At 44.6% G+C, this 144,179-nt stretch overlaps 3 protein-coding genes across 5 annotated transcripts in view; all 3 read right to left on the bottom strand.

Moving 5' to 3' along the window:
• The window catches only part of LOC117354512 (oocyte zinc finger protein XlCOF6-like), a 19,221-nt gene extending 8,238 nt beyond the window's left edge, over positions 1-10,983 (bottom strand). The window contains exons 1-2 of one of the 3 annotated variants that reach the window (XM_033932179.1): positions 10,872-10,983; positions 5,420-5,546 (exon numbers count right to left, since the gene is read on the bottom strand). In XM_033932179.1, coding sequence (XP_033788070.1) covers positions 5,420-5,546; positions 10,872-10,898 — 154 coding nt within the window. In that variant the 5' untranslated portion in view covers positions 10,899-10,983. Of the gene's footprint in view, positions 1-855; positions 913-5,419; positions 5,547-10,397; positions 10,470-10,871 lie in introns of those variants that run through there. The other 2 variants (XM_033932180.1, XM_033932181.1) reach the window with 2 other exon arrangements.
• Positions 10,984-77,671: 66,688 nt separating this feature from the next.
• Positions 77,672-100,049, bottom strand: LOC117354511 (oocyte zinc finger protein XlCOF6-like). Its single transcript, XM_033932178.1, has 5 exons — positions 99,936-100,049; positions 95,475-95,545; positions 89,861-89,987; positions 82,840-82,956; positions 77,672-82,391 (listed from the first exon to the last, which is right to left on the bottom strand). Exons 2-5 carry the CDS (start codon positions 95,517-95,519, stop codon positions 80,077-80,079), a joined length of 2,604 nt encoding a protein of 867 aa, XP_033788069.1. The 5' UTR covers positions 95,520-95,545; positions 99,936-100,049; the 3' UTR covers positions 77,672-80,076.
• A 17,243-nt stretch (positions 100,050-117,292) lies between these two features.
• On the bottom strand, positions 117,293-131,418 carry LOC117354510 (oocyte zinc finger protein XlCOF6-like). Its single transcript, XM_033932177.1, has 4 exons — positions 131,295-131,418; positions 125,299-125,425; positions 121,580-121,693; positions 117,293-119,625 (listed from the first exon to the last, which is right to left on the bottom strand). Exons 1-4 carry the CDS (start codon positions 131,367-131,369, stop codon positions 117,566-117,568), a joined length of 2,376 nt encoding a protein of 791 aa, XP_033788068.1. The 5' UTR covers positions 131,370-131,418; the 3' UTR covers positions 117,293-117,565.
• Positions 131,419-144,179: the final 12,761 nt, after the last annotated feature.

The following is a 144,179-nucleotide window of genomic DNA, read 5'->3' as shown; positions in this document are numbered from 1 at the left end:
TTTGGGTGGACGGGTGTGCTGGGGGGCAGACAGTTTTGCTGGGGGAGGGGGGGAAGATAGAAGGACACAGACAGTGGCCAAGGAGAGAGAGAGAAAGAAACACAGACAGACAGACACATCTATTCTAGCACCCGTTAATGTAACGGGCTTAAAGACTAGTATATATATATATTATGTTTATTTCTCTGGCATTCCTAGAAAATAAATAGGAGTAATTCTCAGGGTGTAGCATATAAGAACAAAAGAACATAAGCAGTGCCTCCGCCGGGTCAGACCATAGGTCCATCCTGCCCAGCAGTCCGCTCCCGCGGCGGCCCAAACAGGTCACGACCTGTCTGAATCACCAGAAGGGGCTCCCTTGCCACCCTGGTTTCTCATTGAAGTCCTATCTTCCCATCGTAGTCCTAACCCTCCGGTCTTGCACATGCACGACCTGTTGGGTTTCTATACTTATTACCTGGTTAGCTTTCTATACCTGTGTTACATCCCAGCACCTCTCTCAGTATCCCACGATCCCTTTATCCCTCAGGAATCCGTCCAATCCTGTTTGAATCCCTGTACCGTACTCTGCCTGATCACTTCCTCCGGTAGCGCATTCCAAGTGTCCACGACCCTTTGGGTGAAAAAAAACTTCCTTGCATTTGTTTTGAACCTATCTCCCTTCAGTTTCTCCGAATGCCCCCTCGTACTTGTTGTCCCCTTCAGTCTGAAGAATCTGTCCCTATCCACCCTCTCTATGCCCCTCATGATCTTGAAGGTCTCTATCATATCTCCCCTGAGCCTCCTTTTTTCCAGAGAGAAGAGCCCCAGCCTATCCAACCTCTCGGCGTATGGGCAATGTTCCAGCCCTTTTACCAGTTTCGTTGCTCTCCTTTGGACTCTCTCAAGTACCGCCATGTCCTTCTTGAGGTGTGGCGACCAATACTGAACGCAGTATTCCAGATGTGAACGCACCATCGCTCGATACAATGGCATGATGACTTCCCGCGTCCTGGTTGTTATGCCCCTCTTTATGATGCCCAGCATCCTATATAACAGGAGAAGGCTTATCAAGTTTCAAGTTTATTAAAAATTTGATTGATCGCATATCATTATTTCTAGGCGATGTACAGTAAAAATTGAGAAGACATGTAATCACTAAAAAACAAATAAATAAAGTCACCTGTTGTAAATTCAAATACTTTGTTCACTAAGATAACAACTCCACTGGATTTGTGGGTCACTTATATATACAATTCTGTATATTATTGTTTGTATGAACTGATAAGAACATAAGAACATAAGCAGTGCCTCCGCCGGGTCAGACCATAGGTCCATCATTCCCAGCAGTCCGCTCCCGCGGCGGCCCAAACAGGTCACCTGTCTGAATCACCAGAAGGGGCCCCCTTGCCACCCTGGTTTCCCATTGAAGTCCTATCTTCCCATCGAAGTCCTAACCCTCCGGTTTTGCACATGCACGACCTGGTCGGGTTTCTATACTTATTTCCTGGATACTTCTCTCAGTATCCCACGATCCCTTTGTCCCTCAGGAATCCGTCCAATCCCTGTTTGAATCCCTGTACCGTACTCTGCCCGACCACTTCCTCCGGCAGCGCATTCCAAGTGTCCACGACCCTCTGGGTGAAAAAAAACTTCCTTGCATTTGTCTTGAACCTATCTCCCTTCAGTTTCTCCGAGTGCCCCCTCATACCTGTTGTCCCCTTCAGTCTGAAGAATCTGTCCCTATCCACCCTCTCTATGCCCCTCATGATCTTGAAGGTCTCTATCATATCTCCCCTGAGCCTCCTTTTTTTTTTTTTTTCTATTAAGATAAGTGAGGTTCCTCTGTCTAATTAATACGATGATTAAAAAGAAATGATAATTTTGTATATCCAAAGAAAAAGTTAAAAAGAAGTTAAAAAGAGTAAAATAAAAGATTAATAAAGATTGGACTGACGAAGAGTTTAGCAACTGAGGTGGTGTGGTGCCCGGTTGCCATCTGAAAGTCCATACAAACAATAATATACAGAATTGTATGGATAAGTGACCCACAAATCTAGTGGAGTTGTTATCATTTTAGTTCCTAAGAGACTTAGAATTGAACAAAGTAAAAAAAAATCACTAAAAAACAGACACAAAAACACGCTGACGGAGACATAAACAAACATACAGGAAGCAAAGTGGGAGGAGGGAGAACTACAATAAGTTTAATAAAAGTATACGCAAAAGGTTAAAACAGAAGGACGGGGGAGAATTATCAAGTTTCTTAAATGTCTAAGCAGGAACCAAAACCAATAGCGAGCTAAAGCTTGGATGCAAGAGGGGCAGAATGGACACGGACAGCTTCCGTCAGACTGTTCCCACCCACCAATTCCAACCTGGACAATTACCATCTAGGCCAGTGATCTCAAACTCAAACCCTTTGCAGGGCCACACTTTGGATTTGTAGGTACTTGGAGGGCCGCAGAAAAAAATAGTTAATGTCTTATTAAAGAAATGACAAGTTTGCATGAGGTAAAATTCTTTATAGTTTATAAATCTTCTCCCCCCCCCCCGAAGGCCTGCATGTTCCCCCCTTCTTCCTCCCTGGCCTCCCAGTCTTAGTTTCAACTAATTACCTCCGCCTGAGAAAGGATCGCCGGTGCTGTAGCATTCCTTGCAGGCTGCCGTCGTCCTCCGCAGCACATTCCCTCTGCCACGGTCCCGCCCCTCGTCTAACATCAGAGACAGGATCGCGTTAGAGGGAATGTGCTGCTGAGGACAATGGCAGCCTGCAAGGAACGCTACAGCACCGGCGATCCTCTCTGCAGGCTGCGGTAATTATCTGAAAGTCAGAGCAGGAGGCCAGGGGGGAAGCCGGAGGGCGCTGAAAAGGGCGGGCAGCACTAGTAAAGACCGCGGGCTGCAAAATAGTACCTGGCAGGCCGCATGTGGCCCCCGAGCCCCGAGTTTGAGACCACTGATCTAGGCCAATTTCCACTTGAACATTCCCACCCCCCACGTATTACCTTCATAAAACTTGTGTTCTGTGCCATACTGCTCTGGATGTGACTGCGCTGTGTACATCCCCGCAAGTGTTAGGTTTGGGGGGAGACCCCGAGTATGTGCAGCCCCCAAGTGTTAGGATAGTCTGAATGTGATTCATGCATGTATAGGTAACCAGTGCAGTTTCTAATAATATTCTGAGAGTGTTGTATTTTTTTGCTCAAAGATTGGCCCGATTGCTGTGTTTTGAATCATTTTGCAGTTTGCGTTGCAGAGACGAGCTCAGGCCAGCGTATAGCGAGTTGCAGTAGTTTAGCTGTGATAAGACCAGTATTTGGACCAGGATGGCAAAGTGGTGATTGTGGAAGTAAGGTCGGAATCAGTCTTAGTTGCTTCATGCTGTAAAAGGTTTTTCTCCGTAAGTTGGAGATTTGGGGTCCGTATGAGAAAGTGGAGACGAATACCATTCCTAGAACCTTGGCGGTTTTGTCTATGTTTAGAGCAGATCCTGATGGGAATGGTAGGGATGTGAGGACTGTCTGAGTGGGCAAACTAGATGGACCATTTGGCCTTTATCTGCCATCATTCATTCATTTATTTTAGTATTTATATTCCACTTATAAGCTAAGTATTTTACATTCAGGTACTCAAACAGGTAAGGCTAGACCAGGGGTAGGGAACTCTGGTCCTCGAGAGCCAGATTCCAGTCGGGTTTTCAGGATTTCCCCAATGAATAGGCATTGAAAGCAGTGCATGCAAATAGATCTCATGCAGATTCATTGGGAAATCCTTAAACCTGATTGGAATACGGCTCTCGAGGACCGGAGTTCCCTACCCCTGGGCTAGACTCTAGTAGGGCATTGGTCCTTGACCTAAGGACCGCCGCGTGAGCAGACTGCTGGGCACGATAGACCACTGGCCTGACCCAGCAGCGGCAAATCTTATGTTCTTATCTGTCCCGGTAGGCTCACACTCTTCAAAATGTACCTGGGGTAATTGAGTGACTTGCCCAGGGTAACAAGGAGCAGAATGGGATTTGAACTCGCAACCTAGGGTGCTGAGGCTGTAGTTCTAACCACTGTGCCACACACTCCCTACTGGCAGTTTGAGAATAAACTTTGGGAAGAGAGAGCAATTTCCAGCAGTGAAGCAATTACACATCACCAATTCTAATATTATTCAGAGTTTTAAAGGACTTTTATCAAATTTATGATTGGGTCTCCTGAGGAAGAAAGCGAAACGGGGGCCACGTTGGGACCCCGAACCCTTCATAAAGTTAAGTTATTATTTTACAACTTACCCAGTTTCAGTGAAGTTAACTTAATACTATTCATGAAGAAAAGAAAGCCATGACACATTGAAGCATTGAAAAATGGTGATACATTCTTTATTTATCTGTATCCTAGCTTGAAGTGTGATCTTTCTTGAAACAGTTACAATGATTGGAAAGTGAACTCTGTTCTATTCTTGGGAGGGTACACCCCTTCCTTGTAGAGTTTCATGCCTCTGAGTAACCTGGAAAAAATCTTGATCACACCATAGATAGGTTACTATTGTAACAGCAAAGTCAGTTCGCATTTTTGACTAAAGCAATTTCTGACTTTCCCTAGTTTTTACTAGTAATACCCCCGTGATATCAGAAGGAAATATAGTTTTTGACACACTCCCTAAAGGGCATGTTTCTATGTTCCATACCCTACATGCTGACACCTCAGAGAAAATAAGTCAACTCTTCTCGAAATCACACTTTTCATCATCCAGGATCCATTGCACAAACCTACCAATGCTTCCTTCATCCAAAGGAATCTATAACTCCCTATTTACCTATACAACCATCAGAACATGGAACGGTCTCCCAACAACCATTACCACTGAACCGAACTACCTCAGCTTTCAAAAAAAACCCTGAAAACCTACCTGTATGACAGACCTCGTCAACCTGTAACTTAATCACCGTTGTCATCTCAAGAAAACCATCACCGTTTATCACACCAATATATTATCTCGGACACTGTATATACACCATGAAAAGCCTCCCCCAAATTTCAATTTACATGTCAGACCTTCCCTACTCACTATTGTAAATCTAAAAAAAAAAAAAAAAAAATGTGTAACCAAAATGTCACTGCCATTGTAATTCCCCAAAATAATATACGGGCCTCTTGTTTGTAAATTGCTTTGAACCTATTCTGGATAAGTGTGATACAGAAATTCAGATTAGATTGTACACCGCTCAGTAATATAATGAGTGGTATATCAAAACTCAAATAAATGTTAAACTTGTTCCTCAATCCTGGCACTAACATGCTATCCTCAGCTAGAAAAGCAGGCTTGAGACAGAGCATGATCATACTTGGACAATTCTGGACTAAAGGAGGTAGAGGAAAATGTCTCAAATTACTTTTATTATATCTACCCCCGTGTCTGCTAAAAATGCAGCTAATGCAATTCTTACCTAGTGAGATCAGGATCTCGTAATTCTCCTTCATCACCTCCCTGTAAAGCTCCTTCTGCCCTTCATCCAAATAGTCCCACTGCTCCTGGGAGAAGGAGACAGTGATATCCTCAAACGTCACTGGCATCTGAAACACAAACCGGAAACAAACTCAGTTACATGTGAGGGGGCCCAGAATGCATTAGAGTTCAGATGACTTTATTCTCCTAATATTATATCGTGGAAAAATTGAGTCCAAGACCTCGGAAACAGAGATTTGTTTCCTAATCTGTGGCCCTAGACTCAGTTTTCTCTATGTACTCCAGGGTTTGTAAGTCTAGCCTGGGTGCATGCAATGCCGTCTAGTAAAACCGTGTCTAACGTGTGTCATTCAAAGTTAGGCGCCATTTGTAGAATCACAAATTAGACACAGGTAGGCGTGAATATCTTTGCCCACCAGTATATTAGGCTAGGGTTTTCTTGGCCTAAAATACCAGCGACTAACTCAATCCATGTCCAAACTATGCTCCAAATCCGCCCTTAATCATACCAATTTGCTGGTAGTGCCTCCGTGTAGGTGTCTACATCCAAGCCTTAGCCATCTACCAGTTAGGCAACTATTGTCGAGAATCTACCTGGTAAAGCTTGGAGGGATAGAGAGCCCTCAAACTTGACGATCAGGGGAGGGCTAGTGAGAGGGCATGGAGCGTGCTCATAGAAAGAGAATGCCTGAGGGGCAAGGGAGAGTCCTCAGGGAGCGACCAGTGACCAGAGGATCTGTGGAGAGACCAGCGTGCTGACATTAGCTGGTTGAGACCGGTGAACCAGGGGAGGGGCCTTAGGCATCTGAGCCAATCAGGGCCTTAGGCTCCTCACTGTGTATCCTAGGATACCAAGGGAGGAGCCTAAGGCCCTGATTGGCTCAGATGCCTGGCCCCTCCCCTGTGAAGGGCCTTAGGCATCTGAGCCAAACAGGGCCTTAGGCCCCAACCCATGCATCCCAGAATGTACCAGGAAGAAGGAGGTCCTTCATTTTGGAGAGGTATCCCTCCTGCTGTCATCTATGAGGTGGTGGGAACATCCAGTGTCAAGATGGAGTAGGCATCCCCCCTACCGATTCTTTCTAAAGTAGGGATGCGACTAGCTACTCAGGGCACGGTCCTCGAGTTCCAAAAATATAACAGCAGGATGGCTAGACAGGTGTCCCCCGGGCCTGATCCTGCTAACAGCAGACTTCTGCCATTCAAGTCTGCATCTTCTCCCAGGCAGGGGTCCTAACAGGAGGAAACCTCTGGGCTTCCAATTTAAACAACAGGAAAACCCCCCAAAAATAATAATACCGCAGAAACGCAGAAAAATCTGAGTGGGCAGGAGCATGCTTACTGGGAAGGAGGTGGAGATGAAAGACGAGTGATTTCATTCTGCAAGCAACTTGAGGGCTCAGAATCATAACCCTAGCGTTCTGGACTATTAGACATTGAACTAGACATGCCAATATTTAGCACTTAAACCATCTAAATTAATAGTTCAAAATGGGCCACATAATTTTATCCAGTGTTGTTTAGCTGATGAATATTGCAGTTAACCAGATAAGAGACAACTGGTCACATAAATCTGGCTATTTAATGCCGGTGCTCAGACACGGCCTGGTCCTGAATATCCAGGAATAAGCCCAGTAGTGGCCAGAAAAACATTGACCGCCGCTGGCTGAACGTTTAATAAGGGACTCTTCCTCATCATCTTTACATCACTTTGCACCTGTTTGGAAACGGAACATTTTTAAATGTATTTTTTCAATTAAGAAAAGAGAACACATCCCAGACATTAATGTTCTCGTCTGAAATCTGTACGTGAGGCTGAGATCAGAAAGAAAGGGAAGCAAGAGGGAGGAGAGCGGAAGGCTGGGGTCAGTCAGGGAGAAGGGAAAAGCACCAGAGAGCAGGAGGGCTGCAGACTGGGAAGCAGATTCTGCTTGGTGTTCACTTCCTATACAATTGAGATCTATTTGATTTGTATTTTTTTAAAGTTCCTATTGTACAATTTGGCTTAGTTAGGATAATGCATGGTCAAAATTATTTGCTATCTGCTTTGAACCTATTTATGGGAATTGGCAGAATATAAGTACCTTGGTTTGCGAGCATAATTCGTTCCAGAAGCATGCTCGTAAACCAAAGTGCTCGTATATCAAAGCAAGTTTCCCCATAGAAAGTAAGGGAAACTCACTTGATTCGTTCCACATCCCCCCCCTTCACAAGGCCACTGGCACTGCTCGCTTCCACCCCACCCCACCACATCCCATAAAGACCCACCCCCCACCCTCAAGGCCACTGGTGCACTTCCACCCCACCCCGGAGAACCTGCATCGCCCCCCCCCGCCCAAACCCTTACCGCGATCTGGCACTGGCACACAACACCAACCCACAGGATGTGCTGGTGCCGGTAGAGCATTTGCAGAAAGTAAAAAGGTCTCAGATTCAGTGCTGGTGCTGGTAGAGTCCCTCCTCGATGGTTGCAATCCAGTCGGGTTTTCAGGATTTTCCTAATGAATAGATCTCATGCATATTCATTGGGGAAATCCTGAAATCCCAACTGGTTTGCGGCCCTCGAGGAGGGACTTTGACACCCCTGCGGTAGAGCCTGCCGCTTGCTGCTGATCTCTGCTGGGCTGGGCCTTGAGCAACTGCTCATGCTCAAGGCCTTCTGGCTCCCGCTCTCTCCGAGAATCTCATTAGAATCTTCCGGCACGACCTGTGGGTTGGTGCTGCGTGCCGGTGCCAGATCATGCTAAGGGTTTGGGCGGGCGATGCTGGTTCTCGGGGGTGGGGGCTCGCAAATCGAGCCAATACTCGGCTTGCGAGGCATGATTTGCAAGAGTTTTTTGCTCGTCTTGCAAAACACTCGCAAACCGAGGCTTGACTGTAATAACTTATAAGGTACTCGAGTATTTCTCCCTATCTGTCCTGGTGGGCTCACATTCTGACTAATGCACCTGGGGCAAGGAAGTGTTAGTGACTTACCATGGGGTCACAGAGAGCAGCGCTGGACTCGAACCTGCAACCGCAGGGTGCTAAGGCTGCAGCCCTATCCACTAGGCCAGGGGTAGGCAATTCCGGTCCTCGAGAGCCGGATCCAGGCCAGGTTTTCAGGATCATCCCTTACAACTCCCAACACCGAGACAATATTTAACCTCCCAGCAATAGACACAACAGGTTCAAGGGCCGACATGACCTGGAGCTCCTTTGAAAGCCCAGACTGGAGCCTTTTCCTCAAACTCTTCTCAAAATACGCCAACTCCAACTGCCTATTAGACAACTGCCCACCTGCCATCATTAAATCCGCCCCCCCCCCCCAATTCAAAGCCGAACTCTTCAATTGGGTCACACTATGCCTGTCCACCGGTCTCTTCCCGACTGAACTCGGACACATTCTCATATCCCCCCGCCTCAAAAACAACAAAGAATCCATCTCCTCCGCAGCCAACTATAGACCCATCGCTAACATTCCACTCTTCCAGAAACTCATAGAAGGCCTCATTAACCATGACCTCACGAACTACCTAGAAAAGTTCAACATCCTTCATGATTCTCAATCCGGCTTCCGCTCAAACCACAGCACAGAAACGGTCATAGCTGCTCTAATCAATTACCTCCTCCACCTATTCTCACTGGGCAAAAGCGCCCTCGTACTCCAATTCGACCTAAGCAGTGCTTTCGACCTGGTCGACCACGACATCATGCTCCGCTGCCTCGACTCCATCGGCATCTTCGGCCAAGTACTTAACTGGTTCTCAAGCTTCCTAACCAACCGCCGCGTGAGCGGACCGCTGGGCTGGATGGACCTCTGGTCTGCCCCGGCGGAGGCGACTACTTATGTACTTATGTACTTATCAGGTCCACAGCAACGGAACCTTCTCCCATCAATGGCGTAACTCCTGCGGAGTCCCACAAGGCTCCCCATTATCCCCCTCCCTTTTCAACATTTACTTGGCCCCTCTAGCACGACCTAAACCTTAAATCATTCATATACGCCGATGACATCACCATAATCATCCCCCTAACTTCATTCACCCAACAGACGGAACAACTCACCTCCTCTATCCTCACCAAGCTAGAACAATGGACCTCACAATTTAAACTAAAATTAAACACAGAAAAAACCAAAATCTTCCTGGCAAGCCCTACCCATAAAATAACAAACACTTCCCTGAAACTGAACGGCCTAGAATGCCCCATCAACCCCACCATAAAAATACTCGGAGTCATCCTAGATAGAAGCTTGACCTTCGAAGCCCACACCAGTGCCCAGGTCAAAAAATGCTTCTGTTCCCTCTGGAAACTTTGCACCATCAAACACTACTTCGACCACCTCTCCTTCCGTTTACTGGTCCAATCACTAATCCTAAGCATACTGGACTACTGTAATATCATATACCTGGGAGCCTATAAAAACACCATCAAACGTCTTAGAATAGTACAAAATGCCGCTGTCCGCCTCATTTTCGGCCTCAAAAAATATGACCACGTCAGCCCCTATTACAGCAAACTCCACTGGCTGCCGGTGGAGGCAAGAATCTTCTTTAAATTCGCCTGCCTCTGCTCCAAAACCTTAGCAGGCTCTTCTCCAACTTACTTATCTGAGCACCTCGAAATTGCAGGTCCCTCTCATACTCGAAATACCTACCTGCTTTCTTTTCCATCCCCGAAGGGCTGCCTCTACAAAAAATTCCTCGAACGATCCCTAGCATTCCAAGCAGGCAAATGGAACAAATGCCTCTCCACTCTCATCTCCAACTCCCCCCCCCCCCCCCTATCAAACTTTCAGGAAGCTAACTAAAACCTACCTTTTTGACAAATTCCCCTGAACGTTCTCCTCTCCTCCCTCCTCCTCCTCTGACCTCGACTCTCCCCCAGACTCTTTACCGCCGTATGTAACACTTCTATTTGTAACTCTGCTGTATGTAACTCATAGCAAACATAACTACTCCCAATATATTACCTACCTTCAAAAATTAACTTCTCCATAAATGTATCGTCCAAAATGTAAATTCAACTTGATTGACAAAATGCATTGCCCAAAATGTGAATGTAACTTTAACGAAATTGTAACTTCTTCTGTTAAGTCTCTTCTTCTGTTAAGTCTCTTCTTCTGTTAACCGCATAGAACGTCCATGGTAATGCGGTATACAAGAATAAAGTTATTATTATTATTATTATCGCCACAATAAATATGCATGAGATAGATTTGCATCTCAAGGAGGCGGTGCATGCAAACCCATCTCGTGGAGATCCTGAAAACCTGACCTGGCTCCGGCTCTCGAAGGGTTTGAGGGGCTGCAGGGAAGAAAGAGAAGATTTTTTTTTTTTTTTTCTTTTCTGGCACCCCAGGGAGGGATTGAGCAGTGCCAGGCTCCTTTCCTCTTCTGCTCGCCCCATGGCATCGCCTGGCACTGCATCACCTCCTGCCACTCTCCTACCTGCTGAGCGGACAGCCCTGCGGCCATCCTCCTGCCCTTCTCCCCAAGCACGATTTGCAGCCCCGGCTTTGTTGGCTCAGTGCAGGGCTCAGCTTTTCTCCTAATGGCTTCAGGCACAAAGAAAGAGGAGTGAAGGGAAACAGGAGAGAGGGAGGGAGGGGTCGGGGAGAGCTGCTTCTGACTGCTGCCATCTCCTGGACCCTCCCAGCACTGGCGCCAGAGGAGTTGATCCGACTGAATTCAAGAATCTGCGTCCCATCCATGGGAATCACTGAACCGTGTCTCTGTGATGGTTACAATATAATAATAATAATAATAACTTTATTCTTCTATACCGCCATAGTCGTGAGACTTCTGGGCGGTTCACATTGAAAGAGAGCTGGACAGTCAGTGAGTTACACTATGCAGATAGTCAGAGAAATACAGTATGCAGAATCTTAAAAAAAAACAAAAAAAAAACAGCGAATTACAATATACAGATTGTTAAAAATTGTTGAAAAATCCAAGTCTGCCTCTAACATCGGGGCTTGTAGATCATGGTTTTTGTTGCCTAGACTTCAAGCGTTTGTGGTCATTGCTTTCCAGCTACTTTTCAGTGGCAATTTTGTTTTCTGTCTAGTTTTTTTTTTTAGTCTCACTTCCTGTTGCCTTGTTAAGAAGTGTATTGCTAATATTGTTATTTACATTGCTATCTTTACTATCGTCACATATGAATAGCCTTACTGGGTCAGATCAATGGTCCATCAAGTCCAATAGCCCATTCTCACGGTAGCCAATCCAGGACCCTAGTATCTGGCCAAAACCCAAGGAGTAGCAATATTCCATGCTACCAATCCAGGGCAAGCAATGGCTTCCCCCATGTCTTTCTCAATAACATTTCCTCCAAGAAATTGTCCAAACCTTTCGTAAAATCAGCTATGTCAATCACTCTTACCTAAGGTGACCATACGTCCCGTTTTGAACGGGACCGTCCCATTTTTAGATCCCCTGTCCTGTTGTCCCTACACACAGCTTCGGGACGCCAAAATGTCCCATTTTCAGGGACAGTGTCCCGAAGCTGTGCGCGGGGACAACGGGACAGACGATTGCTTCCCCTCCCTCCCTGCCACACAAAAACTAGCTTCCCTCCTTCCCTCCCTCCAGAACTTGATTCAACTTCCCAGTCCACCGCTGCCACTGCTTACCTGCCTCCCTCCAGTGACAATTCAAACCACCACCACCCCACCCCCCGGTCTGCTGCCACTGCTGCTTTCCACCCAGAAGCCTTCTTCCCGATGTCAATTCTGACGTCGGAGAGGAAGTTCCAGGCTAGCCAGGCAGCTTAGAAATGTGTTCTCAGTAGAAAGGAAGTAAAAGAGGTATTGTGAACTGGTTAAACTCTTCTCCTACAATAATGCCCAATACCATTTACTGTATGTTCACTTTTTTTTCTTAAAGTAGAAAAAAAACGATTCTGGCAACAGTAATACAGAGACACATCGTAGGAAGTTCAATTAGAAGCCTAAAGGGAAAGAGAAAACTTTTTTGTGTTCTGACTGGGAAGAAAATAAAAATAAACCCAAAAAAATTCCACAGGAGGCTCAGTTCTGTGTGCGCATGGTACCAGTAATATCGCACATACAGGGGGGAGAGCAGAGAAACCAGAAGAGAGATCAAAGAAGTATGTGTGATGTATCGAGAGATTCCTCGTCGATTGTGTAGCTCTGAAATCAAATCAGAAAACTGATACTGAAGAGAGATTATCTGCATGTAAAGACTATGGGAAAACCTTAGGTCAGGGAAAACAGAAAACTCGTGTAGAAGAGGCATACTTTACTTGTTCTGACTACAAAATTAATATAGAACCTAGAATGTCTATAAGCAGAGAATATGAGAAAAGCTGTAGCAATAAAGCAAACATTACAAAATACCAGAAAACCCACACAGATGACAGAATATTTTCATGTCCTGCTTGTGACAAAAACTCCAACAAGGAAGAAAACTTCGTAAGTGCAAAATTTCACTTAAGAGAGATACTAGTTTCAGGTACAGAATATAAGAAAAGCTTCAGTCAGAGGAAACCCTTCACAGAACATTAAAAAGATCAAACTGATATAGAATCAGTTACTTACTGGTATATCAAATCTGAAAAAACTTTCTTGTAGAAAGGAAAATCTCTCAAAATATCAGACAATTCAACATGGTGAGAGACTATATACTTGTTCTGATTCTGGTAAAAGTGCCAGTCAAATAAAAAACCTCTCTTTGTACAAAAATATTAATTCAAAAGTGAAACAGTTTCCATGTATTCAGTGTGATAAAAGCATTAGAATTCAGCTGACGGGGAGGTGGGGAAGTGATGTCACTGTCCAAGATGGACGTTTGAATCATCAGCTCCGCATGCCCTTCTACTTATTAGCTTTATTGCCCCTTGTGCAGCTCGTGTGGGGCGCTTTCAGTGTTGCTCTTTGGCGGGGGATAGCAATCCAGCGCTCATTTGTGCGATGGCTTCTCAATTGCGCAAAACACTGCGTGATTATGCCTTCGGCTCGGTGGGGCCTGCGTCGCAAACGGTGCCTTCTCCTCCACTTGACTCCACGCCCCTGATTTGGACAACGCCGGTGGCGAATTCAGCTCCAAATACCCAGCGGGAGACAGCTGACCTGCTGTGTGAGGTACGGGCTATGTTTGCAGATCTTAGCTGCGACATGAAGGAACTGCGGGGGGAGTTCACTACTCTTGCAGCAGACTTGCAGGGGAAAATTACGGCGCTTGGTACCCGGGTTGGCAATCTGGAAACTCATGTGGATGAGCAACATGAGACTGTGGGCCATCTTGATTTGCGGTGTAAAGAGCTTCAACTACAGCAGATGAGCATTTTGGATAAATTAGAAGATTTGGAAAATCGCAGTCGTAGAGCTAATCTTCGTATCAGGGGGCTCCCTGAAGTGCAAGATTATAAGGATTGTGAGCTGGTGCTGCCAAATAGCTGGAATGATTTTGGGGAAACAGACGGAGCTCTGGCGGCCCCCAGGGGCAAAAAAACCATGAGACATTATTGTGTGTTTTAAAGATTTCAAAGTGAAGGAATTGCTTTATCAAACGGCAAGGGGTCTGGCTGAGCTTAAGTGGGACACCTATGATATAGAATTCAGCTGACTTTATTCTCCTAACATTATATCATGGAAGAGAGAGCTCCAGGACCCCTCTTCCTCAGAAATTGTCAGATTTGACTGCCCTGGTGAGATTTAGGGCCCCTTTTATAAGTCCTCAGTAGCGATTCTGCTGTGGTAAATGTACCGAAGCCTATAGGAATTGAATGAGCTACGTTGCGTTCACAGTGGCAGCATCACTACTGTGGCTTTGTAAAAGGGGCTCTTAATTTTCCCTGTGAACCCCAAGGTTTTGCAAGTCTAACTATGAACTTACACCAGTTCTATGGCTGGAATAAGTGCTCGCACCTAAGCACATGTATGCCGGTCTATCCTGTTGAGCTAATATTCAATAAAGGAAAGTAGATGCCTATATTCCCTTATAAAACAGGCACTCAAGCTATACAATTAGGGGCTGATTCTATACATGGCACTTAAATTGTCTGGCCCCTAAACAAATAGTGCTAACAGCATGTCAGTCACACTTAGGCGCGGTTTACAGAATCACGGCTAGTGGTGCCTATGTAAAAGCTTAGGCGCCTGAAATGTGGGCAAAGGCTTTAAAGGCCTACATTTCAGGCACCTAGGTTTTTGGAGAATCACGCTTAGCAGCGCCTAAGTCACGCTCCGCCCATAGAAATGCCCACTTAGGTGTTAGGTGCCGCTAAGCGCCTGTTGCCCAATTATTTTATTGCAATTATTGAGTCTATTAAGGGTATTTTGCCAATTAAGTTAGGCGTCTAACTTTAGGTGCCTTTTTATAGACTCTGTCCCTTACCCTCTTAATATGCCTATGAGTCCCTTAAAGCTGTAGGTGTTTGAGGGCCCCAAGAATTAGAATCAAAGCCAGCCTTTAACATCCAGTACTTTTAAGGAGCTAATTTGAAAGGGAAGTACCTCTGCTCTTAGTGTATCTATTTATTTATTTAGATTTTTATCCCTTCCTCCCAGTAGCTCAGAACGGCCTACAAGCAAACATTCACAGTGGAGTACATTTGGACAATACAAAGACTATACGGTAGTTTAAATACAAGGACTATGCAGCAATTTGAGTACAGGTTAAGAATGGAGAAGAGAGGGTAGAGGGGAGGGGGGCTTAAGGGGGGTGAGGCGTAGACTGTGTTTGAATTTTAGTTGAAGAGGAGGGTCTTTACCGCTTTCCGGAAGGCCTAGGCCTCTCCTCCACTCCACTTGAAAATGAGTTTTAACCCTTTCAGGACCATAAGGATCGTAGGCCAATTTTTGTGGTTTTGACGACTTTTTTATGGTAAAAAGGGCTTGCAGATGCCAAAAAATTGATTTTTATTTGTGAAATATCATTATTTTTATTTAAAAAATCACACTTCTGGCTTATGGACAGTGTGGCAAGTGAATCTTCTCGTCAATCTGGCAACGATGCTAATGAATGAATGTCGGAACCAGTTTGTTTACATAAAGGCAGTATCATATGGAATCCGTACATATCAAATTTAGAACTGTAGACTATCCCAATCAAAATTTATAGGATTTTAAAGTTATGGGACAAATATGTCCCTTGGTCCTGAAAGGGTTAATAGTATCTAATGTGCTCTCTTTGTGTTTGTTTTCCTGCTGCTTTGGTAGATATTTTCGGGGGTATCTTATAAATTTTTCATGTTTTTTGTTTTGTTCCCCCCCCCCCTCCTCACTATGTCTCTCTAAAGTGCAGGATTCAGTCTATGGCTTTTACTTCTGTCTCTGTGAGCAGGAACAAACTGATCCATCCATAACCCAGGAACTATCTTTCTGATTTATTTTTTTTTCCTTTACTGGCAGGTAAAAAATTCTCCTGTAATATAGCTTCTTGGACTGAGCCTGGGTGGGCTCCTTTGCCGGTCAGTGCTGGGAGGTTCCAGTAGATGGCAGCAGTCGGAAGCAGCTCTCCCCTTTCCTTGAAGCCATTAGGAGAGAAGCTGAGCCCTGCCCTGAATCAGGACAGGAGGATGGCTGCAGGACTTTGTGCTGAGCAGCTAGGAGGGTGGCAGGAGGTGGGCAGCAGGAAATATAGTGCCAGGCAATGCCAAGGGGCAAGAAGAAGAAGAAAGGAGCCTGGCACTGCTCAGTCCCTTCCTGGGGCTCCAGAAGAGACACTTCTGCTCTTTAGTTCCTGCAGCCCCTCAACTTCTTGGCAGCCTTTGGGCTCTCTTTAGATGAGATTTCCATCCCCCTCCCTCTGCTTTCCCCTATACCTGCTTTGTTTACAACCCTCCTTCCACTGTCCTACAGCCTCCAGACCTCCCCTGTCTCCCTTTCTTTGGTCCTTCCCAAGCCTTTGTAAGCTAGATTGCTTTTCTGAATCAAATGGGTGCTTCTAAGTTTATGTTTAACTAACAAAAATAAAAATTATAAAACAAAATAGGGATATATATACTCATACTGTACTTATTTTAATACTTGCTCCAAGTGCTTGCTGACAGAAACTCCGATGAAAAAGGCAGACTGTGATCCCAGGTCCCCTACAAAAACTGCTTCAGGAAGACTTCTGCAGGGGACCTAGTTGACCTTTTTCACTGGAGTTTCTGTCGGCAAGTGCTTGAAACAAGCAGTAAGAAAACATACTGTGGCTGTATCCCTGTTTTGATTATACACTTCTCCCTCCCTATTCGTGGGGGTTAGGGGCAGAGCCGGCCGGCGAATAGGGAAAAATTGCGAATAACTTTTGGCCGGCTCTGACACCCCCCCCCCTGACCTTACCTGGTGGTCTAGCAGTGACGTGGGGCAGGAGCGATCTTCCTAACCTCCTGCCCCGTGCAGAGCCGTGCTGCTGAGTTCCCCTTCATCAAAGGCTGGATCATAATGGTGCAAAAATACCAGCCCCAATCAAGGGTGCTACACTTGTAGCTAAGATGGCAGATAACGTATGAAATAAAGATTTCCAAAACACCCGGGCCATTTCACACTCCCACCACATATGGGCGAGATTGTGGCACAGTGGTTAAAGCTACAGCCTTAGCACCCTGAGGTTGTGGGTTCAAACCCTCGCTGTTCCTTGTGACCCCGGGCAAGTCACTTAATCCCCCCATGGCCCCAGGTACACTAGATAGAGTTTGAGCCCACTGGGACAGATAGGGAAATATGATAAAATACCTGAATGTGAAACCACTTAAGATATAAGTGGTATATATCAGTAATTCACAGGTTTTTCCGTGCCAGCGTTACCAAGATACGAAGTCACTCGTGTTAGGCTGCCCTCACTCGAGCGCAACGATTCGGGGACCGCTCTCCCCTCCCCGTGGTCCACCATCGCTTCCTGGTCTCCTTCCCGGAAGCTTTCCTATCAATAATCCCGTAGCACTCCTTCCACGGTGCCCGTCCCCTCTGACACAACAGCTGTCCTGCCTTGCCAGAAACAAGAAGCAACCTCGGAAGAGGGCGGGACCCCAGAGAAGGGAATGATGTGGGTGATGTAGAGGTGAGTTTACAGTATTCGTGGTTTTTTTAAATTTGGGGGGCTACAGGAAAATAACCCCTGTTAATCTGGGGGGAAATACTGTACATAAAATAAATAAATAATATGCACATAAGTTCCTTCCTGCCCACATTCCCTCCAGCACATCCCACGTTTTCCAAATTTATTGAAAATTTTCTATCCCGCCCTAGGGAGAACCTTCAGGCCAGCTTACAATCTAAAACATAATAAAATAACAATACAGTGTACAAAAATAACCCATTCCTAATACATAAAATTAGGGCTCAAGGGGAAAAATACATAAAATTTAGCAAAGAAAGAAAAGATGAACATTAGGGATACCAATAGCGCTGGTGTCCAGTCAAAAGCGTGCGAGACAATCGTGCACGGACAAACCTGCCCAGACAATCGCGCGCAGGACATCAGCGCGCTGGAGTTCAACACTATTTGAGTCGGTTCAGCGAATGGCCACCAGGATGGTCTCGGGTCTCAAGGATCTCCCGTATGAGGAACGACTGGGTAAGTTGCAGCTGTACTCACTCGAGGAACGTAGAGAGAGGGGAGACATGATCGAGACGTTCAAATATGTCACGGGCCGTATCGAGGTGGAAGAGGATCTCTTTTTCCTTAAAGGACCCACGGCAACAAGAGGGCATTCGTTACCCACGGCAACAAGAGGGCATCCGTTACCATGGCAACAAGAGAGCATCCGTTGAAAATCAGGGGTGGGAAATTTCATGGCGACACCAGAAAATATTTCTTCCCCGAAAGGGTGGTTGATCGCTGGAATAATCTTCCACAACAGGTAATTCAAGTTTCAAGTTTATTATATTTGATTAAACGCTTTTCAGATTACAAAGCGTTTTACAAAGGCAATAAAATCACAAATACATTAAAATTAAAAATGACTACTTTAAAAAAGTAAAAAACAAACTGGGGTGACATGCCACATGAAACGGTAGGAAAGAAAGAAAAAATACAATTTTAAAATAAAATAACCAAAATGGGGTAGTACATTAGGAAGGTGAGGGGAAAAAATTTAGAACAGAAGAAAAGTTAAAAGGGAAGGGGAAGGGGATCTTAATTTGATGAAGGGTGATGAAAATAGGAAGTAACCAGCAAAAAAACAAACAAACTTTTAGTTAAAGGCTTCTTTAAAAAGAAGACACTTTAAGCTATTCTTAAATTTTTGCAAGTCTGGTTCAAGTCTTAAATAAAGAGGGAGTGAGTTCCAAATTGTTGGAGCAGTAACCGAGAAAATCAAGTCACGACGAGTACCAATGATTTTTAAAGAGGGAACATATAGGGTGGATTGTGAGGATGATCTGAGAACTCTAGGCGAATTGTATGGAATCAGATGTCTATCTATAAATGCTGGAGTATTATTTTTTAATGTCTTAAAGACTAAAAGAGCTATTTTAAATGTTATCCTATATGAAATGGGAAGCCAATGGGCATGTTGGAGTAGAGGCGTAATTGAGGCCAGCAGCGCGCCAGATTTGAAGAAAAGATGGGATTGGCATGTGGGATCTCTTCATGGAGGTAGTTAGGGGTGGCCATTAGTGTGGGCAGACTAGATGGGCCGTGGCCCTTTTCTGCCGTCATGTTCTATGTTTCTATGTATTTTAAAGCACTCCGAGGGGGTGTGTGGGGTGGAACACCCCCACTTTACTTAGAAATGTTGGCACTCCCATTGGGGTGGGTGGGCGGGGGGAACCCTCCCATTACAGAGGAAATAGTCATTTTTCCCTAAAAAACAGGGAAAAAGGCTGTTTCCTCTGTAATGGGGGGGGTTCCCCCCACCCCCCAATGGGAGCGCCAAAATTTCTGACTAAAGTCAGAAATACTTTAAAATTTAAAATACTGTTGAAATCCAGCACGCTGACGTCCTGTGCTCGATTGGGCGGGTTTGTCCGATCGCGATTGTCTCGCACGGTTTCGTCTATGAGCCAATAGGGCTACCCCCTTAAACCTGAGAATATGCATCGGAGAAAAGATAGGTTTTGAAGTTTTCCTCGAACTTATCAACAGAAGTTACTGATTTAAGTGCCAGTGGTATCGAATTCCGATCCTTTGGACCGTTAACGGGGAAAATTGCGTCTCTTACATGCTCATGTACGATGGAATTATAAGCAATTGCTTATTTGTAGATCTGAAATTTCTGCCCGCCACATATGGGTTCAGCAGCCGTGCTAGATAAGGTGGCTCGTCTGTGCTCAGTACCTTAAATAGAATAAGAAGTAATTTGCACATAATACGGTATTTCACAGAGAGCCAATGAGCGTTTTTCATAAATGTGTCTGAATGCTATGTCAAATTATATTGGCTTAAACTAAAATACAGGATTTGTTACAAATTGCTTTTAATGGTTTACTTTGTGTGCATAGTTTAGCGCCAAAGAGCTTGGTGGAAAGCGTTCTGCCACGTGCTCCACATCGCCAGTTGCGTTCTGTCAATCACGCTGATTTGTATAGTCTACTGTTGAGGAATTGCGGTTGCAGGTCTCCAGCATAAAGAGAATTACAATAATAATACACCTCCCATCACCACCACCTGACATTCTTGCTAATAGAACTGGGGTCTATTACCAGCGCAGTAAAGCTTTGTACCCATTTTCCGCCATAACGATGGCCAGCCCAAGAGAAATAGTATGATGCCATGTGTTGTCTCATTCCACAGGAGTAATCCAATTCCCAAGCAGTCATATATTTTAGGGGCACAGCACTTTTACCATATGGCAGAAATTATTCCTTTTTTTTTTTTTTTACCTCAGGACCTAAGAGTTTCTCAGATTCAGTTTTCTCCCCAAGAAGTTCTCCCCAAATCCCTGCCCCGAGACTCCATATTTCTCCCAAAGCTCCCCAAAGGGTTGAACTAGAGAGTTGCGCGGGGACAGAAATCCCAGCCATCCCCGCCAGGATCCTCTCCGTCCCCACCAGGATCCTCTCCGTCCCCACCCGTCCCCGTCAGGATCCTCTCCGTCCCCACCCATCCCCGCAAGGAATTACCTCCATCCCCGCCCGTCCCCATAAAAAGCAGCAATTACTTCTGACAGGATCATCAATTCCACAATTTCTTTTGTGTTTGCACTGCTGTTTTCCTTGTGGAATCTCTGGTGGAACCCTTTTTCTGTTTTCTTTTCAGGTAGTTAACTTATAAACCCCCTCTTTTACCAAGGCTGACATGTCCATTATATTATATGGACGAACCCTGCTTCCAAAGCCTTCCATCCCCGTGGGAGTCCCGTTGGCTAGAGGGGGGTCCCCGTGGGAGTCCCGTGGGCCAGAGGGGGGTCCCCTTGGGAGTCCCGTGGGCTATGGGGGGACCCCCGCGGGATTCCCGCAATCCCCGTTCCCGTGCAGACCTCTAGGTTGAACCTTCTTCTTTTCTATGTCTACAAATTGCCCTAACCAAAGAAATTGACCCCAAAGTAACCACAGTGAAGAAAATCCAGAAGAAACCAAAAAAGCACTGTGGAGTGACGATGTTCCTTAAATGGACTTTATTAAGAAAATCAAAGGTCCAATAAAATCATCCACATAAAATAATATCATCCACATTAAAATAAAGTAATCCACATAAAAACCATAACGGACCGAGTCCACTAAGGGCGCAGGACCCAACACAGACTACGTTTCGACAGAAAGTCTTCTTCAGGGGTCCCTGAGGGTCCTATGGTGGTGAATACGTGGAAAAGCTAATATGTGGAGAGCCTCAAGTGAAATGCTGCTAACAAAGTCCATTTAAGGAACATCGTCACTCCACAGTGCTTTTTTTGGTTTCTTACAAATTACCCTAGACATACCAACCCCTTGATTTCCCACTGAAGAAAGACCCCCCCCCCACCCGCTCCCTTGAAAGAAATTCAGGATTAAATTTGAGAGGGGTTTACCAAGAATGCCTTCTCCCCTTCAACACTAGCGGCCTCTTCTACAAAGCCGCGCAGCAACAGCCCTGAAGCCCTTTAAATCTCTATGGGCTTCGGGGCCATAAGTGCGGCTTTGCAAAAGAGGCCGTAGGTCAATGGTCTCCAACTCAAACCCTTTGCAGGGCCACATTTTGGATTTGTAGGTACTTGGAGGGTCACAGAAAAAATAGTTAATGTCTTATTAAAGAAATGACAATTTTTCTTGAGGTAAAACTCTTTATAGTTTATAAATCTTTCCTTTTGGCTAAGTTAATAATAATATTGTAATTTATAGCTAAAGAGACATACGATCAAGAAACTGTTTGATTTTACTTTTGTGATTATGATAAACATACCGAGGGCCTCAAAATAGTACCTGGCGGGCCGCATGTGGCCCCCGGACCACAGGTTTGAGACCACTGCCATAGGTGTTCCACTGGGCACCAAACCCTGAATGTGGTAATCACAGCTCCCAGTATTTGATTCTACTTGCTACTGATTCCATGTTGTACCAGGACTTGCCTGAAATCCAGGCCTGGCCAAAAGTCTCCCTCTTGGAATTGCAGCTCTGTCCAAATGTGGGCAGAGGAGAGGCGTGTCAATTTTTACTGCCACAAGTAAAGAGAAATGCTTTGCTGGCCTCACAATTTAACATAAAAGTACAGGGGATCAAGGCTGACTGTGATTCTAATATTTGTGGCCCCCAAACCTCTGCACTTCTAATGCCTGGCTGGCATATTAACAGCGTAATTGTATAGCTGAGTGTCTGTTTTATAGACAGATATAGGCACCTGCTTCATTTAATCAAATACTGTATTAGCTTATTAAAGAGTAGATATGCACTTTATTGTATGAGCAATTATACCAGCCACAGAGTTGGAATAAGTGTGTGCATTTACGTTCATAGAAAAAATTAAATCTAGGGCCAAAGGGGAAAGAAAGAGTTTCTGGGGAAGAGGAGCCCTGGAGTAGAGGTCTGCACAGGAACGGGGATTGCGGGAATCCTGCGGGTCCCGCAGGAATCCCCCCCATAACCCATGGGACTCCCATGGGGACCCCCCTCTGGCCCACGGGACTCCCACGGGGATGGAAGGCTTTGGAAATAGGGTTCGTCCATATAATATAATGGACATGTCAGCCTTAGTAAAAGAGGGGGTTTATAAGTTAATTACCTGAAAAGAAAACAGAAAAAGGGTTCCACCAAAGATTCCACAAGGAAAACAGCATTGCAAACACAAAAGAAACTGTGGAATTGATGATCCTGTCAGAAGTAATTGCTGCTTTTTATGGGGACGGGCGGGGATGGAGGTAATTCCTTGCGGGGATGGGTGGGGACGGAGAGGATCCTGGCGGGGATGGGTGGGATTTCTGTCCCCGCGCAACTCTCTACCCTGGAGTCCTCTTTTCCACGGTATAATTTTAGGAGAATAAAGTCAGCAGTATTATAATGCGTTCTGAGCTTCACTCTGTCATTGAGTTTGTTTCTGGTTTAGTGTTTCAGGTGCCAGAGACGTTTGAGGACATCACTGTCTATTTCTCTCAGGAGCAGTGGCGGTGTTTGGATGAAGGCCAGAAGGAGCTTTACAGGGAGGTGATGAAGGAGAATTATGAGACCTTGATCTCTCTAGGTAAGGACTGTATTATCTGCATTTTTAGGGGATTTATTAGAGACTGCGTTGCCTTATCAGATTTTTTTAAGGTGAAAAATCATTGCAGCAGCAACATTTTGAAGCGTTTGAAGTTTTGAAATCAACTGAATAGAAATAGAACGATATACCAGTAATCGGAGTAATTTTAATGGGATGGGATGAGTGCCTGGTCGAAATAGAAAGAATGTTTCTCAGCAAATATAGATCACATATTGTAGAGCTGCCGAAGCTTGAAGAAAACGGGATGAAAGAATTACTACATTGACTTGAGGTTCTAAACACAATTGTTGTATTTAGATAAACATAGAGTGAATTTAGAAAGTTTTGGGACTTGAAGGAGAGACGTCAGATAGGGTTAAAACCTCTGGAATGGAAGCTTCGCTATGGGTTAATCCAGAGGTAGGCAATTCCGGTCCTCGAGAGCTGGAGCCAGGTCAGGTTTTCAGGATATCCACAATAAATATGCTTGGAGATAGATTTGCATCTCAAGGAGGCAGTGCATGCAAATCCATCTCATACATATTCATTGTGGATATCCTGAAAACCTGACCTGGCTCTCGAGGACCGGAATTGCCTACCCCTGGGTTAACCAAAGTAACTTAGGTGTTTTTTGTTTTTAATTAAGTTTGAAATCAAGAATGATATTGTAGTTTTCAGTTAGCGCACAAGATGTTTTCTTTGTTCATTCCAGTAGATCAGGGGTCTCAAAGTCCCTCCTTGAGGGCCGCAATCCAGTTGGATTTTCAGGATTTCCGCAACAAATATGCATGAGATCTAGTAGCATACAATGAAAGTAGTGCATGCAAATAGATCTCATGCATATTCATTGGGGAAATCCTGAAAACCCGACTGGATTGCGGCCCTCCAAGAGGGACTTTGACACCCATGATCTACTGCAGGGATCTCCTTGAGGGCTGCAATCCAGTTGGGTTTTCAGGATTTCCCCAATGAATATGCATGCGACCTAGGGAAACCGCAAATCTGGAGGGAGAGCTGTACATTCCAATCTAAAGGAACCAAAGTAATAAAAATCCCAAAGAGAATTTAAAATGCAATACAAACGCACTGGACTCCCCAGATCCTAATGCTTTTTCCAACTATCAACCTTGTAATCTCTCTGAGAATGCCCAGGCCAATTTTTTTCTAAACCACCTAGAACTGAAAGGTATTTGCAGGATAGAAAACACCGATGTCTGTTTAAATTGGACAGACGTGAGCATTTAACGGAATATTTTATAAGGTTGAAAGTAAAGGATAAGATCCGGTACAAACTATTGGTGAATGTCTTTATGTGGTTACAGAAGTTGGTCCCTAAACGGTGTCAGGTCAAAAGCGCGCCGGGACAAAGGCGCACCCAGACAATTGAGCACAGCGCGCTCCGCTGCGCCGCTCTAAATTACTGTTTTTAGTGCTCCGACGGGGGGCGTGGGGGGGGGGAACCCCCCCACTTTACTTAATAGACATCGCGCCGCGTTGTGGGGGCGTTGTGGGGGGTTGTAACCCCCCACATTTTACTGAAAACTTCACTTTTTCAAGTTTCAAGTTTATTCGAAATTTGATGAATCGCTTATACATAAAATACTAAGCGATGTACATTAAAATCCAGATTTGAATGTACAATAAAATACAAAATAATGATAACAAATAAAATACTAAGTGAATTACTATAAAATCCAAATTTGAACATACGTTAAGATACAAGGTAATAATAATAATAAATCAAAAAAAGGGGGTTTGACCTACAGACCAACAGACTCAACTGGATGGAAGGGAAGAGGGATTCAGGTTACAATATTGATCATTTTAAAAAGAGAGAAACATGAAAGGAGAAAACATTAGGAGGGGTAGTTTGTTTTTTTTTGTTTGTTTTTTTTGAAAGACTGCTGCACTGCAATTATTCCATATAGGAAGTAAACGCATCTTTAAACAGAAGGGTTTTTAAATTAGTTTTGAAACGACTAATATCTTTTTCGTCTCTAATATACTGGGGGAGAGAATTCCAGGGTCGAGGTGCAACTACTGAGAATATATCGTATCGTCTTGTGCCATAACCATAACCATAAAGTTCTATGACATCACAATGCAGGTGTAAAGAGCCTTAGCCTATAGGAAGAGGAGATGCAAATGTTAAGAGCCTTAGCCTATAGGAAGAGGAGATGCTAATGTTAAGAGACTTAGCCAATAAGGAGAGAGATAATGATTACTGCAGATGGGCATTTTATTGCTACTTCAGCTTGTCTGCGGTGTTCTTTGCTCACATGTTTAAAGACAATAGACTGTTTTCAGTCCAGTTTTCAATAGACAGTTTTCAAAGAAGGGACTACCAAAAGACCTTGGCTTGATGAGCGAGAAGAGTTGTATGGGATGAGTATCCTGTTTATGAATTGCGGTTCGTTTGTGGATAAAGTTTTAAATACCAAAAGTAGAATTTTGAAGATGATTGATGAGGAGCCAATGTGAGGCAACCAGAAAGGGGGATACAGGGTCATATTTTTTCCCGTTGTGAATTAATTTAACGGCAAGATTTTGAATAATCTGTAACCGTTTCTTTTCTTTTTGGGTAATGTTTAGTAATAATGAGTTACAATAGTCTAGCTTACAGATGATAAGTGAGTGTATAAGTATATTGAGGGATTTTGGTTCCAAGAACTTAGAGATAGAGCGGATTTGACGTATGCGGTAAAAGCAGGATTTAACTATGCTACCTATGTGCTCATGATAAGAGAGATTTTCATCAATAATGACTCCTAATAATTTTAATGATGAAACAATGTTAATAGGAGTGTTATTGATGTTGAAAGTGGAGCACAACTGTAGTCCTTGTTTGTGTGAAAAGAGCATGGCTTTTGTTTTATTACATAGAAACATAGAAATAGACGGCAGATAAGGGCCCACGGCCCATCCAGTCTGCCCACCTTAATGTCCCTCCCCTACCTTTGCCCTGTGAATAGATCCCATGTGCCGATCCCATTTGGCCTTAAAATCAGGCACGCTGCTGGCCTCAATCACCTGTAGTGGAAGACTATTCCAGCGATCAACCACTCTTTCAGTGAAAAAGAATTTCCTGGTGTCACCTCGTAGTTTCCCGCCCCTGATTTTCAACGGATGCCCTCTTGTTGTCGTGGGACCCTTGAAAAAGAAGATATCTTCCTCCGCCTCGATGCGGCCCGTAAGATACTTGAACGTCTCGATCATGTCTCCCCTCTCTCTGCGCTCCTCGAGCGAGTATAGCTGTAATTTGTCAAGCCGTTTTTCATATGGTAGATCCTTGAGTCCCGAGACCATCCGGGTGGCCATTCTTTGCACCGACTCCAGTCTCAGCACATCCTTGCGATAATGCGGCCTCCAGAATTGCACACAGTATTCCAGGTGGGGCCTCACCATGGATCTATACAATGGCATAATGACTTCCGCCTTACGACTGACGAAACCCCTTCGTATGCAGCCCATGATTTGTCTTGCCTTGGACGAAGCCTGCTCCACTTGATTGGCAGACTTCATGTCCTCACTGACGATTACCCCCAAGTCTCGTTAATGTTTAATGATAATCTGTTGGAATTCAACCAATTTTTGATTGTTTCTAATTTCTGATTGATCTGATGTATGTCTTCTAATTTTTCTGGATTTATGGGATGAGACAATTGAATATCGTCCGCCTATGTGTAAATTGTGAAACCTATGGATTGACATAGGCTGAGAAGGGGCGATAGAAAAATATTAAACAGTAATGGGGATAGTATGGAACCCTGAAGGATGCCGTAATTTAGAGAGAAAGATTTAGGGAAAAAGTTCAGTTTACAGTAAAATGTGGAGGGTTACAACCCCCCAAGCCCCCCATAACGCCGGCGCGATGTCTATTAAGTAAACTGGGGGGATTCCCCAACAAAACCCCCCGTCGGAGCACCTAAAAACTGTAATTTAGAGCGGCGCGCACTGCGCTCAATTGTCGGCACGCGCTTTTGTCTTTCGCGCCGTTGTCTATGAACCCCCTAAACACCTGGTCCAGAGCAATTCCCCACATGAGCCGGCTCGACTGCTCTGCTCAATTAAGCATTGTGATCTTTCTGTTCCATCTGTGCGGGAGTTAAGACTCGTTGGTTTTATTTATGGGATTTTTACCATGGACCCCTGACGAAGGTTTGTCCGAAACACGGACCGTGTCGGATCCCCTGATTGGTAAAAGGGTTTGCATATAATTATTTTGTCACAATAAATTTTGCCTACGTCTTGTACAGATCTGCAGTTTTGTTTTGTTTTATCTATCTCACTCATGCATGTTATCACCAGAGTGGACCTACTCTGGATCACATCCTGACTATCTTCAAGGAATTCAGTCAAGTTGATTTCATTTGTCACCAAGTGGTCCTCCCCCTGTCCAGGTTCTTTTTTTCTTTTGGGGGGAACTTTGACACTTTCAAATAAAGTCCATTTAGGAACATTGTCACTCCACAGTTTGCAGAAATAGTGTCTTTCACTGCATCGGCCCCTGGGGGTGGAACGATCTTCCAGGATACATTCGCCAGCAGCAAAATGTTGAGCTTTAGGAAACTGCTGAAAAGACCTCTGTTCTGTAAAATGAAGTATAGGGTCTGAGTTTGGCTGAGGGAGAAGGAGTGATGACTCTTGAGTGCTGGTCACGGAGGCATTCGATGGTCTGGTTGGTTTTATTTGGTTTAATGATGTCTGTTATTCAGGCATCTTGTATGATTTATGGGATTTTATATTTTGATGTATGTGTGGGTTTGGCCAGTTTTGCCCTTTAATGATATTCATCGTTGATGCGACGTGTATGTTATATGTAATTTGATTTGATTTGTAAGTATGTAATTTGTTACGGTGTGTCTTTGAAGTATTTTGTACGACAAATGTAAATGTTTTACTTTGTATGTTAATATGTAACTCGCCCCGGATAAGGGCGGGCGAGAAATAAACAAAGTCAATGTAATATACCGTATTTCACCGATGAAAACGAAAACAAAAAACTGTGGACACGGATGTTCTGGAGATAATTTATTATACACTGACATATAAAAACATGAAAATTCAATGGAAAAAGTACAATGATAAAAAATACAGTGGTAAAAATCCAACCGGAGCCTACACGGTCCGTGTTTCGGCGAACACGCCTTCCTCAGGGGTCCAATGGTTTGCAAACTCCCATATAAAGAATTGGACTGAAAACAGTCTATTGTCTTTAAACATGTGAGCAAAGAACACCGCAGACAAGCTGAAGTAGCAATAAAATGCCCATCTGCAGTAATCATTATCTCTCTCCTTATTGGCTAAGTCTCTTAACATTAGCATCTCCTCTTCCTATAGGCTAAGGCTCTTAACATTTGCATCTCCTCTTCCTATAGGCTAAGGCTCTTTACACCTGCATTGTGATGTCATAGAACTTTATGGTTATAGAAACCTGATGGCAGATAAAGGCCAAATGGCTCATCTAGTCTGCCCAACAAAGGAAAATGGGGAGACCCAATAATCCACAGTGAAAACAATCCACCGATGAAAACAAAAAACTGTGGACACAGATGTTCTGGAGATAATTTATTATACACTGACATATAAAAACATGAAAATACAATGATAAAAAATACAGTGGTAAAAATCCAACCGGACCCTACACGGTCCGTGTTTCGGCGAACACGCCTTCCTCATGGGTCCAATGGTTTGCAAACTCCCATATAAAGAATTGGACTGAAAACAGTCTATTGTCTTTAAACGTGTGAGCAAAGATCACCGCGGACAAGCTGAAGTAGCAAAAAAACATGAAAACTCATTTGCTAAAACTATAATTCAGTACACAAAAGACGACATCCCCAAATGATTCATTAAATTTAAATGTACTGTTTAATTCCCCAAAAAATCATACATAGTTATTTGAACTGTATCTATGAACATCGACACTAAGGGCTCCTTTTATGAAGCCGCGTTAGCGGCTTTATCGCACGCTCCTTTTTACCGTGCGCTAACCCCTGCGCTAGCTGAAAAACTACCGCCTGCTCAAGAGGAGGCGGTAGCGGCTAGCAAATTGGCATGCACGTTAAACCACTAATGCGGGCTTCGTAAAAGGAGCCCTAAGTCGATTAAGTTTGACGCCCTCGTTGGTTCAGTGATGATGTTCTGTCACTCGGCGCTGCTGCATCCAGCCTCTTCTTCACATTCGTCTCGTTCAGGTGCGTTGCTGCCAAGTAAAAATTGAACTTTTTCAGGCCTTCGCTACATTACGTCCTAGTTTATTGTTGGCTGGGAACAGAATAAAAAAATTCAGAATAAAATTAGCAACACTTGAAGGGCAAAAATTACCGGTATTAGGCTTACCTTTCTTCAAATCCTTCAACATCAGATCCGTAATTGTCGTCGCCGAGCAACTCGATTGCGACCTGTGCTGCTTTGCTGTCGCTGATGTCTGACACGTTTTCGCCGCCGGCATCGCTCTCAGATATTGCTTGGGCGGCTGGTAGGCGTGTAGGGGGCGGAAGGATTCCGGCTTTGCGAAAACCATTCTGTATGCTTTCTGGTTTCACGTTGTTCCATGCTGAAAGAACCCATTCGCACACTTGACTGTGCGTCGCGCGTCGCTGCCGGCCGGATGGAGTGAATGCATGCTCACCATCCGTCATCCATTTTTTCCACTCGATCCTCACAAGGCACTTAAATGGTTGATTGACAGCAATATCGAGTGGCTGCAGTTTACATGCAAGTCCACCGGGTATTACAGCCACGTGACCCCCAACCTTGTTCACTGCCTTCTGAACACTAATCATCAGATGAGCAGACATAGAGTCGAAAATGAGCAAGGACTTCTCGTTTAAAAATGCACCTCCAGGCCGTCTTCTGTAGCATTTATCCACCCATTCCACCATAATGTCTTCATTCATCCAGCCCTTCTTGTTCACCGAGACCTCGATACCCTTGGGTAGCTTTTCCCATGGCATTGTCACCCTCTTAAAAATCACGAATGGTTTCAGCTTTTTGCCACTTGCCGTGCAAGCTAGAACAACTGTAAAACTTATCCGCTCCTGACCTGTGGTAGTTACCGATATGGTCTTTTTACCAACTTTATCGACAGTGCGTGTTGACAAAATGTCCATCTGTATCGGGACCTCATCCATGTTGATGAGGTCATCCGGTGTTAGCTTCAGTGTCTCTATTTCCTTGCCAACGAACTCTCTAAAACTGTCAAGTTTCTTCTCCCAGTCGTCTGGCAGTCTCTGTCCCCCAGTCGTTCTGGCTCGGATAGATAGACCATATCGTTTCATGAAGCGAGAAATCCAATTATGACCCCCTTTGAAGTCATCAATTGCCATTTCAGTCGCCATTCCTCGGGCCTGCATTTTGATGGCTATTGTTGAAACTGTCCGATTGCTCTCGCGCTGTGCGAGAATCCACTCGTTAAGTCTCTTCTCCAAGTTTGGCCATTTTGGTTCCCGCGCACGCCTTGCTCGCTTACGTGGTTGAAGCGTGTGCAAAGCTTCCTCATCTTTCCGCCAATTTCTCACTTGTTTTTCATCTACTTCAAAATGGCGTCCAGCGGCACGATTGCCTTTTTCTTTTGCGAAAGCAACAACCTGGAGTTTAAATTGTGCAGTGTAGGACTTGCGTTGCGGCATGATATTGTTAAGTACAAAATTTTGTCCATAGGACGCACCTAGGTTTAGAGGAGGAAAACAAGAAAAAAAAAAACTGTGGTATTCTGAGCCACCTTTTTAAATCATCCCCCCAGTACCTTTGTAAATCATCCCTCCAACCTTTTTAAATCATCTCCCAGTACCTTTGTAAATCATCCCTCCGACCTTTTTAAATCATCTCCCAGTACCTTTGTAAATCATCCCTCCGACCTTTTTAAATCATCTCCCAGTACCTTTGTAAATCATCCCTCCGACCTTTTTAAATCATCTCCCAGTACCTTTGTAAATCATCCCTCCGACCTTTTTAAATCATTTCCCAGTACCTTTGTAAATCATCCCTCCTTACACTGTTCCCTCTAAGCTGAGCAGGTGTCCTCCAGCTGCATTGCTACCACTAGGGGGTGGAATATTTTCAGTCGCTAAGGACAGGTATGTTCCCTGGAGTCCTGCAGAACTTGCCTGTCCCTCACAATTGAAAAATGTGACAGTAAAACAGCACCCTCTATTGGTGAGACTGTGGGTGGAGGACTCCTGCTCAGCTTAGAGGGAACAAAGTAATCCCACCTTTTTAAATCATCTCCCAGTACCTTTGTAAATCATCCCTCTGACCTTTTTAAATCATCTCCCAGTACCTTTGTAAATCATCCCTCCAATCTTTTTAAATCATCTCCCAGTACCTTTGTAAATCATCCCTCCGACCTTTTTAAATCATCTCCCAGTACCTTTGTAAATCATCCCTCCGACCTTTTTAAATCATCTCCCAGTACCTTTGTAAATCATCCCTCCAATCTTTTTAAATCATCTCCCAGTACCTTTGTAAATCATCCCTCCGACCTTTTTAAATCATCTCCCAGTACCTTTGTAAATCATCCCTCCGACCTTTTTAAATCATCTCCCAGTACCTTTGTAAATCATCCCTCCGACCTTTTTAAATCATCTCCCAGTAACTTTGTAAATCATCCCTCCAATCTTTTTAAATCATCTCCCAGTACCTTTGTAAATCATCCCTCCGACCTTTTTAAATCATCTCCCAGTACCTTTGTAAATCATCCCTCCGACCTTTTTAAATCATCTCCCAGTACCTTTGTAAATCATCCCTCCAACCTTTTTAAATCATCTCCCAGTACCTTTGTAAATCATCCCTCCGACCTTTTTAAATCATCTCCCAGTACCTTTGTAAATCATCCCTCCAATCTTTTTAAATCATCTCCCAGTACCTTTGTAAATCATCCCTCCGACCTTTTTAAATCATCCCCCCTTTACCTTTGAAAATCACCCCCCAATACCTTTTGAAATCCCCCCTTAAATACCTCCCTCGCTGGACGGCTGCCGGCTGCCTCCTCCAATCTCACTGTGATGTTTTCGATATCAAGCCTGGCCCTGCGCTGCTTCCTGAATGACTGCTGTCAGTTCTCACAACGGCAGCCATTTAGGAAGCAGCCCGGGGCTAGTCTCGAGATCGAAATCATCGCTCCTGCCCCGCACAACGAGAATCTCGGAGAGCCTTGAGCATGCGCAGATGCTCAAGGCCCAGCAAAGAAGAGGAGGCAGATCTTCGGGCACCGGCACCAACACACAGGACATGCCGGTGCCGGTGGCCAGATGGAGGTAAGAAGCCTGTTCGGGTGGGTCTGGGGGATTTCAGATCGCGGCGGGGGATGCCGGATCGCGGGGGGGGGGGTTGGGGGGTTGGGTGCGGATCATGCGGGGGGGGGGACCTTCGGGGGGAGAAATGCCGGTTCTCGGGGGGGGGAGTAGAACAGCGCCGCTGGCCTCGGGAGGTGGGGTGGGTGGGAACGTATCAAGCGAGTTTCCCTTAGTTCCTATGGGGAAACTCACTTTGATACACGAGTATTTTGGTTTACGAGCATGCTTCTGGAATGAATTATGCTCGTAAACCAAGGTACCACTGTATGTGCTATGGCAGAATCGTAAAATTGATACTAGAGAATAAATGATGCTAATCAGCAGTGGGGGAGGGGACAGATGCAAAGGTATGTTCCAAGACTGCATCATATTGGCAAGGTAAGTTGCTGATTGCCCTTATATCATAAGGGGGGGGGGTGGCGCAGTGGTTAGAACCACAGCCTCAACACCCTGAGGTTGTGGGTTCAAACCCATGCTGCTCCTTGTGAACCTGAGCAAGTCGCTTAATCCCCCATTGCCCTCAGCTCAAGTACCTGAATGTAAATGACTTAGGCCAGGGGTGTCCAATGTCAGTCCTCGAGGGCCGCAATCCAGTCGGGTTTTCAGGATTTCCCCAATGAATATGCATGAGATCTATTAGCATACAATGAAAGCAGTGCATGCAAATAGACCTCATGTATATTCATTGGGGAAATCCTGAAAATCCGACTGGACTGCGGCCCTCGAGGACCGACATTGGACACCCCTGACTTAGGCTATAAGTGGTATACAAATATCGGTGTTTAACCCTGATGTGGACCGTGTGCAGAATGCCAGATACAACTCTAAACTCCTTGTTGGGCAGATTGACTTGGCCGTACAGGTCTTTATCTGCCAACATTTACTTTGTTAAAATGAGCCTCAGGTCCCTCTGCTTTATAGAAACACTAGTATTTTAGCCCGTTACATTAACGGGTGCTAGAATATATGTCTGTCTGTCTGTCTTTATTTCTCTCTCTCTCTCCCTCCCACTGTCTTTCTTTCTGTCTCTCTCTCCCTCTCACCGTCTTTCTTTCTGTCTCTCTCTCCCTCCCACCGTCTTTCTTTCTGTCTCTCTCTCCCTCCCACTGTCTTTCTTTGTCTCTCTCTCCCTCCCACCGTCTTTCTTTCTGTCTCTCCCTCCCACCGTCTTTCTTTCTGTCTCTCTCTCCCTCCCACCGTCTTTCTTTCTGTCTCTCTCTCCCTCCCACTGTCTTTCTTTGTCTCTCTCTCCCTCCCACCGTCTTTCTTTCTGTCTCTCCCTCCCACCGTCTTTCTTTCTGTCTCTCTCTCCCTCCCACCGTCTTTCTTTCTGTCTCTCTCTCCCTCCCACCGTCTTTCTTTCTGTCTCTCTCTCCCTCCCGCTGTCTTTCTGTCTCTCTCTCCCTCCCGCTGTCTTTCTTTCTGTCTCTCTCTCCCTCCCGCTGTCTTTCTTTCTGTCTCTCTCTCCCTCCCGCTGTCTTTCTTTCAGTCTGTCTCTCTCTCCCTGGCCCCCTTTATAGAAACATGATGGCAGATAAAGGCCAAATGGCCCATCCAGTCTGCCCATCCACAGTAACCATTATCTCATCTTTTCCCTAAGAGATCCCATGTGCCTATCCCAGGCTTTCTTGAATTCAAGACGCGGTCTCTGTCTCCACCACCTCTTCCGGGAGACTGTTCCACCCATCTACCACTCTATCTGTAAAGAAAATATTTCCTTAGATTACTCCTGAGACTATCCCCTCTTAACTTCATCCTGTGCCCTGTCATCGCAGAACTTCCTTTCAAATAAAAGAGACTCCACTCAATGTGCATTTATGCCACGTAGGTATTTAAATGTCTCTCAAGAACACTATCATAGTGACAATTAAACCAAAAATTCAAAAAATGTCACTCACCAGAAGTGGGTTACCACAATAAGATCTAACATTAAGATTTAACACAGGTGGCGAAAAAGCCTCAAAAACTTATATCACGCAGCAATCTTTGATTTTCAGCTGGCGTTCTTATTGTCATTGGCAAAAAACTCACACCCGTAAAACAATGTTGAAATATCTAAAGAGGGAACAACCCCACTATACTGTGCACAGTAATAATTTTTTACGTTTCCAAATCATTTTAATACTTTTTAAATGTTTTTATAAATGTCTCTATCATATCTCCCCTCTCCCGCTTTTCCTCCAAAGTATACAGATTGAGATCTTTAATTCTGTCCCCATACGCCTTACGACAAAGACCACACACCATTTTAGTAGCCTTCCTCTGGACCGTCTCCATCCTTTTTATATCTTTTTGAAGGTGCGGCCTCCAGAATTGTACACAATATTCTAAATGAGGTCTCACCAAAGTCTTATACAGAGGCATCAATACCTCCTTTTTCCTACAGGCCTTACCTCTCCCTATGCAACCTAGCATCCTTCTAGCTTTCGCCGTTACCTTTTCAACCTGTTTGGCCACCTTAAGATCATCACATACAATCACACCCAAGTCCCGCTCTTCTGTCGTGCACATAAGTTCTTCACCCCCTAAACTGTACCGTTCCCTCTGGTTTTTGCAGCCCAAATGCATGACTTTGCATTTCTTAGCATTAAATGTTAGCTGCCAAATTTCAGACCATTCTCCAGGCTTCGCCAGGTCTTTCTTCATGTTATTCACACCGTCCGGGGTGTCCACTCTATTGCAGATTTTGGTATTATCTGCAAGGAAGCAAATGATGGATGACAGTAGTAGAATTTCCCGTCCCCCCATCACGCGCTGCGCCCTGAGAATTATTGCTGTGTATTTTCTGTGAATGTAAGCAAAACAAACTTCAATTGTATTTGTAATTCCTAGGCAAAGACTATGAAAGCATAAACCCTGAAGTATTATCAAGGATCAAACAAGAGGAGGAATGTCATGTCTGGGATCCAAAGGAGGCAGAAGAGAGAGAAGTTATTCCTTCACACATAGGTGAGTAATTATAACAAACTCACACAGTACAAGGGAGTAATAATCAGTCCCTTACAGAGTAAAAGGAGGTAATTATAACATACAGATGAATAATACTAATACTGTAGGAAATAGTAAAAGGATTTTTTTTTTTCAGATCCTGGAATGATTTGGAGGCTGATCCCAGGAGTCAATTCTGCCAGCTTACAGCTACACTTCCCCCTCTGTATTCGCGGTTTCCGTATCGACAGATTCATTTATTCGCGATTTTAAATCTAAAATTCTGTTTTTTTCGGGCTATTTTAAGCCCTGTAAGCCTCCCCCCCTTAAGCCTTACCTGGTGGTTTAGCGGGTTTTCGGGGCAGGAGCGATCTTCAAACGTTCATGCCCCTTGCAGATCGCTCACAGGAAATGGCTCGAGAGACTACGGGAGCTGAAGATTATTAAAAAAAAAAAGAAATTTGCCCGTAATGATATGGAGTAGTGCCCTGGAAGTGAGCAATTGCTTGGAGGTCTTTCCCTCGTGTTTGTGTAACTTATGCCATCTTTTCTCTTTGTGTTCACCTGGGGCTCCTTTTAGGGCCTTAAAGTGCGGAATAGCGCACCCGCTAGCCGCTACCGCCTCGTCTTGAGCGGGCGGTAGTTTTTCAGGTAGCGCGCTAATCCGGTGCGTGCGCTAAAAACGCACGTTTGATCTTTGGTTTTTAAAAAAAATGGGAACATGTTACCCCCATATTTTGAAAAACTCCACTGGTTGTCTGTGGAACCCAGAATTCTTTTTGAATTTGCCTGTGAAGAAGTCATCCGTCGTTCTACTCTTGTGGCGACGTTTGTCTTTCAACAAGACAAAGAGGCACTTCTTAGACTGTTTTTCAGGCTGAAAGAGGTGACCTTTCTGGACAGTAAGATCAGCATGTTTCCAGACGTCTCAAAAGCAACTCAAACCAGACGGAAATGGTTCCTTGAATTGAAACAGTTTGTAATACAATTGGGGGCCAAATACCAATTGAGATATCCTTGGAAATGTAAAATCCTTTTGGATCAGAATTCATATAATTTTTTTTTTTATTTTTTTTTTTGAGCCCTCTCAATTACAATTTTTCCTTGAGGGAAAGGGAATAACAATTTCCAATACCTCTGAAGGGAATTTAGGATATGCCTAAAAGTAAAAAAGTAAGAAGATGTAACACTACAATTACTATGTTTTTTTGCTTTTATTCCTTAAAATCAATCTCTCCGATATGTGAATTGTTCCTCCTCTAGAATGTGGACTTATTCTGAGTGAATTTTGTCAATTACGTAATGGACATTGGATCCAGGTATATTATTTTCTGTAGAATTGTGGAAGTTCTCTCTTTATTTTTCATATACGTTATGTTTATGTATATAATGATAAATAAATTTTTTTTAAAAAAATTAAATTTGCCTATATTAGTTAGAAAACAGTCTTCGGGATGTTACCAGTCTACCTCGCCTCCCAGTTCCCCTTGAACTGTTCCAACACGAGCACTCGCAGAAAAACTTTATTTAACGATCCCTCCCTGAAATCATGCCAATATAAGAAGTTTCTTGACAGAACTTTTCACATTCCAGGAAGCCAAACTGAATACAGTGGTGCCTCGCATAAAGAACGCCTCGCACAGCGAACGCTGCACACAACGAACTTCATGGCATGATTCATACAACGAACTTCGTTTCACACAACGAAGTCGCCCGAGCTTCCACGATCGCTGCCGATGTATTGCATCCTTCCGCGCAGGCACTGCAGGCAGTCGTTAGTCACTGCGCTTAACTTAAGCACGTATCGCGGCAATCGTTCTTCATTACGAATTAAATCACGCACGTATCACGGCAGTCGTCCTTTTAAGATAAACTCAATATTTTTTATATATCATGGCTTCTAAAAAAAGCAGGAAGGTGATTTCTGTTGAAATGAAACGGGAAATAATTAGAAGGAGTGAATGTGGGGTCAAACAGTGTGACCTCGTCAAAGAGTTTGGCCTCAGCAAGACCACCATTTTCACCATTTTGACAAATTTATCTTTTTTTATGTCATCTTAGCATATTTTATGCTGCAGAACGAATAATTTTTTTTAACATGTATTGTTATGGGAAAACGCGTTTCCCATAACGAACTTTTCGCATAACAAACTTGCTCCTGGAACGAATTAAGTTCGTTGTGTGAGGCACCACTGTATATGGCTTGGTCAACTCATCCTTGAAGCTGCCTCTTATGCTGATTTCAGAAAACAATTGAAGACACGTCTGTTTGACAAGTTCCAGTCCTAAACCATGTTTACAGCCATAACTTACTTGAATTTTTATGGCCTTAATTGTACTATGATTTTATTCGTTGCTCATCCTCAATTATCACTGCTCTATTTAAACTATTTAAACTATCCTAACTTTTAGATTTTTTAAAAGATGCATTCTTGTAGATTGTTAGCTTTTTCTTCAGTTTGTATTTTTTTTTTCCAATTCTTTATTTATATTTAACACAAAAACAATCAAGAAAAAACTTCTTGTTCAGAATATTGAGAAAGACATTACAGTATATGATAAATGAATATATAATACAAAGAAAATGGTTTCCTTAATCAATCTTTAGTCCATTATTTATAGATCCAAGAATCTTAATGAGTGAAATAAGGAAAATGGAATCATCCAATTAAATAATAAAAATAGCAATTTCCTGACTGTGGTTATAGGAGTAACTATTAAATATTAACTTGATGTTATTGGAACCCCTTCAAGGCGTTTAATGGTGAGAAAACCTGGTAGCTGAGATGGTTCAAAAAATATGTATGTATTGGATCTATATTTTACAATGGATATCGTAAAAAGAAAACTGCTGCCACCCCTGGTTTAAGAAGCAAGAACTGACGTCTACGTTTTTGGGTTTCCTTTGTCACACCTGGGAACATCTGTATCTTATATCCAAGGAATTCTTTATCTCTATTTTTGAAAAACAGTTTCAGTAACCAGTTTTTAGCAGGTGTTAATACCACCGTAAGTAAAAGAGTAGCAGGTTTTACTATTTCCTTAAGAGATTGTTTCCAAAATTGTTGTTACATCCATTTGAGAGTTCTGATTTTGTTCCAACGGAGAAGATTCTTCTTTTGTTTTAGTCGGAAGATAAAATACTTGTAGGAAAGGAGGGAGCATATGTTCAGGAATATTTAATATTTCAATTAAATATTTTTTCAACATTTCTTTTGCTGATATCGTTGAAGTTTTAGGAAAATTCAAAATTCTAAGATTGCTTAAACGAGAAGTATTTTCTAAACTTTCAACTTTCCTTCTTAAATTGGTATTATCTCTAATTAGAGTACCCTGTACCTGTTTTACTTCTAATAATTCCTTCTCAATTGTACTCACTTTAGTTTTCAGTAGAGAGGTTTCTTCTTTCACAACTTTAAATTCTTCCTTTTGTTCCAAAACTTTTTTTCCCAATTCTAGTATTTGTGGGGATAAAGTCTGTCCCAAGCTTGCAACTAGGTCCCAAATTGAACCCAGGGTGACATTAGTAGGTTTTATTGAAGCAAATGTACCTAATTGTATTGGTTGAATTCCTCCGGTCACAGGGCTTCTCTCTCCTCTGCCTTGTTCTTCTGACTGCTCCACCACTGTTTCTGCCTCGGGATTAAGCTCTTCCGGGACCAAGCTCAAAATAGCCTTCCCCGGGCTTGAGTTGACGCTAAGCCCCGACGTAAGATCCCCGCCTCCACAGCCCCAGGGAGCCAGCTCACCGTGGGACGATAGTCTAACCGAAGTGATCGACCTTCAGTTTGTATTTTAAATTGACTTTATGTACTTTTGTTGTTAACCGCTTCGAACTTCTGGTATAGCGGTATATAAGAAATAAATTATTATTATTATTATAAAAGTGTACATGTAGCTTTTCGATTTGTTCCTTTTCGAGTTGCACCTCTATTCTTGCAGAATTCTGCAGATCAGTGTCTCAATCTTCAGCAGCACAGAACAGCCCTCTGCTTCCTGCTCCGGCCTCTCTCCCCTTTCAGGAAACCTTAAGAAACTAATGACCAGCAGGCTGAAAACAAATCGTAGAAAGGTTGTTTTGCATGCAGTGTATAATTAAGCTGTGGACCCTGTTGCCTCAGGGTGTGTCAAGACAACTCAATATACGAGTGATTTTGACGATGTGTATTTTATTGATGTCTTTTTTTTTAATTATGTAGGTGAATTGTAAACGACCCAGAATGGTAGATGGTGCGGGGTAGAAAATTTTTTTAAAAATTAAATGTAAAAAGGTTCAAAAGAGGTTTGGACACGTTTCTTGGGGGGGGGGAATGTGTAAATGATGTTTAGTCGGGTAGACTTGGAGAGTCATGGCTCATCCTTGGAAATGAGCCATGAGAACTAGGTCTACGTCTTGGAATCTTCTGGCCACTTGCAACTACTGTTCCCTCTAAGCCAGTGGTCTCAAACTCGTGGTCGCCAGGTACTATTTTGAGGCTCTCTGTATGTTTATCATAATCACAAATGTAAAATAAAACAGTTTCTTGATCATATGTCTCTTTAGCTATAAATTACAATATTATTCTTAAGACTTAGCCAAAAGGAAAGATTTTATAAACTATAAAGAGTTTTACCTCATGCAAAATTGTCATTTCCAAAGACATTCTCTGGAGAAGAGGAGACTTAGAGGGGATATGATAGAGACTTATAAGATCATGAAGGGCATAGAGAGAGTAGAGAGGGACAGATTCTTCAAACTTTCGAATAATAAAAGAACAAGAGGGCACTTGGAAAAGTTGATAGGAGACAGATTCAAAACAAATACTAGGAAGTTCTTTTTTACCCAACGTGTGATGGACACCTGGAATGCGCTTCCAGAGGACGTGATTGGGCAGAGTACGATACTGGGGTTCAAGAAAGGATTAGACAAATTCCTACTGGAAAAGAGTATAGAGGGGTATAGATAGAAGATTACTGCACAGGTCCTGGACCTGCTGGGCCACCGCGTGAGCGGACTGCTGGGCACGATGGACCTCGGGTCTGACCCAGCAGAGGCATTTCTTATGTTCTTAACTATTTTTTCTGAGGTTCTCCGAGTATCTACAAATCCAAAATGTGGCCCTGCAAAGGGTTTGAGTTTGAGAGTGAGACCATTGCTCTAAGCTGAGCGGGAGTCCTCCAGCTACAGTCCTGCCAGTGGGTGGTGCTGTTCCACTATTACATTTTCAATAATGAGGAACAAACAAGCTCTGCAGGACTCCAGGGAACCTGCCTGTCTCTGGAGATTGAAAACACAATATAGAGCATCACTCCCTCCGGCAGCGATGCAGTTAGAGGACCCTCGCTCAGCTTAGAACAGTGTCTTGCAAGCTTTGTCAGGCCGTGGCAGACTAAACGTGGTGGCCACGGCTCGAGGCATCCAGAAGTGCGTGGATGTCAACGCGATGATGTCATGCACATGTGTGGCGTCAGCATGCGCGGAAGCCTCCTGAGCCGCCAGTCAGGGGTGCTGGCGCTGACTGCCTACAGGATGTGCCTCTCATAGCGAGAGCCAGCGCCTCTCCTCGGCAGCTTGCGGCACACCTGAAATCTCACTGGCTTAGAGGGAACACTGCTAAGTTGTGACCCAGACTTGCAATGATAAGAGAAAGGATGATGGACTTGATGGAACGTGGTCCAGCTCAGCTGGCTTTTCTTATATCTTATGTAGAAAGACAATAAAAAGTGCTTTTAAATATCAGCTTCGATGGAATCGTGTATTTTGTCTGCATCTCTTGTGATGATCAGCAGCGAGGAAAAGGCTAATTCACAAAGAAGCATTGTATTACCAAACTCGTTAAACTGTTCTCCCACACTAATGCCCAATGTTCACTTTTTTTTTTTTTTTAAATCTAGACAAAGATGATCCCAGAAACAGTAATACAGAGGCACATTACTGGAAGTTCAGCGAGAAGCCTAAAGGGGAAAAGATGTTAGCAGAAAGAGACAACGAAGAAACCTCTTCTGACTGGACAGAAAAGAGAAAAGCTCTTTTGACCTCAGAAAATAAACAAAATAGTTCCACAGGAGGTTCAGCTGTGTGTGAGTACAGCACCAGTAACATCACCCATACAGTGGAAAGAAATCAGATGAGAGATAAAAGATGTTTATGTGATATTTGTGAGATATTCCTTAGGGACTGGGTATCTCTAAAATCTGATGCTGAAAAGAGATCATCTACCTGTACAAACTGTGGGGAAACCTTAGGTGAAAAAGGAGAATTACAGGAACCACAGAAAACATACATAGAAGAGCCATGTCTTGCATGTTCTGAATGTGAGAGTTTTCAGTAGGAAAAGCAATTTAATTAAACATAAGAAAAATAATACAGAGACTAGAATGAGTACAAGTATGGAATATGGAAAAAACTTTATCTATAAAGCAAACATTACAAAATATCTAAAAAGCCACACTGATGAGACAACAGCTTTATGTCCTCATTCCGATAACAACTTCAACCAGGAAGAAAACATCATAAAAGCTATACAATACGACCCAGGAGAAAGATCGGTTTCAGGTACTTTACCTAGGAATAGCTTAAATCACAGGACAGCACTCACAGAATACATAAAAGCTCAAACTAGTATGGAATCAGTCACGTCTAACAAATCTGAAAAAAATTATTGTAGGAAAACAAATCTTTCAAAATACTAGAAAGATCAGAGACAATCTAATTATTATGACTGTAGTAAAAGCAACAGTGGGACAGTTCGCCTCACTGCGAACCAGAGCATGCAGACAGGAGTGCAAGCATTTATATGTTCTGACTGTGGGAAAAGTTTTAGGCAGAAATCGCAGCTCACAGAGCATGTGCAAATACACACAGCTTTGAAACAATTTGCATGTACTGAGTGTGACAAAAGGTTCATTCATAAGTCTAGCCTGATAGGCCACCGGAGAACTCACACTGGAGTGAAACCTTTTACATGCACTGAATGTGGTAAAAGTTTTAGTGTGAAGGGGAAGCTCGCTAGTCACTGGAAAATACATACGGGAATAAAACCATTTACATGTACTGAGTGTGGTAAATGTTTCAGTGAGAAGGCAAAAGCTGCCATGCACCAGAGACTCCATTCAGGACTGAAACCCTATACGTGTACTGAATGTGGTAAGTGCTTTAGTCAGAAGTCATACCTTACAATGCACCAACGAATCCACACAGGTGTGAAACCTTTTCTTTGTTCTGAGTGTAGTAAAAGCTTTGCTGAAAAGTCTTCTCTTAACAGACACTCTAGAATCCATACAGGAGTGAAACCATTTACATGTCCTGAGTGTGGAAAAAGCTTCACTGGGAAAAGCAGCCTCACAATCCATCAGAGAACTCATACAGGAGAGAAACCATTTTTATGTGCTGATTGTGGTAAATGTTTCAGACAGATGGCACACCTCACAATCCACCAGAGAATCCACACGGGTAAAACCGTTTATATGTACTGAATGTGGAAAGAGCTTTAGTAGGAACAAAGATCTCAACATGCACCAGAGAATCCACACCGGACTGAAACAATTCATATGTTCTGAATGCGGTAAAAGTTTCAGTCAAAAGTCAAGCCTTAGAGTACACAAGAGAATCCACTCTGGAGTAAAGCGATTTACATGTACAGAATGTGATAAAAGCTTCTATCAGAAAATAAACCTCAGAAAAATACAAAAGTGAAGCTGGCAATTAGCAGAACAACTTTGTGTATTGACAATCTCTCCAAATAACATCAAAATGATTTTTATCTGGACAAATGTGAAGGAAACTTTTCTTATATAAGTAAAAGTGTATTTCGCCTAGTATTTATAGTTCGTAAAGATGGAATAGTGAGCAGGTTTTTATTCTCTGATCGTAAGGTACGGAAAGGATTATACGGGATGATGACTCGGTCAAGAAATAGCGGAGCTTTGAATAGTAGGACCTTAAACGTAATTAGTGCCTGTTTATAAGTTATTCTATGATTGATAGGGAGCCAGGGCGCATTTTTTAATAAAGGTGTGACATGATCAAATTTTCTTTTTCCTGTGATAATTTTTATTGCAGTATTTTGTATCATTTGTAATCTTCTGATTTCCTTTTGTGCAGTGCCTTTGTAAAGTGAGTTACAATAATCCAGTTTTGGTATTATTAGCGAATGAATTAAAGTGTTCAAAGAGGGAGCGTCTAAAAAATTGACCAAAGATCGAATCATTCAGCATAAAAACATAAGAACATAAGAATTGCCGCTACTGGGTCAAACCGGTGGTCCATCATGTCCAGCAGTCCGCTAACGCGATGGCCCCCTGGTCAAAGACCAGCGCCCCAACTGAGACCAGCCTTTCCTGCGTACGTTCTGATTCAGCACGAACCTGTCTAACTTTGTCTTGAATCCCTGGAGGGTGTTTTCCCCTATGACAGACTCCGGAAGAGCGTTCCAGTTTTCTACCACTCTCTGGGTGAAGAATAACTTCCTTACGTTCGTACGGAATCTATCCCCTTTCAATTTTAAAGAGTGCCCTCTCATTCTCCCTACCTTGGAGAGGGTGAACAACCTGTCCTTATCTACTAAGTCTATTCCCTTCAGTACCTTGAATGTTTCAATCATGCCCCCTCTCAATCTCCTCTGCTCGAGGGAGAAGAGGCCCAGTTTCTCTAATTTTAGAGAGTGCCCTCTTGTTCTCCCTACCTTGGAGAGGCTGAACAACCTGTCCTTATCTACTAAGTCTATTCCCTTCAGTACCTTGAATGTTTCGATCATATCCCCTCTCAAAATAAAATACCAGCCTGACAAAAATAGCGACACCAATCATCTCTCCTATACCAAAAATCAATCTCAAGCAGCCTAATAAAACTCAGGTTTTCAACAACTAACATCTCGTACTGTGTCTTTCATACAACAAAACAGATGTCTTTTCAACAATTTCTTAAAGACTTCCAAATTTTTTTGATGTTTAATATAAGACGGGAGTCTAGTCCACTCTTCTGGACCACAACATGAAAATGCCCCCACAGGGAAAAGGGATGTACATGCACGGCAGGGGGGGTCGGGAAGAAGCAGGAGGGCAGAGAGGACGGGAGCTTGCACCCCCACCGTGATTCCCTCCCCCTTACTGCGCCACTGGGTTGGGATAGTCTACGTCTGAGGCAGTCACTGACAAACAATCTGATCAGTTACCATAAGTCTTGGGAATATTTCAGGGGTGGGTTAAAGCACTCTACTCAGCTCCTTGAGTCTATGTTAACCAATGTCAGTTTTATCATTCCCTCTGTGAGAAATTCCCTAACCCCTATTTGTCCCATTTGTCTGCCCTGATTAGATTGTAAGCTCTATCGAGCATGAATGTTCTCTTAACGTACAGGTTTAATGTATATCACTGCGTTCGTCTGGCAGTGCTATAGAAATAAGTAGTTGAAGTATGGGGAAGAAGGGATAGGGGAAGGGGACACTTGCTCTTGAGATAATTAAAGGGGTATTTATTAATGTTCCAATTTTTCTTTTCGATGGGATGCTTGTTTTCTGACATAGAATTCGTAGGGATAGGGGAACGGCAAGGTAGCGAACAGAGAAAAGCCGCAAATAACTTTTCGTATGTTATTCTCGTTTTTTCTGTAAAAAAAACAACAAAAATAGACACAAAATTGCGAATAACCTGACCTGTTCCAGTGAAGAAAGTGCAGCTGGAAGTAGCGATTTTCTCTGTGCGATGCCGGGAGCAGCGATTTCCTGTGACGTAAATTTGGGGGGCGGGGCCTTCAATTGAAAAAAACCACAAATAACCGAAACCGTGGACCGCGAATACGGAGGGGGAAATGTATTGTTGTTTAATCATTTGTTATATGCTTGGTAAATCTGAATAAAAATTCAAGTCACAAAAAAAATGACTCACCTGAATGTTTCTTTTATTTCAGTATTTATATACTCCTTATAACCTAAGTGGTTTACATTCAGGAACTCAAGCATTTGACCCTATCTATCCTGGTAGGCTCACACTCTATCTCAGTGGTTCCCAACCCTGTCCTGGAGGACCACCAGGCCAATCGGGTTTTCAGGCTAGCCCTAATGAATATGCATGGAGCAGATTTGCATGCCTCTCACTTCCATTATATGCAAATCTCTCTCATGCATATTCATTAGGGCTAGCCTGAAAACCCGATTGGCCTGGTGGTCCTCCAGGACAGGGTTGGGAACCACTGCTCTATCTAATGGGGCAATGGGGGATTAAGTGACTAGCCCAGGGTCACAAGGAGCAGAGTGGGATTTGAACCCACAACCTCAGGGTGCAGAGGCAGTAGCTCTAGCCACTGCACCGCACACTTCCTGTACTGATTATTCCTCACCTGTAATGTGTAATATTTCCAATTATTTCAAATATTACAATTATTTCTTACCTATGTATGACTGAGTAACTTCTCTTTCTCCTGACTCCTTTGGATCCCAGACATGTGGCTGCTCCTCCTGTTTGATTCTTGATAACACTTCGGGATTGATGCTTTCATGGTTTACACCTAGGAATCATAAAGAAAATTGAGATTTATTCTCTTATATTAACAGAAAAATACATGGCATGATGGGGGAGGTTCTACTACTGTCTTCCACCATAAAACAGAGCAATCCAGGGGTCACTATATCAAATGACCTTGAAGTGATCAACAAAACCAAAAAGGAGAGGGGTCCAACCTTATCTGCAGTAGGAAAACCAATCAGGAACAAACAAAACAAAAACTGCAGAGGTGTACAACGAAGTAGGCAAAATTTATGGTGACAACCAAATTATATATTAAAACCTTTTTACCAAACAAGGGACCCAAGTGATCAAACATTACTATGAAGGGAGAGCAGAAGACCAAATAACAAGAACATAAGAACTGCCGCTGCTGGGTCAGACCAGTGGTCCATCATGCCTAGCAGTCCGCTCACCCGGCGGCCCTCTGGTCAAAGACCACGCCCTAACTGAGTCTAGCCCTACCTGCGTACGTTCCGGTTCAGTAGGAACTTGTCTACCTTTGTCTTGAATCCCCGGAAGGTGTTTTCAATTCTAACGTCAGGGAGGAAGGTCCAGAATTGACGTCGGAGGTGAGGTTTTGTAAGTCCGGCGCTTGTACGCGCCAGGCCTGGCTTGTGGAAGCAGCAGGGAGAAAAAGATCGCAAAGGCAACGCGGTCGACTCGCGTTGCCTTTGCGATCTACTGGTCGATGGCGAGCGACCATTTGGGCACCCCTGCTCTAATTTAATCAACTGTAAACCAAGTCAAGCTCCTTCGGGAGATGACCCAGTATATAAACTGAAGATTAGATTCGATTCAAGTCCCCGTTCCCTTCCCTATGCCTCATCCCTCTACTATCTTAGACAACATGATTTTACAGGGGGCCTCATCTTAATTTTTGCCCCAGGAATGACACTTCATATAATGATGTTATGCTTCCTGTTATTTTGATTCATTTGGACATAAGAGATTGATATTGCGGTGCTTGAGCTTTTTTTTGTGTACCATCATATGAAGTGTCATTCTCCAAACAACAGTTTGACTCCTGAGGAAAGCACTAAGGTGCCAAAACACAGGCTGTGTTGAGTCAGATGTTAGTTTTAGTGCAATAAAGTCCCAGTTGAAGCATCTCTTTCATCTCTGCTTTTATGGATTGTCATATTTCGTAGGGGTGTTTCCCCGTTTTTGGTTTGTTTATCATCCTTTCCATTCCTATCAAGTACTATGACTGATTAGAATAGATTGTAAGTTGTTTGAAACAGGGATGATATTTCTTAGCTGGTATTCTATTCAATACCGTGTATAACCGGTCGAAGTTTAGAAATATACAGTATGTATTAAAAGTAATTGTAAATGACTGCTTGCCTGCCTTTATTCATGTGTCTACTCTCTATTTGGTTTCCTGTTCTCTCAGGCTTGACATACACTGTATACTTTCTCTCTAGGCTCTAGACTGGGCTGGAGAGATTTTTAGAACTAATTATATTATGACACTGAAACAAAATGGTGCTGCCAATCTCTCTTTTAGATTCCTGTGTTCTTTGTGAATGAACAGTCCTCCATTTTGGTAGCACCTTTTAATTTCTGCAAAATAACTTTCTTTTTTTTTTTGTTATGTTTAAATGATTTTTATTATTCCAGCAGTAAGAAGCAAATACAAACAGTAGTACCATTCAGGAAATAACATTTTCAACAATATAATCAGTTCCCCTCCCCAAGATACCATGGCCGGTCCAACAGCTGAGAGTGGGAATAAAATCTTAAAGATTCAAAAGTCTACTGCGAGTACGCGGTGTGAGATCCTGCCAGAAGTGCTCCCACACCTGACAAAATTTGCGACCCAGGCCAAGAGTCAAGTCTCCCACCATGCGTCTCTCCAGTGTTGCGTGCACTATCATGAGGGATCTCCATTGTGCATATGACGGGGGATCACGGGAGAGCCAGTTGGTGAGGATGGCTTTTTTCCCCATCAAAAGGGCTCTGGAGATAAATGCTGACATTCCCCTGGGTGTGGGCGCAAAATAACTTTCTTAAGCCATCTCTTTTCTATCATCTTTCCTATCTGAATCCCAGAGATAAAACGCTACTGGATTGCTCATGCATTCAGTTTCCTGTTCAGCTGCTGCTGCTGCTGTCATCAGCCATGGGATCTGATACAAGTGAGGCAGGGATAGGCTTGTTTGGCTGTTTGTCAAAAAGGTTCAATGTCACTGGGGAAGTGACTTTTATGCTTCTTTCTTCTCCCTCTCCCAAAGCTGTTCCACTGTGCCTAGATCCTTCGACAGCTTTGCCGCTGATAATGAGTGGCATAATACGAATCCAGCTCATTTTAGCCTTCTTTCTTATTTTTTTTAAAAAAATTATACCCCATACTATCTACAATTTGGTTAATTTATAGGAACAAAAACCAAAACATGTCCTCATTTATCACATTTTACCATAAGCTTTAAATTAAATGTATGTTTATTTAAAACATTTTTAATCCGCCTTTATCCAAGGCAGTTGCATTGCATACATATTTCAGAATTTGCACAACATAAAGATCCCATACATCAGCAAAAGTCATAAGATTATCCCTAAGGCCATACAATTTCATACACTGAAGAGAGGTTGGTGAACACAGTGCAACCCATCTTGATCAGATTCAAAGGCTGCTTTAAAGTGATCTGTTGCTGCCAGGGCCTGATTACTGTACTCCCCCGAAATTTCAGGGAGGCAGGAGAGGGCAGCTGGAGCACCAGTGGGTAAAGAAAATCACTCTCGGTCTGCTCTGACCGCCTCTTCCTGCAGTAAAGTCGGGCTACACCAATCAGGAGCTGCTTTAACACGCAGCTCCTGATTGGCGTAGCCCGACTTTACTACAGGAAGAAGCGGTCGGGAGCAGGCTGCGAATGAGCGAGTCAGCGATTCGCGAACCATGAATTTGTGGGGGAACACTGTATTGCTCTCCTCCATTCCCAGCTTTCAGCCATCCTATAAGAAACAGAAGAGAATCTGCTTCTGATTTAAAAGGAGGAATTTTGTAAGGCACACAAATGTTCCTCAGTCCTAGCTTTGACATTGCTATCTTGAAATAGAAAGCAGTATTGAAATGGTTCATAGACAACGGCGCAAAAGACAAAGGCGCGCCCAGACAATTGAGCGCAGCACGGAGGCGCGCGCCGCACTAAATTACAGTTTTTAGGGGATCCGACGGGGGGTTTTGTTGGGGAGCCCCCCCAGTTTACTTAATAGACATTGCGCCGGCGTTATGGGGGTTTGGGGGGTTGTAACCCTCCACATTTTACTGTAAACTTATCTTTTTCCCTAAAAACAGGGAAAAAGTGAAGTTTTCAGTAAAATGGGGGGGTTACAACCCCCCACACCCCCCACAACGTGGTACGATGTCTATTAAGTAAAGTGGGGGGGTTCCCCCCACGCCCCCCCGTCGGAGCCCTAAAAACTGTAAATTAGTGCGGCGCGCGCCTCTGCGCTGCGCTCAATTGTCTGGGCGCGCCTTTGTCCCGGCGCGCTTTTGACCTGACACCATTGAAACAGGCCCTGATATTATAGTCAAACCTCGTTTTGCGAGTGTTTTGCAAGATGAGCAAAACACTCCGGCAAATTTTTAACTCGCAAAATGAGCGTCGCCTCGATAAACGAGCGTGTACGCGCACGTCAAGGAGGGCTTATGTTGCGCGTGTCTGTGCCGCTCGTCGACGTCATGCGTGTTTCTACGGAACACGCGCGCACGTGATCGTTTAGCGGGGCAGCGTTTGTACCAAGTATAGCAGCCCGCACTTCAGTGTTCACAGCGTGGAAGTGTACCGCATCTTCCCACACATCTTGCGAGCACTTCTCACAAGTGCAGCTCGTGTGCACCTCTTGCAGGTTATTGGTTTTACTTGTATTTTGTATTAAGATTTTGTAAAAGGCATGTATTTTGTATTAAGGCTTTTGGGCTGTGGAATGAATCATCTTGAAGGGTATTAACGTAGAACAAAATCTTTTCCAGAGAAAGGAAAATGGTAAAACCAGAGGACATAATTTGAGGTTGAGGGGTGGTAGATTCAGGGGCAATGTTAGGAAATTCTACTTTACGGAGAGGGTAGTGGATGCCTGGAATGCGCTCCCCAGTAGAGAATGACACGGTGGCGGTTTACCCGCGGCCACCGCATTTTAGCCGCGGGTCACCGCCGAAAACGGGGAAGAAAACTAGCAGTCGCTGCGGTGACGGGGACAAGGCCATTCACCGCCCGCGGGGCGGTGAATGGGTCTTGTCCCCGCAGTGAGGCATGAAGGATCGCGCGGTCCCCGCAGCTCACACCCGCCTGCCCAATCGATTCTAGTGTTTAGCCAGCTCTCTCCCTTCTCCTCACCTTAGTTTGTAGATTTTCTTTTTCGGCGACCCGCACGCTATCAAAGAGCCGCTGCTGCTCAGTTTCGATCTTCTGCTCTGACGCAACCGGAAACAGGAAGTTGCAGCAGAGCAGAAGATTGAACACTGAGCAGCCGCGCGTGTGCGGCTCTTTGGGAAAGCGTGCAGGTCGCTGAAAAAGAAAGCCTGCAAATTAAGGTGAGGAGAAGGGAGAGAGCTGGCTAAACACTAGGATCGATTGGGCAGGCGGGTGGGGGCTGCGAGGACCGTGCGATCACCCGTGTTCCCGGCTCAGACTGTAAGGAGGGAGTGAAAGGGAAAAGGATTCTGGGCCAAGGGGATGAAAACGGAAAGAAAAACCCACAGCAGGAAAGAAAGGGAAGGACTGGCAGGTGAGCCAGATGCTAGAAGCAGGGGGGGGGGAAGAAAGAGGGAAAAAAGCTAGATGGGGTTGAAAAGAAGAGACACACTGGTATGGAAGAGGAAGATAGGGGAAATCTGGACACAGGAAGGTAACAGAAAGAGGGGAAATTATGTGCATGGGGCATAGGGACAGAGACAAAAAGGGGACATGCCATGGGGATGGTATATGGACACAGGGGGGGGCAATGGCAGATACATAGGGGAGATATTAGAAAAGTATATAAAATCGTACCCGTTTGAGGCTTTTATGTATGCAGCGGTGACGGTGACGGGGCGGTGAATGGGGTTGCAGTGGCGGTGACGGGGCGGTGAAGGGAATGGCGGTGACGGGGCAGTGCAGAGGATGGTGAGACGGGGACGGGGCGGTGACGGGGACCAATTTTTTCACCGTGTCATTCTCTACTCCCCAGAGAGGTGGTGGAGAGTAAAACTGTGACCGAGTTCAAAGAAGCATGGGATGAACACAGAAGATTTAGAATCAGAAAATAAGATTAAATATTGAACTAGGCCAGTTACTGGGCAGACTTGCACGGTCTGTGTCTGTGTATGGCCGTTTGGAGGAGGATGGGCAGGGGAGAGCTTCAATGGCTGGGAGGGTATAAATGGGCTGGAGTAAGTCTTAACAGAGATTTCGGCAGTTGGAACCCAGGCACAGTACCGGGTAAAGCTTTGGATTCTTGCCCAGAAATAGCTAAGAAGAAAAAATTTAAATATAAAAAAAAAAAAAAATTAAATTGAATCAGGTTGGGCAGACTGGATGGACCGTTCGGGTCTTTATCTGCCGTCATCTACTATGTTACTATCTGAGTTTCCATTATGTCCTATGGGGAGATTTGCTTTGATATACGAGTGCTTTGGATTACGAGCATGCTTCTGGAACAAATTATGCTCGCAAACCAAGGTTTGACTGTACTTGGAAGTGTCTGGACTAGAGAAGTTCAGGAAAATGTCTCAAATTACTATTATTAAACGAACCCCTGTGTCTACTAAAAATGAAGCAGTCCTTACCCAGAGAGATCAGGGCCTCGTAATTCTCCTTCATCACCTCCCTGTAAAGCTCCTTCTGCCCTTCATCCAAATATTCCCATTGCTCCTGAGAGAAATAGACAGTGATATCCTCAAATGACACCGACACCTGAAAGATAAACCAGACACAACCTCAGTGACATATGGAGGGGCTCAGAATGCATTATATATATTGGGACCCACAGAGAAATTTATGATTAAGGGTATTAGCATTTTGTTTTTATTAAAGTTCAGCTGACTATTCCAACATTATATCATGGAAAGAAGATGTCTGCCTGACTTGTATGGTAGGGAAACTTATTTTTAATAGATGGTGGAAAGCTCTTTTCAAACAAACTAATCTCTGTCTAATCCAGTGGTCTCAAACTCAAACTCTTTGCAGGGCCACATTTTGGATTTGTAGGTACTTGGAGGGCCGCAGAAAGAATAGTTAATTTCTTCTTATTAAAGAAATGACAATTTTGCATGAGATAAAACACTTTATAGTTTATAAATCTTTCCTTTTGGCTAAGTTTTAATAATAATATTGTAATTTATATGTAAAGAGACATATGATTAAAACAATTTTATTTTACTTTTGTGATTATGATAAACATACCGAGGGCCTCAAAATAGGACCTGGCGGGCCGCATGTGGCCCCTGGGCCGCGAATTTGAGACCACTGATCTAATCCAACTATATTCAGCTTGTTTATAACTTGTTATGCAAACCGAGTCGAGCTCTGTTTTTGGGAGATGATACGGTATATAAATTTAAGTTTTCGATTAGATTAGATTGTTCCTTAGAGGTGTGCATGGCCAAACCCAAGTTTGATTCATGTTCATTTTAACAAATGTTTCATGATTTTGGGGGGGGTGGGTTGTTTTGTGTTTAATGGTCCCTGTAGGGACCCATCAGAAAATATGTATATGAAAATTCAAAAGCGCAGTGCTTTTGCATACACCGAAAAATGTTAGTCACACGAGCAGAGTTTTTGCTGTAGAATCAGATTCTTGGGAATGTTATGTTATGCTTGACATGGGATGTCAAAAAACAAAAGGAATTGACCCCAAAATATCCACAAAGAAGAAAATCCAGAGAAAACCAAAAAAACTGTGGAGTGACGATGTTCCCAAATGTATCAAAGTTTGAAAGTATCAAAGTTCCAAAGGTACACTAAAATCATCCACATAAAATAATTCCATCCACATAAAAGTAAATCATCCACATAAGAGCCTTAAAGGACCTAGTCCGCTAGGGATACAGGACCCAACACGGTCCGCGTTTCGACAAAAAGTCTTCTTCAGGGGTCCCTGGGGGTCCTATAAAGGTGTGTACGTGGGAAACAATTGTGTGGTGAACCGGAAGTGAGACACTGCTTGCATTTGCAATGGAAAGCTTTCACACAATTGTTTCCCACGTACTTTTTGTCGAAACGTGGACCGTGTTGGGTCCTGTATCCCCAGCGGACTAGGTCCTTTAAGGCTCTTATGTGGAAGATTTACTTTTATGTGGATGGAATTATTTTATGTGGATGATTTTAGTGGACCTTTGGAACTTTGATACTTTCAAATAAAGTCCATTTGGGTACATCATCACTCCACAGCGTTTTTTTGAAATGTGATGTCTACAGCTTCATTTCCTGGGTTGTTTGTGTTACTGCTGGGATCACAATGCTCAGTTCATCCAACTGTGCAAATCTTCATCTGAAGTGAACACGTCATCAGCGTTGTGATCCCTCAATGATGGCTCTAAAAATACTAATTTAAGATTGTTCAAGAAGCGAACCTAAGACAGATGAAGATTTGCATAGCTGGATGAATTGGATCTTAATTGCAAATCTGTAGAGAGTGTTCAGCTTGTTTATCTGAGGGATCACAATGCTGACATGTTCACTTCAGATATTTATGCTAGAACTTTTTAAAACATGCAGATCAACTCTAAGTACCTTAACTTGTACCTATACATACACACAATTGATTTGCTGGCACTTTCGGTCTCTTTAACAAAGCCGCGCTCGCTTTTAACTGAGGGCTAACGGCCCTGAAGCCCATAGAGATTTAAAGGGCAGCTTTGTAAACGAGGCCGTTTATATTTTAAGATGCCCACACAGAATGTACACGCTTGTATCCCCATGTGCAGTCCTAGAGTCACTTTCTTATTTAGACAGGATGCCGGCTTTTCAAGCAAGCAAACAACAGTCTTGGTTGGGTAGTCATATCAGCGGAGCCATGCTGTCCTATGGCGCTTTTAGAAAAGAAATTAGGACAGTATTATTTGACACATTTATCTCTTAATCTGTGCTTTTATCTTTAACATAAGTAATTTTAGTCCATTAATTTTAAATTTTTTATGTCTTTTTAATATAACAGGCTGTATTCCTTTTCTTGTTATTTTGTATTTCACTGATTGTCCAGTTTTTCTCTTTTGTGGAAAACGCCTAGAATTCTTCTGATTAAGGCGGTATAGAAAAATAAAGAATTCTGGACTGGGCCTTCCTCCTCCCCAGCTCCTAAGGCAGAGGCGTTTGAGTGCTAGATCCCAGATCTCTGCCTCTGACAGTTCCTCTGTGTCTGACCTGAAGGAGAGTATTTAATCCTGTACCCTCTGAATCGTTGAGCTGGATCACTTTGTACCCCCTTCAACGAGCGATTACACTTACTCCTCTGACGGATTCTAGTCCTAAAGAACTGATCATTGCTTATGCCGAACGGGAGTTTTCAGGGGAGGTTCAAACTAACTTTTCTTCATACTGGATCATCGCCCACCTCAATTGCTTTAGGAGGGTAATTCCTGATTTATCTGGGCAAAAGGACTGTCTGAAAACTACTAACGCTTAAATCCATAGATGTAAAACTGAGGGATCTACAATGTGTGTAATTTAGGTGCAGGCTTTCAAGGACATGATTTAGGCCAGGATAGGAAAATAATGCCCGCATGTTCCACCAAAGAGTGTTGTCAGTCTATCTGGATATTATGGATATTTTTCTGTGTTACTACTACTAATCATTTCTAAAGCACTGACAGACACACGCAGCACTGTACATGAATGTAAGAGACAATCCCTGCTTGATAGAACTTTCAACTAATCAAAACAGACAAACGGGCCAATGGAAACATACAAACATAGAAAGATGACGGCAGATAAGGGCTACAGCCCATCAAGTCTGCCCATACCATTGACCCCCCTTTTCAGTCTACTGGCCCCCTTAACTCTACTGACCTGCTCTATTAAGTCTATATCCTAGCGACCCTATTCATTGGTATGACCCTCACAGTGATCCCACATAGGTATCCCACCTGTACTGGAAGCTTGTTCCAATGCTCTATCACTCGTTCCGTGAAGAAGTACTTCCTGACGTCTCCATTTTTATTAAGGAGTCAACAAGAGAGACAAGCAAATACAATATGAATTCAGTCAAACAGCAGCAGCCAGAAAAAGAAAACAACCAGTATCAACGAGAGATAGAATATATCAGGAAACCGCAAAGCTGTCCTAAATAGGAAAGCAGAGACAGCCTCTCTCCCGTATCGGCTCCTCACATTTTCAATGTTAAATCATAACGCACCCTCCCCCCGTCCCGTACAGCAACAGGTGGGAGAACAAGCTCACCATACAACACAACCCATACAAACAAACATGCACAGCCGCCCCTCCCTACCCCCACCCCTATTCCGAGAGACCAAAGGCAACCCCAGGAACACCTTCCATAAGGCCATGTAGGCCAACACCTCAGGATTAGCTGAGTGAGCGTGGTAGCAAAGTTCAAAGCGGGCCAGCTCGGTCATCTGATTGACCCAGTAAGATAAAGGAACAGAGTCCTCCTGAGTCCAATAATGTAAAATAGCTCTTTTGACCGTCAGTAAGGCCAAGTAAATAAAGCGCCGCTGAGGCACCGTGAAACCCTGCTCCTCTAACAAAGCCTGCTCCCCATGAAGCAAGGTTCTAGAATCCCACTCAATGTTGCGCTGCAAAACCAAGCGAAGCTGCGCAAAGGAGGAATTCCATATGGACAGTTCAGGACATTCTAAGAAGGAATGCAGAAGGTTCCCGGGAGACCCCCGACATTTGATGCACAAAGATTCCTCCCACAGACCCATGCGGGCACCCTGTGCTCTAGTGATATATGCCCTGTGTAGAAGGAAGATTAGGTTCTAACCTGGACAATCTTCTTTCTGTTAGAAGACATAGGATTCTGTACTGCAGGTGAACATCCCCTGGTCACGAGCTGTTGCAGAAGGATGTCAATCACATCTTTCAACTCCTCCTCCTCCTCCAGTGGAGTATAGTGCCCTCTTCTGGGGGAAGCCACTGCTTGCCCTGGATCAGTTGTATGGATTATTGCTATTCCTTGGGTTTTGACCTGGATTGGCCACCATGAGAACGGGCTACTGGGCTTGATGGACCATTGGTCTGACCCAGTATGGCTGTTCTTATGTTCTTACATGAGCCAAGTATAGGGCAATGAAGCCATTGTAACATCACTGATGAGGCTGGCTCTGAGGCACTGTGGAATGGGGCATTATAACATCACAGTCTCAGCTCTGGAATATTGCTTTCATTGGAGATCCAGAATCATGCTATTCTTTGAGATGCTGGAATGTTGCTACTCCTTGTGTTTTGGCCAGGTACTAGGGATCTGGATTGGCCACCGTGAGAATGGGCTACTGGGCTTGATGGACCATTGGTCTGACCCAGTAAGGCTGTTCTTATGTTCTGTTTGCACCAAAGCAATTGTTCTCCACTATCGCAGAAGAAACAGAATCCATCTGGCAATTGATGCCTTAGAAGCTGGCCTGCTTCGTCTGGACTGACTGGTCAGGACAAAAAGATGGTCGGAAAGCCAAAAGCCATTAGTCCTATCCATATAATCGAGTAGAACTCTTGCACGTCCAGCATCTGTAATATTTTGTCTTGCTTAGTTGAATCTGTAGGATGAAAGGTGGGTAAACAAACCTCTTGGTTGACATGAAAGACTGAAACTGCCTTCGGTAATAAGGAAGGTACCGTGTGTAGGGAAATCCTAGCCTATGTGATCCTGAGATATCTCTGCAGGACAGAGCCTGAAATTCCAAGACCCTTCTCGCTGAGATTATGGCCACAAAAAATACTCTTTACTGTGAGATCCAGAAGCAACACCTCTTGAAGACGCTTGTATGGAGGCTTACTAAGGCCCAGTAGTGTACCAAGGGTGGGGGCGGTCTGCCCTGTGTGCACGCCCTAGGGGGTATACAGCTGGCACAGTGGGTATGGAACCTCCCACCCTACTCTGCCATGGGACCTTCCTGCACCTCCTCATGGCTGCCAGTCCACCCCTCCAATGTCACTTACTAGTTCCAGAGCAGAGCCGGCAGCTGCAGTCATTGCGGGACCTTGCTGCCTGCTCTGCTCTAGAACAAGTGACATTTGAGAATTGGTCGTGACTACACTGTGAGGTCAATTGCTGCTGACGTTCCCGCTTCAGCTCCCTGAGCACATCCATAATAACAATAGCCGACTTGAACAGCCGCTGCACTAAGGGATTTTCTCCCTGTCCCTGGTCAAGCAGAACTGTAACCTCTTGATTCCCGGTCCTTGAAAGGGAACCAGAATCCTCAAGGACTGAAGCTGCACCTTGGGACAGCAAAGGCATGGAGTCCGACCTCCAATCCTCCCAGTCCTAGTCCGCTTGATCACTCAGGCTGGGCACCCGTTTCCTTAGTGGTGGGGAGGTTTCCTGGAGAAGAATCTCTCCCCGTTCCAATGCCGGTGCCCCTACAGGCAGCGCAGAGCATCCCGGACCTGTAAAGTAAGCTTTCCACAAACAATTAACAAACTCCCGGGTAAGACCTTGAACATTAAGCCCCATAGACCCCTGCAGGACCTTTTGACTGACCTCTCTTGGGCTCCACAGCATCCATGCACATGCATTTAGCGCCTTCACTGCTTGGTATCTCTGGAAGGAGTTTATTCCCTGTCACCCGGACCCCCTGCAGTCCCCCAGCCCTAGAAGATTCAGAGGAAGCTAAGCTCAAAGCTCCTGCCCCTTCCTCACATGCCCTGTGGCACATGGACGTTCCTCGTCCGACCATTCAGCACAAAACTGGCATGATATCTGGGCAGAACAGCCTGAGGAGTCCATCACAGTCAATTTTGAGCCAAATTGAGGGGTTTTGAGGTAGATGGAGGCTTTAGAAAAAAAGATCATTTAAAATACAAGATGGCCACTGCTAGTGAATTCACACCATGTTGGCTACCCTGAAGTTCAAACATTTAAGGGAAAGGGGTTTTGGAGGTGGGGGACCTGTACCCTGGCCCCAGAAAGCATGAAAAATCAAATTTTCAGAAACCCCCCCCCCTAATTTTCCCCATAGACTATAATGGGGTCTTACTCACTGTGCTATGCTGGTGTTTGCCTGTGTCAGCTTTACTGCAGCCTGACTGATGGGAGATGACTTTCTGCCTCAAATCCACTCAAGGGGAATCCAAAACTGGAGATCTTCGGGATGCCACCCGGATTAGCACCGACTGTAAACTCAACCCCCATGGATCCTAACGCCACAACGGGCGGAGTGAAAAAATGCAGCTGGCCCCCTGAAGCCCAAAGGGACTAACACAAGGGCCCCCCGACCTGAATCAGAAGATGAGCAAACTCCCAGGGGGAATGGTCCCCAAGCCTCCAAATTCTACAAAGCAGGCTGGCTCAGCAGGTACACCTGGGAGTTGCCCTGCGAGCTGCGGAGTCTGCGTCCTTTCCCAAATATGGTGACCTCTGGGCACCACAGCCTCACAAATCGGATGAAAAATACCCGAAAATAATAAAAACCAAAGCGAGCAGATCAGAATACTCCTTCTCAGCTCACTTGCAAAAGGAAAAACTGGAGAGAGCACTTTACTTTACTGGTAAAGGAGGAGGAGCGGAAAGATGACATCCTTCTGCAGCAGCTCATGACCAGTAGATATTCACCTACGGTACAGAATCCAAAGTCTTTGCAACAGAAATAGGGGTTAGGGAGTTTCTCACAGAGGGAATGATAAAACAGACTTTGGTTAACACAGGATCAAGGAGCTGAGTATAGTGTTTGAACCCTCTCCCAAAAGTTATTCCCAAGGCTTATGGTAACTGATCAGATTGTTCGTTGGTGACTGCCTGAAATGTAGACTCCCCCACACCTAACTCATTAGCATTATACTTTGTGGATAGAATTGAGAATATATTTAAGTTATTGGAAACACTGCAGACAATCAACTAGATGATGTTAACTCTGAAAGTACCAGTGGATAGAACATACCGATTACCCAGATCAAGAAGAACTCAGAACCTTTTCACCTTCCCCCCACATAATGGTACCCGATGTAAGAAACTTTACGACAGCCTTCTAGCAACACAGGCAGAGAAAATTGATCCCACCATCACCAAACAGATGATCAAAACAACAGACATCAAAGTGTTTTGAAAAGAAATCAAAACATTTCTTTTCAAAAAACACGTCCTTACCCACTATTCCCCTCCCCAATCGCACATGCACTCTCCCCAGTAAATAACACATTAGTCAACCCTCGAACCTCTTATACCAAAAATATCCAGATTCCTAAATAAGCATCTCCCATAGGTATCCATTTAACCTATCCCTAAATAAGCATCTCCCATAGGTACCCATGAAACCTATTCCTTCAATGTTAGTTATCCTTCTTCAGTTACCTAGATTGTTTTCCCCACTATACCCTGTAACTACTTGAACCCTGTTAAGTTATTCTATCGATAAATCCAGATATCTTATAACTGTATTTCTATACCACAACATGTAATTTACTTGAATCGTTGTTATGTAATTCTCTCGGTAATGTCCTGATCTCTTCTAATTGTAATCTGCTTAGGCACAGGCGGAATAGAAATCACTAATGTAATGTAATGTAACATAAGAATTGCCAGACTGAAGGTCCATCAAGTTTCCATCAGTGGCCAACCCAGGTCCCAAGTACCTGTCAGAAACCCAAAGAGTAGCAAAATTCCAGAGCTTGAATTGTGATGTCATAAAGCCTCATTCCACCAATGCCTAAGAGCCAGCTTTATCAGTGATGTCACAATGGCTTCATTATCCTATACAGTACTTGGCTCACATAAGAACATACGGTTCACGGAAGTTTCGCCCCCCACATTTCGCCCCCAGCAATTCGCCCCTCACATTTCGCCCCCAGACACATTTCGCCCCCACACATTTCGCTCCCCGGATGTTTTGCCCCCACACATTTCGCCCCCGCACATTTCGCCCCCGCACATTTCGCCCCTGCATTCAACTAATATTTGTCATGAAAGAACAAATGCATTAAAAAAAAGCCCCATGGTGGAGGGGGGGGGAGGAGGAGAGAGAGGTGGAAGGAGCCGAGACAGTCTGTGGTGGGCGCCCAAGCTCCGAGGCAGCGGCCGGCACCGTGGACAGCTCCTGATCGGCGCCCCGCGCCCTCATAGTCCAACACCGAAGCCCTGCTGCCGGCCCTCAAAACATGCTGCTCTTGACGAGTGCCGTCTTGGGGATGCCGGGTCTCTGCAGCGAGGACAGCACGCTGGCAAAGGGGCCTCCCAGCGAGTCCGGGATGGATGTGATGCTGGCCCCGGGGCCCCCGGCCCAACCCTGGCTGCCACCGCCGCCAGCTCCTACTGCTGCCACAGCCGCTGCCGTCAAGCCGCCTGGTCCCGGAGCTACCTTGACCTGCTCGACTGAGCCTCCGTTGGCCCCCTGTATGCCCACAGGGCTTGGGCCGCCACAGCTGGGCACTGGATTGGGGGTGGGTCCGGGGCCTCCAGCCGCTGCCCACAGGGCTTGGGCCGCCACAGCTGGGCACTGGATTGGGGGTGGGTCCGGGGCCTCCAGCCGCTGCCCACAGGGCTTGGGCCGCCACAGCTGGGCACTGGATTGGGGGTGGGTCCGGGGCCTCCAGCCGCTGCCGTCAAGCCGCCTGGTCCCGGAGCTACCTTGACCTGCTCGACTGAGCCTCCGTTGGCCCCCTGTATGCCCACAGGGCTTGGGCCGCCACAGCTGGGCACTGGATTGGGGGTGGGTCCGGGGCCTCCAGTGCTATCGGGATCAGTGCTTTTCGTCTCTTTGCAGTCGTCATCCCGGGAGGAGTCAGATTTTTTGCCAGCCGATCCGTTTTTAGCTGCGGGAGTGGGTGTTGTCAGGACTAACACGGCAGAGGAAAGGCCCTGCCAGGGCTGGCCGAAAGCAGCCTGTTTACGGCACTGCCTCTGCTCACAGGCTGCCACTACTGCTTCGGGTAAGTGAGATTGGGGGTGGGGTACGGAGAGAGAGAGAACGGAGGAACGCTCAGGGGCGAAATGTGCGGGGGCGAAATGTGCGGGGGCGAAATGTGTGGGGGCGAAACATCCGGGGGGCGAAATGTGCGGGGGCGAAATGTGTGGGGGCGAAACATCCGGGGGGCGAAATGTGCGGGGGCGAAATGTGAGGGGCGAATTGCTGGGGGCGAAATGTGGGGGGCGAACCTTCCGGATCCCAGAACATACGAGTTGCCATACTGGGACAGACTGAAGGTCCATCAAGCCCAGTACCCTGTTTCCAACAGTGACCAACCCAGATCTCAATTACCTGTCAGAAACCCAAAGCTGAGATTGTGATGTCATAAAGCCTCATTCCACCAATGCCTAAGAGCCAGCCTCATCAGTGATGTCACAATGGCTTCATTATCCCACACTTGACTCACATAAAAACATAAGAATTGCCATAGTGGGACAGACTGACGGTCCATCAAGCCCAGGATCCTGTTTCCAACAGTGGCCAATCCAGGTCCCAAGTACCTAGCTAGATCTCAAGTAGTAGAACAGATTTTATGCTGCTTATCCTAGCAGACTATTAGGTTAATGACCATTCCTTTATCCAAACAATTAGAAAGTATTTGCAAAAATTGTCAGAGCTGTATCTCATGAAAGGCTCAGTCTATTCTTCCCAAGCTATTGTACGTATTGCAACATCTGCCCTGTCATATTCCTTCTAAGATCTTTGAAGAGTTTACTCCTAGAGGAATTCTGCACAAAATATTAAAAATTCTTTGCAACAATTTTGTCTTATTTTTAAATTTTGCATTCTTGATTTGTAATTTTTTGGTGTAGAATTTTCACAATTCCCTCTCCCCCGAGCTTATTTCTTCCCCAGCAATATCACTCCCCAGGTTTGTCTCACCCTGATGTAGCTTGAACCCCTTTTCCCTCCTCTGGCAAGTTCACCCCTTCCCAGCTTTCTCTGCCCATTCTCCAGGGTGGACATCTCTCATCTTTTTCTCTTTGCCGCCTAGTTCTTAAACCCGTTTTATCTATGAACCCCTACTTCTGTCTTCTTTCTCTACCTTTCAGCTTTCTCTCTGTGCCCAAGGTCTCCCCCACCACATCTACCCACCCACAGACACAGTCAGAGATTGCTCCAATTCCCCCCCCCCCAAAAAAAAAAAAAAAAAAAAACACCAAAAAAAAAAAACCAACCCTCATACCATTGCATACAGCCCCAACTTGCTTCAGCCTTTCTCAGCACACACTCTACAGCAGGGGTCTCAAAGTCCCTCCTTGAGGGCCGCAATCCGGTCAGGTTTTCAGGATTTCCCCAATGAATATGTATGAGATTTATGTGCATGCACTGCTTTCAATGCATTTTATTGGGGAAATCCTGAAAACCCGACTGGATTGCGGCCCTCAAGGAGGGACTTTGAGATCCCTGCTCTACAGCTTCCTTTGACCCTCCCCCCACTCCATACCACATAGCCCTGCTTGCTATAGGGACTCCTTTCTAGGGCAGACCATTCAGGGTCTCTCTTTCCCACCTCCCAGTCTCAGTTTGCTCAATGCATTTCCTGTGGGCCATACCCTCTACCTTGTTCACGCAATCGTCCGTCCCCCCCTGTTCATGGCACACCCTTCCATCCACAACAAAACTTCCGTTATGGAACCAGTAGCATTGAATGCAATGTGGTGGCTAAAGTTGCAGTGACTGTCACCTACGAATACACTGCCACATAAGACATCCAGTGCAAACAAGGGGAGGGGGAAAACCCCTGCAATCAGTAAATATACATTGGCTGAATCTCTGAGCTGAAACTTTTCCTGTCAATGTGGCGGTTTGGAAAGATTTACACTTTATTTTCCAATTATGGAAAGAGAAAACCTATCACAACATTTATGGTGTGATCTGAAATGCAAACATGAGGCTGAGGAGAGAGCGGGGAGAAGGGAAGCAGGACATAGGGAGGAGGAAGGAAAGTGAATATAAATAGATCATAGGAAACAGAAACTGAGAAAATCATAAAGGCAGAGAACCAGGAATAGAGGCTGAGGGGATGAAGGGAATAAAAAGCAGACGTTTTCTGGAGCCCCAGGAATGGATTGAGGCTCGGATGCTCTAAACCAGGGATCTCAAAGTCCCTCCTTGAGGGCCGCAATCCAGTCGGGTTTTCAGGATTTCCCCAATGAATATGCATTGAAAGCAGTGCATGCATTCTGTGCATGTGTCGATCGCTTTCTCCTAGGGCCGATCTCATGCATATTCATTGGGGAAATCCTGAAAACCCGATTGGATTGCGGCCCTCAAGGAGGGACTTTGAGACCCCTGCTCTAAACTCACCATGCCTATAAGGATCGTTGCACAAAATGGCTCACCGCGGGCTTTTCCCGTAGGTTCATTGCAGCCTCTGACTCTGCTATGCAAATGTAGTATAACAAGGTCATTAGTATTAAAATGAGGTCATTAATATTAAAACGAGCACTCCGATTGATGCCGTAACATCTTCTAATGACCCAAAATTACAGACAGGTCTGGAGATGCTTTTAATGAGTTCCTGACAGGTCTGCCATGAAACTGAAATAACATATGGGAAGAATATGCTTGTGTTATAAGCGCGTTGCAAGTGGGTGTGTTTAAGGCGTGTCTTATGAGCGCCTGTTAAAAGTGTAAAGTTTAAAAGGGGAAGCATATGTGGGGCTGCTGAAAAATTCTCGGCCCAACTAGAGAACTGTCAAAATTCTATATATTTTGGGTTCATTGGTTCAATCAATGAATGAAAAGTATTATCAAATGTGGAATGAGCCGTGGGCCAAGAACTTTACAGCACCCCTTACAGCTATCAACACCTTTGACGTGCACCTATGACAATAAGACACGCCTATGATGGACGCTCATGCATGCCTATGTAGCTTTCTTAAGCACATGTGTACATTTGTGCCTGTTTCAAGTGAACTATTCTGTGCATGTGTCGATCGCTTTCTCCTAGGGCCGATCGGATGGGATTAAGGCAGATCTACGCGAAAATCATTTACATGCAAAATTGTTTCAACATTGATCACCGTTTTCAAATCAGATAATTTACTGGCACCACAGCAACCCACTGCGATTTTAGAGCATCTGGCCCTGAGTATTGCCAGGCTCCTTCTGCTTGCCCCACATCAGAGGCTGCATGGCATTTCCTGGCGCTGCCCTCCTCCTGAGGGTCTCCTACCTGCTGAGCAGAAAGCCCTGCAGCCATTTTCCTGCCCTTTTCCACAGCACGATTTCCAGCCCTGGCTCCCTCCCTCCAATGAGTTAGTGCAGGGTCCTGTTTCTCTCCTAATGGCATTTGACAGAGAGAGAGAAAGGGGAAGTCTCAGGCAGATCAGAGAAACGAGAAGCAGGAGAGATGGAGGAGGATGGGAAGTGAAAAATCAAGAAATTACAGGAAGCAGAAACTGAGAGCATCATAAAGGCAAAGGAGATCCAGGAAGAAGAGCCTGAGGGGCTGCAGGGAAGAAAGAGCAGAAGTGTCTCTTCTGGATCCCCAGGGAGGGATTGAGCAGTGCCAGGCTCCTTTCCTCTTCTGCTTGCCCCTTGGCTTTGCCTGGCACTGCCTCCCCTGCTGCCATTCTCCTGCCCTTCTCCAGCTCTGACTCAGTGCAGGACTCACTCAGTTTCTCTCCTAACAGTTTGTAGAGGGGAGGGAAGGAGGAAGAAATAGGAGAGAGGGAGGAGGATGGGAAGTGATAAATCAAGAGATCACAGGAAGCAGAAACTGAGAGCATCATAAAGGCAAAGGAGATCCAGGAAGAAGAACCTGAGGGGCTGCAGGGAAGAAAGAGCAGCAGTGTCACTTCTGGATCCCCAGGGAGGGATTGAGTAGTGCCAGGCTCCTTTCCTCTTCTGCTTGCCCCCTGGCATGGCCTGGCACTGCATCATCTCCTGCCACTCTACTACCTGCTCAGCAGAAAGCCCTGCGGCCATCCTCCTGCCCTTCTCCAAAGCACCAGCACCAGCTCCAGCCCTGGCTCCTTCCCTCCCTCCCCACATGGCTTTGCTGGGGAAGTACATGGCTCAGCTTCTTTCCTACAGACAAAGAAAGAGAAGGAAAGCAAAAGAGAGGGAGGGAGGAGAAAGCCACTTCTGGCTGCTGCCATCTACTGGACCCTCCTAGTACTAACACCACAGAAACTGATCCTGTACAGACTATCCCATAAATGTGTTCACTTGTCACTTGATAAAGGAGAGAAGAAAAATTTTAAAAAGCCAGTTCCTAGGTTAAGGGGTGGATTAGTTTGTCTCTACTGACAGAGCCACTGAATGGATCCTCGACTTTACAGGAACATGGGAGTTGAGAATGAACAAGAAATATTTTACAGAAAGAATTGCTTACCTGTAATGACTCTAGTCTAGTGGGTTGCTCTCTTTCTGAAATCAGGACATTTCAGCGTCCCGAAGATGTGCTTGGGAACAATGAGACTATCTATCTAAAAACAGGATGGTCCTGTTCAAAACTGGATGTATGGTCACATTCTGTAGTATGCATTTCCCTACTTTCTATGGTGAATCCCCATTTCAGGGAGACTCTAGTCTAGTGGGTTGCTCTTTTTCTGAAAATGGGACATTTCGGCATCCCGAAGCTGTGCTGTGCTGAAGCTGCGAGTCGATCGTGGAGCCTGGGCTCTCTCCCTGCTTCCCCACCACCAACACCAACACAGCAACAGGGCCAGGCCAGGCATGTGCAGCAACTGCAGCGATTGGCTGGCCTGGAACTTCCTCTCCGACGTCAGAATTGACTTCAGGGGAATGCTTGTGGACCGGCTGTTGTGTAGTCGCTGCACGTCAGTGTCAGGGAAGCAGGGAGAAATTTGCTGTGGCGGTGGCGTGGTGGGGAGGCAGGGAGAAAGAAAGAAAAAGTTGGGGGAGTGTGGCGGCGGTGGCATGGGGGGCAGGGAGAGAGAAAGAAAGAAAGGGGGGTAGGGAGAAAGACATAAAGAAAGAAAGAGAAAGAAATGAAAGAAAGAAAAAAAAAGATGCACAGTTAGAAGGAAGTGCAACCAGAGACTCACCAGACAACAAAGGTAGGAAAAATGATTTTTATTTTCAATTTTGTGATCAAAATGTGTCTGTTTTGAGAATTTATATCTGCTGTCTATATTTTGCACTATATTTGTCTATTTTTCTAAAGTTGTTACTGAGGTGACATTGCATATTTTAAACACAAATGACTCAGATATCATAAAAACACAATGTGTAAAATAATAATGATGCTGTAATGTCCTCTAATATGATGTAAGAACAGCATAGGCTATTAAATAACTTGAAAATGAAGGAAAAAGCCTCAGAAAATGGCCCTCCCACCACCACAAGAGTGGTTTGTTACAGGTGGTCGAGCGGTCACCTCATTGGCAAAAAAATCTTCAATGTGAATCAAAGCCTTATGCTCTTCGCTAATGAAAAATAAAAGATAGAAGAAAATTTTGAAGAAAATTTTTCAACTTATCTTCAACTGATCGGTACACCAACGGTGGCCAGCGTTTCACAATTATGCTGCCTCAGGGTGTATCCCGACCGATCAGACTTCTAGAACCACAATAGAAAAACATATGATTAAAAATCTCTTCTTTTCATTCATATGTGTTCTAAACAAAATGAAAATTCCAATAGCATAGATGAAATCAAAAAGACATACCTTTCAAATGGGACGCCGAAAATCGTCTCACGCATCTGAAATGGCTTCTACAGGGCGGCTCTGAATTTGAACATTCCCGGTGGTAGAACGTCACCACCGGAAGTGCGTTGCAGAGACGCTATTGCTGAGACAAAAGGTCATTGCTATCAGCATATTATTAAAGGAAACGGGACAACCTATTGGTCCAAACACTGCATAAAGAATGAGATGACAGTCCAGTGCAAAAAATGCCTCAACTCAATGAGTGATATGAATAAAACCTGTGTCAAAAATCCATTCCTAAAAGTATATAACCCCATTCACAGTAACCCCATTCACTTACCCCCCAATCAAAGAAGTAAAACGGAAAAAAACTATACAACGGACCACTGGCCACTCAGGCAGCGAAGATAGATTGCCAAACAAACCTGATTGAATTTTTTGATTGGGTGACCAGAGAGCTGGATCGAGGACATATGCTAGATGTAATTTACTTGGATTTCAGCAAAGCCTTTGATACAGTTCCTCATAAGAGGCTGTTGAACAAACTTGAAGGGCTGAAGTTAGGACCCAAAGTGGTGAACTGGGTCAGAAACTGGCTGTTGGACAGACGCCAGAGGGTGGTGGTTAATGGAAGTCGCTCGAAGGAAGGAAAGGTGACTAGTGGAGTCCCTCAGGGTTCGGTGCTGGGGCCAATCCTGTTCAATATGTATGTAAGTGACATTGCTGAAGGGTTAGAAGGAAAAGTGTGCCTTTTTGCAGATGATACCAAGATTTGTAACAGAGTAGACACCGAAGAGGGAGTGGAAAAGATGAAAAAGGATTTGCAAAAGTTAGAGGAATGGTCTAATGCCTGGCAACTAAAATTCAATGCAAAGAAATGCAGAGTAATGCATTTGGGGATTAATAATAGGAAGGAACCGTATATGCTGGGAGGAGAGAAGCTGATATGCACGGACGGGGAGAGAGACCTAGGGATGATAGTGTCCGAAGATCTAAAGGCGAAAAAACAGTGTGACAAGACAGTGGCTACTGCCAGAAGGATTCTGGGCTGTATAAAGAGAGGCGTAGTCAGTAGAAGGAAGAAGGTGTTGATGCCCCTGTACAGGTCATTGGTGAGGCCCCACTTGGAGTATTGTGTTCAGTTTTGGAGACCGTATCTGGCGAAAGACGTAAGAAGACTTGAGGCGGTCCAGAGGAGGGCGACGAAAATGATAGGAGGCTTGCGCCAGAAGACGTATGAGGAGAGACTGGAAGCCCTGAATATGTATACCCTAGGAAAGGAGAGACAGGGGAGATATGATTCAGACGTTCAAATACTTAAAGGGTATTAACGTAGAACAAAATCTTTTCCAGAGAAAGGAAAATGGTAAAACCAGAGGACATAATTTGAGGTTGAGGGGTGGTAGATTCAGGGGCAATGTTAGGAAATTCTACTTTACGGAGAGGGTGGTGGATGCCTGGAATGCGCTCCCGAGAGAGGTGGTGGAGAGTAAAACTGTGACTGAGTTCAAAGAAGCGTGGGATGAACACAGAAGATTTAGAATCAGAAAATAATATTAAAGATTGAACTAGGCCAGTTACTGGGCAGATTTGTACGGTCTGTGTCTGTGTATGGCCGTTTGGAGGAGGATGGGCAGGGGAGGGCTTCAATGGCTGGGAGGGTGTAGATGGACTGGAGTAAGTCTTAACAGAGATTTCGGCAGTTGGAACCCAAGCACAGTACCGGGTAAAGCTTTGGATTCTTGCCCAGAAATAGCTAAGAAGAAAAAAAAAAAATTTAAATTGAATCAGGTTGGGCAGACTGGATGGACCATTCGGGTCTTTATCTGCCGTCATCTACTATGTTACTATGTATAGACAACCAAGTCTCCAACCTATTGACAACAACCCCAGACTACAAGATATTCAGAAAGGAAATAAAAACTATACTCTTCAAGAAATCCCTTAATAAAGCTTAATACCATGATAAAGCTTAACCCCACTCTTATCATCCCCTCCCTAACCCCAGCTCCTACTTTTCCCTCTCTTGGAAACCTCTGATCTAACGTTGTAACCCTTCTTCCATAACTCTTTTTGTAATCCGCTTTGAACCGAAAGGTAATGGCGGAATAGAAATCTGTAATGTAATCTAAACCCAAAAGGGTTCTAGTGTGTGTTTCTGTGAGAAGTAAAAGACTTCATTCGATTCTTAACCTTAAAAAAAACATTGTAAAAATCAATTTGACTGAATCAAAACATTCTATTACAGAAAACAAAAACGGGAGTTTAATTAAAAAAACACCCCCAATCCAGTCTCTGGTTCAAACCCACAGGTTCAAACTCACAGGCTCCTCCTTAATGCCCCCTCCTCAAAGAACCAAATCCTTCCTCCCTCCCCCTATTGTACCACCCTCCCCTCCCCTTGACCCACTTTCCTACTCCTTCCAAACTCAACTACCTTGTTCCCTGCAACTCTGATCAATTGATACTGAACCGTTTGTAACTCTGTTTTAATTGATGTGAACCGCCTAGAACTCCCTGGGTATGGCGGTATACAAAAATAAAGTTGTTATTATTATTATTATTGTTCAAAAGGTGAATCCAAAATTGTTCAGCTTGTAGCAATCGGAGAGATCTGTTAACGTCTTCACCGATATGGTCAATAACACAGCAGCGTAGCTCACAAAAGGTATGATTAGGTTCCAAACAGTGGACAACGAGCGGGGCTTGAATTGTATTATTGTGTAAACAACTCTTGCGTTCGGTAATGCGTCTCCTAAAAGAGCGCGTAGTCTGTCCCACAAAGATCTTTAGACAGAGGCAAATAACAACGTAAACAACAAAAGTTGTAGTGCAAGAAGTCAAATGTTGAAGACCAAAAGTTTGACCTGTACTGGGATGTATGAAATTGTTGGTTAACCCCACAGTTACTTCACAGGTCATACACGCTCCACGCTTAAAGTGCCCAGTAGATTGGTTGATGGATTCAGACCGGCATGCTTGTGTATAACCTACATCAGAGGGACTTAGTAATTCCTTGAAATTTTTTTGTCGTGTGAACGCAATCCTGAAATGTGTTTCAGTAAACATAGGATGCAACTCCATGATCTCCCAATGTTTCCGTAGGATCCTTCTTATTGCATTCATTCTAGGTGAATACACGTGACTGTATCATCGCTAGTAGTTTTGTCTCTTGGAATGAATAAAAGGTCCCTATTAAGAAACTCCGCCCTCTTATAATCCTTCTTAAGTATCGGACCCGGATAACCTCTCTTCTTTAATAAGAAACTCCGCCCTCTTATAATCCTTCCTAAGTATCGGACCCGGATAACCTCTCTTCTTTAATAAGAAACTCCGCCCTCTTATAAGCCTTCTTAAGTATCGGACCCGGATAACCTCTCTTCTTTAATAAGAAACTCCGCCCTCTTATAAGCCTTCTTAAGTATCGGACCCGGATAACCTCTCTTCTTTAATAAGAAACTCCGCCCTCTTATAATCCTTCTTAAGTATCGGACCCGGATAACCTCTCTTCTTTAATAAGAAACTCCGCCCTCTTATAAGCCTTCTTAAGTATCGGACCCGGATAACCTCTCTTCTTTAATAAGAAACTCCGCCCTCTTATAAGCCTTCTTAAGTATCGGACCCGGATAACCTCTCTTCTTTAATAAGAAACTCCGCCCTCTTATAAGCCTTCTTAAGTATCGGACCCGGATAACCTCTCTTCTTTAATAAGAAACTCCGCTCTCTTATAAGCCTTCTTAAGTATCGGACCCGGATAACCTCTCTTCTTTAATAAGAAACTCCGCCCTCTTATAAGCCTTCTTAAGTATCGGACCCGGATAACCTCTCTTCTTTAATAAGAAACTCCACCCTCTTATAAGCCTTCTTAAGTATCAGACCCGGATAACCTCTCTTCTTTAATCTGAGAAGTTGGAAGGCTGCGTTTCAGAGAAGCAGGGTGATTGCTATAAAAATCAAGGAACGTATTCCTGTCAGTGGTCTTCCTAAATATGGTAGTCTCAATCGCCCCTCCTTCTTGGTAACTAATACATCTATATGCAAGTTTAAAGAAGAGAGGTTATCCGGGTCCGATACTTAAGAAGGCTTATAAGAGGGCGGAGTTTCTTAATAGGGACCTTTTATTCATTCTAAGAGACAAAACTACTAGTGATGATACAGTCACGTGCATTCACCTAGAACAGGGGTCTCAAAGTCCCTCCTGGAGGGCCGCAATCCAGTCGGGTTTTCAGGTTTCCCCCAATGAATATGCATGAGATCTATTTGCATGCACTTCTTTCAATGCATAGTCATTGAGGAAATCCTGAAAAGCCGACTGGATTGCGGCCCTCAAGGAGGGACTTTGAGATCCCTGACCTAGAATGAATGCAATAAGAAGGATCCTACGGAAACATTGGGAGATCATGGAGTTGCATCCTATGTTTACTGAAACACATTTCAGGATTGCGTTCACACGACAAAAAAATTTCAAGGAATTACTAAGTCCAGCCAGGGTACTGGATTTAGTGTGCCGCCGGCCGAAAAGTTTGCGAGTCACTGCTCTAGTGCATGGTATGGTGAGTTTTCCTTATCACTGACGCTTCTACCACATTCATTACGTATAGTGTAGGAGAGTAAGGTGCAGTGGTTAGATCTACGGCCTCAGCACCCAGTAGGTTGTGGGTTCAAACCCCACACTGTTCCTTGTGATCCTGGGCAAGTCACATAATCCTCCATTGCCCTAGGTCAGGGGTAGGCAATTCCGGTCCTCGAGAGCCGGAGCCAGGTCAGGCTTTCAGGATATCCACAATAAATATGCATGAGATAGATTTGCATCTCAAGGAGGCAGTGCATGCAAATCCATCTCATACATATTCATGTGGAGATCCTGAAAATCTGACCTGGCTCCGGCTCTTGAGGATCGGAATTGCCTAACCTTGCTCTAGGTATATTAGACCAGTGATTCCCAACCCTGTCCTGGAGGAACACCAGGCCAATTGGGTTTTCAGGCTAGCCCTAATGAATATGCATGAGAGAGATTTGCATATGATGGAAGTGATAGGCATGCAAATTTGCTTCATGCATATTCATTAGGGCTAGCCTGAAAACCCAATTGGCCTGGTGTTCCTCCAGGACAGGGTTGGGAACCACTGTATTAGACAGATTGTGAGCCCACCAGGACAGATAGGAAAATGCTTGAAGTACCTGTATGTATTCTGCTTTGATTGCGGTTGTTTGACTACGAAAAGACAGTATATAAGTCCCAATCCCTAGTTTCCTTTACAGCAGGGGTCTCAAAGTCCCTCCTCGAGGGCCGCAATCCAGTCGGGTTTTTAGGATTTCCCCAATGAATATGTATGAGATCTATTTGCATGCACTGCTTTCATTCTATGCTAATAGATCTCATGCATATTCATTGGGGAAATCCTGAAAATCCGACTGGATTCCGGCCCTCGAGGAGGGACTTTGAGACCCCTGCTTTACAGGACAATATTGGGTCAGTTTTGTGCATAACGTAACAGTCAGGAAACTCACGCCAAAGCCAGAGTATATGGAATGTGATCTCAGTCTCCTGAATTTACTTCTAATGCTCACCTTAGTACTTGCACTGTACCAAAGAAATCCTCCATGCGGCATTGATAAGGTGTAACATATACAGGCAAATGATGATCAAGGCGTGCTTGAAAATTCTTTTTTAATCAAATTTGTGGCGCTGAAAACAAAACAACATTGTAGTATCTTTCCCGACACCTCAATAATCAGTGCTGCTCTCTGTGTACCCTCTTGACATTGAATACAAAGTCTGTAGCATAATTATAGCAGTACATTATCTCCATGTTATCGTCAGGAACCCACCTTGCAGTTTTCAGTCTTAACTTTTCCATTAGTTTCTGTGGTTTATCTCTTCAGTGGGTCCAAGAGCACATCTACCATGGTCTGTTCCTGCATCAGGGTTATTATCATCCTAGTGAATGACAAGGGGACAGAATTTGTCCCCGTCCCTGCAGATAACCACAGGAAACCATCTTGTGTTATTCTTTAGTGTCTCTCTCAACCTCAGTCCTTCCACACCAGCATTCTTTAATGCAAGGCTTGAGGGTCAGTGGCTAGGCCCATTCATACTCTGATTCTTATGTGAGCCAAGTAAAGGGTAATGAAGCCATTGTGACATCACTGATGAGGTTGGATCTTAGGTATTGGTGGAATGAGGCATTATGACATCACAAGCTCAGCTAATTACTTATGCTCACTAATACTTATGGGGAATTTAGGAGACACCTAAGAACATATCTGTTCCTGAAGTATTTAGGTAACTGATCTGTACAATCTTATTCCACCATAACTGATTTCAAGAGCTGTTAATCACTAGCTTTTAACTTTGTTAACTCTACTCAGTTTGTAACACCTTTTAATCATTGTAAACCGCATTGAAATTCACAGTCCTGCGGTATATAAATTGTTATTATCATTATTATTAGCTCTGGAATATTGCTGTTGTTTGGGTGTCTGCCAAGTACTTGTGACCTGAATTGGCCACTGTTGGAAACTGGGCTTGATGAACCTCAAATGAGGAAAGACTAAAACGGTTAGGGCTCGTCAGCTTGGAAAAGAGACAGCTGAGGGAAGATATGATTGACGTCTACAAAATCCTGAGTGGAGTAGAAGAGGTACAAGTGGTCGCCATACATGAAGAAGGGCACGGTACTACTCGAAAGGGTCCAGAGAAGAGCGGCTAAGATGGTTAAGGGGATGGAGGAGTTGCCGTACAGTGAGAGATTGGAGAAGCTGGGCCTCTTCTCCCTCGAAAAGAGGAGATTGCGAGGGGACATGATCGAAACATTCAAGATACTGAAGGGAATAGACTTAATAGAGAAAGACAGACTGTTCACCCTCTCCAAGGTAGGGAGAACGAGAGGGCGCTCTCTAAACTTAATAATAATAATAACTTGATTTTTCTATACCGCCACAATCTTGTGACTTCTAGGCGGTTTACAGTAAAGAGAGCTGGACAATCAGCGAATTACAGAGTACAAATAGGGAAGATGTCGCTGAACAGTCCGTGGAAACAGAGTACAACTAGTGAGAATACAAGGTATCGACATATTGTTAATAGGTTTTAGAAGTGGTATCTGACTAGGAGATAAATCTATCAAACAGGGGATAGATTCTGTACAAACATAAGAAAGTTCTTCTTCACCCAGAGAGTGGTAGAAAACTGGAACGCTCTTCCAGAGTCTGTCATAGGGGAAAACACCCTCCAGGGTTTCAAGACCAAGTTGGACAAATTCATGCTAAACTGGTGAGACTGGACTCATTTGGAGCATTGGTCTTGACCTAGGGGCCGCCGCATGAGCAGACTGCTGGGCATGATGGACCACTGGTCTGACCCAGCAGCGGCAATTTTTATGTTCTTATGCTCTGTCAAAAATTACAAAGACTAGGGGACACTCAATGTAGTTACATGAAAATACTTTTAAAACCAATAGGAGGACATTTTTTTTTCACTCAGAGAATAATTAAGCTCTGGAACGTGTTGCCAGAGGATGTGGTAAGAGTGGATAGCGTAGCTGGTTTTAAGAAAGGTTTTGACAAGTTCCTGAAGGAAAAGTCCATAGTCTGTTATTGAGAAAGACAAGGGGGAAGCCACTGCTTGTCCTGTATTGGTAGCATGGAATATTGATACACCTTGGGTTTTAGCCAGGTACTAGTGACCTGGATTGGCCACCGTGAGAACGGGCTACTGGGCTTGATGGACCATTGGTCTGACCCAGTAAGGCTGTTCTTATTGTGTCCCAGTATGGCAATGCTTCTGGTCTTATGTTCTAACCATCCGGTGTCATTCTTTAGTGTCTCTCTCAACTTAAGTCCTTCTACACTAGCATTCTTCAAGGCAAGGCTTGAGGGTCAGTGGCTGTGCTTATGTGAGCCAAGGATAATGAAGCCATTGTGACATCACTGATGAGGCTGGCTCTTAGGCATTGGTGGAATGAGGCTTTATGACATCATAATCTGAGCTCTGGAATGTTGCTACTCTTTGGGTTTCTGACAGGTACTTGGGACCTGGATTGGCCACTACTGGAAACAGGATACTGGGCTTGATGGACCTTCAGACTGAGGTCTCATCTGGTGCCCTTCTTTCGTTTCTCTGTCAACCTCAGTCCTTCTACACCAGCATTCTTCAATGCAAGGCTTGAGGGTCAGTGGCTCTGCCCTTTCATACTCTGATTCTGAATCTGAATCTGAAACATTCTACAACAGATTCGGTAAAAAAAATAAAAATTAAAATCTCTCTTCTTTGAGAGCATAGACAACTAACTCAATATACCTGGTATCACTAAATCTCTTACTTAACTCAAGTGTTATACAGTACACTCATGGAACCTCAATCCTCCCTTCCCCATTACTCCATTCATAACTCGATTCTATTCAAACTGCTATAATGTAGCTTATACATTCCATAATTCCTTATATTGTAAATTGCCTTGAACCTAATGAGGCACAGTGCAACTCAGATATATTGGATTAGATTAGATTCTTCCCTCTCTCCTTAAAGAATGACGTGGAAATGGTTTCCCGCGGCAAACTGCGGGGACGGGAATAAATTCTATCCCCGTGTCATTCTCTACTTTCCACTCTGGCTACCTCCATCGTTAGCCCCCACGTGCAAACTACAAGTGGACATGTTCTTTTCCTGGGAGACAGGTGGCCAGTGTGCATGATTTTCTGCCATACTTCCTTTGGGTTCATAGACAAAATCGCGCGAGACAACGGCGCGCCGACGACTGAGCGCAGACGACTGAGCGCAAGGTTGACGGCGCGCCGAAGAAAAGCACTATTTTAAAGGGTTCCGACGGGGGGTGTTGGTGGGGAACCCCCCTATTTTACTTAACAGACATCGCGCTGGCGTTGGGGGGGTTTGGGGGGTTGTAACCCCCCTCATTATACTTGAAACCAAACTTTTTGCCTGTTTTTTAGGGAAAAAGTTCAGTTTTAAGTATAATGTGGGAGGTTACAACCCCCCAAACCCCCCACAACGCCAGCGCAATGTCTGTTAAGTAAAGTGGGGGGGGGTTTCCCCCCCACACCCCCCGTCGGAGCCCTTTAAAATAGTGCTTTTCTTCGGTGCGCCGTCAACCTTGCGCTCAGTTGTCGGCGCGCCGTTGTCTCGCACGATTTAGTCCCGTCACCCTTCCTTTGTAGTCTAGTGAATGAGCCATCGAGCACAAGTGAACAAGACTTGACAAACAATTATTGAACTTAATTGACGCTAATTTGGGTTTGCACATGCATCGGCCTATGTGCTATTTTATAACACTGGGTACCCATGGAGCTCTTTTTTCAAAAATTAAAAGCGTCCAAAGAGTGGCATAAAGGGGCAGATGGGCCATTTTTCTCGTCAAACCCTTCGAATTCGCTATCTTTGAAACCCATTTTCTAGAGGGATTTCTACAGTGGCTGTCTGAAGTGTATCTAAATCTGAAGGGGGTGTATCAGAAGCATGCTGTGGACGGGACCAGGGTGAGCTTATGATTTGGAAGTTTTTCTGCCTTAATCAAACATTTAAGAATACAGGCAGGACACAATTTGAACACTTAGGGCTAGACCTGTTTTAACAAGTTTATTTCATATTTGATAAAATCGCTCTTTTCAAAGATTACAAAGCAATGTACAATAAATAATTTTCAAATAAGGGGGACATACAATATAGGGAGAGGCAGACGTGCACTTCATGGGGAAATCAGGGAAAAACTACAATGTGATATAGGAAAGAGAACAAATAAAGATAGAATAATAGGAGTAATATTATATTAGATCAAGACTGCTACCTGTCCTCGCTGTCAGGCTCCTGAGGCGGGCTTGGGACACATGTTTTGGACTTGCCCTAATGTTCAAGCTTTTTGGACTTCTGTTTTTGTTTTTGTGGAGAGCATTTGGAAAATTACCATTCGTCACTCCCCTTTGCTCTTATTTGGAGCTGTTCCCCACTATTTCTCTCGTACAAGGGGAGTTGATGCTTTCCTTAAGTGGACTATTCTCGTTGCCCTGAAATGTATTTTTCTGCAATGGCTTGAGGTTGACGCTCCGGATTATTCCCTTTGGCGCTGTCAGATGATTACTCTCCTGATGTGGTAAAGAAGGGTGACGGACCTTTCTTCTCTATCAGGCCGCATTTTCCAGCGCACTTGGGAACCATTTTGGACCACTATGACTCCTCTGGCTCGTAGCCATTTGCTAAACTGTTGATTCTTTGTTTTTGTTTCAAAATGTAACATCCTTCAGCTACGCAGACGACATCACCATACTCCTCCCCTTCGACCCATCAGATACCACCACCACAACAAAGCTGGAAACAACCTTAGATACAGTAGAAAAATGGATGATGGATCACAAACTAAAACTAAACTCAGAAAAAACAAAATTCCTCTTGCTCGAACAGGCCAAAACGCCTGCCATCACAGAACTGAAAATCAAAAACACCAAATACCCAATACAACCCGAACTAAAACTCCTAGGAGTTATAATAGACAGATGTTGCACAATGCAGTCCCAAATCAACAAGACGACCCAGAAAGCTTTTCTAACCATGAGAAATCTACGTAAAATCAGAAAATTCTTCAACCCAGCACAATTCAGACTAATTGTCCAATCCCTAGTCTTAGGTCTGCTGGACTACTGTAACTCCCTCTATCTTCCTTGTCCAGCCACTATGATAAAAAGACTCCAGACCATACAAAACACCGCCCTCAGACTGATCTACTCACTCAGAAAATATGATCACATAACTACTGCCTTCTTAGACTCCCACTGGTTACCCATACAAGCACGAATTCAATTCAAATTCCACTACCTATTATTCAAAGCGTTACATGGCTCTTCCCCTTCCTACCTAAACAACCGCTTAAACCAGATCTCCACCTCAAGACACAGAAGAACCCCAAACCCTTTTACCTTTCCCCCACTCAAAGGCACACTACGCAAGAAATTGTTTGACAACCTTCTGGCAACACAAGCAGCAAAACTCAACCATACCATCTCCAATCTGCTGACAACATCGGACGACTTCAAAACATTCCGAAAAGAAATCAAAACCCTGCTTTTCAAAAAATTCATCCAAATATCTTAACCATTCTTCACCTACCTCAAGATATTACTTCCCCAAATAACCCACCTAAACACCTTCCAAGCAAACAGACCCCAAAAATTAGATGGTAATCTTACCTACTCTAACTATATTCTCTTTGTCCATATCACACAGTTCGGCACTGTCATTTTACTATCCAACCACTAAATCCCCTTAGGAATCTATCCAGCTATCTCTCCTCTGTCAAAGAAAGAAAAAAAAAAAATTGTATCTTCACTGGAAAATGTCCAGTCAAATCTTTTGTAATCCGCCTTGAACTGCAAGGTATAGGCGGAATAGAAATCCGTAATGTAATGTAATGTAATGTAATGTACTTGGTATGCCTGTTTTCTGTTTGTATTTTTCTTGGTATTTTATGCCTGGAAGGAGGACCCGGGGGAGGAGGGATTGTTGGGGGGAGGGATTAGTTGGGGGATGGGGAGGGGTTACTTGGGGGGGCGGAGTTCTGTGGGGATTGGAGTTTTCTATTTAAAATGCTGAGCTTGTTTGTTTTTTGAATGTTACCTTGTTGATGTTTTTACTTGCTCAATAAAATAGATTTGGACATATTATATTAGATCAGTGCTTACTTACTTCAATTGGGAATGTCAACTCAGTTTAAGGGGCTCACTAATCAATTAAAAGCATCTCTATATAGGAAACTTTTTAGTTTTGATTTGTATTTCTCAAGGTTCTTTTTTTTCTTACCTGAGCGGGTAATAAGTTCCACGTTTGGGGGGGGGGGCGGTGACAGAGAAGAGTGTGGTACGTCTCATAGGAATGGAACAGAAACAATGAATAAGTGCCAAAAAGGTGACCCCTCCCCCCCCACTCTTCCGGTGGTAACTGACCCCCTTCCACCTCTCAAAAATGTAAATGAAACAGTACATAACTGCCTCTATGACAGCTGCAGATGTTATGGCCAGTCCTAGTTGAGAAGCGAGCAGGTTCCTGGAGCGAACCATAGAGAACATATTCCACTCTAACCACTACACTGACAGTGGAACTTTTAAGCCTTCCAAATCCCATCCTAATCACACTGTACTCATATATAAGTGTCACCTGCAGGCATAATGCTATTGTTGTCATGTACAATTGAATACGGTGGGTTTGGGGTAGGTTTTGGAGGGATCATGATACAATATAAGGGGCTATAGTGAGAGGTGTGTACCTGGGACTTTTTAAGTGAGGTTCACTGCAGTGTGTCCCCAGGGTGCCCCACTACTCTGCTGGGATATCTTTGTGGTCAGTCTATAAGAATGCTGGCCCCGTCCTACATCCCAATGTCTTGTTCTGTGCGTTTTTCTTTTGGACGTGTTTTTTTCAAAAATGATTCAAAAAGATAGATGCGCTGAGCACAAACACATTCATTAAAACAACCCCCCCCCCCCAAGATAAAGCATTTTCCAGTTTTGAAAATGGGCATGTTTGGTACTGGATTTTTTGTGCATATTCTGTAAAACGTCTAAACTTGAATTTGGACATATCCAAAATGCCCCTATATATCTCAGAGCACACAACTCAAAAGGCAGCATGGCCAGGAGAGGGTCAGAGGTGTTCTGAAAATTTGTACGCAGTATTATAGAATTGAGCACTGGCATTAACTTCAGGTTTCATAACTACCAGCACTCAATTTTAGGAATGAAAATTGATCTAAGCTCTATTTTATGAAGTGTGCTCAATTCAGAGTGCCCTTTATAGAGCAGTATTTGGCACCAATTTTATCCAGCACTGACTTTTCAGTTCCGTGTATAGAGTTCCTACCTAAATGGTTTTATTCCTAAAGAGATTGATGCCTCATGAGTTCTGTTTTAAGATTGAAGCATCCCCCACACTTTGTACATAGAAAAGGTTTCACTTGAGGGCAACGTCTCCAAATGAGTTAGTTTTGCACACAGGGCAGTAAGGAACCTCATTCCTAAACCAGGATGTGTGGAGTATAAGCTCAATCCCTGAATTTTACTCCAAATGCTTGCCACAGTATTTGCATCGTGTCACAGAAAGCTTCCTTCTTCAATTTATAAGATATAACATGTATAGACAATTTATCCAGGGGTTCTTGGAAATTCTTTTTAATTAAGTCTGTGACATCAAAATGATGGGAAATATTATTTTTTTTTCTAGCACATTTCCTTGATCTTGGACTGCATTTCTTGGTATTTGAGACTCCTTCTCTCTTTCCACATGATTCACAGGGTAATTGCTTGGAACTCACATATCTATGATCTCTGCCATTCTGGATTTTACTCTTTGACCACTATGTCCATTTTCCATGCATCCAGCTTTTTTATTGATTGGAATGGAGATGTCCCAGGTTATCATAACTTACTCATTTTCCACAATACTCTTAGCACCATTATCTCAGTGCCTTTCTGGTACAGTGATGTTATAATGTTTACAAAGTTCCCAGTGAATAAAAAAAAGCTACTATGCATATAGAATTTTCCATCATTAACATTTCTGTGTAGATTCTTCAATAGTGAGTGCTTCCATCTCACTGAAGCTTTTACCATATTCAGTACATGTAAAATGTTTCACTAATGTATAGATTTTCTGGCATATGGTTTGTATGTTTTTTACACCAAAGCGTTTTCAAACTGAGTATGTGTAAAAGGTTTCACTCATATGTGGATTCTCTGGTGCACTTTGAGGTTTAACTTCTGACTGAAACCTTTACCACATTCAGAACATGTAAATGGTTTAACTCTTGTGTGGACTCTCTGGTGCACTTTGAGGTATGCCTTCCGACTGAAGCTTTTACCACATTCTGTACATGTAAATGGTTTCACTTCCATGTGGATTCTCTGATGTACTTTGAGATATGGCTTCTGACTAAAGCTTTTATTACACTCAGAACATGTAAATGCCTTCACTTCTGTGTGGGTTCTCTGGTGTACTGTGAGGTATGCTTTCTGATTGAAACTTTTATTACACTTGGAACATTTAAATGGTTTCACTCCAGTGTGGCTTTTCTGGTGCACTTTGAGGTATGCCTTCTGATTGAAGCTTTTACCACATTCCATACATGTAAATGGCCTCTCTCCTGTGTGGATTCTTTGGTGTACAATGAGATGCTCCTTCCGACTGAAACTTTTACCACACTCAGTGCACAGAAATGGCTTTATTTTTGAATGGATTCTCTGGTGTGTTGTAACTGCTGACTTCTGATTGAAGCTTTTGCCACATTCAGTACACGAAAAAGGTTTCTCCCCTGAGTGTATTCTGTGGTGTATAATGAGTGATTCCTTTTTACTAAAGCCTTTACCACACTCAGTACATGCAAAAGGTTTTATTCCCGTGTGGCTTCTTTGGTGTATTGTGAGATAAACCTTCCGACTAAAGCATTTACCACACTCTGTACATGTAAATGGTTTCAATCCTGAATGGACTATCTGGTGCACTGTGAGGTGTTCCTTCCGTCTGAAGCTTTTACCACACTCGGTACATGTAAATGGTCTAATCCCCATTTGGATTCTCCCATGGGTAGCGAGTGGTTTATCTCTTTTGGCACTCTCATTATATATAAGTTCTTTCATTTTTGTGTGTGTTCTCTGATGGATCATGAGGTGCTCCTTCCGACCAAAACTTTTACCACACTCAGTACATGTAATTGGTTTTACTTCTGAATGGATTCTTTCATGTCTGCTGAGCGCCGACTTCTGACCGAAGGCTTTGCCACACTTATTACATATATATCGTTTTACTTCTCTGTGATTTTTCTGATGGGTGACGAGTAGCTTCTTCTCACTAAAGTTTTCATCATGGTCAGTATATGCAAATGGTTTCACTCTCGTGTGGATTTTTTGGTGTTTAATGAGATGTATCTTCTGAGTAAAACATTTACCACACTCTGTGCATGCAAATGGTTTCAATCCTGAATGGATTTTCATGTGCACTGTGAGGTGTACCTTACGACGGAAATTTTTGCCACACTCAGTACATGCAAATCGTTTAATTTCTGAATGGATTCCCAAATGGCTTGTGAACGCTGACTTCTGACTGAAACTTTTGTCATACTCAGTAGAAGTAAATGGTTTTACTTCTGAATGGATTCTCTGGCACAGCTTTCCTTTCCGATGGATGCTTTTACCACAGTCAGAATAAGTGTATGGTATCTCATCTTTCTGAACTTTCTGGCGTTTTGAAAGGTTTCCTTTTCTGCATAAGATTTTATCAGATTCAGCAGAAATGACTGATTCGATTTTTGTATGCTCTGTGAATGCTTTTTGACTGAAGCTTTTCTTAGTTTCATTCACTGAAATTGGTCTCTCTTCTGGGTGGAACTGTGCGTTTCTTATAAAGTTTTCTTCCTGGTCGAAGCTTTTGTCACAATCAAGACATGAACACACTCTGTCATCGGTGTCGTTTTTCTGGTACTTTGAAAAGTGTGCTTTGTTAATAAAGCTTTCCTCATATTTTGAACTTTTGCACATTCTAGATTTTTGATGACCTTTCTGATGTTGTATTAGCTTTTTCGCATTATTGAAATCTTTCCCACACTCAGAACATGTGCCATGTGTCTCTTTTAGGCATGTTTTCTGTGGTTTCCGTAGTTCTCCCTTTCTACTGAAGATTTTTGTACAGTCTGTGCATGCAGCTGGCGTCTCTTCAGGCCCAGATCTCTGATGTGATTTCAGAGCTACACAGTTGCTGAGGAATATCTCACACACATCACAAAAACAACTTTGATCTCTCATCTGGCTTCTCTGCTCTTTCCCTATGCCTGGGATAATTCTGGCGCTGCGTTTACGTAGAGCGGAGTCTCTTGTTGAATTATTTTGTTTATTTTCTGAGATCCACTGATTTTTGCCTTTTTTCTCAAAGTCAGAGCAGGAAGAGGGCTCGTCTTTTTCTGATAACATCTTTTCCCTTTTAGGCTTCTCACTGATCTCCCAGTAATGTCCTTCTGAATCACCGTATCTGAGATCATCTTTTCCTAGATAAAAGTGAACATTGGACATTATTATTATAGGAGTTCAGTAACCCAATACCCCTTTGTAACCTTGCCACCCCTCTACGAAGGGAATGTATTTCCAAGCTGATCACTGCAAGAGATGTCACATTCAAATCCAATATTTGAAAGTGACTTTGTGGTCTTTCCATAAAGGCATAAGAACAGCCTGGTCAAACTGTACTGAAGTCGATATTCAGTCAGCAACGCTCAGTGTTTTGCTGCCGGTATTATGCCCAGAAATTCAATGTCAGGCCATGTCTGGGCTTTGGTATTGAATTTCCAGAGTTGGCTGCACCATAGCTGATTACAGGTAGGTTAGTTTAAGTAGCAGGGCTTCTATGATTATTTCACTCAATCTCCTATTCCTCCACACAGTATTTTTTTACGTACTTGTGTAATACTCGGTACGGTATTTGCCGTTATTAGTCACCTGTGTATGAGCGAGCATCTTCACGATCTCCTGACTCCTGCAAATCCCAGATACGCAGCTTTTCCTCTTGTTTAATCCTTGATAATACTTCAGGATCAATGCTTTCGTGGTTGGTGCCTAGGAATTACAAAGAAAATTGAGACTTAGTTCCCTTGCATTCACAGAAAATACACAGCAGTAATTCTCAGGATGCAGCATGTGATGAACGAAGGGGAGGTTCTACTCCTGTCATCCACCACAAAAGATTGCATCAAATGAGCTTAAGTGATCAATCATTAAGAAGGGAAGGCAGATACGAGAAAGAGATATGCAAATAACCAGCACAAAGGATGATCTCTCTACAAATCGCTGGCGAGACCTTGTTAGGATTGTTCTATCCAGTTCTGAGAAAAATATTTCAGAAGGAGAAAAGACATTAATACAACAAACACTTGCATTGTAATGTGTTAATCCAGGGGTAGGCAATTCCGGTCCTCGAGAGCCGGAGCCAGGTCAGGTTTTCAGGATAGCCACAATAAATATGCATGAGATAGATTTTCATCTCAAGGAGGCAGTGCATGCAAGTCCACCTCGTACATATTCATTGTGGAGATCCTGGAAACCTGACCTGGCTCCGGCTCTCGAGGACCGGAATTGCCTACCCCTGGCCTAGGGAATTCAAAGGTTACTAGTATGGCCTTGTTTACACTCTGTAGAGGTCAGAGTAGGCAGCAGCCTTGGCCCTATGTAGGAAGTAGGAAAAGTCAACCTAGATTTAATTGGGAGGCAATAGATGCCTAGAGCAGGGGTAGGCAATTCCGGTCCTCGAGAGCTGGAGCCAGGTCAGGTTTTCAGGATCTCCACAACAAATACGCATAAGATAGATTTGCATCTCAAGGAGGCAGTGCATGCAAGTCCACCTCGTACATATTCATTGTGGAGATCCTGGAAACCTGACCTGGCTCCGGCTCTCGAGGACCGGAATTGCCTACCCCTGGCCTAGGGAATTCAAAGGTTACTAGTATGGCCTTGTTTACACTCTGTAGAGGTCAGAGTAGGCAGCAGCCTTGGCCCTATGTAGGAAGTAGGAAAAGTCAACCTAGATTTAATTGGGAGGCAATAGATGCCTAGAGCAGGGGTAGGCAATTCCGGTCCTCGAGAGCTGGAGCCAGGTCAGGTTTTCAGGATCTCCACAACAAATACGCATAAGATAGATTTGCATCTCAAGGAGGCAGTGCATGCAAGTCCACCTCGTACATATTCATTGTGGAGATCCTGGAAACCTGACCTGGCTCCGGCTCTCGAGGACCGGAATTGCCTACCCCTGGCCTAGGGAATTCAAAGGTTACTAGTATGGCCTTGTTTACACTCTGTAGAGGTCAGAGTAGGCAGCAGCCTTGGCCCTATGTAGGAAGTAGGAAAAGTCAACCTAGATTTAATTGGGAGGCAATAGATGCCTAGAGCAGGGGTAGGCAATTCCGGTCCTCGAGAGCTGGAGCCAGGTCAGGTTTTCAGGATCTCCACAACAAATACGCATAAGATAGATTTGCATCTCAAGGAGGCAGTGCATGCAAGTCCACCTCGTACATATTCATTGTGGAGATCCTGGAAACCTGACCTGGCTCCGGCTCTCGAGGACCGGAATTGCCTACCCCTGGCCTAGGGAATTCAAAGGTTACTAGTATGGCCTTGTTTACACTCTGTAGAGGTCAGAGTAGGCAGCAGCCTTGGCCCTATGTAGGAAGTAGGAAAAGTCAACCTAGATTTAATTGGGAGGCAATAGATGCCTAGAGCAGGGGTAGGCAATTCCGGTCCTCGAGAGCTGGAGCCAGGTCAGGTTTTCAGGATCTCCACAACAAATACGCATAAGATAGATTTGCATCTCAAGGAGGCAGTGCATGCAAGTCCACCTCGTACATATTCATTGTGGAGATCCTGGAAACCTGACCTGGCTCCGGCTCTCGAGGACCGGAATTGCCTACCCCTGGCCTAGGGAATTCAAAGGTTACTAGTATGGCCTTGTTTACACTCTGTAGAGGTCAGAGTAGGCAGCAGCCTTGGCCCTATGTAGGAAGTAGGAAAAGTCAACCTAGATTTAATTGGGAGGCAATAGATGCCTAGAGCAGGGGTAGGCAATTCCGGTCCTCGAGAGCTGGAGCCAGGTCAGGTTTTCAGGATCTCCACAACAAATACGCATAAGATAGATTTGCATCTCAAGGAGGCAGTGCATGCAAGTCCACCTCGTACATATTCATTGTGGAGATCCTGGAAACCTGACCTGGCTCCGGCTCTCGAGGACCGGAATTGCCTACCCCTGGCCTAGGGAATTCAAAGGTTACTAGTATGGCCTTGTTTACACTCTGTAGAGGTCAGAGTAGGCAGCAGCCTTGGCCCTATGTAGGAAGTAGGAAAAGTCAACCTAGATTTAATTGGGAGGCAATAGATGCCTAGAGCAGGGGTAGGCAATTCCGGTCCTCGAGAGCTGGAGCCAGGTCAGGTTTTCAGGATCTCCACAACAAATACGCATAAGATAGATTTGCATCTCAAGGAGGCAGTGCATGCAAGTCCACCTCGTACATATTCATTGTGGAGATCCTGGAAACCTGACCTGGCTCCGGCTCTCGAGGACCGGAATTGCCTACCCCTGGCCTAGGGAATTCAAAGGTTACTAGTATGGCCTTGTTTACACTCTGTAGAGGTCAGAGTAGGCAGCAGCCTTGGCCCTATGTAGGAAGTAGGAAAAGTCAACCTAGATTTAATTGGGAGGCAATAGATGCCTAGAGCAGGGGTAGGCAATTCCGGTCCTCGAGAGCCGGAGCCAGGTCAGGTTTTCAGGATCTCCACAACAAATACGCCCAAGATAGATTTGCATCTCAAGGAGGCAGTGCATGCAAGTCCACCTCGTACATATTCATTGTGGAGATCCTGGAAACCTGACCTGGCTCCGGCTCTCGAGGACCGGAATTGCCTACCCCTGGCCTAGGGAATTCAAAGGTTACTAGTATGGCCTTGTTTACACTCTGTAGAGGTCAGAGTAGGCAGCAGCCTTGGCCCTATGTAGGAAGTAGGAAAAGTCAACCTAGATTTAATTGGGAGGCAATAGATGCCTAGAGCAGGGGTAGGCAATTCCGGTCCTCGAGAGCTGGAGCCAGGTCAGGTTTTCAGGATCTCCACAACAAATACGCATAAGATAGATTTGCATCTCAAGGAGGCAGTGCATGCAAGTCCACCTCGTACATATTCATTGTGGAGATCCTGGAAACCTGACCTGGCTCCGGCTCTCGAGGACCGGAATTGCCTACCCCTGGCCTAGGGAATTCAAAGGTTACTAGTATGGCCTTGTTTACACTCTGTAGAGGTCAGAGTAGGCAGCAGCCTTGGCCCTATGTAGGAAGTAGGAAAAGTCAACCTAGATTTAATTGGGAGGCAATAGATGCCTAGAGCAGGGGTAGGCAATTCCGGTCCTCGAGAGCCGGAGCCAGGTCAGGTTTTCAGGATCTCCACAACAAATACGCCCAAGATAGATTTGCATCTCAAGGAGGCAGTGCATGCAAATCCATCTCGTACATATTCATGGTTGATATCCTGAAAACCTGACCTGGCTCCGGCTCTCGAGGACCGGAATTGCCTACCCCTGTGTTAATCTGATGACTCAGTGACTCCCACATATGACTTAGGGGGAAAGTTAGCAACATGGGTTACCCTTAAAATGGGTTACTTTACTCTAAACTCCAGTTATTAGGAGTTAGGTCCCATTGCATAAAATGGGACCTCAGCTAAAATAATAAGTTAGTGGTAAAATAGCCCTTCTTAACAGTAGTTCATGTTGGTAACTTCCCCCTCAGTGATAGAAATGTGCACAAACTCATCCTTTGGTTTAGTTTTGGTTTTATTTATTTATATTCTGCCTATCCTACAATTCTATGCGGATTACAAATTATTCAGGTACTCAAGCATTTTCCCCTAACTGTCCCGGCGGGCTGCCACTCTATCTAATGTAGCTGGGGCACTGGGGATTAAGTGACTTGCCCAGGGTCACAAGGAGAAGTGCAGGATTCGAACCCGCAACCTCAGGGTGCCGAGGCTGTAGCTTTAACCACTGCGCCACTCTTGAAATCAAAATACAGTAAAAGTGAGACAAGTATAGGACAAGCCATTGTGACATCACTGATGAGGTCGGATCTTACTGGTAGAATAAGGCATTATGACATCACAATACCAGCTCTGGTTATCAGAGGCTGAAACTTTTACTTTATTTATTCAATTTTCTATACCGCTCTTCCAGGGGAGCTCAGAACGGTTTACATGAATTTATTTAGGTACTCAAGCCGTTTTCCCTGTCTGTCCCTGTGGGCTCCCACTCTATCAAATGTAACTGGGGCACTGGGGGATTAAGTAACTTGCCCAGGGTCACAAGGAGCCATGCGGGATTTGAACCCACAAACTCAGGATGCTGGGGCTGTAGCTCTAACCACTGCACCACACACTCCCACTAATTGTCATTGCAGACTGGTCACAGCGAGTCAAAAATGTAAATCAGCTGTGCACAGTGGAGTAATGGTGCCCTGGGCAGAGGCACCCAGTATCGCTGTGCGCCCCCCTTCCCATGCACTCTTCCCCGCTGAGCACCCTACCTCCATCCCCATACCTCTACTTCTTCAGATCTCTGCCAGCAGTGAGCAGGTTGTTGTACCCACTGTTCACATTGGCTGAGCATTCCTTCTGACATCACTTCTTGGTCCTGTAAACAGGAAGTGACATCAGTGGGAGGGATGAGGCCAGTGTGAGTAGCACATAGGACAGCCTGCTCACTGCCAGGTGGGAGGAAGGAGTGCTTTCAGAGATCCCTCCCATCAGGGGGGGCAAACCCAGTCCAACCAGAATTATAGAATTCAGTAGCATCAATGGTGTAAACCAGTGGTTCCCAAACCTGTCCTGGGGGACCCCCAGCCAGTCATGTTTTCAAGATATCCCTAATGAATATGCATGAGAGAGATTTGCATATAATGGAAGTGACAGGTATGCAAATCTCTCTCATGCATATTCATTAGGGATATCTTGAAAACATGACTGGCTGGGGGTCCCCCAGGACAGGTTTGGGAACCACTGGATGTAAACAGAAAAAAAAGAAAGCAAAACTCAAATCAACTAAAATAATCATGGATTTCTGTAATGACTAGCAGAAAATTTCCTGTCTTTAAGACCCCCTTCCTCTTCCCCCAGATTACTAGCACTAATGGATGCAGGAGAAAAAGAAATGGGAACACCTAAATTCATTACACAGCAGACCCGGACTTAGGCCAGGATTCTCAAAACAATGTGTTAAAAAGTGATAGTCTACTAACGCGGCTATTTTAATAGCGAATTGAAAAAAGCAAGACATTCTCAAAAAATCACACATGCAAATGAGGTTGGCAGACAGCAGCGAAGATTCGCTAAATTTGGATGTGCCCATCGCTGGTGATAGTGATGGACACATGCGCAGAAAACGCGTACAAAACAAAAGCAAAAACACAACAGCAGGAGAGATGTTCAAGCTCTCCCGCTGCCAACCAACAAACCCCTCCTCAGAGAGAGATGCCCATTGTCTCACGCTGCCAAGAAATGCCTTCCCTGCGTGCACCCTCCGCTGCCAAGAAATGCGTGCTGCCACCTGGCCGTGCACACCACCCACAGCAGGAGAGATGCCCACTCTCTTCCGCTACCAAGTGACCCCCCCACCATACAACACTCCCCCCACCTCTGATGTCACTTCACCCTTACCTCTAAGTAGATGACCTGAAGGACACGGATCCCTCCTCCCAGCTGGCCTGTCAGGACCAATCAGAGCCTTAGGCCCCTTCAAGGTGCATCTGGGTAGGGGCCTGAGGCTTAGATTGGTCCAGGTTATATAAGGCCCCTCCCATGGGAGGGGCTTTAAACAATTTGGGCCAATCTGAGCCTCAGGCCCCTCCCCAGTGCATCCCAAGTTGCACCGGGAAGGGGAAGGCCCATTTTGGACAATGTAGGCCAGCTGAGAGGAGGGAATCCAGGTCCATTGGGTCATCTACTTAGAAGTAAGGGTGAGGGGACATCGGAGGCAGGGGGAAGTGTTGTATGGCGGGGGGGGTCACTTGGAAGCGGGAGAGAATGGGCATATTTCATAGGGAAGTCAGTAGAGAAAATAAACCAAAACAGAGAAAGGGCAGGTAGAGATCATCCATACACTACAAAGATATTCTGGGTCTGACTGAGTAGTTGGGACCTGGGTTGGCCACTGTTGGAAATGGGATGCTGGGCTTGATAGACCTTCGGTCTGTCTCAGTATTGCAATTCTTATGTGAGTGTACATGGTGGTAGTGCATATCTCCATGAATAGTGAGCTCCATATTTTTGTAGTTTGATAGTTAAATCAGTTGCAGTGTAACATCATCAGCTGTGGAATTTGGCAAATGTGAGACAGACAGCCTTGTTTGCTTGCTTATTAAAAACTTTCAATATGATTAGGGAAGTGGCTTGTACTTCTTTCTTCTCTCCCTCCCAAAGTGGCTCCACCATGTCTCGTCCCATATAGTACTGCCAAAAAGGAAGGGCATGAATGAAGATTCCGTTTCATTCCCACCTCTGGTCTATCTGTTTATTTAAAGGGACATTTTGCTATTAGTTTTCAATAAAATACCCCTTGCTGTTACCAGTGTTGAGAGCTGATAAAAGACTGATGAACATTGCACAACACTTTTGATTAAATTTAAAGGTTCCATCAAATGATGCTGCAGATCCTGATTATTTGTGCTCCCCTTGCCCTGGCTTTCAGTCTTTCTCCATGAACTGGAAAATAATTTATCTCTGATTTAAAGAAAATTGGCAAGACACACTGGATTTTCGTCTAAAGGTTCCTCAATTCTGGTTCTAACACTGCCATCCTCAGATAGAAAGCAGGGATGAGACCGGCTGTGATTATACTTGGAAGTTTCTGAACTAAAGGAGGTACAGGAAAATGTCTCAAATTACTTTAATTAAATCAGCCCCTGTATCTGCTAAACATGCACTGCACAGTCATTACCTAGTGAGATCAGTGTCTCATAATTCTCCTTCATCACCTCCCTGTAAAGCTCCTTCTGGCCTTCATTCAAATACTCCCACTGTTCTTGGGAGAAATAGACAGTGATATCCTCAAGCGTCACTGGCAACTGAAATACAAACCAGAAACAAACTAAGTGATGCTTGTAGGAACTCAGAATGCATTAGAGCTTGGCTAACACAGTATCATGAAAAAGAGAACTTCATGACCCCTTTTCTCCAGACCCTGGAAGATTTATTTCCCCATAGGAGTCGCTATATGTTGGCAAGTGTCACCCTAAAATATGTCAGCCCAGTTTCAGTATGTGTGTAGATGCTGAAATATATGGGGAGGAAGATGCCAGACATCTCTTTTCCTTTCAACCCCTACCACACCCATCCTCACAGATCAAGGTACTCTTCACCTCTGGCTATGTTCAGAAGTCTTCCCCCTGCTATAGCTTCCTGTTCCCACATACTATTGGTGTACATGACAAAGGGAAGGTTTCTGGGGCCAGCCATACATGGAAGATACTTTAATCACTGATGTGGCTGCAAAGTTGGAGCACTGACACATCAGGAGAGAGGGGAGTAGGGTGAGAATGGAGAGAGATACAGACTATATGGTAGGGGGTGCAGATGGAGAGAGAGAGAGAGATGTTGCAGGAAATAGATGCCAGATTGAGAGTGGAGGGAGGGAGAGAGAGATACCAGATCATGTGTGTATGGGATGGGGGATGTGAGAGTTATTTGTGCATAGTATAACAGAGGTGGTGTCAGTTTCCTGCAGCATACTACACAGGCATGCTGTATTATCAAGGACATGCTGCAAACTTCACTCCTGGGACTGAAATGAATTTGGCTGATGAAATGAGCATGCGATCTTGCACAACAGTCCTGTCCCTGGCCTTGTAGCAGAGTCTACTGATTTATGATCATGTGATCTGCAAAGGATGATCTCACCCTTCTGGGACATTCTAGAAACTTCCTGAGGTTTCTGGGACATTCAAAGACTGCCCTGAATCTTCCAGAACATGGTATTGAGCAATAATGGGAAGAACAAAGTCTTTTCATTCTATATAAGCCCAGCAGCATATCAGTACAGGATCGAGGACCCTACAGCTGTGACATCAGAGGATGCCTAACTCCCATTGTCTGCATGCCTCTCCTGGCTTGAGGACAGTTCCTTCTGGCTTATTACTACCCAGAAAATAAAACAGTTTGGCTTACTTTCTGGGAATACTGCCAAAGTAGAATTGTTTATACAATATGTTCTCTATGTACTATAAACAAAGCTAGTGTACTTGGGGAAGAGCTCTAAGGCACTGGTGAGAATTAACACAGCTTGAGTTCCAATAAAAAAGGTAAACCAGACCCCCAAATCAAAGTATTAAATCGGGGGCTTTTCTTATCAGATATTAGATTTCTTATCTTATCTAAAATCTTGGTGGAACTTCCATCTGTAAGCGATCTATAAACTGATAAAGGGTCACATGTGCAGGGACAATTAGTACAGTGCTCCTGATTCCCTAGAAACCAGTACTAGAGGAATGGGCAACTACTGGTACTGCATATTTGTAGGACTATGATTTATACTTCTCCCATAGTCTGTTATTGAGACAGACAAGGGAGAATGTGGCACAGTTCAAACCCACACTGCTCCTTGTGACCCTGGACAAGTCACTTAAACCCTCCATTACCCAAGGTACATTAGATAGATTGTGAGCCCGCCGGGACAGACAGGGAAAAATGCTTGAGTACCTGAATAAATTCATGTAAACTGTTCTGAGTTCCCTTGGGAGAATGGTATAGAAAATTGAATAAATAAATGAGCGGAGCCACTGCTTGCCCTGGATTGGTAGCATGGAATGTTGCTATTTGGATTTTTCTCAGGTACTAGTAACCTGGATTGGCCACCGTGAAGATGGGCTACTGGAGTAGAGGGACCATTGGTCTGACCCCATAAGGCTATTCTTATGTTCTTATGATTGGTATTTGGTGATTATATGGGAGAATGTTTGGGAGCAAAGCAGGGAATTATGGATGGGAGAGATGGAGTGAAAATATAGAGGGGACAGTGAGTACTTGGCAATTGATAGATATGAGTGAAGGTATGTTGATGGGCTGGAAGAATGAGTGAGGGTGTGAAATGAGGGTAAGAGAAAGGGGATGAAGTGTGGAGAAAGGCTAGGGCATAGCATGAATGACCTGGAAGACTGGAGAGATGCAAGGCATTGAAAAGGGATGAGAGCAGGGGCAGAGGAAGGATTTTTTATTTGGGAGTGCCCAAATTCTGCTCCCAACCCCACCTCCTTCCCAACCTCCCCCCACAGCACCCAATATCTATCTCCTGCCCTCCCTCCCTCTCAACCCCCTTCCATGGAGTCTAGCACTTCTCTTATTCCTTACTCTCTCTCCTGCCTCCACCCCACGGTCTTCAGCATCTCTCTCCATTCTTTCCTCCTTCCTCTTCCCTACCCCAAGAAACAAGAAGGGAGAGTTAGAATATATTGCACTAAATTAAAAGATAAATAAAATAGGCATCTCTGAGACCTGGTGGAAGGAAGATAAACAATGGTACACTGTCATACCTGGAGGCATAGCGTTATATGTTAAGGAAGGCCTTGATTCGAATGGACTGAAAATTCTATGGGAGCAGAAACACACCTTGAAATCCTTATGGGTAAAAATTCCATGTGTAAAAGGGAAAAGGCTAGTGATAGGAATATACTACCGTCTGCCTGACCAGGATGAACAGACAGATGCTGGAATGCTATCAGAAATTAGGGAAGTTAAGAAACTGAGTAACACAATAAACTTCCTTTGAAACAAAGAATTGTATTAACTATAATTATATGTTTAAACATATCACATGTATGAATACAAAGTCCATTCCTCTGCTGCTGGTCCCAACAAGGTCCATGTCCCAGGCTTCTAATGAAAAGCCTTCATCAGGGGAGATGGTGTCAGTCTAAAGAGTACATTTTATTTAAAAAATTTCTATACCGTTTTATTTAAATTGAATCAGGTTGGGCAGACTGGATGGACCATTCGGGTCTTTATCTGCCGTCATCTACTATGTTACTATGTTACGTTACTCTATCAAAACAGTTTACAAAATGATGACAAGTAGAAACAGACAGCATTAATTTTAACAACAATCAGTACTCAGAAAAATGCATCAACAAATAATTGTGTTTTTAACAGATTTCTAAATGAGCTCCTGTCGCTGCATTTCCGAATTTGGCTAACAAGGGCATTCCCAGAGAGAAATATCCCTCGCTTCACAATCACACCTTATTCGTGTCATCGCTTTTGGGCCGCACCTAAATTTGTGAGCAACTATTTTCAAGAATGAAGCACACTAAAAGTTAAATTAGAACCAAGATATCTGATGAGCACCTGGCGCACTCACTGAGAATTGCAACTACATCCTGTACTGTACTGTGCTTGGGTTCCAACTGCCGAACATCCATCGAACCAGATAGTAATATACTGGTTTAGCAAACTCGGTGTCAAAAATCCTACCAGTTTTATGTTACCCTCTGTTCTATTGTTTAGGCCGAGGTAATTTTATTAAGATTTGAAGAGGGCATGAGAGCTGAGTTTGGAGAGCCTTGGTGAACCTAACACCCAAAAAAGTGCAGAAAAAGTCATTTATAATTAAAAAAAAAAAAACTCCTGCAACTGATTGTGATTTGTGATGGGACCGTTCTACAGGTGAGGGGTAGATTTTTTTCAATGAGATATTCATTAAGATGCTGAGGGTCAACACGATGATGGCTCTAGCATTACTGAATATCTCTCATAGGCTGCTGTTATTTACAAATTTGAAAAAAAAAATAATCTTAATCTCACTGAAAAAATCTACCCCTCACCTGCAGAACTGCCCCATCACAAATCACAATCAGCTGCAGCAGATGTTTTTATTATAAATGATGTTTTTGCACTTTATTGGGTGTTAGGTTCACCAAGAAACTCCAAACTCAGCTCTCACACCCTCTAAAGGGTCCAGAGAAGAGTGACTAAGATGGTTAAGGGGCTGGAGAAGTTGCCATACAGCAAAAGATTAGAGAAACTGGGCCTCTTCTCCCTCAAGCAGAGGAGATTGAGAGGGGACATGATCGAAACATTCAAGGTACTGAAGGGGATAGACTTAGTAGATAGACAGGTTGTTCACCCTCTCCAAGGTAGGAAGAACGGGAGGGCAGTATCTAAAATTGAAAGGGGATAGATTCCTTACGAACGTAAGGAAGTTCTTCTTCACCCAGAGAGTGGTGGAAAACTGGAACGCTCTTCCGGAGGCTGTTATAGGGGACAACACTCTCCAGGGATTCAAGACAAAGTTGGACAAGTTCCTGCTGAACCAGAACGTACGCAGGTAGGGCTAAGTCTCGGTTAAGGCGTTGGTCTTTGACCAGAGGGCCGTCGCGTGAGCGGACTGCTTGGCACGATGGACCACTGGTCTGACCCAAAAGCGACAATTCTTATGTTCTTAAAATCGTAATAAATATTGAGTGAGCTAGGGAGGGCCATGGAAGTGACTGAACTTGATTTTTGGAACACCTGCTACATGCAATTAATATGCGACAAGTGAGGACCCACTCAACACAGCAGTGTAATTAAACACTTCCCACTTTCCTGCTTCCACCAAAAACACTTTGCCGTCCTCGTACAATCCATTATCCTCTCCAGATTGGACTATTGCAATTCCATTTACCTAAGCTTAACAAAGAAAAGCCTCCACAGACTCCAACTAATCCAGAACACCGCGGCCAAACTTATCTTCTCAAAAAGTAAATTTGACCATGTCACACTGCTCCTATCCAAACTCCACTGGCTTCCCGTTATTTCCAGGGTCTACTTTAAATGTGCCTGCCTAACCTTCAAGATCCTCCACGGTATCCTTCCTCTTTTTATCCCTCTATCCTGGAATTCCTCAAATCCAACCTCCACTAGATCCACTCAAAAATTAAAACTATCCTACCCCTCCTTAAAAGGCATCTCCCTTGTTGGTAAACTTGGCTCTTCCCTCCCTTTCAGAATCACTCAGCTCTGGAACAGTCTCCCTGCCCCTCTCCGCAATTTGAGCCCCCTTCTACCATTCCGTAAGCATCTGAAGACCTGGCTCTTCTCCAGAACGTAACCCCGTCCCGCTCCTGGCACTCTCACACCAACCTCTCCTCTCTCATACTTATATAATTCCACTGTAGTTCCGTTCCTTCCCTAACCATGTAAACCGTGTCGAGCTCCATCTGCGGAGATGATGCGGTATATAAACCCAAGATTTAGATTAGATTAGATTAGATTAGTTCAAGTAAAGCCCAAAGCAGCAAGTCAATTTTCTCTCATTGGAGCTAAGATGTACAGACTGAAGGAGACAGGAAGACGGGTGGTTGATTTCCCACATTTTGGATGGCTGCAGACTAGGAAGAAAAGGTAATTTTTAATAACATGAAATTGCCAATTGGCTTGCACCTCACTTATGTATGTTATATCTGTTCTTAAAGGAGACATTACTTAAAAAAAAAAACCAACCCAAAAAACAAGTAAAAAAATATCAAAAACAATTTTAAAGGGACACTGTGGAGAGGAACCCAAAAAGCAGTAATACTTACCCTGGCTGAGCGATCCTTCATGTGCGCTGACAGCTGCTTCAGCATCCCCGCTCTGATGAGGCTCACCGTAGCTGTAACAGATGTGAATGGGAGAACCAGGCTTCTGCTATCAGAGACGCATATGGAGGATCGCTCAGTCAGTGTCCCTTTAATAAAGGGTTATTATTAGATATTGTACCTACATCTTCTATATTAGTGATTGCAAATTTGGGACCTCCTCGACCTTTTTATGCTCCTCAGCTATCATTAGTGTTTGTGCGGCCCCAGACAAATTTCCTTCTTCCAACGCAGCCCAGGGAAGCCAAAAGGTTGGACACCCCTGGTCTAGAGGGAACTGCCTGGGCTTTCTAGGTACAGCTGTGTAAATACCAGGTTCTTACTCAAGAGTGTGATCGGTAGTGCTGCCAGATTCAGGAAAAAAAATTTTGATTTGATTCGATTCAATTTTCCTGCCCAAGTGGGTGTTTTTTTCAAACATCCTGGTGGGTTTATTTTACAGCCTCTTCACCCCCTTTGCCTTCTCCTAACCACACTGGCGCTGTGGTGTAAACAAAATAAACAAACAAAAAAGACTTTTCCTCTCTCTCTTAAATTCTAGCCCACGTTTGCGGTCTAACACCAGCTCTGGCAGGATACACGTTTCAAATCTGACATATTGTAATCACAAAATGGAAAATAAAATTAGTTTTTCTACCTTTTGTTGTCTGGTCATTATTCAAATCTTGTTGGTCCCAGGCTCTGGTTGTCTTCTGATACCTTGCTTGCCAGGGTCTCCTTCGTTCTTCTTTCTCCCTGCTAACCATCCATCTTCCATCTCTGTCCACCCCTTCCGTTTCCCTTCCCTCCTCTGGAGGTCTGGCATCTTTCTTTTTTTTCGTTTCCATCCACAGATCCACCTTTTCTCTTCCTCCTTCCCCACCACCCCAGGGTCCATCATCTCGCCTTTTCTTTTCCCAACTACTCTCCTATCCAATATCTCTATCCCCCCCTCCACACCATCCCTTGTGTCCAATTTCTCTCCCTTTCTGTTCCTTCCCTCCCTAAATCCCATTGTCCATCATCTCTCTCCCCCTCCTCTATTTTTAGACCCATTATTTCTTCCCCCCCCAAAGTCTGGCATATGCACGTCTCTTTGAACTCCCCTTCCCTCCCTACGTGTACTTCTACACCCTCCCCTGAAAGTCTGTCCCCCTGAAGGCCTGCACCTCCCCCTTGAAAGCCTGTACCCCAATCCCTGAAGGCCTGTCCCTCCCCTTGAAGGCCTGCCTGTTTCCCCTGAAGGCCTATGCCACCATCCCTGTCCTGTCCCACCCCATGAAGGACTGCCCCCCACAAAGGACTGCCCCCCCGAAAAACTGTGTGCACCCCCCCCCCCCGGGAAGGCCTCCGTGTTGCTCCTGGCCTCTCCGAATCGTTTACCTTATTGCTGGAGCCTGCAGCTGAAGATTGCGGTTACAGCATCTTTGTGCTCTGAGCTGTTTCCTCCACTGCAATCCTGCCTCTGACATCAGAGGAGGGCGGGACCGCAGCAGAGGAAACAGCTCAGAGCACAAAGATGCTGTAACCGCGATCTTCGGCTTAATACCGCGCGCTAAACCGCCAGCCGCGCTAGCCACTGCCGCCTCCTTTTAAGCAGGCGGTAGTTTTTGGGCTAGCACGTGATTAAACATCAAGCGCGTAAAAGCCGCTACCGCGGCTTCGTAAAAGGAGCCCTATGTTTTAATAACACAGATAGCACACATAGGGCCTGTTTTACAAAGCCGCGGTAGCAGCTGCAGCGCGGTAAGGGCCCCGAAGCCCATAGGGATTTAAAGGGCTTCGAGGCTGTTGCCGCGCGGCTTTGTAAAACAGGCCCATAGTTAACTTATAAGGTAGGATGAGAGGAATGAGCATACATGATTAAAGAATTAACCATAGGATATGGACCTGGGATGGTATTTGATCATAGGAGGTCCTATGATCTGAGCTGCTAAACTTTATGATATGCTCATCTCCCTTAGTAATAGCCACGATCGTACCCTTTGCTTTTTATTCTTTTATCATCAACTAGTCTTTAAGTCCATTACATTAACGGTGCTAGAATAGATGTGTCTGTCTGTCTTTCTTTCTGTCTCTCTGTCTCCTTAGCCGCTGTCTGTCTTTCTTTCCTTCTGTCTCTCTCTCCTTGGCCGCTTTCTGTCTGTCTGTCTTTCTTTCTCGCTCCTTGGCCGCTATCTGTCTCTCTGGCCCCCTGTCTGTTCGTTATTCTTCTGTCTGTCTCTCTCTCCTTGGCCGCTTTCTGTCTGTCTGTCTGTCTTTCTTTCTGTCTCTCTCTCCTTGGCCGCTGTCTGTCTGTCTTTCTTTCTTTCTCGCTCCTTGGCCACTATCTGTCTCTCTGGCCCCCTGTCTATTTGTCATTCTTTCTGTCTGTGTCTCTTCCTGGCCCCTTGTCTGTCTTTCTTTCTGTCTGTCTCTCTCCCTGGCCCCCTGCCTATCTCTCTCTGGCCTCCCTGAGCAAACCAAGATTACGGCATGCCCCCCTAGCACACCCCTCCCCCCCAAAGCAGCCCCTTTTCCAACTCCCCCTCCTCTTCCCTGTGCAGCAGTAGCAGCCGAACACCTCGCAACACCTCGGACACCTTCCTGCCGTTGCTCTCACCGCCACACGTGCCGCAAATGGAACACGGCACCGAAGCACAAATCACAGCGACAGGGATCACGCCGTTTCAACCGCACATGCGCAGGTAAGGGTTTTATTATGGAGGATAATAATTGTTTCGCATAATGGGAGGAGGAGGGGTTTGGGGTGGGAGTCTTTCTGTATTATATTGAACACCACCACTTACCGCAAAGACGTGCAGAGGGTTGAGTCGGTCCAAAGGATGGCCACCAGAATGGTCTCAGGGCTTAAAGGTCTCTCGTACGAAGCAAGACTAAACAATTTGCAGCTCTACACTCTCGAGGAACGCAGGGAGAGGGGAGACATGATTGAGACGTTTAAATACGTCACTGGACGTATAGAAGTGGAAGATAACATTTTCCTTCTCAGAGGCCCCTCAACCACAAGGGGGCACCCGCTCAAACTCAAGGGCGGGAAATTTCACGGCGACACCAGGAAGTATTTCTTCACGGAGCGAGTGATTGATCAATGGAACAAGCTTCCAGTACAGGTAATCGAGGCCAGCAGCGTGCCAGATTTTAAGAATAAATGGGACGCCCATGTGGGATCCCTAAGTGGGTCAGGGTAAAACATTGTATAATATTAAGGGGAGGGTCTATAGAGTGGGCAGACTTGATGGGCCTTGGCCCTTTTCTGCCGTCATCTTTCTATGTTTCTATGTTTCTATGAGTGTATCTTTCTTTATTGTTCAATAAAAAAATTGTTTGCACTTAAAAAGTTTAATAAAATTACCCTAAGAAACCAAAAACAATTTGGGCAATTTAAACAAATTCTTTGTAGAACAATGAATTTACGATATGGTTATAATCATCCCTATGACTTTCTTTCTTTCCTAGAAATCTTTTGAAATGGGCAGGATGTACATTTGAGAGTCTATATCTTACCTTTTGTAACACAGTAAATGATGACAGATAAAAAACCTGTGTGGTACAACAGTCACGTTCATTCTCAAGGCAATGTTGAAGAAACCCTCCCCCCAAACAAACAGTAATTACACTTCTCCCTCCGTATTCGCAGTTTCAGCAATCGCGCTTTCGAGCTTGCTGGCTCCTCCCCCCAAATGACATCAGATTGCATAGAGAAATCGCCGATTCCAAGCGTTTACAGAGAAAATCGCCGATTCTCAGCACTTTCTTCACCGTGTTTTGCCTCTCCTTCAGGAACAGGCCAGGTCTCCCCACCATGTTATTTGCGGTTTCACCATATTCACGATGGTTTTTTAATAGAAAACAGCGAATAACATTTGAAAAAGTTATTCGCGGTTTTCCTGTATTTGCAGGTCTGTTAATAATCCCTTATCACAGCGAATACGGAGGGAGAAGTGTATTCATTTTACTTGCTAAATTCCAGTATAGGATGTGTTCCCTCCTCCAGGTAAGACCTGTACAGGTTGTGGACAAGGAAAGGGGAAGAAGGACACAGGTGGGAGAGGGTGAAGCGGGTACATGAGAGGAGGGAATAAAGAGCAGAGCTTCAGGAATAGATAGAGCAATGCCAGGCTCATTTGTGTGTGGGGGGGTTTCTTCTGGTTGCCCCACGCACCGTGTATGTATTATTTATTAGAATTTATTTACTGTCTTTTTGAAAGAATTCATTCAAGGTCATACACAGCAAGAATAAAACACACAGAAGAGTGTTTTCAAAGCACTTGGACACACAAAGTTCCATAGGTTACAACGAATGCTTTTGTGGGTCTTAAGTGTTTTGAAAACGAGCCCCAAAGGCAATAGGCAACTACAGCAGTATGCTTGGCATTGCCTGGCACTGCAACCTCTGCCGCCCACTTCCTACCAGTCCCCTACCTGCTGAGCAGAAAGCCCTGCAGCCATTCTCCTGCCCTGCCCCACAGTACAGATTCCGGCCCTGGCTCCTTCCCTCGCTGCACGGCTCTGCTGGGTCTCTGCAGGCACACAAAGCTTCTCTCCTAATGGATTCAGACAAAGAGAGAAGAAGGGGCGGGAAAGGGGACAGATCATAGAAAAGAGGAAGGCAAGAGAGAGGCTGGAAAGGGCCACTGCTGACTGCTGCCATCTCCCGCTCCCTCCCAGCATTTGCGCATGAAAAGCTATTCTCATCTGTACAGACTATCCCGGACTTGGTCCTAGAATCTGTATTTACAGGCAGTGTTGGTTAAAGAGACAAAGAATAGTGACCAACACATTAAAAATGTACATAAGCAAAAGTAAAAAAAGTTATGTTTTACTTTGTAACTCATAGGCCTGGATTCTGTATAGGACACCCGGTCTCAGAAGGCACCTGAGCGGCTTTTGAGAAACGCACCCGGGCGTCCTATACAGAATCGTGCCTAAGCCCGCCTAAAAAAAGAACCCGGTTCTCTAACCGATGTCCATGTTAGACGCCGGTTAGAGAATCGGGTTGCTGCTGAGCTTATCTTGGCAAGAGATCTCCGTGCCAGATCATGTGCAGCATTTTTCACCACTGCCCACCAGCCCCATGCCCTTTTCTCCTTCTATCACCCCTCCAACACCATGCCACATCTCTCCCTCCATCACTATGTCCAACATTCCTCCTCCTTGCATCCCGTTCAATCTATCCCTCTGGTCCCTCTCCACCACCATATCCAACATTTCTCCCTCTCAGCCTTCTATTCCCCATGCATCTTTACCTCACTCCTCTCTATCTCCATGCCCAATTTCCCTTTCTTTCTTTCCCCATGTGCACCATCTCTCACTCACACTCATGCCCAACAATTCTCCCTTTCTATTCCCTCCCCCAATATCCCAAGTTAGTGCCCCCTTCCTCTCTCCATTCTGTGTCCCATGTTCATGCCCCCCTTTCTTTCTAAGTCGAGTTTGTGCCCCCTCTCCCTCACTGCCTTCCAGTCTTTGTCCTAAAATTAAGTTGCACCGCTGAGGATCCCTGCCTGCCCCGCCCACACACACACCCTCCCTCCCCTGAAGCCTACCCATCCACAGAAGCTGCAGGTGCTGCCAGGGATCCCTGCCTGCCTCTTCCCCTGAAGCAGACCTGTCCACAGAAGCCTGCCCGCCTGCTGCACCATCCCCCATCCATGAAACCGTCCCTGTTACTTTGTCAGAGCCGGACTTGCTCCATCCTTCCTCAGCAGCAACTCTGTGCAGGGACGGTGTGTGCAGTCATTCACATGCTGCACGTGACTGGCCCACAATCCTTCCCTCTGAAGTGAATTCTGTCATCGGGGAGAAGGTTTCTGGTCAGCTAAGCAGCATGTGAGTCACTGCCTATGTCCCTGCATGGAATGCTACTGGGGGAGGATGGAGCAAGTCTGGCTCCAATGAAGTAACAGGGTTGGCTTCGGGGGTGAGGGGTGGTGCAGCAGGCATTCAGACAGGCAGGGAGGGATCCCCGGAAGCAGCTTCAGCTGCGGGCGGGCAGGCAGGGAGGGATCCCCAAGAATGACGGCACCAGGTTAGGGGATTTTTACCAGGGGTGGGCCAAGATTATGATGGATCAGTGGGTCTTTGAAGTGATTTGGGATGGTTATGCTCTAGAGTTTTCCTACTTTTTGCCAGATCACTTTCTTGCTTCTCCTTGTCAGGCGGCATGGAAGAAGCGGGCTTTTCGCTAGACGCTTCAAAGGTTGCCAGGCCGCAAAGCGGTAGTTCCAGTGTCTCCTCAGAAGTATTGCACCGGCTGGTATTCAAATTTACTTCATGGCACCCAAGAAAGAGGGGACTTTTCAGCCCATCTTGGATCTCAAGAGGGTCAACAGGTCTCTCCGAGTTACGTCCTTTCACATGGAGACCCTGAGAACTGTCATTCTGGTGGTGCCTCCCATCAGCGGTTCCTTAGCTTTGCGATCTTGGGAAGGCACTATCAGTTTTCTGTGCTTCGTTTTGGTTTGGCTACGGCTCCATGGATGTTCAGCAAGATTATTATGGTCGTGGTGGCAGCCTTGCACAATGAGGGCATTCTGGTTTACCCCTATCTGGACGACTGGTTGATCCGACAAAGTCCTTTCAGGAGAGCTCTCAGATTACTGCTCGGGTGGTGGAGTTCCTGCAGTTACTGGGATGAGTAGTCAACCTGTCCAAGAGCTGGTTGGCTCCGTCTCAGCACCTCGAGTACCTTGGTATTCTCTTTGATACCAGCTTGGGAAGGGTCTTCCTGCCGGAGGCCCAAGTGACCAAGTTGTAGTCGCAGATTTGCCTTCTGATGGCTTCCCGGTGTCCTTGGGCACAGGATTTTCTCAAGGTTTTGGGGTCAATGGCGGCTTCCCTGGACGTGGTTTAGGGAGCCCGGGCTCACATGCGCCAGCTTCAATATGCTCTGCTTCAGCGGTGGTTGCCCCCGTTGCATGATATAAACTCTCCCGTTCTTTGGGGGTTGGTTCGTCACAGTCTCCATTGGTGGGTCCATTCTGCCAGCCTGGTGCAGGGAGTGATTCTGAATTAGCCCCAGTGGACAGTGCTTCTCACGGATGCCAGTCTCCTCGGCTGGGGAACTCAGTGTCTCGGTCGCTCGGCTCAGGGCAACTGGTCTCCAGAGCCATCCGGCTGGCGTTGCTAGCATTACAGACCTTGTTGTCGGGCAAGTCTGTTCGGATTCTCTTGGACAATGTCACGGCGGTGGCCTATGTCAATCATCAGAGAGGAACCAAGAGTCGTCTGGTGGCACAGGAGGCGGCTCTGCTCATGGCCTGGGCAGAGTTGCATCTTCTGTACATCTTGGCTTCCCACATAGTAGGAGTGGAGAATGTCCAGGCGGACTTCCTCAGTCGGCACGTGCTAGATCCCGGAGAGTGGTGTCTTGGTCCTGCAGCTTTCAAGTTGATTGTGCAGACTTGGGGGTCAGCCAGTCATGGACATGATGGCCATGAGTGTCAATGCCAAAGCACCCCAGTTCTTCATTTGGCACAGGGATGTTCAGGCCGAGAGGCTGGATGCTCTGGTACAGCCTTGGCCAGCAGCAGGCCTCCTGTACATGTTTCCTGCTGATGGTGGGCAGAGATCTTCTTCACATTGCTCGGCGCCCCAGCTGCATGATCCTGGGGTCCCTGGACTGGCCCAGGTGCCCGTGGTACACAGATCTGTTCATCATCTCATGACACATCCTCTTCCACTGCTCCTCTCATCCAACCTTCTGACTCAGGGCCCTGTTCCAATGTTCGATCGAGGTCCCTTTTGTCTTACAGCTTGGCTCTTGAATAGGAACACCTAGGTATAAAAGGTTATTCGGATAAAGTGATTTCCACTCTCTTGGGGTCCCGGAGGCTTTCCACTTCTCGGGCTTATGTGCGTGTTTGGTGTATTTTTAAGGAATGGTGTGCCATGTGTGGAATGGTTTCCTTTCGCACCTCTTTGCCTCACATCTTGGAGTTTTTGCAGGATGGCCTGGTCAGGGGCCTGGCCTTGTTTTCTCTCTGGGTTCAGCTTGTAGCTTTGTCCGCTTTTCACAGGTTGCTGCAGGGTAGGCGCTTGACATCTATTCCGGATGGGGTTTGCTTTTTGAGGGCAGCCAAATTGCTTTGGCCTCTGGTGCGGCCTTCGGTTCCAGCTTGGGATCTTAATCTGGTAATGTCCATGCTCATGTACCCTCCCTTTGAGCCCCTGGGTTCCTGCTCGTTGAAGGACCTTACTCTCAAGGCGGTCTTCCTGGTGGCCATTACTTCTGCAAGACGCGTTTCTGAGCTGCAGGCTTTCTCTTGTAGGCCTCCCTTCCTGGAGTTTTCTAGGGAGTGGGTTCTACTGCAGCCTGTTCATTCCTTTCTGCTTAAGATTTCCATGTCAACCAGTCCATGGTCCTTCCAGTCTTGGGTAGCTGGGAGGGCTCGTTAGAGCAGAGGCAGTTGCGCAAGTTGGATGTCTGTTGGGTTCTTCATGCTTATGTTCAGTGGACCCAGGAGTTCCGAAAATCAGATCATCTTTTTGTCCTCATAGCGGGTTCTCGTAAGGGGAATGACGCTTCCAAGACTACCATTGCGCGCTGGATCAAGGAGACTATCGCTTCCATATATCTTCTTCAGAAGAAGCCTGCTCCGGATTTTCTCAAGGCTCATTCCACTCGAGGTCAGGCAGCTTCTTGGGCTGAGTCTTCTCTGGTGCCTCCAGTGGATATCTGTAAGGCCACAGTTTGATCTTCTCTGCATTCCTTTTTGTGACACTACCTTGTGGTCGTCCAGGAAGGAAGGAAGAGAGAGGGAGGTGTTCAGTGAGCGTGTTTTGGTGGCGGCCCTAAGGGGGTCTCACCCCTGATGGGTACTGCTTTGGTACATCCCATCAGTGAACTGTACCGGTCTGGAGAGGTGCTAAAGAAGGAGAAATTTGGTTCTTACCTGCTAATTTTCTTTCTTTTAGACTCTCCAGACTGGTACAGTCCCCACCCTGCCTCTCTGTCTATTGTTCTTGCGGGATTTGCATGAAGAGTATGATTATTTTTATGCGGGTTATAGTATTTTTCTAGGGTCGGGGAGATTACAGAGCAGCGGCTATGGCTCAGCTATGGTTGCTGGCGAGCTGTGGGGACGTTTGCTGAAGGGGTTTTTTTCTATGTAATTTCCAACAGTATTGCTCTGTTCGGAGTGTTGTTACTGTTCTAATTAGCACTTCTTAGTTCTGCTTGGCTATTTGGTAGACTAGTTATATTAGGGGAAAGCACAGCTACTTGCATTACAGCCAAAAGGTTTTGTCTCACACAGAGGAAACAGTTTTTAGCTATTTGGGACCATCACCTTAATTCTTTATCATCTCAACAGTGCAGCCAAATTTTGAATTTGCTTTGAGTACGCCCTGATTTCTCCATCACTCTGTTCTTCCTTTCATACCTCAGTTCTATCTTTAGGGGGGGGATTTGGTTCGGTTGGAGTGGGGTATGTAGGGGTGGAATCTGATGACTTTTATTGTTCATTCTTGTTCGATCAATACTAGTCTATTTTTGGTGTTCACATATTTGATTGTTTCTGTTTTGTTTGGGGGGGGAGGTGTTGGAGAGAGGAGGGTTTTTTTTTTACACTATTTGAAAATTTTGATGACTTGAATATACGTATTTTGTTTTTGTTTGGACTTCCTTGTATCTTATTGACACAATTTGTTATTGCTGTTCCTTTGTTCTATAGTCATCAGTAAAAACTGTATCAATATAAAGTTTTTGCCTCTGTCTCCACCTGCTGATCATGGTGAGCTATTACCCATCAGTGAACTGTACCGGTCTGGAGAGTCTAAAAGAAAGAAAATTAGTAGGTAAGAACCTAATTTTTCCATGTTGTAAGAGTTGTACTGGGAGGTAGAAGGTGGAGGTAGCGTAGTCCAAGGTCACGTGGATGATGGTGTGCATAGATCATTGAGGTAGCAAGGTGTTTGTAGGTTCAAGGGCCATCTTTCTGTGTTGAGTGTGGTATCGGTGAGGTAGTAAAGTGTTTGTAGGCTCAAGGGTCATCTTTCTGTGTTGAGTGTAGTGTTTAGTTTCTTTTGGAACATGAGGTAGTTCGTTTCAGATCTGATGATTTTTGGGTAGATGTTCAAATTTGTACATTTTATACATTATGTATGTGAATTTGTAATCTGCCTAGTTGAAAGGTAGACTAGAAATGTTTTAAATAAATAAATGCCCTGAGATGTACCAGCATCAGCATGAACCCATATGGTACTGCTATCCCGGAGCCAGAGGGTAGGGCTGTACCTTGGCATCTTTTGAGGCCTAGCCATTGACTCACTGAACTGAGGCAGGTTAAGGCCTTCTTGGCCCATTTGGATTTTGGAGAATAGTCTGACTGAAGACCTGTATTACTTCTTGGAGGAGCTGTCGTATAGAGTCCCTTTTGACTCATCAGTACCTCAAGAGAAGATTCTCTCTCTTTCACTGGATTGGATTTGGTTTTAGGCAAAACTCCTTAGGAGGTGTGTAAATATAGTCTACTTAGTTGCAATAGTAAACCTAATATTAGATGTGTAGGACGATTGATTTGGTATGAACATATGCAAATAAGTAGGATGACTGATTATGCCATAATTATGCCGGACTTAATAACTCTGTATTGTAACACCTCTACAGAAGCTCATGCAAACTGCTCTGAATTGACTCCCCAGTCATTAGTAATGGCATAGAAGCTCACAATAAACAATTTGTCAAAGAGATGGCTTTGGCCATTCCATTTAAGGCAGAGATGTTATCTGTCTTGGACTATGAGTCTCCTCCCAGGGAAGGGGTCATAGTACCATTGCACAGTGGCGTATCTAGCATATGACACCCGGGGCCCATCATTTTTTGACACCCCCCCCCCCCCCCATCTATATGAAAAATATGATTTTTAGTAACAATCTACATAGCGCACAACAAGAGTGTACCTAGGAAAAGGCAGCATCTTAAACACTGCAGTGAGCACTAGAACACTAACACACACATTGTAAAACTAAACAAACCAGATCCTGCACAGTCAATTGATCCAGTACAGTCGATGCTATCAGAAAGCCATGTCCCTTTCATACACACAGACAGATACACCTTTGCCCAATATGGAATAATCACAAACTAAAAATAGAAATATGTAGACAAAAGTTAAACTGAACTGCCAAGAAACCAGACTCTGCATATAATGCAACACCACAACACCACAAAAACAGTAATACATGTCCTCTAATACTGTGCAAAATATAAAGACAGTAGATGTAAATTTGAAAAACTGATACATAACAATCACCTCTTTACAAATTAACAAATAAAAATAAAACAAATAATGAGAAATATGAAAATACCATTTTACCATTTTATTGGACTAATTCCCGTAAGCTCGGTCCTCATCCCCACAAACCATCTGATTCCATCCACACAAGCCTTGAATTGTTTTATATCGAACTTATTATATTAAAGTATAAAAAGAAACAATATTCTGTACAATTGTCAATTTATAAATCAGCGTCTTCTCCGTACTCTCTCTTCCCCATTTCCCTTCAGCGTCCTCAGCCCACTCTCTCTCCACTTTCCTTCAGCGCACGCACATAAAAACAAGCAAGTAATTTTATATCATTTTCATTCTATTCATTCATAGAAATTAAAGTCTAAATAGTGCCAGTCACATAATAAAACATGATTTTACAAAAATAATTCCCTGCAGTCAAGCCTGAAAGGATTACTAGATGTCTTTCAGCAGCTCCCCTTCCTCCCTCCCCGTTACCTTTGTGGCCAAGTCAAAATGATCTACCAACAATAAAATTTTAAAAACACAAAGCACATTGAACGCAGAGAAAATGTTAATTATCATTTATATTCCGCGGGTTTTCAAAGAGGTCAAGGCAGATGACTTTATGCAATGTCACCTCAGTAACAACTATACAAAAATAGACAAATATACCCCTCCCTTTTTATTAAAACGCGAGTGTTTTTTAGCGCAAGGAGCTGCGCTGAATGCCCCACGCTGCTCTCGACGCTCCCTGCGCTAAAAACTGCTATTGCAGTTTAGTAAAAGGGGCCCATAGTGCAAAATAGACAGTATATATAAATTCTCAAAACGGAAACATTTTGATCACTAAATTGAAAATAAAATCATTTTTCCTACCTTTGTTTGGTAATTTCATCAGTCTCTGGTTGCACTTTATTCTTCTGACTGTGCATCCAATATTTTTTCCCTTCTTTCAGCCTCCTATATGCTTCCTCTCCTCCAGACTTCATTCCCTCCCCCAACTTTTTCTTTGTTTCATCTTGTCCCCTTCTTTCTTTCTCTCTCCATGCCCCCTTTCTTTCTGTATGTCTGTCTTTCTCTCTTTCTCCATGCCCCTTTCTTTCTCTATGTCTGTCTTTCTCTCTCTTTCCCCATGCCCCATTTTTTTCTTTCTTTCACCCTGCCCCCTTTCTTTCTTTCTGGATCCCTGTCCCCCCCCTTGCTTTCTTTCTGGCTCCCTGGCTCCCCCCCTTTCTTTCTCCCTTCCCTCCCCCATGCCACCGCCGCTACCACCACCATGCTGCCACCACCGCCAGGGAAAGGCTGCCACTGGCCATTGGAAACAGGCCGGCGCTGAATTCGCCCTCCTTCTTTTCCCGCGGGCCGACCAACTCTGGCTGCCCGACGTCAATTCTAACATCAGAGAGGACGTTCCAGGCCAGCCAGGCAGTGATTGGCTGGCCCAGAACGTCCTCTCCGACATCAGAATTGACGTCGGACGGCTAGAGTTGCTCGGCTCAAGGAAGAGAAGTAGCAGGGAGGGAGAATTTGGCGCCATCTTCTTTCTGTTGACGGCAATGGCAGCCTTTCCCCGGCAGCAGCCTATTGCTCGGTAAGTGGCCAGCTGAACACCCCCTCGGGTCTTGCACCTGGGGCGTGCCGCCCCCCCCTGCCCCCCCTTGGTACGCCACTGCCATTGCACCCTATCCTTAAGGACACATCAATGAAGACCTGGCTGGTCACTCCTAAGAAAGTGGAGATGCAGCATCAGATCCAAAAGGCTCCCAGATTTGAGGGGGGCCCCGCTGCCTCATTGGTGGCTGATCTGCTCTCAAACGAGCCAAGTTTGCCTTGGTTCCTCCTGGTAGAGACCAGGACTTTGGATTTGTTTGGGAGGGAAACTTTTCAGACCTTGACGCTCATTTCCAATCCAGTCCTATCAGCTCTACACAAGCATTTACTTGGAGCCTCTGGGGTGCAATACGCTGTCTGTTGTGAACTCTCTCCCTCTGGAGCAGGCCGCAGAGCTTCGCCAGCTGGCCAATAAGCAGCTGCAGCAGAGAAAATATCCGGCCAGGAGCCTTCCGGGCCTTGCAACACACAAACTGTTGTTAACATTATTAATATTATCAGATGTAGACTGCTTTACTCTTTAATTAATTGTACGAGAAATATACTGCTATACTCTTTAATTCATTGTACGTAAAGCTTCTCTTTATTGTATTTACATTTTCTTTTATTGTATTCACAATCTCTTTTACTGTAAACCGCCTAGAAGTCGCAAGATAGCTGGCGGTATATAAAAATAAAGTTATTATTATTATTATTATTATTTTCATATTTCATTTATTTAAAACATTTATATCTAAAAATCTGTGCCGGTTACAAAAAATAACCCTCATACACAAAACTACACAAACAAACCCTAACATTCCAATATTGCCACCACACACTTTGGGTGTCAGGTCAAAAGCGCGCCGGGACAAAGGCGCGCCCAATTGAGCGCAGCGCGGAGGCGCGCGCCAAACTAAATTACTGTTTTGGCTCCGACGGGGTGTGTGTGGCACTTTACTTAATAGACATCGCGCCGCGTTGTGGGGACGTTGTGGGGGGTTTGGGGGGTTGTAACCCCCCACATTTTACTGAAAACTTAACTTTTTCCCTGTTTTTAGGGAAAAAGTTCAGTTTACAGTAAAATGTGGAGGGTTACAACCCCCCAAACCCCCCATAACGCCGGCGCAATGTCTATTAAGTAAACTGGGGGGGTTCCCCAACAAAACCCCCCCGTCAGAGCCCCTAAAAACTGTAATTTAGTGCGGCGCGTGCCTCCGCGCTGCGCTCAATTGTCAGCACGTGCTTTTGTCTTTCGCGCCGTTGTCTATGAACCCACACTTTGGGCTCCTTTTACGAAGGCGCATTAGCGGTTTAACACACGTAAAAATGCACGCCGAACCACCGGATACGCTAGCCGCTACTGCCTCCTCTTGAGCAGGCGGTAGTTTTTCGGCCAGCGCAGGAGTTAGCGCGTGATTAAAAGTCACGCGCGTTAAACCCCGCTAACGTGGCTTTGTAAAAGGAGCCCTTTCACTTTCTCGATATAGTCGGCCTTACAGAATTCTTTAAAAAAAAAACAACAGAAATTCATTCTTTTATAAACTAACCCAGTTTCAAGTTTCTTTATTTTTGATATAACGTCTATAAAATACATGTCTAGACGGTGTACAGTATAAAAAAACTATAGGAAGCAATTAAAATAAGCAAATAAAAACAGTAATTTATCAAATATTAAAAATACTGGACAAATTCAGATTAACATACATGAAACGGAAGGAAAGTAGGGGAGGGAGAGGTTGTTTCAAATACATCGAAGTACAGTTTCGGGTGCTCCATAGGGCTTACTTCACGAAGGTTCAGCTGTTCCGCTCCGCCTTGACCGACTCGGCTCAATGTGAGAAATGCCCCTAAATCCTTCTTTCACGCTTTTTGGAGTTGTCCGATTGTTCAGTCCTTCTGGAGGAGGGTGGTCCGCTTTTTGGAGGCTCTGTTGGGCTGTTCCATTCCTCTTACCCCGGTGGGGTTTCTTTTAGACAAATTTGAGGCTTTGCATTTATCGCCTGGTGTAGGCGGTTTATTCCTGCGGAAGGCGGGCTTGGTGGCCAAAAAGATTATCTTGACCGAGTGGGTGTCAGCTGACCCTCCTGCGTATTGGGCCTGGCGCAATCGGCTGCATGCCTTGATGTTACTAGAGAGGGGTCAGGTGCGTGCTTCCTTTCGTCAGTCAAAGATTTTTCTGCGGGTCTGGAGGCCCTATATCTATTCTCTGTCTCCTAGAATTCGGAGTTCGATTCTTAATACTCTGAGGCTTTGACCTGCCCGGAGCGGTGGGCGTTGGTGCTCTGGGGTGCCCCTCCCTGGATGAAGACCTCCTATTAATTAATTACATAAGATACATAAGCAATGCCTCTGCCGGGTCAGACCTGAGGTCCATCGTGCCCAGCAGTCCGCTCACGCGGCGGCCCAACATGTCCAGGACCTGCATAATAATCCTCTATCTATACCCCTCTATCCCCTTTTCCAACAGGAAATTGTCCAATCCTTTCTTAAACCCCAGTACCGTACTCTGCCCTATTACATCCTCTGGAAGCGCATTCCAAGTCTCCACCACCCGCTGAGTAAAGAAAAACTTCCTAGCATTTGTTTTGAATCTATCCCCTTCCAATTTTTCCGAATGCCCTCTTGTTCTTTTATGTTTTGAAAGTTTGAAGAATCTGTCTCTCTCCACTCTCTCTATGCCCTTTATGATCTTGTAGGTCTCTATCATGTCTATTTATTTATTTATTTATTTTAAATTTTAGTTAGGGGATGGGGAGGGGAGAGGTCTTGCATTTCTTCTCAGGGCTCATCAGAGTACAGGGCTCTGTTTGTATGGTATCTTTGTATATATTGTCTAGGCCTTTCCACAGGTGAGCGCTTGCAGTTTCTCTGTTATCAGCCTTACACATTCTTGCTTGCTCCTTCATCACCGATATCATTTTTTTGGGTTTTTTTTTTCTTTTTGGAGGGGTGTTGGGTTGGGTGGAGGGGGGGATGGGGAGGGCGTTGGGCGTGCAGGGGAGAGTTTGGAGAGTTGCTGTCTACTCGCTGCACCACCTGTGCCTTTCTTGTGTTTCTTTGTTCTGTTTATGCTGATTTTAGACGCATATCTGTATTTATTTAGGCGATGATGGACAATTTCTTGACATTTGTTCCAGCTCTCCCTGTTCTATCTGACCTGTACATGTTTCTGCTGCTTTTGTATGTTTATTGTAACTTTAATAAACAGTTTGAACGTAAAAATACATCAAAGTAAAATTAATAAAAAAAGGACGGTAAATGAGGAGTGGTAAAAACATTAGGAAGGGAATCACTTCAGAAGAAGTATTAGATGTTTCAAAGCTACACATGAATCAGGCAGTTAAAAGGCAGAGGCTGATGCTAAAGAGTAAAAGCATCTTTAAAGAGGAAAGTTTTAAGTTGGGTTTTAAATTTTCCGAGTGAGTTCTCTAATCGAATGTCTAGTGAAAGGGCATTCCACAGAGAGGGGGCCCTAACTGAAAAGTTGGATTTGCGAGTAGTGTGGTGAAACAATTCCCGTATTGACGGTATAGAGAGTAAATTTTTGATTGTTTGATCGGAGGACCCTTGATGATGAGTAGGGGATCAAATGTTTATCTACGAATGCCGGTTGGTTAGTTTTTTGTTTTAAAAGTGAGGAGGAGTATTTTATAGGAAAGACGATGAGAAACGGGTAGCCAGTGTGCTTTACGGAGAAGAGGGGTGACATGGTCACATTTTTTTTGCATGATAGATTAATTTAACAGCAGTGTTTTGCAATAACTGTAGACGGCGAATTTCTTTCCGGGTTAAGCCTTGATAGAGGGCATTACAGTGGTTGAGGGCATTACAATGGTTGAAATTACTAGGGAGTGAATCAAGATATTAATGGAGGCGTGATCAAGAAAAGAGGAAATAGAACGGATGAGCCTAAGCTTAGGAAAACATAACTGCACTAACTTGTTGATGAAAGGTAAGATCCCTAATGAGTAGTAAAAACACTGACAATTCCCCATCGCAAATTTTGAAAAGCCTTCTGAAAAAAAAAATAATAATAATAAGCCTTTAAACACTGACTGAAAGAGTAAAAAGGAAGAACGCTGACGAAAGGTATCAGGAAGGGTGTTCCATAATCGAGGCCCTACTGCACCAAAAACACAAGAGCAAACAGTGCATCTAGACTACGCTACGTGTGTGGAGAAGCGCAAGCCCTCGTGGCTGCGTGTCCGTTACCCGGAGCCGGCGGTTCAGGAGGAGTTGGCGGACGCAGTCTGCTGCGGAGACAATCTTTTTTTGGGGGGGGACAAAGTGGACACACGGCAACAAGAGGGCATCCGTTGAAAATCAGGGGTGGGACATTTCATGGTGACCGAAAGGGTGGTTGAACGCTGAAATAATCTTCCACAACAGATAATTGAGGCCAGCAGCGTGCCAGATTTTAAGAAAAGATGGGATTGGCATATGGGATCTCTTCATGGAGGTAGTTAGGGGGTGGGCCATTAGTGTGGGCAGACTAGATGGGCCGTGGCCCTTTTCTGCCGTCATGTTCTATGTTTCTACCTTCAAAATTTTACTGTTAGTATTCAAAACCCTTTCCACTATGGATACAAGATGCTTTATCAATGGTACCTTACACCCCAGCGTCTTCATCTTATGTATCCTCAAGTATCTAATTTATGTTGGAGACGCTGTGGTCACTTGGGTACCTTTCTTCACATTTGGTGGGATTGTCCGAGGGTAATCCCATATTGGGATATGGTTTTTGAATTGTTGTCTGATATTTTAAATACTACGATTTCTCGAGCTATGGGTAGTGCTCTTTTACATCTACCTTTGGTTTCATTGACTTCTAATACCCATAAATTGGCTTGTTATATCTTTACTGCTGCTCGTCTTTTATTAGCGGCATATTGGAAACAGGCCTTTCCCCCAGGTCGACTTCATTTATTACGAAAAATAGATTTTATTTTTCGTATGTCTAAATTGACGGCATTGACAAAGTCTCGTCTAACTCCCTTTTTCAAGGTGTGGAATCCCTATATTAGGTGGTGTGAATGTCCTTCATGATCTGAGTGTTTAGCTATATTTTTTGTAACCCTATGTGAAAGTTGATTCTGGGGTGGGTTGGGGGGGGGTTATTTTGAACTATGTGATTTTTTTTTTTGCATTGTACTGAAGATTCTAGTACGACTTTATCTTTACGCTAATTTGGGGGTAAGGGGTTGGAGAGAATGTGTCATTGTGGATATCTGTTTGCTGAACCTCTGTGTTTTTGTTTTGTATATTTGAAAAAATTTTCAATAAACAAATTTATAAAAAAAAAACAAAAAAACCCTTTCCACTAATGAACCTCAATTCATTGATAAATTACTCATCCCTTATAGCACTTCGCGTTCTCTCCAGTCCACTAATCAAAAGCTTATAGTGGTCCCCTCTTTGAAAGTTATCGGAACTCGACGACATGATATGTTTTCAGTGATGGCTCCGCAGCTTTGGAGCGCCATGCCTTAGCATTTAAGAGAGGGAAATGACTTGAGCCGTTTTAAAAGTAACTTAAATAGCTTTCTTTTTAAAGAGGCTTTTAATCTTTAAATCATGTTTAAACTTTCTTCTTTGATTTCACTTTTCCCTCCCTATTGTTTTTCCCATATATGGTTCTCCTCTGTACTTAAAAACACTGAATTGTAGTTCTGTTCCCTCTTACCTTATATATTAGTCGGTCTGTAAGTCTATTTGTCTAACCCATTATTTTAAATTTTAAGTCTAATTATATGTTTATATTTTTTTAATCAATTTTGTACTTCGCTTAGTAAAATTAAATAAGTGATTCATCAAATTAAAACAAAACTTGAAACTTGAATAAACTAGTAATTATTGGGTCTCGTTTAGGATTTGCATGCACATCTCGCTAAGTGGTATTCTATAAAGATGTGTGCGTAAATCTTTTCGCGTGCAACAGAAAAGGGTGTGCACGCAGTATTACAGAATTTGGGACATCCGCGCCTAACTTACGGGCGAGGACTTTCACCAGCTTTCAGTTGGTGCAATCCTCATGCCCCGTTCGGCTTGCATCCCGGCGCTGCGCTATAAACAGCAGCTAACTCGATGTCCTGTTTAAAGGAACTGCGCTAAGCGCGCGTGTTTTTCATTGTCCAAATTTGGGTATCTTTTACTGGATCTACTTCAATGTGTGTGAAAATACAGTCTACCCTAGACCGGTGTTTCTCGGCTCGGTCCCAGAGTAACCCCCTTGCCAATCAGGTTCTCAGGATATCCACAATGAATATGGATGAAATAAATTTGCATATAATGGAGGCAGTGTATGCAAATCGAGTTTATGCGTATTCATTGTGGATATCCTGAAAATGTGACTGGCAAGGGGGGCCTAGAGAGTTGCACGGGGACAGAAATCCCACCCATCCCCGCCCCTGCCAGGATCCTCTCTGTCCCCACTTGTCCCTGCCGGGATCCTCTCCGTCCTCACCCGTCCCCGTCAGGATCCTCTCCGTCCCCACCTATACCCACAAGGAATTACCCCCATCCCTGCCCGTCCCCATAAAAAGCAGCAATTACTTCTGACAGGATCATCAATTCCACAGTTTCTTTTGTGTTTGCGCTGCTGTTTTCCTTGTGGAATCTCTTTGGTGGAACCCTTTTTTTGTTTTCTGTTCAGGTAATTAACTTATAAACCCCCTCTTTTACTAAGGCTGACGTGTCCATTATATTATATGGACAAACCCTGCTTCCAAAGCCTTCCATCCCCGTGAGAGTCCCGTTGGCCAGAGGGGGGTCCCTGTGGAGTCCCGTGGGCCAGAGGGGGGTCCCCGTGGGAGTCCCGCTGGCTAGAGGGGGGTCCCAGTGGGAGTCCCGTGGGCCAGAAGGGGGTCCCTGAGGGAGTCCCGTGGGTTAGGGGGGATTCCTGCGATTCCCGTTCCTGTGCAGACCTCTAGGGGGGACTCTGGGACCGAGCCGAGAGACACTGCCCTAGACACGCTGCTTGAAAATTCTCACTCATTGGGACTGGCCATCCTTTACATCTCTAGGGCTGCATTAGAAGAAACCTGGTCAGCCTTGCCCTCTAAAACAAATTTAGGCATCGGGTCCCTGTTACGTGGAGACTGGCGCAGCTTCCCCTTTACCCCTTTTGCCATAATTGTTTCTGCTGCTGCTTTAAATTTGTTATTGAAGGTTTTTGGGCTAGATTACCTGCCCGAATCGGAACAATCCGTTTCCGATTCAGGCAGGTCCGACAAATTCACTAACCTAAAATATGCAGATGGGGGCGATCGGAGGAACGCCCCCATCTGCCTGCATGGATCGCACATGCGCAGACCCATCCTAGCTGCAACTTTTTTTTTTTCTAAACTTTAAACTTTTGCTAGCCCGTGGGTTTAACCCGCTTCGGGTTAAAACCACAGGCTTGCACTGCGGGGAAGGGCGGCAGAGAGCAGGAGAGTCAGGGCGAGCAGGCAGGAGAGATCGGGGCAGGCAGGCAGGGGGGTTCAGGGCTGCAGGAGATTAGAAAGCAGGGCGGCAGAAGGCAGGGCAGTCGCAAAGGGCTTCAGCGACTGGTCCTGAGCAGTCGCTTTTTTGCGAACCCAGTCGGATCGAAAAAAAAAAGTTTAGTGGTTCGCGTCCCTGCCTACTTTGCATGCAGTTCCCCTCATTTGCATGCGCACGCTGGAAGCGGATCGCTACACGATCTAGCTGGTGAATCTAGCCCTTTGTCTAGTAGCGCAGCACGAGTCACCTCGCGATTTTGAATCCCTCTCACTTTAGCTGTTCTCAGCCCACTGGCGCCTCTGCATGCAACAATTTTATTTGGGGTTTTATGAAATTTTTTTTCTACAGCGGTGTGACCTGACCTTTTTGGCCTCAATTCCTGGCTCTCTCAGTAATAATTTTGCTGCAAATGTTTCAAGTTTCAAGTTTTTATTATTATTTGATGAATCGCTTATTCAATTTACTAAGCGATGTACAACATTCTAAAAAAAGTAGGTTACAAAAAAGACTAACGAAATATCATAATTCTTAAAAATAAAAAAAACATGAATCAGGGGGGTAAGAAGGGAAAAGTTACAAATTTTTTCTTAGAGGGAATAAAACAAAGAAGGAGAAAAACAATGGGGTGGGGAAAGATTAAAAACCTGAAGACGTTATGTCATGTCTAAAATTTAAATGCTAAAAGCGTCTTTAAGAAGATAAGATTTTAAGGATTTTTTAAAGGAAGTAAGGTCTTTTTCATCTTTAATATATTGAGGCAATGAGTTCCGCCATTGGGGACCCAATTCATTATCACGATATCAGTAGATTATTCAGCTGAGTTATGGCCCTATTCGTCTTATTTATCTTGCTTTTAGCTCTATGGCCCAGAATCTATAAAAGACACCTAAAGTTTTTAGCGGACTCTCTTTCTACATACTCTCAATTTAAGTGTAGGGTTTGTAGCATAAAGGCAGCCGTGCATTATTTCCTCTGTATCTGCAGGAGTCCTCCTAATTGTGGTTAAACCTCTAAACATTTTCATGAATGGTTTCTTTCCCGCTGCAGTGGGTCCAGGAAGAAGTTCACCAGACCCTGTATCTGTAGTGTCAGTACCACAGTTGGGTCAGTACTGCTGGGTTCATAGACAAAATCGCGCGAGACAACGGCGCGCCGACAACTGAGCGCCAACAACTGAGCGCAAGGTTGACGGCGCGCCGAAGAAAAGCGCTATTTTAAAGGGTTCCGACGGGGGGTGTTGGTGGGGAACCCCCCTATTTTACTTAACAGACATCGCGCTGGCGTTGTGGGGGGTTTGGGGGGTTGTAACCCCCCTCATTATACTTGAAACCGAACTTTTTGCCTGTTTTTTAGGGAAAAAGTTCAGTTTTAAGTATAATGTGGGGGGTTCCACCCCCCCAAAATCCCCACAACACCAGCGCAATGTCTGTTAAGTAAAGTGGGGGGGGGTTCCCCCCCACACCCCCCGTCAGAGCCCTTTAAAATAGTGCTTTTCTTCGGCGAGCCGTCAACCTTGCGCTCAGTTGTCTGCGCGCCGTTGTGTCACGCGATTTACTCCCGTCACCGTACTGCTGTAACACTTCTCACCCTAGTGCTTAAGCATGCTTAAAATTATAGTGGTTGCATTACTGAAATTTGATACAGATTTTATAGAATGGAGTCATCAGGTGAAGGTCCTCATCGAGACCTGGCAAAAAACAATTTCTCTCCCCCCCCTCAGAGATGTACAACAATTAACCAGCTTTACTGCTGAATTTTACGACATGTTACGTCCATTCCAGTGTGTATTCTGCAATGATTTGTGAGGCTTATTTTCTGACTGAAGCTTTTTCCACATTCACTACATGCAAATGGTTTGATTCCTGTGTGAATTCTCTGGTGAACGGTTATGTTTGATTTTTGGCTGAAGCTTTTGCCACACTCAGTACATGTAAAAGGTTTGATTCCTGTGTGGATTATTTGGTGGCTTCTGAGATGTGTCTTTTGACTGAAGCTTTTACCACACTCGGTACATGTAAATGGCTTAACTTCTGTGTGGATTCTCTGGTGCATAGAGAGATGTGCCATCTGACTGAAGCTTTTACCACACTCAGAACAGGTATATGGTTTCACTCCTGTGTGGATTCTCTGGTGCATGGTGAGGTTTCCCTTTATGCTGAAGCTTTTACCACATTCAGAACATGTGTATGGTTTCATTCCTGTGTGGTTTTGCTCATGCATTGCAAGGCTTGTTTTTTTGGTGAAGCTTTTACCACACTCTATACATGTAAAAGATTTTACTCCTGTATGGTTCTGCTCATGTATTATGAGGCTTGATTTATTTGTGAAGCTTTTACCACACTGTGTACATAAAAATCGCTTCACTCCTGCGTGGATTTCATGATGCATTGTGAGATACCCTTTCTGACTGAAGCTTTTACCACACACCAAACATGGAAAGGGCTTTACACCTGTATGTATTCCCAGATGGATTTTGAGGTTATGTTTTTGACTGAAGCTTTTGCCACAGTTTGTACAAATGAATGGTTTTACTCCAGTGTGGTTTTTCTGATGGATTCTGAGACCCCCTTTCTGACTGAAGCTTTTGCCACAGTCTGTACATTGAAATGGCTTTATTCCCGAGTGGCTTCTCTGGTGCACTGTTAGGTGCCCCTTCACATGGAAGCTTTTACCACATTGTGTACATGTATATGGTTTCAGTCCCATGTGAATTCTCTGTTTGTAAGTTTTCTTGCTATGGAATGTTTTAACACCTTCCATACTTGTAACTAATTTCATCTTATTGTGTTTTCTCTGGTGAATTGCAAGGCTTTTTTTGTATATGAAACTTTTATCACATTCAATACATGTATATTTTTTCACTTGTTTGTGGATTTCCTGGTGCATTTTGAGGTTTCCTTTCTGAAAGAAGCTTTTACCACACTCTGCACAGGTAAATGGTTTCACTCCCGAGTGGGTTTTCTCGTGCCTCGTGAGGTGCGTCCTATGGCTGAAGCTTTTACCGCATACAAAACACAGATACGGTTTCGACCCTGTGTGGATTTTCTCGTGCCTTGTGAGGTGTGTCTTGTGGATGAAGCTTTTACCGCACGCAAAACACAGATACGGTTTCGACCCCGTGTGGATTCGTTGATGGGCTGTGAGGTTATCTTTCAGAATAAAGCTTTTACCACAGTCCAGACAAGTATACTGCCTCTCTTCCTTCCAAATTTTCTGTTGTTTTGAAAGGTTTTTCTTCATACAATAGACATATTTATGTTTAGCAGTCGTGACTGATTCCGTAACCGTGTCAGTTTTTGTCTGCTCTGTGAATTTTTTATTATGACTGAAATTGTTCTTGCATTCAATACTTGAACCTGGCCTGTCTCCTAGATGCAAGTTTGTAGTTTTTATGCCTATTTTCTGCTGTCTCAGTAGTCCTCTCTTTTGGCCGAAGTCTTCCCTACAGTCTGTACATGCACACGGTCTCTCTTTGGGATCAGCTCTCGGCCTTGTTATCAAAGTCACATGATCACTGAGGAATCTCTCACATACACTGCGTAAACATCGTTGATCTTTCATCCGATTTCTCTGCTCTTTTAATGTTTGTATGATATTACTGGTACTGTGGTCACACAGAGCCAAGTCTCTTGTATATTTTTGTTTATTTTCTCGGAGCCATTGTTTCCCCTCACTTTTTTCCAGGTCTGCACAGAAAGAAGTTTCCTCTTTGACCGTTCCTGATGACACCTCTTCCCCTTCAGGCTTTGCACTGAGCTCCCAGGGATGTGTTTCTGTATCACTGTTTCTGAGATCATGCTTTTCTAGATTTAAAAAAAGTGAACATTTTGGCATTATTGCAGGAGAAGAATGAGTTCAGCAATACAATACCCCTTTGTAAATTAGCCATCCCCTTCTATGCTGGGTATACATTTCCAAGCTGATCACTTCTAGACATGCAGATAGAATCTATGATCACATACAAGTCAATATTTAAGAATATATGAATTGCCATAATGGGGCAGATCGAAGGTCCATCAAACCCAGTATCCAATCCAGTGGCCAATCCAGGTCACAAGTACACATCAGAAACCCAAAGAATAGCAACATTCCAGAGTTGAGATTGTGATGTCATAAAGCCTCATTCCACCAATGCCTAAGAGCAGCCTCATCAGTGATGTCACAATGGCTTCATTATCCCACACTTGACTCACATAAAAACATAAGAATTGCCATACTGGGACAGACTGAAGGTCCATCAAACCCAGTATCCAACCCAGTGGCCAACCCAGGTCACAAGTACCCATCAGAAACCCAAAGAGTAGCAACATTCCAGAGCTGAGATTGTGATGTCATAAAGCCTCATTCCACCAGTGCCTAAGAGCCAACCTCATCAGTGATGTCACAATGGCTTGATTGTCCTATACTGGCTCACTTTTACTACATTTTGATTTCTAGAGTGGTGCATTGGTTAAAGCTGTGGGAGGGCACAATCAAAAAAAACCATGTAAGTCCCTTTGTGGCCTAAGGCCTTAAACGTTGAAAGCAGAAGCAGGAAAAGTGTCCATAACCAAAACAAACGTCCTTGTTTTGATAATGGCCTGCCTCTACATTCAGCTGTTTAAACGCCCAGCCAACCACTATGTCTACAAGTACACCCCACAACATCTACACTTATACCCCATAATGAACCAAAAAAACACATAAGCCCAAAACGTCCAACACAAGGGCTTTTAGGCGAAGGAGGAGCCAGTCCTTCGCCTAAAAGCTGGATTTTGTAACAGGTGTCTGTCAAAAACAACACCGGTTACAGAATCCACACCAACCCCCCCGCCACACACACACACACACAACATCGGGCAGGAGGGAACCCAAGCCCCCCTGCCCCGGGCAGCCGCAGCACCCCCAACGACATCGGGGCAAGAGGGAGCCCAAGCCCTCTTGCTCCGGCGATCGTGCACCCCCCCCACTGAGTACGATCGGGCCAGAAGGGAGCCCTCGACACAACCCCCCCGAACCCCTGATCGTTCCCCCCGCCGACCCGCAACCCCCCCGGCCGACCCCACAACCCCCCCCACCCCAACCCCCCCTCTTCCCCGTACGTTCAACATTGGCCGGACAGATGGGTGCCAAGCCCATCCATCCGGCAGGCCAGCTGGGTCCAGAATGGGGCCGGATTGGCCCATGCGGCAGAAACCCCGCCCACAGGTGGGGCCTGAGGCGCCTGGGCCAATCAGAATAGGCCCGGGAGCCTTAGGCTCCTCCTGTGGGCGTGGCCTTAAGCACATGGAGATTGGGCATCTCTCCTGCTGCGGGTTGCGGCAGTTCGGGTAGAGGGGTGATCGCATCGTGGTAGGGAAAGGCCTAAGCTGGTTTTAGATACGTCTAAAAACCAGCTTTGGTTATGGGTACATAGTAACAAAGTAACATAGTAGATGACGGCAGATAAAGACCCGAATGGTCCATCCAGTCTTGGCGATCAGGCTTTTTGATCGTCCAGTACCCATTTAGGCCACTTTTTAGACGTGGTTTTTTTTTTTTTTATTATGAACCCCAAAGCCTCAGCACCCTGAGATTGTGGGTTCAAACCCACGTTGCTCCTTGTGACCCTGGGCAAGTCACTTAATCCCTCCATTGCCCCAGGTACAATAGGCAGAGGGTGAGCCCTCCAGGACACCAGATAGGGAAAAATGCTTCAGTGCCTGTTTAAATTCATATAAACTGTTCTGAGCTCCCTCGGGAGAACCGTAGAGAAAACTGAGTAAATAAAATAATCACCTGCATGTGAGTGAGTAGCTTCTCTCTCCGATGCCTTTGGATCCCAGACATGTGGCTCTTCCTCTTGTTTAATCCTCAGTAGTAGTTCAGAGTTGAAGCTTTCATGGCCTGTGCCTATGGATTACAAAACAATTGAGCTTGATTTCCCTTATGTTCACGGATAAATGCAGAGCAGCAATTCTCAGGGCGCTGCCCATGATGTGGGAGGGGGAGGTTCTGATGCAAGATACTACAATAGGTTGATAATAATGGATAATCCTAAATGGAGGAAAAGATCTCAGATACACCAATAAGGGAACATGTAGTTTTTCACCCTGTAATCATGTGGTGTTGGGTTTCTTTCATCGATCAAAAACCTCCACTATTTATGAATTAGCTAACCATTAATAACATTTTCTTAATCTATATATATAAAATCGGAGGTATGTATGTGTGTATGTATGTATGTATGTGTGTGTGTGTGTATGTGCCGCGATCACGCAAAAACGGCTTGACCGATTTGAACGAAACTTGGTATGCAGATCCCTCACTACCTGGGGTGATATGTTCTGGGGGTCTCGCGGCCCACCTGCACACGTGGGCGGAGCTACAAACAGAACATCAGATTTCACCCATTCATGTCAATGGAAAAAATGTAAAAAGCTGCCATTCTCACAGTAATTCAAAAACGGCTTGACCGATTTGAACGAAACTTGGTATGCAGATCCCTCACTACCTGGGGTGATATGTTCTGGGGTCTCTTCACCCAAGAATTTATATGTTCTTGCTCCTGGAGGTGAAACTAAAATTGTTGTTTATAATCAAGTTTTGTGTTAGTTGTATTGTATTCATTTTGTCAAATATTTCACATTATAATTTGAATATTGTACTTTTTATAAAGCTGTAAAAAAATAATTTCATTCACCACTATAAAGTATCTTTATTTGAATCCATTTACAGTGTTATTGCTATAATTAAATACCCGTGCAACGCCGGGGCATCAGCTAGTTTTTATATATTTTTAAACTTTAATGTATTTTTAGATCAATGGTAGCTTATTTAACATTTGAAATGACACTCATGGTATTACTATCTAGTGGTTAATACCATGAGTGAAGCACAGCGTGCAGGCGTCTCCGATAACTAATAAGGGCAAGGAAGAGGGAAAACAAAATAAGAACTGGTTTTGAACATGAGTGGGACAAAAGCATTTTTTTATTTTTATTTTTTTATTTTAAAGACGAGTTATTAAGAAACACGGAGCGTCGTAACATTTGTGAGGCTGAGAAGAGAGCAGCCTTGTGAACCTACCGCGTCGGCCATATTCAAAAACTTGCGTGCCAAAAAAAAAAACCAACTACACGTGCGCATTGGAGGGAATTTAAAGGGAACGCCGATTCGAGGGTGAGAAGCGCATGCGTGGAAACAGAACAAAAAATAGATTGTGACGAAAAATAAGCTAATAGAAAATTATGTAAAACACTGAAAGAAAAGACAGACAGAGTAAAAAAAAAAAAAGTGTAATATGCAAACCATGCACGGTGTGGAGTAATGAGAAGAATGTGGAAACGAGAGGTTGGAAAATCCTCAGGACACTGTATATGTTGTGTACATGACAGGATACAAAGAAGCCATTGGTTAGCCTGGTGACGGGACAAAAGTGCGCGGGACAAACACGCGCCGACATTTGAGAGCAGACAATTGAGCGCAAGACTCCAGCGCGCGCCGCCGTAAAAGCTTATTTTAAAGGGCTCCGATGGGGGGTGAGGGGGAACCCCTCCATTTTACTTAATAGTGTTAGCGCTGCCGTGTTTGGGGGGTATGGGGGTGTAACCCCCACATTATACAGAAAACTTAACTTTTCCCCTAAAAAATAGGTAAAAAGTTGTTTCCTCTATAATGGGGGGTTACAACCCCCCAAAACCACCCCCAACGGCAGCGCAAACACTATTAAGTAAACTGGGGGGGTTCCCCCCTCACACACCCCGTCGGAGCCCTTTAAAATAAGCTTTTACGGTGGCACGCTGGAGTCTTGCGTTCAATTGTCTGCTCTCAAATGTCAGCGCGCCTTTGTCCCACGCGCTTATGACTGTGAATCAGTTAGCCTTGTTTTAGGACCTATGTTTGAAAACTTGTATCTTTTTGTGAAAAGAAGGAAGACCCCCATATCGAGAATTCATTATATTAACTAGTCTCATCCTTATTTGGAAAGGACAAGTCCTGCAAAAAAAGGAGTTAACTTAAAACTGATAAAAATAATCATGACATTTGTACTGGAGAACTTGTATCTTTTTCAAAACACATTGTATAGGCTTGTCTCATTCATATTTTAAGTGACGCAGATCCTGCAAAAAGAAAGAGGTTGGCAAAAAAACAAAGAGCCTTAGGCCCTTCACTGGCGCATCCCAGGATGCACTAGGAAGGGGAAGGCCTGCCATTTTGGAAGAGGTAGGCCTGTCAGCTGGAATGGGGAGACGTCCCTCCGGCTGAACTTCCTGAATAAGATAGAGAGGGACATGGGGTCGTTGGGAACACAGGGGGAAGTGTCGAGGGGGTTGGGTGACAGCGGAAGGGAGTGGGCATCCTTCCCTCTATGGGTGGGGGGAGGGGAAGCAGAGTTAGGGCACTGTGCAAGCACAACAGGAGACAGTAAGCATCTCTCCTGCTGCCAGGGGTGGGTGTCTGGAGGTTGTGCGAGCACAGCGGGAGAGAGTGGGCATCTCTCCAACCGATCTTTGATTTGGCGTTTGTTTTTTTATTTTAATTTGCGTGGGGGAGGGGGTTCTGAGCTGTCAAAAACCTTACTTTCCTGTCTGCCTGAGCCAATCAGCGCTCAGGAACTGATCAGAAAGCAAGGCTATGACATCACAGACATGTTGGCAAACTTTGGCTGCAAATGTGGCACAACGAGGTTAGAGAATCGCTCGGAGTGCTCATTTTAATATTAATGACTTAGTTGTACTACATTTGCATGGCAGTAACAGAGACTGCTAGAAAACTCGGAAAAGACCACGATAAACCATTTTGAAAAATCCGCTGCCAAAATACATGCACGCTAAACCAGCTGGAAACTGGTTTAGCGAGCACATTTTAGTTTTGAGAATCTTCCCCTCAGACCTTTTCAACTCTCTCTGAGACATAAGTTTTCAAAAGATCCATAAGATACTGTGATTTTCCACAAATATGTGCAAACTTATGACACAGGATGGTCTAAAGCAGAACTTCCCAAACTGTGAATCAGGACCCCAAACGACATCACTAAACCTGCCTTTGCAGTCACACCCTAGGTAGGCTCAACATAGGCGCATCATTATTCTAAGGCAGGGGTGTCAAAGTCCCTCCTGGAGGGCCGCAATCTAGTCGGATTTTCAGGATTTCCCCAATGAATATGCATGAGATCTATTTGCATGCACTGCTTTCATTGTATGCTAATAGATCTCATGCATATTCATTGGGGAAATCCTGAAAACCCGACTGGATTGCGGCCCTCCAGGAGGGACTTTGACACCCCTGTTCTAAGGGGTTCTCAATTTTATTTGGTCACAATCATGGAGTCACAGCCACATAAAGATCTGGAAGCCCTGATCCAAATATTCCTCAGTTCTTGCTAGCACTGTGCCACCTTTAGACAGAACAGAATTAGGACAGACCTTGATCACATGTGGAAGTTTCCGACTCAAATTACTTTTATTAAATCAACCCTTATGTCTACTAAAAATGCTGATAGCCACAATCCCTACCTAGTGAGATCAGGGTCTCATAATTCTCCTTCATCACCTCCCTGTAAAGCTCCTTCTGGCCTTCATCCAAATACCGCCACTGCTCCTGGGAGAAATAGACAGTGATGTCCTCAAACGTCACTGGCACCTGAAACACAAACCAGAAACAAACTCAGTAACTTGTAGAGTTCAGAATATATTATATTTATCCAAGGACAAGCAGGAAGTATATTCTCACATGTGGGTGACATCATCCACAGAACCCAGCATGGACAGTCAAAAAGTGTACTGTCACTTTAAAACTGATGTCGGCTCATAGGACTATTGGTTTTCAGTTTTTCTGCAGAGCTAATAAGCTGTAATTTAGAGTCTCTCTAGGCATGTAGATAACTGGGTGGCTGGTGGGCGTGAGGATCGCCTGGTCACTTGCCTACCTGGTGCGAAGGTGGCGGGCTTCACGCGTCACATAGATAGGATTTTAGATAGTACTGGGGAGGAGCCAGCTGTCTTGGTACATATAGGTACCAATGACATAAGAAAATGTAGGAGGGAGGTTCTGGAAGCCAAATTTAGGTTCTTAGGAAGAAAGCTGAAATCTAGATCCTCCAGGGAAGCATTTTCAGAAATGCTCCCAGTTCCAGCCCAGGACTCAAAAGTCAGGTTGAGCTCCGACGTCTCGATGTGTGGTTGAGACGATGGTGCAGGGATGAGGGATTTAGATTTATGGTGTCAGGTCAAAAGTGCGCCGGGACAAAGGCGCGCCCAAACAATTGAGCGCAGCGCGGAGGTGTGCACCGCTCAAAATTAATGTTTTCAGGGCTCCAACGGGGGGGCGGGGGGGGTAACCCCCCCAATTTACTTAATAGACATCGCGCCGTGTTGTGGGGGCGTTGTGGGGGGTGTGGGGGGTTGTAACCCCCCACATTTTACTGAAAACTTCACTTTTTCCCTGTTTTTAGGGAAAAAGTTAAGTTTACAGTAAAATGTGGAGGGTTACAACCCCCCATAACGCCCCCACAACACGGCGCGATGTCTATTAAGTAAAGTGGGGGGGGTTCCCCAACAAAACCCCCCGTCGGAGCCCCTAAAAACAATAATTTTGAGCGGCGCGCACCTCCACGCTGCGCTCAATTGTCTGGGCGCGCCTTTGTCTTTCACGCCGTTGTCTATGAACCAGATTTATTAGGAACTGGGCAACCTTCTGGGAAAGGGGGAGCTTGTTCTGAAAGGATGGACTCCACCTTAACTGGGATGGAACCAGGCTGTTGGCGCTAACGTTTAAAAAAGGAGATAGAGAAGCTTTTAAACTGAGATGGGGAAGCCGACAGTTGCCCAGGAGCGGATGGTTCGGTGTGAGGTATCCTTGGAGGATACTATTGAAACAGGATATTTAGGGAGTCCCAATGGAGAGGTTTTAATAATGGTGAAAAAAAGCCAGGAGGGTTTTTTATTTATTTGCATTTAAAACAATTTATCAAGAAAACTTCTTGTACAGAATATTTAAAAAGAAATTTCAGTTATAATACATTAAAACAAAAAGGAAATATAAGAATTCTAATGCGTGAATAATGAAATTGAATCATCTTAAAGAGGAAAAGCAATTATTTAACTGCGGTAGTAAGAGTATTTCTAATTACTTTAAGTCATTGTTGTTACTTCAACGCGTTTCATGGTGAGAAACCCAGTTAACTGTGATGGTTCAAAGAATACATATGTATTAGATCTATATTTGACAATACATTTGCAATGCTATCGCAAAAGAAAAATATCCCTATCATTGTTACTCCTGGTTTAAGAAGCAAGAACTGTTGTCTACGTTTTTGGGTTTCCTTTGTCACGTCTGGGAACATCTGTATCTTTTAGTCCAAGAAATTCTTTATGTCTGTTTTCAAAAAACCAGTTTCAATAACCAATCTCTATCAGGTGATAGAACCACCGTAAGTATTAAGGTAGCAGGTTTTATTAACTCCTTTAAGGATGTTTCCAAGATTGCTGGTTTTGTACCAGCGGAGAGGACTCTTCTTGTGCTTTCCTTGGAAGATAAAATGTTCGTGCAAAAGGAGGAAGCATATCTTCAGAGAAGTTATAAAATTCGCAGATGACACAAAACTTTTTAGTGGGGTTAGGACTAAGGAGGGTTGTGAAGATTTACAAAGGGACCTGAACAAACTGGGAGAGTGGGCAAGTAAATGGCAGATGAAGTTTAAGGTAGAGAAATGTAAAGTCTTACATGTAGGAAACAGAAACCTGATGTAGTAATGGGTGAAAGTAGCCAAGAGAAGGACTTAGGGGTACTGGTGGACAAAACAATGAAGCCATCGGCACCTGTGCGCAGCGGCCTCTAAGAAGGCAAACAGAATGCTAGGTATTATCAAGAAAGGTATTACGACCAGAACGAAGGACATAATCCTGCCGTTGTATCGGGCGATGGTGCGCCCGCATCTGGAGTACTGCATCCAATATTGGTCACCATACCTTAAGAAGGATATGGTGATACTCGAGAGGGTTCAAAGAGAGCGACACATTTGATAAAAGGTATGGAAAACCTTTCATATGCTGAAAGATTGGAGAAACTAGGGCTCTTTTCCCTAAAAAAACGGAGACTTAGAGGGGACATGATAGAGACTTACCAGATCATGAAGGGCATAGATAAAGTGGAGAGGGACAGATTCTTAAACTTTCGAAGACTACAAGAACAAGAGGGCATTCGCAAAAATTGAAAGGGGACAGATTCAGAACCAATACTAGGAAGTTCTTCTTCACCCAAAGGGTGGTGGACACCTGGAATGCGCTTCCAGAGGGCGTGATAGGACAGAGTACAGTATTGGGGTTCAAGAAGGGATTAGATGACTTCCGGAAGGAAAAGGGGATTGACAGGTATAGATAGAGGATCACTATACAGGTCCTGGACCTGTATGGGCCACCGTGTGAGTGGAATGCTGGGCACGATGGACCTCTGGTCTGACCCAGCAGAGGCATTGCTTATGTTCTTAAGCCAGGAGGGTTTAAGAGGAAGGCAGAGTAAAAGACTCAAATTTTCCCTGTCTTCTCAGCAGCCGATAGTTGCAAGGAAAACCCACAATCTGAAGTGTCAGTTACTGGGCAGTTACTGGGCAGACTTGTACGGTCTGTGTCTGTGCATGGCCGTTTGGAGGAGGATGGGCTGGAGTAAGTCTTAACAGAGATTTCGGCAGTTGGAACCCAAGCACAGTACCGGGTAAAGCTTTGGATTCTCGCCTCAGAAATAGCTAAGAAGAAGAAAAAAAAAAAAATTTAAATTGAATCAGGTTGGGCAGACTGGATGGACCATTCGGGTCTTTATCTGCCGTCATCTACTATGTTACTATGTTACTATGTGTCTGTATACAAATGCTAGAAGCCTCAAAAATAAAATAGGAGAGTTAAGAGTATATAGCACTGAATGATGAGGTAGATATAATAGGCATCTCAGAGACCTGGGGCTCCTTTTACGAAGCCGCCTCCTCTTGAGCAGGCGGTAGTTTTTCGGCTAGTGCAGGGGTTAGCGCATGATAGAACGTCGCGGTGCGATAAAAGGAGCCCCTGGTGGAAGGAGGACAATCCATGGGACACTGTGGGCTCCTTTTACGAAGGTGTGTTAGCGGTTTTAGCCGAAAATCTACCGCCTGCTCAAAAGGAGGCGGCAGCGGCTGGCGCGCAGGGCAATTTAGCGCGCCTTTGTAAAAGGAGCCCTGTGTTACCTGGGTACAAATTATATCGCAAGGATAGAGTAGATGAAATGGGAGGTGGGGGTTGCGCTATATGTTAAAGAGGGAATTGAATCAGACCAAATAAACATTCTGCACGACTTCGATAGCAGTGTGGAATCCTTATGGACAGAAATTCCATGTGCGAAAGGAAGGAATATAAAGGTAGGGTTAGATTACCGTCCCCCCGGGACAAAATGAGCAGACAGACGAAGAAATGTTTTCAGAGATGAGGAAAGCTGGAGAATTGGGCAACAGTATAATAATGGGTGATTTCAATTACTATAAAGCAAAAAAACAAGCCTGCTCCAAAAAGATCATGCAGACAGTTAGAACATAAGAACATAAGAATTTGCCTCCACTAGGTCAGACCAGAGGTCCATCCTGCCCAGCGGTCCGCTCCCGCGGCGGCCCATCAGGTCCGCGACCCGTGAAGTGGTTTCTGACCTCTTCTATAACCTACCTCAAGTTCTATCTGTACCCCTCTATCCCCTTTTCCTCCAGGAACCTATCTAAACCTTCCTTGAACCCCTGTACCGAGTTCTGGCCTATCACATCCTCCGGAAGCGAGTTCCATGCATCTACCACCCTCTGAGTAAAAAAGAACTTCCTGGCATTTGTACTAAACCTGTCCCCTTTCAATTTCTCCGAGTGACCCCTAGTGCTTGAGGCTCCCCACAGTTTGAAGAATCTGTTCTTATTCACTTTCTCTATGCCCTTTAGGATTTTGAAGGTTTCTATCATGTCCCCTCTAAGTCTCCTCTTCTCCTAGAAGATGCCAGAACATCTGACTGTAAAAGCAAAGCAAATGATCATTGGGAATACACAGAGCAGTGGAGAAAATGCGGTTTTTCGCCTGCGAAAAGGCAGGGGAGGCAGGAGAGGGCAGCTGGAGCACTGGCGGGTGCAGAAAATCCCTCGCGGTCTGCTCCAACCGCCTCTTCCTGTAGTAAAGTCAGGCTACACCAGGGATCTCAAAGTCCCTCCTCGAGGGCCGCAATCCAGTCAGGTTTTCAGGATTTCCCCAATGAATATGCATGAGATCTATTAGCATGTGGCCCTCGAGGAGGGACTTTGACACCTCTGGGCTACACCAAATCAGGAGCTGCTTTGACACGCAGCTCCTGATTGGTGTAGCCCAACTTTACTACAGGAAGAGACGGTCGGAGCAGACCACGAATGAGCGAGTCAATGAACTGCGCATTCTCGGGGGAACCCTGTATTCTAAATGAGGTCTCCCCAGAGTTTTATACAGGAGCGTCAATATTTCCCCGGTGGCCTTGCGAGGGTGAGAGGCGCCCCTCCCCTGCCTGTGCCCCCCTCCCCCGCTCCTTCCCTGCACTTCCTTTTTTAGTACGAAAATGATCTGAACCCATTATTTTAGAATAGCTCTTCTTTCCCTTCGCAATTTTTCTACAGAAGGAGAAAACCTCTCTGACGTTTATGTCATGATCTGAAATTCAAATGGGAGGTTGCAGACGGAGAAGGGAAGCAGGAGAGAGGGAGGGGGATAGAAAGTGTATCTAAAGAGATCACAAGAAACAGAGAGCCTAAAGGCAGAGGAGAGGCAGAAGACCATGAGGGGCTGCAGGGAAGAAAGAGCAGAAGTGTCTCTTCTGGATCCCCAGGGTGGGATTGAGCAGTGCCAGGCTCCTTTTCTCTTCTGCCTGGCACTGCATTCCCTGCTGCCCGTCTCCTGCCCTTCTCCAGCCCTAACTCAGTGCAGGGCTCGGCTGCTCTCCTAAAGGGGGAAGAGAAGAGAAGCGAGAAAGAGGGAGGAACATGGAAATATAATCTAAAGAGGTCAGGAAGCAGAAATTGAGCTAATCATGAAGCCAAAGAGCCCAAAGGGCTGCAAGGAAGAAAGAGCAGAAGTGTCTCTTCTGGAGCCCCAGGGAGGGATTGAGCAGTGCTAGACTCCTTTCCTCTTCTGCTTGCCCCTTAGCTTTGCCTGGCACTGCATCACCTCCTGCCCTTCTCCAGCTCTGACTCAGTGCAGGACTCACTCAGCTTCTCTCCTAATGGCTTGTAGCGGGGAGGGAAGGAGGAAGAGAGAAATAGGAGAGAGGGAGGAGGATGGGAAGTGAAAAATCAAGAGATCACAGGAAGCAGAAACTGAGAGCATCATAAAGGCAAAGGAGATCCAGGAAGAAGAGCCCGAGGGGCTGCAGGGAAGAAAGAGCAGAAGTGTCTCTTCTGGATCCCCGGGGAGGGATTGAGCAGTGCCAGGCTCCTTTCCTCTTCTGCCTGGAAAGTGCCTCCCCTGCTGCCCACCTCCTGCCAGTCTCCTACCTGAGGAGCAGGAAGCCCTGCGGCCATCCTCCTGCCCTTCTCCACTGCACCAGCTCCCTCCATTCCTCCCTGCATGGCTTTGCTGGGTCAGAGCAAGGCTCAGCTTGTCTCCTAATGGCTTCAGACAGAGAAAGGAACAGGAAGGCGGAAGTCTGGGAACAGATCAGAGCTTAGAAACAGGAGAGAGGGAGGGAGGTTGGAAGAGCCACTTCTGACTGCTGCCATCTACTGCACCCTCCCAGCAGAGAAATTGATCCAGTACAATCCCCAAACTCAGTCCAAGAGTCTGTGTATTACAGGGGAGAAGGTTATCATGCCGCTGTACCGGGCTATGGTGCGCCCTCAGCTGGAGTACTGCGTCCAGCACTGGTCGCAATACATGAAGAAGGACACGGTACTACTCGAAAGGGTCCAGAGAAGAGTGACTAAGATGGTTAAGGGGCTGGAGGAGTTGCCGTACAGTGAGAGATTGGAGAACCTGGGCCTCTTCTCCCTTGAAAAGAGGAGACTGAGAGGGGACATGATCTAAACATTCAAGATACTGAAGGGAATAGACTTACCCCCTGTTTTACGAAGCCACGCAGCAACGGCCCCGAAGCCCTTTAAATCTCTATGGGCTTCGGGGTCATTACCACAGCGCAGCCGCTAGCACAGCTTCATAAAACAGGCCCTTAGTAAATAAAGGCAGATTGTTGACCCTCTCCAAGGTAGGGAGAACGAGAGGACACTTGCTAACCTTAGAAAGGAAAAGATTCTGTACAAACGTAAGGAAGTTCTTCTTCACCCAGAGAGTGGTAGAAAACTGGAACGCTCTTCCGGAGACTGTTATAGGGGAAAACACCCTCCAGGGTTTCAAGACAAAGTTGGACAAGTTCCTGCTAAATTGGAACGTACGCAGGAGAGGATGGACTCATTTAGAGCACTGGTCTTTGACCTGGGGGCCACCGCATGAGCGGACTGTTCTGACCCAGCAGCGGCAATTCTTATGTTCTTAACAAAGTGCCTCATTACCTGATATAGGAGAGAAGAGAAATAAGAAAGCCAGTTCCTGGGCCATGGGGTGGTTCAATTTGTCTCAGTCACAAGAGTCTGGACCTTAGATAGACAGGGTGGGGTGACAGCAATAAACATTTACAGAACATAATAACCCCTGAATATAGCTACCAAAAAGCATCTCACCAATATTTAGCCTGCGGCAGTCGATGTTTTTTTAACTGTCATCTGGCGTGGGTTTTTATTCTTTTTTTTTACAATTCTATTCCACTTAAAACCTAAGTGGGTTACAGTAAAACAAACATAAAATATGATTAAATCATAAATTTTGGTAACATACCAGGATATTCTGCACATGGGCCTATCTGTATGCAAGTCCTGAATAGCTGGGTATGTAGAAGAATGGGTCAGTACTTAACTGGTATATTTCATAAAGAATTTTAATATTCCCATTCAGGGTTTTGAACAGGTTCAGTATAGAGACTGTGGTCTTCTCTTTAGTGGCTCAGGCTTAATGTTTACTTGCTTTGGGAAGATCAGAATTAGAGAATGGCATGGGGACTTATTTTCCAGTCCCGTCTCCGCGAGTTCTTTTCCTGTCCCTGCCCCCCATCTCCTCAATCTTTGTCCTCATCTGCACAAGCCTCAAACACTTTCAAATCATAAGTGTTCGAGGCTTGTGTGGTTAAGGCAGAGCTTACGGGAATGGGGCAGGCACAGGGAGAGCGACAAAACTCGTGGGGGACGGGATGGGGAACATAAAAATGGCCGCTGCTGGGTCAGACCAGTGATCCATCCCGCCCATCAGTCCGCTCACATGTCGGCCCTCAGGTCAAAGACCAGTGCTCTAAATGAGTCCAGCCTCACCTGCGTGCATTTCAGTCTTGAAACTCTGGAGGGTGTTTTCCCCTTTAACAGACTCCGGAAGAGCATTCCAGTTTTCCACCACTCTCTGGGTGAAGAAGAATTTCCTTATATTTGTATGGAATCGATCCCCTTTCAACTTTAGAGAGTGCAATTCTGGAGGCCACATTACCGTAAGGATGTGCTCAGAATTGAGTCGGTTCAGCGGATGGCCACCAGGATGGTCTCGGGGCTAAAGGGTCTCCCGTACGAGGAAAGACTGAGCAAATTGCAGCTCTACACTCTTGAAGAGCGTAGGGAGAGCGGAGACATGATTGAGACATTTAAGTACATCACGGGACGGGTCGAAGTGGAAGAGGATATCTTTCTTCTCAGGGGACCCTCGACCACAAGAGGTCATCCGCTCAAACTCAGGGGAGGGAAGTTTCGTGGAGACGCAAGGAAGTACTTCTTCACGGAGAGAGTGATCGAGCATTGGAACAAGCTTCCAGTGCAGGTGGTCGAGGCACGCAGCATCCCAGACTTCAAGAACAAGTGGGATACCCATGTGGGATCCCTACGGGGTCATGCCAAGGGATAGGGTCACTAGGACTTGAATGAGCGGGTCAGTAGAGTGACAGTATAATTACAATTATACTTAAGGGGTCAGAAGACTTAAGAGGGTGGGTAAATAGTGTGGGCAGACTTGATGGGCTATATGGCCCTTATCTGCCATCATCTTTCTATGTTTCTATGTTCTCTCTACCTTGGAGACCTGCGGGGACCGGTTCAGATATGTCCCCGTGTCATTCTCTAATCTGTACTCATACATTTTGATCTATTGAGTGCATTTGATCCAGTTGATCATGAAATTGTACTGCAGACATTGAAAGAAATAAGTATCTCTGAGTTAGTTCTAAAATGTTTTCTTGTTTTGGGGGGGGTGTTTTTTTTTTAACACAGTGCTTTTATAGAGCGAAGAAGGATGGTGTATTATTAAAATTTTGAAATAACAGAGTTCCTCAGGGTTCACTGTTTCCCCCAATGCTGTTTAATATCCTAATGAAATCTTTAGGGACAGAATTGGAGCAAACAAAAAAAATAATATTTTATCTATGCAGACGATTATCTGCATTTTGTATCCTTTTGTAGCAGACGATAAAAAAAGATCTGGAAGGCCTATGATATTGTTTAAATGTAATGGGATATCTCAAAAGACAGAAGCACCTTCGCTGAATTGTGAGAACACCAGAAAAAAACAGTGATGACCAATGGTACTAGGGTGATTTTATTTCACAATGACCTGACACATACGTGTTTTGGCCAAAGGTCAGGGGTTTTATTAGGTGAATATCTACTGGAAGGAAATTGTTATGGATATACAGTAGATCAAAAAATGGACTAATTAGAACTGAGTCAACTAGATTATTGCAATATCACCTACCTGGCAAGTTCCCAGAAGAATATGCGGCGATTACAACTGGTACAAAATGCGGCAGTCAAGCTAATTTTGGGGTTGAAGAAGTTTGACCATGTAACTCCTTCCTACCGACTCCTGCATTGGCTGCCGATGGAGACACGTGTGAAGTTTAAGTTTGGATGTTTTTGCTTTAAGGCACTTTTCGGTTTAGCCCCTAAATATATAACTGACCTCTTCTCTTTCTCAAACGACAGACTTAAGAGAAGCTCACACTCGAATTTTGTTTCCCCACCGGTTAAAGGATGTAAATTTAAAAAAAACCATCAACATCTTCTCTCGCATCAAGCGGCATTATGGGGCAAAGATCTGGAACAATTGCTCCCGCCTACTACTTATGGGGAATTTAGGAAACACCTAAAAACATATCTGTTCCTGAAGTATTTAGGCAACTAACCTGTTCAATCCTACTCCACAATAACTGATCTCTAGCGCTGTTAATAACTAGCTTCTAACTTTGTTAATTCTACTTAATTTGTAACATCTTTTAACCATTGTAAACCGCATAGAACTTCACGGTCCTGCGGTATATAAACTATTATTATTATTATTAATAAACTACGGTATGTAATTCTTACTTCCAGCTGCTATTGATTAATTGGTTTCCTGAGAAATTATGCAAATTTCAGATGCTGACATTTCTTTTTTTTTTTTTTTTTTATTTATTTATAAATTTCAAATTTACAATTCAAGATAAATCTTGTACAGAAAGTGATTACATCAAATGAGCAAAGAAATAGACCTCATAAATTTACATAGAAAAAAAAAATTTTTTGTATAATCTCTCAAGTCCACAATTATGATCCATGATGTATTATTAAACAGAACTAAAAGAAACCTATTCATTAAAGATAAGCTGTACATGGTAAACTGATATTCAGGCGTCTAATTTATTGAAGCCCTCTTTCTTACCCCTTCTCCAGGCGGGACAAGGAGAGGAAGGCCGTTAGCTGGTTGGGCTCAAAGAAAACATATTTCTGAGAATTGTAATGAACTATACACTTGCAGGGATGACGAAGATAAAATGTTCCCCCTAGAGCCAAAACACCAGGTTTTAATAATAGAAACTCCTTTCTACGTCTTTGTGTATCTCTTGCCAAGTCTGGGAACATCTGTATTTTTAAATCAAGAAACTTTTTCTCTTTATTTTTAAAGAATAGTCTCAGAAGCCAATTGGCTTCTGATGCTGACATTTCTTTAAACCTGTGGTGTATAAACATGTGGATAAAGTTGAGTTGGTTGATATTGTGTATCTGGATTTTCAAAAAGCATTTGACAAAGTACCTCATGAAAGACTCCTGAAGATATTAGAATGTCATGGGATAGGAGGTAGTGTCCTTTTATGGATTAAAAACTGGGTAAAAGATAGAAAAAAATAGGTGGCCTACCTCCTCCAGGCAGTGGATTATTTCTGAGAGGAGCAGTCCCCCTGCGGAACCGACTGGGATATGGAAGAAGCAGCAGATTCTGCTACAGAGGAATTGGATGGAGCTTGTCCCATGGACTGTACCTAGGAGTCTGAACGCCTCCAACGGGTCCAAAATGCAGCCATCCGTCTCCTACACAACCTCAACTACCGCGATTCCATCTCCCCGGCACTCCATGCTGAACACTGGCTCCCAATGAGCCAACGCTGTACTTTCAAAGCCCTGACAATTGCCCACAAGAGTATCTACTCCACCACCCCCTCCTACATAAAATCCAAACTTCCCATCTACAACCCCACTCGCACCCTCCGCTCAAAGTCAGAGATACGCCTATGCGTCCCCCCCCGGAAGATCCCTGCTCACAGAAACTGCCCACAAACGATCCTACAGCCACTTCATTCCACACCTCTGGAACCAACTTCCCCCCCAACTTAGACAACAGAACTCATTATTAGCATTCCGTAAATCGGTAAAGACCCTCCTCTTCAATTAAAGATCTCCTCTGTCTCTCCCCCCCTTAGGCCCCACCCTCCACTCTCCTATCTCCTTCCCGAAATTCCAGTATGACCCTCTCTTACTCTATCCACTAACAAATTGCACCTATACGCTTATAACTCTCCTTAAATTAAACTACTGTATTTCCCCCTTCTCTCTCTCTGCTTAATCTCCCTGTATTTAATTCTCTCCAAAAACTATAAATCCAATCACTAAACCTGTTGTACCACTTATATGTCTAGTTACTCCGCACTGTGTATGTTCATTTGTAAACCGTTCTGAGCTATTGGGAGGACGGGATAAAAATCTAAATAAATAAATAAATAAATAAACTACCAGACCTTGCTGCGGAACCTATGGTGTGTGAGTAGGGCTACAAAGCCGTGCAATTACTTTTCATTTTTGAGAGGTGTTTTTTCTCTCTCTCTTTTTTTTCTTGCCTTGTGTTTTGAGTTTCTCCAGGCAGCCTTAAGTGGAGGTGCGGCAAGCCACTCTATGAGCTATGTGGAGAAACAGCATTTTTGTGTTTATGCTTGGAAGTTCAGTGCAGTCTGTTTTGTTTTGCGGGGTGGGGTTTTTTTTCCACCAAGCTACTGCTGAGTTTGGAAGCGGAACGAAAGCTTGTGATTTGGGGAAGGCAGCCAAATGCCTCTCTGGAACAGGCAAACCCTCCAGCCGGCTTAGGAACCCTGGTTCTTCCTGAGCAGTGCACCAGCAAGAGCCTGAGTTTGTGCTACAGATGTAAAAAGAAGAAAGGGGAGGAGGGTGGGAGAAAATGATTGTTTTATGGATTGTGTAGTTAATAGTGCGTTTTTTATGTTCAATTAATTGTATTGTACTGTCGAAGTTTGAAAATCAATAAAAATTTTAAAAAGGAGGGAGGGGTTAAACCCTATGGACAAACTGTGCATTAGAGAATGACACGGTGACAAAATTCATCACCGTCCCCGTCCCCGCGGATAACCGCGGGAAATAATCCCATGTCATTTTCTAGTGTCTATTTCAACCTCAGTCCTTCTACATCAGCATTCTTCAAAGCAAAGCTTGCGGGTCAGTGGTTGTGCCCAATTATACTCTGATTCTTATGTGAGCCAAGGATAATGAAGCCATTGTGACATCACTGATGTGATTGGCTCTTAGGCACTGGTGGAATGAGGCATTATGACATCACAATATCTGCTCTGGATACCAGAGACTGTCATTCTGTAGTGTCTGTTTCAACCTCAGTCCTTCTACACCAGCATTCTTCAAAGCAAAGCTTGCGGGTCAGTGGTTGTGGCCATTCATACTCTGATTCTTCTCTCTCTCCTTAAAGAATGACATGAAGATGGTTTCCCGCGGTTATCTGCGGGGACGGGAACGGTGATGAATTTTGTTACCGTGTCATTCTCTACTGTGCATGTTTTGCAGGCTGACAGCAGCCAGAAGAAATTTGTACTTTTGTTTTTTTGGGAAATGTTTGGGACAGACTGTTTGTGCCTTTACTGACTGTTTTACCTTTTCTGTGCTAAAGAACAGTAAAAATGTGTTGGACACGGAGGACTCCTACCTTGAGCTGAGGGTGGAAGTGACACCCTGAATCGGGTTCCAGGGTGCATAAGACCTGTGAACTTTGCTTGCTATAAGAAGTGACTGGTTGAGCTAACTTGCAATACCGCTCGTGCTACCTTTTTTGCCAGTCCTGACTAGTGAAGTGTGTTCACCAATAAAAGTGTTTTTTTGGTTTAAACCTGAAGAAATCGCAGTGTGCTTTGGGGGAGGCACTTAGGACTATGTGCCACAACCTTGAACAGGACAGGTATTCCCCTTGGCATTTAGGCCTAAGCGGGATCTTGTCCCGCAATACAGAGAGTTTAAGTGGGTGGAGTTGCAAGACCATGATCTGAGAGGGAGGGGAGAGTGGCGCAGTGGTTAAAGCTACAGCCTCAGCCCTCTGAGGTTGTGGGTTCAAACCCGCACTGCTCCTTGTGCCCCTGGGCAAGTCACTCAATCCCTCCATTGCCCCAGGTATGTTAGACAGATCGTGAGCTCACCAGGACAGACGGGGGAAAAAATGCTTAGGTACATGAATAAATGAATAGAAACCATTCTGAGCTCCCGTGGGAGAGTGGTATAGAAAATGGAATGAATAAGTATATGTGGAACAGAAGCACACCTTTTGGTTATCCTGATCTCCCACCAGAGCCCAAGAACTGAGGGAGACTCCTGGAGTGATCAACTGCCTGTAGGAATAAAACTTCAGGTGGAATTGCTAGACGGGAAGAAAGAATGGTCCAGGCTGAGGAAAGAGGGTGAGTCCCACAGTGGCTCAGCAGGAGAATACCATCATGTTTCTAAGTTTCTATTGAATAAGAAATTGGGAACACGGAGAGTGATTGATGGAAAGCAGTGGTTTATCCCAGGACAAGCAGGCAGCATATTCTTGGACATGTGGGTGACGTCATCTACGGAGCCCCAACGCGGACAGCTTTTCAAGCAAACTTGATTGAAGATTCAAGTTTGCTCCACTAGAGGGCGCATCCCCTCCTCGTGGTCTTCGGTTCTAAAGTTTCCGCGGAGCCAGAAAGTCCTGTTCTTGGTCACTCCGTTCCAACATGCCTTCTAGCACCGCGGCTTTGTTATTTTTATCGGAGTCGCTGTGCGCTTTTTGTTCCTGCTTGTTTTCTTGTTTTAGCATTGTTTCGCAGTTTTTTCGGCTCCCGGGTTGTCGTGGCCGCGTGGCCTCGATTGGCTGCGGCCTTTCTTTTTGCTTATGTCCCGGCCCTTGTCCGGGTTTAAGAAGTGGACCACCAGGCCAGTCGGGTTTTCAGGATAGCCCTAATGAATATGCAAGGAGCAGATTTGCATGCCTGGTACCTCCATTAAATGCAGATCTCTCTCATGCATATTCATTAGGGCTATCCTGAAAACCCGACTGGCCTGGTGGTCCTCCAGGACAGGGTTGGGAACCCTCAAAACACACAATCCTCTGAGAGTCGATCAGGGCCTACCACAAGTCCTTTTCAATGTAAAGGACTTGTGAATTGGAATATGACTGAAAATTAGATTTAAATACTTTCCTTGTAAATAACTTGAAAGTTTGAAACTGCAGCTCAGATCTTCAAGTAAACTTCAAGTTATGAATTTTTCATCAATCTCAGCGTGATTTATTCCAACCAAGTGACAGACTGTGTGAAGCGATTAGATCCCAGAGAAAGTTATCCTTTGGCCTACTGGGATTTAGCCCGGCCTTGACCTATGCCCAGCTTGAAAACAATTCTTGTTTTGTAGATTCTAGTCACAGGTACCTGACATGAGGAGCTAGCCGGTGCCCAAAGAGTGTGAGACAGGGTTACACTTAGCATATGTTTGCTTTCATGTGTTCCTGTGTACATACATGCTAGCATTGCTGGTTAAATACTATTCTGAAAACATCTGCTCAACTTACAAATAGGGATGGAGGTGTGGTAGACCCTGATCGATTTTCAGAGGATTGTGTGTTTTGAGGAGCGAGTTAAACTAAAAGTGGACAAAGTACATCCAAGGGTGCTGAAGGAACTTAGGGAAGCTCTGGCGGAAACTCTGGCCAACATTTTCGATGCTTCTCTAGAATCAGGAATGGTACCGGAAGACTGGAGAAGGGCAGATGTGGTCCCGGTGTCAGGTCAAAAGCGCGCTGGGACAAAGGCGCGCCCAGACAATTGAGTGCAGTGCGGAGGCACGCGCCGCTCAAACTTACTGTTTTTAGGGCTCCGACGGGGGGGGGGGGCGTGGGGTGGAACCCCCCACTTTACTTAATAGACATCGTGCCGCGTTGGGGGGGGTTTGGGGGGTTGTAACCCCCCACATTTTACTGAAAACTTCACTTTTTCCCTGTTTTTAGGGAAACAGTTAAGTTTACATTAAAATGTGGAGGGTTACAACCCCCCATAACGCCGGCGCGATGTCTATTAAGTAAAGTTGGGGGGGTTTCCCCAACAAAACCCCCCGTCGGAGCCCCTAAAAACAGTAAGTTTGAGCGGCGCGCGCCTCCATGCTGCGCTCAATTGTCTGGGCGCGCCTTTGTCTTTTGCGCCATTGTCTATGAACCTGTGGTCCCTCTCCACAAAAGTGGAAGGAAGAAGCAGGTCTGACTTCTGTGGTAAGTAAATTAATGGAAACCCTTTTAAACAGAGAATAGTGACATTTCTGGAATCCAGTGGATTACCGGACCCGAGGTGAAATTGATTTACTAGAGGTAGGTCTTGTCAGACAAATCTGATCAATTAGTGCTCTAGATGTGGTGTATAATCTTGTGGGGGTTTTTTTCTTTGTCTATTTATTCTGGGTCCTGAGTTCTGACCTCAGAAGCAGTGAAAAATAAAATAATGAGACAACTAGGTGGTACAGAAAGTATATTTTTGTATAGAAAAGCAGCTTATTATTATAAAGGTACAATGCTTAGCAGAGAGATGTCAGAGCTATTTCTTCGCTTCTGGTGTGCATAAGGAAAAAAAGTGGCTGAAGAGGGCTGTGGGTATGTATCCTATAGAGCAGTGGTTCCCAACCCTGTCCTGGAGGAACACCAGGCCAATTGGGTTTTCAGGCTAGCCCTAATGAATATGCATGAAGCAAATTTGCATGCCTATCACTTCCATCATATGCAAATCTCTCTCATGCATATTCATTAGGGCTAGCCTGAAAACCCGATTGGCCTGATGTTCCTCCAGGACAGGGTTGGGAATCACTGCTATAGAGCAGGGGTAGGGAACTCCGGTCCTCGAGAGCCATATTCCAGTCGGGTTTTCAGGATTTCCTCAATGAATATGTATTGAAAGCAGTGCATGCAAATAGATCTCATGCATATTCATTGGGGAAATCCTGAAAACCAGACTGGAATACGGCTCTCGAGGACCGGAGTTCCCTACCCCTGCTATAGAACAAGGGTGTCAAATGTCGGTCGAGGGCCGCAATCCATTTGGGTTTTTAGGATTTCCCCAATGAATATGCATGAGCCCTATCAGCATACAAGGAAAGCAGTGCATGCAAATAGATCTCATGCATATTCATTGGGAAAATCCTGAAAACCCGACTGGATTGTGGCCCTCGAGGACCAACATTTGACACCACTGCTATAGAGTGTGTATGCGGGGATCGAGAGAGGAGCTGCGGCGGTGGCTTTCAACTAAAACATGAAATTACACAGCTGGGGCAAGCCGCGAGGCTGCGGCGGCCTTCCTCACCCGGCTCTCACGAGTGCGCATGCGCTAGAGAGAGCGAAGGAAGCCTCACTGACCCGCGAGGGAGAAGGGGGAGCAGAGGAGAGGGGGGGCCGGCCAAATTGCTGCTACCGCTACTGGGAAGCAAGTTAACCTGCCAACCAACACACACAAACACACACAGAAAACAAACAAACACACATACAGCAGGCAAAGAGACAAATACCAAAACAAAAACAGACAGAGAGACCACAGGGAAGTGTGTGTGGGGGGGGGGAGGAAAATGCTGCACAGGGTGGGAGGGAAATGCTGCAGCACAGGGAAATGAAGGGGGAAAGAATGCTGATGTAGTTACTGCACAGGGAAGTGGAGGGGGGGAGAGAAATGCTGCTGCATAGGGGGCAGGGAGAGAGACAGATAGTGGGAGGGAGGGAAACAGAAAGAAAAGAAGGAGACTGGGGCAGGGAGAGAGACAGAAATAAAGAAAGACAGTGGCAGAAAGAGACAGAAATAAAGAAAGAAAGACAGACAAATATATATTTCTAGCACCCGTTAATGTAAGGGAGAAGGGCTGGACAGTCAAGGAAAGAGACACAGAAAGAAAGACAGAGCAGTAGGAAGAGAGATAGAAAGAAAGATAGACAGAAAGCAGCCAAGGAGAGAAAATGAAAAAAATAAACACAAAGACACACATCTATTCTAGCACCCGTTAATGTAATGGGCCTAAAGACTAGTAATATATATTCTGCTAATATCAGCAGGTCCCCTCGTCCTGCACAGTCTGTCTCCATGGCAATGGAGATAAACAAGTCCCATTATGAGTGCAGACCTCATGTCTTAGGTCGGGCAGCTCCTACTGGGCTGGGGATATCAATTTGCTCACCTGTCTTAGAGAGAATGAACACTGTATAAGGGATGCAGGCAGATTTCTCAGGAAGTTTAAGCCTTAAGGTACCAGGATGCCATGAGTGGGGTATAAAGATATGGGACGAGACCATATACTATGTCTGACCTTGATGTGCAGTGCAGTAAATAGTGCAAAATTAGTACGGTGACACAGATAGATACTGGAAAATCATTTGTAACTATCTTAAAAAGTAGATGGTAATTTGTAGGTCATGCTTTGTTAAGAGATGTACGTGTGTTTCATTTTGCAGCATAGGAAAATCATAATAATACATAGTAAAATCTGTACACCAGTTAAGATAATGATAGGGTGAATAAGAACACTTAAGACATGATCAGCAGTAGGCGAATACCCAAAGGAAAGTTCCCAGAGACTTGAGCATCTTGTAGCAAAGTTTCAACAGTTTGTGACTGCTATCTGTCCATTTTCAACCTTCTTTGGAGGTTGTCTTAAGTTGTTCAATATAGGCATGGAGTCTTGTAAAGTTCAGCAGCTTGTGCAATGTCTCATGTCCCTTGCCAAGAGGGAGTGGATGACCAGCATATGAAATAAAATCTGGGATGTCCATTGAGTCAGTGATTACCAGTGGCGTGGAATAGGTTGTCCCATTAATTGTGATGGAGATTAGTGGTATATTGCTACATCAGGTATTCAGTACATAGTCTGTACCTGGTTCTACTCCACTCAGGATTTTGTAGACTTCAATCCTATCTCCCCTCAGCCGTCTCTTTTCCAAGCTGAAAAGCCCTAACCTTTTTAGTCTTTTCTCATACGAGAGGCGTTCCATCCCCTTTATCATCTTGGTCGCTCTTCTTTGAAACTTTTCTAGCGCCACTATATCTTTCTTGAGATAAGGAGACCAGAATTGAACGCAATACTCCAGATGAGGTCGCACCATGGAGCTACATAGGGGCATTATAACAGTCTTAGTCTTGTTAACCATCCCTTTTTTAATAATTCCTAGCATCTTGTTTGCTTTTTTGGCCAAGGTTTCATCGTATTGTCTACGATGACACCCAGATCCTTTTCTCGGGTGCTAACCCCCAAGGTGGACCCTAGCATCTGGTAGCTGTGATTTGGGTTATTTGTCCCAATGTGCATCACTTTGCATTTGCCTACAGTAAATTTCATCTGCCACTTGGACGCCCAGACTTCCAATTTCCTATTCCTTTCCAATTTCTGCCTGCAATTTTTCACAATCTGCATGCGTTTTAACTTTGAACAGTTTAGGGTCATCTGCAAATTGAATCACCTCACTCGTCGTTCCAATTTCCAGATCATTTATAAAAAGTTAAATAGCACCAGTCTCAGTATAGACCCCTGTGGCACTCCACTGTTTACTCTCCTCCATTGAGAGAAATGACCATTTAACCCTACCCTCTGTTTTCTATTCGATAACCAATCCACAACTAATCCACAACTGAACTTTGCCACCTATCCCACGACTCTTTAATTTTCTCGTGAGGAACTTTATCAAAAGCTTTCTGAAAATTTAGATACACTACATTAACCGGCTCACCTTTATCCACATGTTTATTCACACCTTCAAAGAACTCAAGCAAATTG

Source organism: Geotrypetes seraphini, chromosome 2, assembly GCF_902459505.1.
Source record: "Geotrypetes seraphini chromosome 2, aGeoSer1.1, whole genome shotgun sequence".
In the NCBI taxonomy this organism is placed as follows: Eukaryota; Metazoa; Chordata; class Amphibia; order Gymnophiona; family Dermophiidae; genus Geotrypetes; species Geotrypetes seraphini.
Note: the sequence above shows the minus strand (reverse complement) of the source record. Positions and strands in the feature narration are given on the sequence as shown.

What these genes read in the sequence shown, in the direction of transcription:
- LOC117354511 (XM_033932178.1), bottom strand. Translation starts at nt 95,519, where the DNA reads ATGCTGAAGCAGCTGTCAGCGCACATGAAGGATCGCTCAGCCAGG. An exon ending in TGAAGGATCGCTCAGCCAGG is followed by an intron (nt 89,988 to 95,474) that starts GTAAGTATTACT and finishes TTTGTATTTCAG; the next exon opens with TTGCCAGTGACGCTTGAGGA. An exon ending in TGAGACACTGATCTCACTAG is followed by an intron (nt 82,957 to 89,860) that starts GTAATGACTGTG and finishes TGTAATTCCTAG; the next exon opens with GCACCAACCACGAAAGCATT.
- LOC117354510 (XM_033932177.1), bottom strand. Translation starts at nt 131,369, where the DNA reads ATGCAGGGAGGAATGGAGGGAGCTGGTGCAGTGGAGAAGGGCAGGAGG. An exon ending in TGAGACCCTGATCTCACTAG is followed by an intron (nt 121,694 to 125,298) that starts GTAGGGATTGTG and finishes TGTAATCCATAG; the next exon opens with GCACAGGCCATGAAAGCTTC. An exon ending in AGCTACTCACTCACATGCAG is followed by an intron (nt 119,626 to 121,579) that starts GTGATTATTTTA and finishes TTTTAAATCTAG; the next exon opens with AAAAGCATGATCTCAGAAAC.